This window comes from Arvicanthis niloticus, chromosome 6 (assembly GCF_011762505.2).
Source record: "Arvicanthis niloticus isolate mArvNil1 chromosome 6, mArvNil1.pat.X, whole genome shotgun sequence".
Classification (NCBI taxonomy): Eukaryota; Metazoa; Chordata; class Mammalia; order Rodentia; family Muridae; genus Arvicanthis; species Arvicanthis niloticus.
In genome coordinates this window covers 19,168,969-19,284,239 of record NC_047663.1, presented here as the reverse complement: position 1 = coordinate 19,284,239, position 115,271 = coordinate 19,168,969, and the positions used below count along the sequence as shown (strand labels likewise).

General features: G+C 50.1%; 4 protein-coding genes and 2 long non-coding RNA genes across 13 annotated transcripts; 3 read left to right on the top strand and 3 right to left on the bottom strand.

The window, feature by feature from the left end:
- The first annotated feature begins 691 nt into the window (after positions 1-691).
- Fmnl1 (formin like 1) lies at positions 692-28,203 on the top strand. 6 transcript variants are annotated; one of them, XM_034507308.2, is made up of 28 exons: positions 692-1,213; positions 9,079-9,162; positions 10,641-10,754; positions 11,432-11,505; positions 11,800-11,883; positions 12,369-12,494; positions 12,741-12,758; positions 15,437-15,545; positions 16,263-16,339; positions 16,466-16,559; positions 19,415-19,489; positions 19,734-19,844; positions 21,462-21,611; positions 22,144-22,245; positions 22,418-22,670; positions 22,895-23,182; positions 23,360-23,484; positions 24,049-24,251; positions 24,671-24,905; positions 25,066-25,134; positions 25,690-25,770; positions 25,844-25,973; positions 26,108-26,271; positions 26,465-26,566; positions 26,691-26,771; positions 27,031-27,151; positions 27,461-27,559; positions 27,796-28,203. In XM_034507308.2, exons 1-27 carry the CDS (start codon positions 1,085-1,087, stop codon positions 27,550-27,552), a joined length of 3,291 nt encoding a protein of 1,096 aa, XP_034363199.1. In that variant the 5' UTR covers positions 692-1,084; the 3' UTR covers positions 27,553-27,559; positions 27,796-28,203. The 6 variants fall into 6 exon arrangements, with proteins under 6 accessions (XP_034363199.1, XP_076791797.1, XP_034363200.1 ...); XM_076935682.1 differs by lacking the exon at positions 12,741-12,758 and having other exon boundaries at positions 693-1,213; XM_034507309.2 differs by lacking the exon at positions 27,461-27,559 and having other exon boundaries at positions 695-1,213; positions 10,641-10,724.
- Positions 28,204-28,244: 41 nt separating this feature from the next.
- Positions 28,245-34,832, bottom strand: LOC117711568 (EF-hand calcium-binding domain-containing protein 3-like). The gene is made up of 10 exons (XM_076935687.1): positions 34,664-34,832; positions 31,233-31,378; positions 30,794-31,021; positions 30,625-30,671; positions 30,304-30,447; positions 29,577-29,648; positions 29,368-29,488; positions 28,955-29,133; positions 28,626-28,778; positions 28,245-28,420 (listed from the first exon to the last, which is right to left on the bottom strand). Exons 3-10 carry the CDS (start codon positions 30,943-30,945, stop codon positions 28,263-28,265), a joined length of 1,026 nt encoding a protein of 341 aa, XP_076791802.1. The 5' UTR covers positions 30,946-31,021; positions 31,233-31,378; positions 34,664-34,832; the 3' UTR covers positions 28,245-28,262.
- Positions 28,245-44,982, bottom strand: Spata32 (spermatogenesis associated 32). Its single transcript, XM_076935685.1, has 14 exons — positions 44,850-44,982; positions 37,151-37,205; positions 36,016-36,076; positions 34,907-35,736; positions 34,242-34,381; positions 31,233-31,278; positions 30,794-31,021; positions 30,625-30,671; positions 30,304-30,447; positions 29,577-29,648; positions 29,368-29,488; positions 28,955-29,133; positions 28,626-28,778; positions 28,245-28,420 (listed from the first exon to the last, which is right to left on the bottom strand). The coding sequence occupies exons 1-5, from the start codon at positions 44,860-44,862 to the stop codon at positions 34,297-34,299; spliced, it is 1,044 nt and encodes a 347-aa protein (XP_076791800.1). The 5' UTR covers positions 44,863-44,982; the 3' UTR covers positions 28,245-28,420; positions 28,626-28,778; positions 28,955-29,133; positions 29,368-29,488; positions 29,577-29,648; positions 30,304-30,447; positions 30,625-30,671; positions 30,794-31,021; positions 31,233-31,278; positions 34,242-34,296.
- Positions 38,944-44,558, top strand: LOC143442652 (uncharacterized). Of its 2 annotated transcripts, none has more exons than XR_013110987.1 (3): positions 38,944-39,201; positions 42,028-42,130; positions 42,365-44,558. It is a non-coding gene; the product is annotated as an uncharacterized LOC143442652 (long non-coding RNA). The 2 variants fall into 2 exon arrangements; XR_013110986.1 differs by lacking the exon at positions 38,944-39,201 and adding an exon at positions 40,746-41,357.
- Positions 44,983-46,260: 1,278 nt separating the features above from the next.
- Map3k14 (mitogen-activated protein kinase kinase kinase 14) lies at positions 46,261-92,008 on the bottom strand. Of its 2 annotated transcripts, none has more exons than XM_034506823.2 (16): positions 91,928-92,008; positions 67,558-67,833; positions 66,439-66,508; positions 64,784-64,994; positions 64,082-64,702; positions 62,899-63,036; positions 55,310-55,439; positions 54,980-55,111; positions 54,289-54,393; positions 53,516-53,679; positions 52,988-53,138; positions 51,258-51,590; positions 51,007-51,113; positions 50,300-50,444; positions 48,032-48,132; positions 46,261-47,714 (listed from the first exon to the last, which is right to left on the bottom strand). In XM_034506823.2, exons 2-16 carry the CDS (start codon positions 67,811-67,813, stop codon positions 47,550-47,552), a joined length of 2,829 nt encoding a protein of 942 aa, XP_034362714.1. In that variant the 5' UTR covers positions 67,814-67,833; positions 91,928-92,008; the 3' UTR covers positions 46,261-47,549. The 2 variants fall into 2 exon arrangements, with proteins under 2 accessions (XP_034362714.1, XP_076791799.1); XM_076935684.1 differs by lacking the exon at positions 91,928-92,008 and adding an exon at positions 70,719-71,258.
- Positions 92,009-92,244: 236 nt separating this feature from the next.
- On the top strand, positions 92,245-96,866 carry LOC143442651 (uncharacterized). The gene is made up of 2 exons (XR_013110985.1): positions 92,245-92,450; positions 94,621-96,866. It is a non-coding gene; the product is annotated as an uncharacterized LOC143442651 (long non-coding RNA).
- The last annotated feature ends 18,405 nt before the right edge of the window (positions 96,867-115,271 follow it).

The following is a 115,271-nucleotide window of genomic DNA, read 5'->3' as shown; positions in this document are numbered from 1 at the left end:
TCCCTCATGGTGACACCGTCAAGATTTTCCTCCCCTCTGAGGTGCCTGTTCCTCCCCCAGCCTAGCAGCTGCCTTTAACCCTTCTTAGTGCCCTACTTCTCCTTGGCACCACCACAGTGGTCCTCAGGTTCTCCAACCTCATTTTCCCACGAGTGCCCCCAGTCTAAAGCGGCTGAAGATGCTGGCACAATCACAGCTGGTCAGGTCTCAATTGACCTAGGTCCATGTCCTCCAACCTGTTTGCAGATGGTTCCCTCTGGTCCTCAGATCATCCCTGGGCCCAACGGAGAAGAGACACAGAGGTGGGGGCCCTGGAAGGGGGTTCCCACCTTCTTAGCTGGGGACCCCAGAGGGGGACCCCCAGCAGCAATTACACCCCACTACCACACCTCAGCGCCGCCTTAGCTCTCCAAGGCGCGCGCTCATTGGTTGGACAACCTTCCGCCTGGGGGTCTGCCTCCTCCAGGCTCCGGCCTAGAGACCCCCTTACTGCCGGGCTCAGGGCGGAGAGCTGCGGTTCTAGGACCCGGAGGCGCCGGGCGAGAGCGCCGCCGTGTTCTCGGCCTCGCCTGGGTCGGCTCCGGCTCGGGCAGGTGCATCGGCGGCCAACCCCCTCCGCCGCAGGTGCACTGATAGGCAGCCCCCGGCCGGCGCGCCATGGCTGCGGAGGACCCCCGGCCGGCGCCCGCGCCCGCCCCCTCCCTGCAGCCCGCCCCCCTGGGGCCGGGTGCGCGGCGGAGAACTGCGGTTTGCGCGCATCGGGAGCGGCAGCAGAAGTTCGAAAATCGCCGAGGGGGGAGCCCGCGCCGCAGCTTCCTGCCCCCGGCCCAGCCCTCTGGCCCCGGCCGCCTGCAACCCGACTTCCTCCCCGAGCCTCGCTCGTCGCCCGCTCCCTCGGACGGGGCCGCCGCGATGGGACGCCGCGCCCTGGCCCCTGCACGCCGCTGAGCAGAGAGCCTCCCAGTCTAGCCCCTCCACCCAGCGCTGCCCTTCGCCCCTCGGCTCCCAGAGCCTAGTCCGCGACCCCTAGGGAAAACTGGATCTCCGAGGCTGGAGACGCCTGGCTGGCTGGGTGGGGACCACCATGGGCAACGCGGCTGGCAGCGCCGAGCAGCCCGCGGGCCCTACCGCGTCGCCCCCGAAGCAGCCAGCGGTCCCCAAGCAACCGATGCCGGCTGCCGGGGAGCTGGAGGAGAGGTTCACGCGGGTCTTGGTGAGTGTGACCTGGTGCGCACCAGGAGCCAGGGATGACAGGGGCTCCGCATGCGTCCCCGCCTCTTGGGACTCAGGTGCCGCTTGGAGATCCCCGGTCCACCTGCTGTCCCTCCAGGGGGTGGGAGTGATAGTGTCATCTTTCAGAGTGACTTAGCACTACCCCCTCAAGAAACTTTCTTCATCCCCCTCCAATAAGCTTTCTTAAGAGACTCCCCCCATCCCCCGCCATCCCCTTCCTATGCTCCTAGGTCTAAAGGTGTCAAAAATGTCTCATGAGGTTGGGTTCCAAACGCGCCCGGGGTTGGAGGGGACTGGTGCCCACTTTTCCACTGCACACAGGCCCCAGCGAGTCTGGAACGCCTGCCCTTCTGCATCTCAGGGTCAAAGAGGAAAGGGGTTATAATTTAACCTCCTTGAAGTCGTAGACCTAGTGGAGTCTTTTAGTCCTGGGTTGTTCTGGTGTCTGGCATAGGAGTTGGGATCTTAGACCTTCCGCTCGTATTTATCATCCCCACCATGCCCCAGAATGGGTGCTTGCAGCATCCTCATCATGGACCACCCCCAAACACCGAAAGGAGTAAGCTTAGGAAGGGTGGGGTCAGGATGGGTTGGTCCTTCTGGCTTGGAGTGGAACAAAAATCTGGAGGGCTCCCCTCCCTCTTGGCTGTCACTTGCTTGGGAAACTGGGGCAGGCAAGGGTGGGATAGGATGCACTAGAAGCTGAGGCTTAGGCCTCTGGGGAAGGAGCCATCAACTCCTTGAGCATGGAGCAGTTCAAGTGCTTCTGGTAGGGTGGGCTGCACAGTCATAGGTCCCGAAGAAGGGTGGGAGGCAGAAGTAGGGGAAGGGGAAAGGCCAGTTTTCACTTCCCCCTCTTTACTCCAGCACTCATGCCTGCTGTCTTCTGGAGGTGGTTGCCCAGGGGGCCTGTGTACTGTTAGCCATCCCTGGCTGGACACTGGGTGACAGTGGGGTGACTGGGTGACCGTTTCCTAGAGGCCTTTCCCAGTCTCAGTAGGCTAGTGTTGCAGGTCTGAGGATGGGAGCCCAGGGGAGGGCTCACTCTGGAAGCAAAGGCGTGCTGGCCCTCTGTCCCCATACTTCTTAGATGGCTTCTCCACTCTCTGGCTAGCGAGTCATTAGGCCTGACTTGCTAGATCCTCTGCATGGTCCCAAAGGGGCAACAGTTCCTGAGAATCCTGGCTCCAGAAGAAGGACAGGAGGAGCTTGGGGGGAGGGGGGAACCTCTGAGATGGGGTGGGGTCTCTCCTTGTGAAGGCACAAGTGTTTAACTTAGGGGACGAATAGGGACTCTGAGGGACATTTCACAGCCTTGGACTTCATGTCTTTCCACCTGCCCCTAACTCCCTTTTCCCCAAATCCAGACCTTGGCTGAGCTGAGCTGAGCAAGTGGGGGAGGGGGTCATCTAAGGAGCCTGGGTGAGTGGCTGGTTCAGCCTGTCAGTGGGGCCTTGGATTCTTCCTTCTCTTCATGTGTCTATGGATAAGGGATGGTTCTCCGCCAATGTGTTTGCTCAGGTACATTAATGGGAAGGAGCTTTGTGAATAATTCAGACCAGTGAAAATCCCAAAAGTCAAGTGCAGGACTTGATTGCCCCGGGTGGATACGAGTGATGTACTGATAGCAAATGCTGCTGGAAACCCCTGAGGGCCAGGCCACGGAGGGAAGGTCAGGAGATGGACCTTCTAGAGCATCTCGGTGGAAGTCTAGGGCAGCGGAACCCACAGGGTTACCCATCCCTTTCAAGTCCCCTGGAACTCAAAGCTGTCCCTTATCCTCTGTGGGTGGGTAAAGCCATTTTCAGGTCATAAGGTTGAGAACTGGCTTTTCTTGTTCCCTCACCATTAGGGTCATGAGCCCCACCTGGATTAACGACCCTGACCTCTGCCTGAGGCTACCCAGGGCTAAAGATTTGGTGAAATCAGGAGTCTATCAGTGGGTGTGGCTCCATCTGACCCCTACACCTGGGGTCATGTGCAGTCTTTTGGGAGTATCTAACACGAATGAACCTAAAGTAGTTGTGGGCCCCACCCTATGGATTCCCCAGTGTTAATATGGGAACCCAGTTCTCTAGTCACATGGCCCTGGGAACCTGTCATTTCAAGCTTGGCCTCTTCATCTTTGGTAGGGAGTAGATTCCCAACTCCCCAAACTTCCCCTTCTCTTAGCTACGGGTACTCTTATGATTTCGTGTGTTTCCACCGGCCAGGCAAGGGGAGCAAAGAGACATTTTCCCACCAAGGGTGGATGATGGGGTACTACCTTTCCAAGGAGGCTATGAGAAAGTGGGGGGGTACCCTGCTTAAAGTGGGGGTGGGGAGAAAGAGCAGGTTGAGCCAAGGTTTCAACTGCTGCCTTAGCAACCGCGGAGGAGCGATGGCTGCCCCATTACACAGGCCTGCTGTGGTGGTGGGAACACACCAGCCAGCCAGGCTCCCAGCTCTCGCCTCTCCTACGCCCATGCCCAAGGCTGGGTGTCTTCCAACGCTTCCCTGTCTTCTCTGAGAGGTTTGCAGAGCAAAGGTTTGAGATGGCAAGCCACCCCGTCCAGGACAGCCAGGAGTGATTGCATGTGGCTGGCTACAGGGCCTGTGTCATCTGCCTATGGCCTGGGTGAAGGAATAAGGGACAGTACCTAAAGATGTCTGTGTGAAACTGAGTAATACTGTATCCAGGCAGGGCTGGGTGAGGGTCTAGCTCACTGGGGGGCTCTTACTCAGATCCAGGATGTGGGCACCTTATCAGGCAGTTTGGACCAGTCAGGACGGCTCCAAGCAGAATACAGGTGTTTGGAGTTCTATCTCCCACTTCTGGGGCTGGTGATGAAGAACAGGTCGGACATCTCTGCTTTGCTGGGCAGTGACAAAGGTGTCCCTTACTGCTTGGGGTGTTACTCAGTCCCTGTGGACTGTCCCTACAGTGGATCTCTTTGGGGTGTGGCCTTGTGGTTAGCTGTGGGGTTGGGCAGAGGCCATGGCTGGCATTCTCAGCAGGCACAGCTAGCACATGCTGACCCGAAATTCAGGGCAGTGGGCATGATTCACACTGGCATCTGGGGTCAGTTGGCAAAGGGCTGGAGGACATGAGAAGGAGCAGGTGTTTGCCCTTGGGCCACCTCTGCATTTTTCTTGAAAACTCAAGATTCTGGAAGGTGGCTTGGTTCTCCCTGCCTTTGAAAGAGGTGGAGTTGGGGACAGTGGCAGCTTGGCGGATGACTTTCATCCTTGTGTGACCTTGGGCAAATTCACATCACTGAGCTTCAGTTTTTCTTACGCGTAACAGGAGGATGATAGGAATATGGCGGCCTCCTAGGATTGTGGAGATAGAGGGCTCACTATAGAGCCTACCAAGGAGGAGCAAGTGCCAGCAAACACTCCCTACAGTGAGCAAGAGGTGCTGTCCCAGGCCTCCCTAAGGCCCTGTGCTCTTCCCCCACAAGAACATCCCAGGTTGCCATGCATTACTTAGTCACCTCCAGGTCTTGGCTAGCACAGGCCAGGCAGACTCCTTGCCATTACACAGGTTAGAAGCAACGAGGCCCAGACTGAAAACTGCCTGGTGGCCGGAAACCATGAGAGGGAGGGCCCAGCTCCCCTGCAGGGTGGAGTAGCCTGGTGCTAACGGTGGTGGCAGCAGCAGCGGTGTGCACACGGAGGAGGGGTTGGGAGGCCTCTACTTCCCTACACGAATAGCGTGCTGGGGAGGGGGGGGAGTTCCCCCAGTGAGTAAGAACTCAGTGTGGGCAACAACAGGAAGTGTAGGGTACTGGGTGGCAGGAAGCCACTCCGGCTGTTCCTGGTTTCTCAGACGGGGGATTGGGGCTAGGACTGTCTGCAGCTAGGACCCCAGTGCCCTTATTTTGGGGAGGAAACCCCCCTCCCCCCACCAAACCCTGTGTTTTTAAACCACATTGTCAGCTAGGTCTCCTTGGGCAAGTGACTTAATAGCTCTTTGCCTCAGTTTCCCATCTGGGACATGGGGTTAAAATAGTAACTGGTGTGCTTGTGGTTGATGTTTAAATGAGTTGGTAGTAGGTTACAATACTTAGAGAGAAGTGAGACCAGGGAAGTGTTAGGGGATATTTATTATTATTGTTGTTGTTATTGTTGTTGTCATTCTCTTGCTGGATTATATGGATGGTAAGGTATGGTGTTCTGGCTCCCACTAGCTTTGACCTTTGTCCTCCTCTGGAGAACCTGGAGCTTAGATAAGAGAAACTGGTAACTTTGGGGGTTCTCTGTCCCCGATGCAGGCTGGGTTACAGCATAGCTTCCTCTAAGCCCGGGACTGCTTGTAAGGGCTCCTGTAAAGCTGTATCCGGGATTTTAAGTGATGCGTGCAACTAATCGTTTCTGCACATGTGCAGACAGCTTGAGTGCCAAGGTGGCTACCTCACAGAGGTTTGGGGGGGGGGGGGGAGAAGAACAGATGAGCCTTGGGATCTGGACTTGTCATGCTGATCTCCGGGTTACCTGACACTGGGGTTCACGTTCAGGAGCTTCCTGGACCTCAAGGGGCAGGGCTGTGGGGAAGGGGTGGGGTGGTGGGATGGGGCCCAGATTCTGTGAAAGCTGAAAGCAAAACTGTAGGGTGTGGTCATGTCCAGATGTGGCCAGAGCCCTGGTTCTCCTGGGACAGTGTCTCAGAAATCAACAAGGCCCACGGTGCCAGGAGTTGCAGGGTCATAATGAGTCTGAAGCGGTGGGGCCGGGTGAACTGCAGCTGGGGTCTGTCTCTGCAGTATCCAGAGGTCAGGGCAGGGAGGAAAGGTTGTCTCCACATAGTCGAATAGGAATATGAATGAAACCAATTCCGTTTCTTCATTTTTTTTTTTTTTTTGAGGGTTTCCAGACAGGGTTTCTCTCTGTAGCCCTGGCTGTCCTGAGACTCACTCTGTAGACCAGGCTGGACTTGAGCTCAGAGACCTACCTGCCTCTGCCTCCTGCATGCTGGGATTTAAGGCGTGCGCCACCACCTGGCTACCCTCATTTATTTATCTGTATACATTGTGTTGCTGTGGGACCAGTCTGGTCTCACTTAAGCTTGGAGCTATCTTCCTATCTCTGTCTTCACAATGTTGGGATTATAATAGGTCTGTGCCGAAAGTCCAGAGTCAGCTCCTTTGTGTGGCCACATCCCATCTAATGAACTCCATCTGCTTCCTCACCTGGCCTGAAGCAATAGGGCAGTGAGGAAAGAGAGGGTACAGGTTTGGCCAAGCATCCCCCAGACCTTGAGATCTTCTATGGACCCCTCCAGTTTTCTGTGCCCCACATTTATAAGATGTTTCTTCCTAGTGATAGGACACCAGAGAATATTATGTTGAAACTGTGCTTCTGAATATTCCCGGGGAACTCTGGGAGTGTGAGGGCAGGCTGGCCTGTGCCCTTTCTATGGAGGAGGAAGCTGAGGCGGATAGGCCAACAAGCTGTCACACTAGGTGGGCCCAGAGCCTGGGTCTTTTGAACTTAGCTTCAGTTTTTCTGCATCCCAGCTGCTGTCCCTCCTTCATCCAATCAGGAGGCAGATGTGCCAGTCACACATGTAGACTATCTATCCCTTCCTGTCCTATTTGAACAATGACAGTCATCCTTTTGCTTAACCTGGTCTCTGCTCACTGGGCTACCTTTTTGCTGAATGCCCTGTAAGGGGTTTGGCTCCTGCCCTGAGGGTGGCCCTACCTCACCCTGGATGAGTGGCATCTGCTAGCCTATCTCCGGCTCCCTGGATACCCGGCTCCTTGGTGGGCACAGCCGCAGCCTGAAGCAGCTGCTAATGAGTGTCGAGTGCTGTCAGAGCTATTTCTGATTTCTGAGCCTAAATTTAGCTTGTCTGGCAGGCTGGCACGTGGGCCCGGGGCCCGAAAAGTCCCAGGTAGCTTAAGGGACAAGGGACACCCTGCCTTCTGCCACTGTTGAGACAGGTCCATCAGGCAGTTCCATGTGGAGGTTTTCTGTCCCTAGCACTAACTCTGGAGTGGCCCTGAGGGGTATGAACCCAGGTTGTAGCTCAAAACCAGTCACCCCTTCCCGCGCCCCTCTCCCTGCTGTCTTCACAAGGTAACCTTGGGTGGGTCATTAAGTTAATTTGTGCCTCTGAGATAGGCATAGTAACAGTGTCAATGATGGTAGTCAGGACAGAAGGGTGTCAGTGCCTCATGACGTTATTGACGTCAGGAGTACTCCCGGGCCATTCTAGAGCTACACAGGTTTCCTAGGTTAGTAGCGGCTCAGACATCTCACGACAGAGATGCTGTCCTCTTGGAGTCCAGCATCCTCCCACCTCCCTCCTTTGTGCTGGCCCCGGCCCCAGGGTCCTGCTAGGCCTAGCTTCCTACTTTCTTTTTCCCCTGGCCTTGTTGCACCTCAGCCTCCCTTCCCCCAGACAGACAGAGAGGAAAAGTAGGTTCCTAGGTCCCCTGAAGCAGAGTAGGCCCCACCCCACCGTCTTCAGACTCCTTTAGGGAAGACTCTGCCATGCAGCAGGAGCAGGCCTAGTGTAGTTTCCTCAGTCCAGGCTCACTTTCGAAATGGGGACAGAGATGACGTACCTCAGCCCCGGCTGGCCTTGGAGTGTGGTGGGTGGGCAGTTTCACCTCACAAGTAGGGCCCCAGCCGGAAAGCTTAGGCAACGGGGGCTGACAATACCCAGCTTCCTGTTCTCCGAGGATGAGTCAAGACAGTGATTTTGGGGCGAGGTCTGGCCAGAGCCCCAGACCTAACCCTGCCTCCCAAGAGAGGAAGCTAGCTGAGGAGTCTTGAGTGGGTGTGGCTCCCTCTCTGCTCTAGCCATGGCCTCTTCTCAGAGCCAGGGTCAGAGAGTGTATAGCCTGAACTACCACAGTGGGTATCAGATAATTCCCAGGCCTTGGGCTGGGCTCCTTGGGGGCTCCCATATCCATGGTGGAGACCCAGGCTAAACTGAACTCAATGAAGGCAAAAACTGGCATTGGGGAACTGATATAGTTAGGTCCTCATTAGACTTGAGGTTTCCTGGATTGGGTGAACTGGCCTTGTTCTTTAGGTCTGTTAGGCAAACTTGCTAAGTCCTGGGGATACTAAGACCCCTGCCTCCAGCAACACCCACTTGAATCCACTGGCCTGGCTGAGCTGTACATCTGACTTGTGACAAGAACGTGTGGCTAGGGGAAAAGGCCTTTCGGAGAGTACTTCTGATTTATCTTAGGTGTGTGAGGGAGAGTCCCAGCCTGGGCCACCGGTACCACAGGCCCAGTGTTGGCCTATTATGTGATTGGATGACTTCCATTGCTCAAATCTCCCCACCTCTGCAGCTGTAACATACCTGTCTGGGACTCCCTGCTGGATGACACACTGCTCTAAGCCCCCTCGATCTCCTGGTGACCTGGGCCTAGTCTGTGCACACATGGTGCTTGGTGGGAGTAAGACCCTGGTAGCAGGTCCCAGCTGGGTCTGTCTGGAGATGACTTCCCTGCTGGCTCCTCGCATGGATTGGTGTAGAGATCATGTCTCCTTAGCTCCAGTGGAGCCTGGAGGCTTTGGAGATACCTGAGGAATGCACACACTTGCCTCATGCCAGGTGTGCCAGGAGAAGATGTGTATGGTGGCGGGGCCCAGTCACACTTGGAATCAGACCTCAGGTTCCTTTCCACCTCTGGGGCCCTGGGAGCCTGGGACCTTGGGGAAGGTGGCCCTACCTCTCTGGGCTTTGATTTTCTCCCTGGACAACACTGCTTATCTGCCAGGATGGGAGGACAACACATCTTTGAGGGAGCACTGTGGAGTCCCCAAAGATGGCCATTCTCTCCTTCTTGTTTGTGTTGGAGCCTTGGGCTCAGGGGTCTTTGTCTTCCATCTCCCCAGAACTGTATGAACTTGCCTCCAGACAAGGTCCAGCTGCTGAGCCAGTATGACAATGAGAAGAAATGGGAGCTCATCTGTGACCAGGTGGGTGCCTGGAAGGCTCAGCTGCCCTTGCTTCTGCTCTTGGGGAACCCTGTTCTGAGGATGCAGGAGCTGGCAGGAAAGGGGCCTGCCTGCTGTCCAGGGGCTGATATCTACCTGGGTGGCTGGCGGCCCATGCAGGACTCTATCCCCTTGAAAGGACTGATGAGCAACCGTTGAGGGTCATCAGCTAGGTGTGTCCTAGACAGCTGGCAGCGGCTGCCCCTGATGTTCTGCATTGCTGGGGACTGAACCTAGGGCTTCATGCATGCTAAGTGAGCAGTCTACCACTGAGCTATGTCCATAACACTTGGGTTCCTGTTTTTGTTTTTGAAATTGAGTCTTGCTATGGAGCTTAGGCTGGCTTCAAACTCATGTTTCTTCTGCCTTAGCCTTCAGAGACATTACTATTATTCAGAGTACTGGGATTATGGGTGTGGGTCTCCATGCTCGGTGGCTTGTCTCTCTTACCCTGGGCTGAGAAAAAGAGGAAATATCCCTGTGTTTAGCCAACTGGAGGAAGAGGAAAGAGCAGGTACCCCTGTCTTTTTCTTCTGAGGTCAGAGGAGACACAGTCAAGCAGTTGTCTCCAAGAGCAGTCAGGTCAGAATTTTGTGTCAGAGCTCAGGCCAGGCCCTGGGTTCACTGAGGGCTCATCTCTCCAGCTGCTGGGGGCCCAGGCTACTCTCTTCCAGTGCAGAGGTGGAGTAGGGTGGAGACTGGCTTCTGCAGGCCAGATCGTGAAGAGGAAGAGGTAGGAGCTGCTTTCCAGCTGAGGCCTGAAGGCTGGGAGGTAGGGAGTCGGAGAGAGGAGCCCTGTGGCCTCCCCAGCAATGCAGAACCAGCAAATCTTTCCACTAATGGACTGGGACGTACCAGCTGGGCATCCATCTTGGTAATGCTGGGCCACGGCAGAGTTGGGAGTGCTCTAAAGGTTCTGGAGCTGCACTTGGTGTCTATTGAAGGGTTCTGCCGGGATTCTCAGAGGGGCTTAAAGACTGCAGAGTAGAAGGTAGAAGAGGGTGTCTGAGCACATCAGAGGGTTCTGGGCTGGAAAGGGTAGGAGCCTTGTGGTGGGATGTTCCTCTGCTGTGGTCTGTACTTCCGTGTGAGGACCTGAGGCAGTGTAATATAGGAAAAGGCACACACAGGCACCTACCTAAGCAGAGGGACCAGGGAGTTGGCCCCTGCCTAAACTTTACACTCTAGTCTAGGAAGGGTAAAACAGGCCTGAATGAATAATTCAAGGCAGGGCCTGTGGCTGGACTAGCCTCTGTCCCCTGGCTCCAGGAAAGGCACAAACCGGGCATGGGGCTAAGGTCTTCCACATGTCCAAAGTTTGTGCCTTTGGTATTTCAGAAGAAGTTTAAGATGGCCTGAAAGCTCAAGTCAGAGTAGAGAAGGGGTATTGGGAGGAAAGCTACCCAGTGGTCTTTGGGCAGCTGTGATGGGTTCTGTGTACACTCCATTCATCTCCCCAGGAGCGGTTTCAAGTCAAGAATCCCCCTGCAGCCTACATCCAGAAGCTGAAGAGCTACCTGGATACCGGTGGGGTCAGCCGAAAGGTAGCATCTGATTGGATGTCCAACCTGGGGGTATATATATCTCCCTTCGTATTCTCCCCCTTCTATTCTGCATCCTCCATATATATGTGTGTGTGTGTGTATGTGTATATATATATATGTATGTATGTCTTACATGTGCTTACATAGGCATTCCTATGTGTATTTGTATTGTGTGTATACATATGTGCACCCTGTGTATTTATGCATAGACATATGTGTATGGTAGGTATGGTAGGTGTGCATGCTTTGGGGGTTTGTAGGTATATTTGTTCTCATGTATCCCTGAGTCCATACATAGAAGAAAGAGAGAGGAAGAAAAAATGGATGTATATATGTGTATCCCATATATAAACAAATGGGCATGTAGGCAGGCCATGTGTGTACATATCTGTGGTTTCCTGTGTGGATGTGCATGCTTGTGTTCGATGTGTGCATGCCCAGTATGTCTGTGTAGAGATGTGCATGTGTGTATACTGGATCTCTGGATAGAGGTATGTCTGTGCACCCTGTGTGGATATACCCTCTAGGTTGGGGGAAGGCATGTAGTCCATGAGTAGTCATTCTGTTGCACAGGTGTGTGGAGGTGGTGGGGGAGGCTAAACGTGAAAGGCCTTGAATGCCTGCTGGGGGTGAATACTTCTGGCTGATGCTCAGGACAGTGGGAGTCTGGGTTTCACCCACAGACTCCTTGTTTTCTTGGCCCCCAGTTTAAGAGGCGAGTTCAGGAGTCTACACAGGTGCTTCGGGAGCTGGAGACTTCCCTGAGGACAAACCACATTGGGTAAGCTTAGGAAAACTCTGACTCTAGCAGCCTCTGGGGCTTTACAGCCTCTCCACCACAGACTGGCCCTGTGGACCGCTTCCTTCCTCTCCTGTTGCCTGGGCTGGATTTCCACACACAGCTTTACTGCAGGTCCTGCTTGGGCCCTCAACATCCCCTGGGTCTCTTGAGGGTGGGGATGGTGTTATGTTCTGGGGCAAGGGCAGTCAAGGCCTCTTGCTTTGCCTGCCTGCTCATTGCTCGCTTGGGCAGAAGCCTCTCTGGATGTAACTCAGAGAAACTTGTGCTCTGCAGGTGGGTGCAGGAATTCCTCAATGAAGAGAACCGGGGCCTGGATGTCCTGCTTGAGTACCTGGCCTTTGCCCAGTGCTCTGTTGCGTAAGCTCCTTGTCCCCAGCCCCCATGCTTCCCCTCAGTGTCCTGATCACACATTCCTGGGCCTCCACTAAACCTCTGAACAGGAACTGATCTCTTCCCCGTCCCAGGAAAGCTGGACTTGGCCCTGGGCAGTGGTTCTTCTGAAGACCTGCCTTTGCCCAGAAGGAACCTTCCTGCTCCTTCACTATGCTCGCCATAGAACTATGGATGAGCTGGGCTTGGTGCAGATCTCTAATCTCAGAATTTGGGAGGCAGAGACAGGCAGAGGTCTGTGAGTTCTGGCCAGCCTGATCTACATAATGACAGCCTGTCTCAAGGAACAAAAAACAGAAATGAGAGCCGTGAATGAATGAAACCCCCCCCCCACACACACACACAGGGGGAGGTCTCTCCTGTAGATCTGTCTTGCTTTGCATGTCCCTCTGTCCCCTCTTTAAGTGTCCCTTGTGGTGGGAGCCTCCAAACTCCTTGCATCGCATCTCCAGGTATGACATGGAAAGCACAGAAAACGTGGCCTCTGGTGCGGAGAAGAGCAAGCCCCTGGACCAGTCTGTGGAAGACCTCAGCAAGGCTCCACCTTCATCTGTGCCCAAGAGTCGCCTGACCATCAAGTATGCAGGGCCCCAGATGGGGTGATAGGGGAATGGAGAACAGAGACCCCCATTGCTACATCTAAACAGGGCCTAAGGGTCGGTGGGAGGTGTAGTTCACCCTGGAGGAATCAAATGTGTGAAGTTTTCAAGTGGAGAGACCAGAGGCTAGACTCTGAGGGGGACTGGAATAAGTAGGGGGTTGGGGGTCGGTAGGATCCCTTTTGTACCTCTCTAACCCCTTGTTTCTCCCTGTGCGGCCTCCAGGTGCCCCCCTTCTCCCCGGTACGTACATAGTCACCAGGGGGCAGGTGCATGCTGGGGGCAGGTGCATGCTGGGTCCACTCTGTGGGCGGTGGGTTGGAAGAGCAGTCAGCTGACACCCATGAGTTCAGCTGCTGTGAATAGGTCTCCTCATCCTGACATGGGACATCTTACCATCTTGTTCAGATGCAGGGAGGGAGAAGGAGATAACCCTGGCACATCAGCTTCCTCTATTGGGTCTGAGGGACCAAATATATGTTTATTTATTTGTGTGTGTATATATCTGTAGTATGGTGTATGGGCAAGTGTGTGCGTGCCAATAGCTGACCCAGAAAAGCATGGCTTTTACCTGGGTGCTGGGGATTTGAATTCAGGTCTTCAGGCTTACACAGCAAATGATCTTACCAACTGGCTATCTCCACAGCCATATATATATATATATATACACATACACACACATATAAATATGCATATAAACATACATATAAATATACATGTAAATACATATTTACACTCATACACACATATATGTGTGTGTGTAAGTGTGTGTGTGGTATTGGGACTTGAGTCCAGGGCTTCAGGCATTACAGGAAAGTACTCTTCCACTGAGCTACACCCCCTAGCCTGGAACAACTGTATATTAAGCCCCGAGACCTCACACTATGTTTCTTTCCTTTTTCATTCATTCACGTAGCAAACAGTTTTTTAGACACTTACTAAATAGCACATATTAGTGGCAAGTGCCCACGTGACAGGTAAATTCTGCTTTTGGGGGGGGCCTCAGTCTAGTGGGAAGACAATTTAGTGTGATAATCACAGAGATGTCATCGAGATTTCTGAGGAAGCAGGTGTCCACTTCTTGGGGGAGGGAGGGTACCAGGAAGACTTCCCAGAGGAGGTGACACTGGAACTGTGTCTAACAAGGGGCAAGCTTGTGATAGGCAAGTGATGGGGACAAGGAGGAGCAGCATGACCAAAGACTGAGACATATTTGAGCAATCTAGGAAAGGCTGACGTGGCAAGCAGCCGAGAGGGCTCAGTTGGAGAGGTGGGGCTGGCCAGTGTGTCGGCAAGACTTACAGAACTGTCCAGAGGCTCCGACATGCAGAAGATATGGTTGGCAGCTCTCCAAAAATGAAAACCTCAAATAATTTGTTTGGAGGGGGGCAAGAATAATAGAGAGAATATCCAGCATGCTCCTTATCAGGTGCCAGGCTGGAGCTTATTACATAATCAAACTAGCCTGTGAGAAGGTGTTCCTGAAGCTGAGGAAATGGCCCAGTTAGAAAACGCTCGCCTTGCAAGCGTGAGGACCTGAGTTCAGTCCCTGGCACCCGTGTAAAAAGCTGGTTACAGTGGTGTGTGCTTACAATCCCAGCACTGGAGAGACGGAGAGATGATTCCTGGCGCTCAGCGGCCAGACGACCAAGGCTCATTGGCAGGTAGCAGGTCCCAGTGAGAGATGTTGTCTCAAAAGAACAGATTGGGGGCTGAGGAGACTGCTTGGTGGGTAAAGTGCTTCTGTAGAGGCGTGTGGACTGGAGTTTGGATCTCTAGCGCCCATGTAAAATTGTGCCCAGCTGTGTGCACCTGGGTCCTCGGTGCTGGGGAGTGGATAGGAGGACGGCTGGGGCTTGTTGGCTTGCCAGTCAAGTAGGAATAGTGAGTTCTGGGTTTAATAAGAGACCCTGTTTGAAAAACAAGTAAAGACTGATAAAGGAAGGTATATGAAGTGACTGGCCTTGACACACACACATACACACACAGAGACACATGTACACATGCACACAGACACACAGACACACACATACCCCGCACACACAAACAACAACAAATAAGGTAATCTTTTGAAAAATGATGGTCAGGCTTGTCTGGTCCACATGTGCACATGCCCACACGTATACACACCTACACTCCTGCACACACGACATATACACGTTTGCACATACAAAGGTGGTATCTATTATTACTGGGTATGGTGATATACACCTGTAAAGGAGGCCAGCCTGGGCTACATGAGACTTTTGTCTCATTCCCCCTGACTCCCCCAATATGGAACTAATGTTGCCATTCCCTGTACTAAAGTAGTGAGCTGGAATGTTCTTGAATTTAGGCACTTTGAATTTAGTCTGCGGCTCAAGATGGAAGATGAGTCCAAGTGATTGTGAGCGCCACCTTGTGGCGATATTACGGTTGTCTCGCTATTTCCAAGCTTTGTCCATCTTTACCGTTGGTTGGCTTTCTACTCACAAGCTCTCCTCCCTCCCTCTCTCCCTCTCTCCCTCTTTACTTTCTGTCTCCCTTCCTCCTTTCTTTTTTGAGACAGGCTCTCATGTAATCTAGGTCTCAGACTCCCTACTATGTAGCCAAGGCTGGTTTTGAGCTCCAGTCCTCTGCCCTTACTTCCCAAATACTGGAATTACAGGCATGTGCCATCGTGCCTGGCTCACAGTAGCCCCTTTAAAAACCAAATCTTTGTAAGGGCCTTTGCTTCCTTGACTTACACTCACTACCCCACCCCCGGCATGCCGGCCCCTGGGGAAGGCTGCCTTCAGCTGGCAAGCTGCGTCAGGTGGATAGGAGACAGCAGCTTAGAGTCCAGATCTATCCCCCTCACTCCAAAAGGCATCTTACTGGTCTGGGGAGCAGGAAGCTAGGGATTGGGGGTCTGACCCTGCTGTCTCTCCCACATCCACCAGGCTGACCCCCGCCCACAGCAGGAAGGCGCTGAGGAATTCCCGAATCGTCAGCCAGAAGGATGATGTCCACGTGTGCATCATGTGTCTGAGAGCCATCATGAATTACCAGGTCAGCTGGCAGCATGGGATTGGGGCCTCAGGAGATGGTTTGTCCTCCTGGGACCTGTGTTAGCTGCTGCTGTCCTAAGACCACATGTCACTCTCACCCGGAACCCTACGAGCCTGGGGTCTGGGCTTTGGTGGGAATCAGGAGGCTGGGAAGTTTTGAGGGAGAGCCCTTGGTTTTATTACCTTCATGTCAGGTCTGCTGAAATGGCCTTGGGTGTGGTGGGAGGAAGCATGGGCCTCAGATGGGATCAAGGAGGGTTGGGTAGTGGAGTCCATGGGACAGTAGGCTTGGGCCATGGCACCGGGAGGGATGGCTGGTACAGCACCACTTCTGTGCCTCATCCACCTTTGTAAACTTCCTTAAAACGTTATGGAATTTTGATGTGTGTGATTTTTTTTTTTTAAGTAACTGTTTCATGGCTATCCAGCGTCTTAGATTACAACTTTGTGTATGTCCATATGTCAAAAGCTTGGACATGCCTGCACAGTTTTGCTACATTCAGGGTGCTTGACACTGGCTTTTGAAAAGACGAATGAACTTGGAAAGGGGACAGGGTTGGGCCTTGGCTTCTTAAGAAGAGGTAATGGTTGGATGTGAGGAGCTTCCTAAGGTCTGAGCACTAGAGGCCAGAACAGCGTGGCACAGACTAACTATGCAGGAGGTGTTGGCCATTTTTGAGGACCTGCTTGGAGGTGCTAACCTCTCCTCTCTCCTTAGTCCGGCTTCAGCCTTGTTATGAACCACCCAGCCTGTGTCAATGAGATCGCTCTAAGCCTTAACAACAAGAACCCCAGGTAAGGTCTATATTCCTAACTGGTTTTATACTTCTGTCCCTGCAAAAAACTCTGTCCCCTATCATCAGGCCTGCTGCTCAGGCTCACTCCAACCCAGCTCCCCTGTCCTTCCCCTTCTCTTCTCAGAACCAAGGCTCTGGTCCTGGAGCTGCTGGCAGCTGTGTGCCTCGTGCGGGGAGGACACGACATCATTCTTGCGGCCTTTGACAACTTCAAGGAGGTATTGGATGCCCCTCCCAAACCTACTTGTTCTTCTAGGACTGCTTGGTGTCTGGCTGCCAGAAATTGTGGCCTCTGATAGAGAATCTGGAGACACAGGGTGGGTGTTTGGGAAATACAGAGGAGACTGGGATAAGGAAATTCAGAATGGAAGGTGTAGTCAGCAGGGCCATTGTCTAGGACAGTGGTTCCAGCCTTCCTAATGCTGTAACCCTTTAGTACAGTTCCTCATGTTGTGCTGACCCCGCCCCCCCAAAGTTATTTTGTTGCTAATTCACAACTGTAATTTTGCTGCTGTTATGAATATGAATGTGATGCTAGGAGCTTACAAGAGGCTCATGCACAGTAACATGCGAAATAACCTGGCCATGACAGGGCTGGAAATATGGCTCAGCAGTCAAGTGTGCTCCCTGTCTGATGGTAAGGATCTGAGTTCGGATCCAAGCACCCGTGTTAGAAGCCAAGGGCTCTAACCCCAGTCTGCAGGGAGAGGAGACTGGATACTTGCTGATGCTTGCTGGTTTCTAGCCTAGCTGAGGAAATATGGCCCCCAGGTCCAAGGAGAAAGCCTGCTTCATAGAAATAGACAGAGTGATAGAGGGGGACACCCATGCCTTCTTCTGGCCCTGCATGTGCACACGGACACATGCAACTCCTTCCCCTGCCACCATATACACATTCGCACACACACACACAAATTCATCCAAAACAATGCTTTAAGGCAGGGTCTCACTTTGCAGCACTGGCTAGCCTGGAACTCGATATATAGACCAGGCTGGCCCTGAACTCACAGAGATCCACCTGCCTCTGCCTCCTGAGTGCTGGGATGAAAGGTGTGCCCCCCGCTCCACATCCAGTCAATCAAATACTCTTTAAAGCCGGAGATGAGTTAAGTAAGCAGCTTGGTACAGGCATTTGGGAGGTAGAGCCAGGAGGACTGGGACTGCAAGGTCATCACTGGCTACACAGTGAATTCAAGACCAGCCTAAGCTACAAAACAACAGAAAAAGAAAACTTAGGCCAAAGCAAAAAACCAACCCAGCACAGACTCTGTCACAAAACAGGGTCAGGGGGCTGGATGTGTTTATTTATTCTTTTACTAACGTTCACTGTGGGTTGATTATATACCAGGCACAGAAGCAGGCCCTTAGGAGACGTTAGTGAGCAAAAGGAATGAGAAAGCACTGGAGGGCTGGGAGTAATACTCAGTCAGTAAAGTTCTCGATTTGCTGGGTCTGAGTCCATGGGCCCACATAAAAAAGTGGGGTTTACCAGGCATGGTAGCACACACCTTTAATCCCCGCACTCCAGGGGCAGAGGCAGGAGGATCCTTATGAATACCATGTAGGCAAGGCTACATAGTGGTAAAAACAACAACAACAACAACTACAAGAAGAATCCAAGGGGCTGGAGAGATGGCTCAGTGGTTAAGGGCACTTGACCTTGCAGAGAACTCTGGATTGATTCCAGTGCCCATGTGGCAATTGATAACTGTCCACAACTCCAGTTCCAGGGGATCTGATACATTTTTCTGACCTCTGCAGGTACTAGGTCCCTTGCATATACATACATACTCACATACTTAAAATAAAATAAGTGACTCTTTTTTTTTTTTTTTTTTTTTTTAATGAGCCAGGTTTAGTGGCATGTGATTTTAATTCTAGAGGCAGTGGCAGGCAGTTCTCTGGAGCTCAGTGACAGCCAGCCAAGCCTACTCTGTGAGCTCCATGCCACCGAGAGACCCTGTCTCTGAAAACAAGGTGTGAGGCTCAGTGGACCTGGTTTGGACCCTGGCATCTACTAGGAGGCTCACAACCGCCTGTAACATCAGTTCCAGGGGATCCACTGGTGCTCTTGGCTGCTGCAAGCACCCACTTGCACTTTTATTGTTTGTTTGATTGTTTTTGAGACAGGATTTCTCTATGTAGCTCTGGCTGTCCTAAAACTTGCTCTGTAGACCAGGTTGGCCTCAGACTCATGGGATCCTCCTGCCTCTGACTCCCAAGTGCTGGGACTAAAGGCGTGCGCCACTATCACCCAGCTCCACATGCCCATTTTACACATCTGTTCATGCAGGGACAAACATATACTAAGTAAATATTAAAAACAATAACAGCAACAAAGATGGATTTGCTCCTGAAGAACACCACCTGAGATTGATTTTTGGCTTCCACACACATGCACATATATGCATCCATATGCACATATATCACACACATACACACACATGCACACACATACACACGCATGCACACACATACACACGCATGCACATACCAATAATGAAAAGGCTAGAAATAGCTAATAAATGAGCAACGTATGTAGTCTTAGAAAATGCTAAATGATTGGGCAGTGGTGGTGCATACTATTAGTCCCAGCACTGGGGAGCCAGAGGCAGGAGGATCTCTGTGAGTTCAAGGCCAACATGGTCTACAGAGTGAGTTTCAGGACAGCTAGGGATACACAGAGAAACCCTGTCTCGAAAAAGAAAAAGAAACAAACAAAGCTAAATGTTATGGAGAAAAGGGTTGCCACAGGAGAGGGAACTGGTTGTAGCAAAGGCCTCACTGAGAAGGTGAAAGTTGACCAGGCAAAGCTGGGAAGAAGCTGAAGGATTGGGTGTGGTGGTTCTCTGTGCTAGTGTACCACGTGGTTAGAACAGCGTGAATTCACCCAAATGCTAGTGCAGCCAGAGTAGGGTGTGTGAGATTAAGACGGAGTGGTGTTGGAGGCAGAAGAGTAGCCAAATTTGGATTCAATTGGAGAGGAACCTGTAGGGGCACAAGGGCAGCATCGGGAAGATGGCACAGGAGGTGTGTGACCTAGTTTTCAGTGTCCGCCATTCTCCCTCTCCAGGTGTGCGGGGAGCAGCACCGATTTGAGAAGCTCATGGAGTATTTCCGGAATGAAGACAGCAACATTGACTTCATGGTGAGCTTGGAGCCCTGGGACTCTGGGTAGCCTGGCTTAGCAAAATGACAACCGACTGATTGTCCAAGGGGAAGGATAGATGTCAGAGGAGAGGGGACTGGACCAAGGGGACCTGGATGTTACAAGACTGAGTTAGTGGAATGCAAGCTGTAGAGAGAGAGGGAGGCTTGGGGAAAAATGAGAAGGGCGGGTATCAGCACCCTGACCTAGAATCCTGAGATTTGCCTATGCTTCTGGCCCTTAGGTGGCTTGCATGCAATTCATCAATATTGTGGTACACTCTGTGGAGAACATGAACTTCCGTGTCTTCTTGCAATATGAGTTCACTCACCTGGGTCTGGACCTGTACTTGGAGGTGAGCCTTGTACCCCACCCCTATCTCCCATGACTGAACAGCCCACCCACTGTGGGGTATTTAGTATATAGTTAGCAGGTCTTGAGTTCAAGCCCTGGCTCTGAGAGCTGGGCTTGGGGGTACATACCAGCAGTCATGTCACTTGGGACATGATATGAACATGTTCACGTTCAGTCTGGGGTTCACTGTCCCCCCACCCAGATGATAAAACCCCACAAATAGGAATAAACAGAATCCTACCTCTGTCACTTGCTAGCTGTGTGACCGTGTATGCATCCGTTCATCCTTCTGAGCCTGTTTGTCAATCACAGAAGTGACAATGACTCCAAATGTATGGTGGCACCCCTGGTACATGACAAATATTATAACATCTGTCATCGAGGTCCTGGAACAGGCTCAGGTGGCTCTGGGTCTGACCCAGGAGCGTCAGTCCAGTCAGATGCTCTGACCCCAGCAGATGGTGGGGAGCCCAGAGGTACTAGACAGAGTGGGGAGCTGGCTCAGGCTGGAGGTCTGGGAAGAGGGAACAGAGGAACTTGTGAGCAGAGAAATCACAGCTTCTGGTCTGGTTCCTCTGGGAGGCTTTCTAGAGGGGTGAGGCCTTTGGGGTTGGCTTTCTGAAAGCTAGGACTGGCTAACAGTTGGGGGGGGGGCAAGGCTGGTATAGCCATGCAGTAGAATATGATACATCTGGATCAAGGATGTGCAGTGTGACATCATCTTCAGCATGGCTGATCCTTGAGAGGAGAAAGAAGCCAGATGCAAGAGGCTGAGTACAGGGCTGGAGAGACTGTGTAGCAATTAAGGGCACTTGCTACGACAGGGGAGGTCCCAGCACCCACAGCTGGTGGCTCATCTCCTGTAACTCCAGTTCCAGGGGACCAGATGTCCTCTTAAAGTCTATGAGGACACCTGATCTCCTGTGGTGTCCATTACTGCATACAGGCACACATACACACACATGCATAAAAAAGTTGAAGATTATATGACTTTTAAAAAGAAGAAATGTTGCCAGGTGCTGGTGGTAAACATCTTTAATCTCAGCACCACAGAAGCAGAGGCAGGTGGATGTCTGTGAGTTTGAGGCCAGCTTGGTCTACAGAGTGAGTTCTAGGACAGCCAGAGGTACATAGTGAGATCCTGACTGGAAACACACACACACACACACACACACACACACACACACACACAGAGAGAGAGAGAGAGAGAGAGAGAGAGAGAGAGAGAGAGAGAGAGAGAGAGAAAGAGAGAGAGAGCAGAGAGAGAGAGAGAGAGAGAGAGAGAGAGAGAGAGAGAGAGAGAGAGAAAGAATATAATATAGAAAGAAATGGACAGAATGACCAAACCCATCACAGGAGGAAGTAAGGTTCATAGCAGCCAGGAGCTGGGGGCGGATATTGGGAAAGGAACCTAACTGGTATAAGGTTTCCTTCTTGGATGCTGAGCTTCTGGGAAAGCGGTAACACACCTTAAAATAGTGAATTGTGTGGTATGTGAATTATATCAGTCAAAATCGAAATCAAGTACCCAAGTACCTTCCTCTGGATACTGGTGGTGTTGGCGAGACCTCCCCACCACCGCCTCAGACCTCACCGTACTCCTGCTATCTGGGGACAGAGGCTGCGGCTCACGGAGAGTGACAAGCTGCAGGTGCAGATCCAGGCGTACCTGGACAACGTTTTTGATGTGGGAACACTGTTGGAGGAGACAGAGACGAAGAATGCAGTGCTGGAGCACATGGAGGAGCTGCAGGAGCAGGTGGCAACGGTGAGAGCTGCTCGCAACCTAGTCTATCACACAGTAGGCCCACGGGAAGGCTGTCCTGGGGTGGGCACCTCTTGTGTAGCAAGTACTGAATGGAAGGCAGAGTTCTGGGTATAGACTGAGAGCGGCAGTCTGCCTGAGTTCGCCCTGAGTTTGCCCTGAATCCAAATCCAGCATCCTTTCGGTATCTTTCTCAATGAGTCTTTAGGGAGCGCCCACGCTGTGTGGGACTTGTGCGCAAGGCAGGCACCTTCTCTCTGAGAAGATTCTAAATCTCGACTCCAGTGAATTGGGTCCTGTGGTGCCTCTCGGCACAATCTTCTCTTCTACCACCTCTCTTCACACTAGTGCCTTGGTTTCCCTTCCTAATTTATATGGGTTAAGGTGCCAGGCTCGGCCCACCCTTGGCACGCTAGGCCAAGCGGATGTGGGAGCCTCCCCCAGCCCTCCAGGCAGGCTTGCCTGATGCCGCCCCCTCACCGGCGGTGCCAGTGCCTGGCCACGGGTGTTAGCTCACCATGTGCTGGTACCACAGCTGACAGAGCGGCTTCGGGACACAGAGAACGACTCCATGGCCAAGATCGCTGAACTGGAGAAGCAGCTAAGCCAGGCTCGCAAGGAATTGGAGACCCTGAGGGTAAGCTTTGTTGTGGGCTGGGCCAGGATGGGAGGGTGTGCGCCAGGCCACGCTTCCCAAGGAGTCTTCTCCGCTTGACATCCCAGTCCATTCCAGAAAAGGTTTGGGGTGGGGTTGCGGCATAACCAGAGAGCTTGCAAGTGGGCACTAATCCTTTTCCTGGGGCTCACAGGAGCGCTTCAGCGAGTCGACTCCCATGGGCACTAACAGACGAATCCCTGAACCTGAGAAAGTGCCTGCCCCTACCGTGGTGCGACCCTCAGCTCTAGAACTGAAGGTGGAGGAGCTTGAGGAAAAGGGGTTAATCCGTATCCTGCGTGGGCCGGGGGATGTCGTCTCCATCGAGATCCTCCCAGGAGCTGCGGCGACACCAAGTGGTGACGACGTATCAGCTCCGAGGGTGTCCACTGATTCCCCTAGCACAGGTACGCAGGAGCTTCATGCTGGGGGAGAGAGAGACCAGGGCAGGGAAGGGTATCCTGGGGATATACCTGGCTGTGGAAGATAAGGAGGTTAGATTGTAGGCGTGGCACAGGTACACGCAGGTGGGTTAAAATGGGTTCTGGATGCATGCATAGGAGAGGGAGGTGGCAAGAACCCCACCCCCCCACTCCCCAAGCAAGAAGTAACCGGCACTTCCCACCTGCAGCCGCGTCAGTTCCCGAAGCAGCATCACCACCGCCTCCGCCACCTCCACCACCACCTCCACTACCTAACCTCCAGTCCCAGCAGGAAGCCCTTCCCTCTGCACCCCCGCTGGCCCCGCCCCTCCCAGGTTGCGCAGAACCGCCACCTGCACCGCCGTTGCCTGGAGACCTGCCTCCCCCACCTCCACCACCCCCACTTGGTACTGATGGACCAGTGCCACCGGCACCCCCACCACCTCCGGGAGGCCCCCCTGATATCCTTGGAGGACAAGACCCAGATATAGGCCCAGGTAAGTGGAGTGGACTATCTCAGTCCTCTAGGGCTGGCAGGGAAGCAGACCAGGGCCTCCCTCCCGCTCAGTGTCGTCCTTCAGGACCCTTGTACTGCCTCCTGCCGGTCTTGTTAGGCCTGGTTGGGTTAGTTCCCTCCAGTGTCTGCACTGCTCGCCACTCTTTCTTGCTCCCAGGGGTGAAAGCCAAGAAACCCATCCAGACCAAATTCCGGATGCCATTGCTTAACTGGGTGGCTCTGAAACCCAGCCAGATCACAGGCACTGTCTTCACCGAGCTTAATGATGAGAAGGTGCTGCAGGTGAGTGGGCACCAGAGGGCTCTGGGGTCATGCTGGGCGGAGAGGTGGCCATCTATGTCACTTGGTTTATAGATGAGGAAACCCAGGGTATGTGTGGGCTTTAAGATGCAGACTACCAGTGGACAGAAAATCCAGTGAGCTAGCGTGACTACAAGCCTTGGAAGAAGGCAGTATCCTGACTCCTGCAGGCTTTTCCTCTGCCCTACAAGTGTGACCTCTCCTTTCTGCCCATTTCCCATAGATAACTAAGGTCCTGGGGCTTCTGCTTCCAGTTTCAGTGGGCGCTTTGTGGCCTGAGACTGTTTTCTCTGCCTTGAATAGTCTCTTCTTACTGTTTTGCTGGCTGTTCAGCACTTCCTTCAGCTTTCATAGCCAGGAATTTGGGTTCTCTGTGTCATCATCTCTGTCCCATCTTTCTGTGTCTCTCCTGTATCCCCTGTCAAGGTTTGTGGCCAAGCTAGCTCACTGGTTTTTCTGTTCAGTTTCTGGGATGATTAACATCCCAGGAGTGTAGGCAGATCTCAGCTCCACTCACCCTGGCTCTCTCTCCTCTTGTACCCTTAGGAGCTAGACATGAATGACTTTGAGGAGCAGTTTAAGACCAAATCCCAAGGCCCCAGCCTGGACATCAGTGCTCTGAAGGGGAAGGCAGCCCACAAAGCGCCCACTAAGGCAATACTCATTGAAGCCAACCGGGCCAAGAATTTGGCCATCACCCTGCGCAAGGGCAACCTAGGAGCTGACAGAATCTGCCAGGCCATCGAGACGTGAGTACCTGTGCTGGGGTGTGGCCCGGTCCCGTCACTAGGCTAGGATCATCAGGCAGAGTGTTGTAAGAACCCCAGCAGTGGGGCAGAACCCACCAAACTGCACACTAGTCCTGGTCAGGGAGCACTGTCTCAGTTTCAGACCAAGAAAACAGACTGTACTTTGAGTCCGTGCCCTGACTGAGACCTCCTGACTCTCTTCCTGCTTCTGCCCAGCACGGGGCACCCAAGCCAAAGGATTCATAGCTGTATATCTGCCCGTGTTGTACAATAGGACTGGGGCTTCTGGTGTCCCTGACTCCTGTCTCTTGTTCTCTGAAGCTGTCTACAGAACTAAATACTGAAGCTTGTTTATTGAGTCCTGCTCTCTGGAACGTGTAAGTGTGGAATGACCCTCACTCTCCCGTTTCCTCATGCAGGTATGACCTACAGACTCTCAGCCTGGATTTCTTGGAGCTCTTGACCCGCTTCCTGCCCACAGACTACGAGCGTAGCCTCATAGCCCGATTCGAGAAGGAACAGCGGCCATTGGAAGAGCTGTCCGAGGAAGACCGTTTCATGCTGCGCTTCAGTCGCATCCAGAGACTTCCAGAGCGCATGAACACACTCACCTTCCTGGGCAACTTTCCAGACACGGCCCAGCTGCTCATGCCGGTGTGGGCAGGACGGGCAGGGTGGTGTGGTGGAGCCTGGGCTGGTGGGTAGGGAGTAGGGCATCTCTGAGCTCAGTTTCCGAGAGGGCGGCTGGGAGTATTTGAGCCTCCTCGTAGGGGAGGCTCCAGCTCACCTCACCTCATCTTCATCCCATCCATAGCAACTGAACGCCATCATTGCAGCCTCCATGTCTATCAAGTCCTCTGACAAGCTTCGTCAGATCCTAGAGGTGAGGGCCCAGGGCAAGGGACCGGGAAGCAGGGCCTACCCTTTCCTAGTCTAGGTAGCTTAAAAGGGAGAGTCAGGCCCTGCCCACCTGGGCTATAGTGAAGGTAACGTTCTTGTTTCTCACACGCATGCTCTGTTAGACAGGCTAAGGTGGGAGGGGGGGTGGGCAAAGGTAACATCAGCCATGCCTGTGACCATGCACCTGAGCTCCTTCTCCGGGGCTCAGTCCCTCTGGGGATTGCTTTGTGAGAGTAACTGGGTAACTGCACCTGTCCAGTGGAGTGTCTGCAGACAAGAATATATGGCTGTTGGGGGATTGAAGGGATGTGGCAAGCCAGTTTGGGGTAGACTACTAGTGTCAATAGTGTGCACAGGAGATGTACGTTCACAGGTTGCATGTACATTAGAGCTGAAGGGCCATTCATGAGGGGCTGAGTGTGAAAGCTGGCTTCTTGTCACCTTTCTTCCTTCCCGAGAAGTATATATTCTTCAAGGGTCCCACCCCACCCTCCGACCCCAGCCTGGATCTCACTGAGTCTCTCTGTGCCTTTCCCAGATTGTCCTGGCTTTCGGCAACTACATGAACAGTAGCAAGCGTGGGGCAGCCTATGGTTTCCGTCTTCAGAGTCTGGATGCGGTGAGATGGAGCTCCTGGTCTGGGGTCTGGGGTCTGGTTGGTGGCTTGTGGCTTATAACAGATCCTTGTCTAGTTATTGGAGATGAAGTCGACTGACCGGAAACAGACACTGTTGCACTACTTGGTGAAGGTCATTGCTGAGAAGTACCCACAGCTCACGGGCTTTCACAGTGACCTCCACTTCTTAGACAAGGCAGGCTCAGGTATGAGGCGCTGGGGTCTTGGGTGGGAGCAGGGAGCTCAGTCTGTGGGCCCCTGATATGGTTAGGAGGAAGCAGGGGAGGACTGTAGGGTGTGTGCATGTGGCCTTATCCCAACTCCGTGCTGTCCTCTCCAGTGTCCCTGGACAGTGTCCTGGGAGACGTGCGCTCCTTGCAGCGAGGTCTGGAGTTGACACAGAGAGAGTTTGTACGGCAAGATGACTGCCTGGTGCTCAAAGAGTTTCTGAGAGCCAACTCTCCCACCATGGACAAGCTGCTGGCGGACAGCAAGACAGCTCAGGTGAGTTGGGGAACACACAACACCAACCACTGAAGCCTTAGGGTGGGGGATAGGTTGGAGCAAAGACCTGGAGGGGTGTGGCTACGGGCAGAACCCTGGGATGAACAGTAAGGGACCATCCTGTGTGGAAGAACAGAGATGTGCCATCCCAAGGGGCACAGAGCCTAGCGGGGCTGATGGGTTGTGCTTGCAGGAAGCCTACGAGTCTGTGGTGGAGTACTTTGGAGAAAATCCCAAGACCACATCCCCCTCCATGTTTTTTTCCCTCTTCAGTCGCTTCGTCAAGGCCTACAAGGTACAAGTATCTGATGGGGGGGGGCGGGGTACAGCCTCTGCCTGAGAGCAGTGGGGCAGCTTCTGTAGAGGAAGATGGGGAAGGAGGAGGGTTGTTCTCACCAAGACCTGCCTTGGGTCCTCAGAAAGCAGAACAGGAGGTGGAACAGTGGAAGAAGGAAGCAGCGGCTGATACCTCAGGCAGGGAAGAGCCTCCAGCACCCAAGGTAGGAGGCTGGCCCCAGGCCCGGGACTGGGATTCAGGAACTTGTAGCATCTCCTTCACCCTCTTGTCTCACCCCTATACCCTCAGTGTTGTGACAGATTCTGTCCAAGGACAAGGACAGTGCCCCAGAAGCCAGGGGAGGAAGTAGGTTTAGGTTCTGTCTGCCTTAGCTGGCTATCCTTGCTGTGAAGAACTACACAGATGTTCCAGAGTGGGTGGGGTGATAAGTACCCTAAAGTTAGGGTTGTTCATCTCCTCAGTCTCCACCCAAGGCCAGGCGACAACAGATGGACCTCATCTCTGAGCTAAAACGGAAGCAGCAGAAAGAGCCACTCATCTACGAGAGTGACCGAGATGGGGCCATTGAAGACATCATCACAGGTGAGGGCTCAGTCAGGTCACTGTCCTGTGTCTGTCGCCAGTCTCTACTACGTCCTCTTCCTGCATTTCTCCCCACCCTGAGGGATCTGCTGCCCCCTCCCACCTCCAGTCTCATTGTGAAGCCCTGGCTGTCCTGGGACTTGCTGTGTAGACCAGGCTGGTCTCAAACTCACAGAGATCCTCTTGCCTCTGCCCCTGCAGTGCTGGGATTAAAGGCATGGGCCACCATGCCTGTTCTGCATACCTCTTGCTACCTCTTCTGTTTCTGTTTTTTTTTCCTCTCTCTACCTCTTATCCCCAAAACCTCAGTGCTCAAGACAGTGCCCTTCACTGCCCGCACCGGCAAGCGGACATCCCGGCTCCTCTGTGAGGCCAGCCTGGGAGAGGAGATGACCCTCTAGTTCCCAGGTACCTAGATAACCTGGCTGTGATTCCAGTGCTGGCGAAACTCTGGGAATTTTTTTTTTTTGGGGGGGGGACAGCCTCCCCATCCTGGGCCACTGCATGATGGCTGGGATGTTTTAGAGGGTGCTGTTTCTGTCTGTGGTAAATCAGTGTCCCCTTCCACATATACAAAATCAAGTCCTTAGAAAGATGAGCCTGTGCCCAGAAGCCTGGGCCAATGTGTCTCCTTTGCCTGCCAGATCTTCGGAACCAGCCCTACATCCGTGCAGACACAGGACGCCGAAGTGCTCGCCGGCGGCCCCCTGGACCCCCACTGCCGGTCACTGTTGACCTCTCGCTGTAGCCACTGTTCTGCTGGTGGATTCTATAGGGTCGTAGGCAGGCTGGAGCTCAAAGAAGGTGGTCCTTAGCTCGGCTGGGTCGGGCATCCGCTCCTCTAGCCGATTACTAGCCTTGAAGACACGCCCCTCTCCCTCCCCCCAAAAGAAAAAAGCTGATCGTAGCACCCTTTCCCTCCAATAGCCATACTTAGCCTGAGCGGGAGCCTGGCCTGTAACTTATAAAGTGCACCTCGCCAACGCCCTAGCTCGGAGGACTCTCCATGGACCTTATTTTTATACAAGATTAATAAAGATGTTTGCAAAAGACGCGCGTCGGCTCGGTGCCTGATCCCACCAGGCGCAGCCAGTTTCGCTCAGCAAACGGTTTACTTGTACAAGCTCTTCATAGTACATCTCTGGAAACAGGCTGGCGAAGGGGAGGAGGGGTGCTTCTGCACTAGAGTTGGCGGGGAGGAAGCCAGCTTTGAGGGGCGCATTTGCTCCAGCGGCTGGCTCATTAGCCCGGAGGGAGGGCGGAGGGGACCTGCGGAAGATCGAGGGGGCGATTCCTTAGGGACCAGGTGCGCGATCACCAATATCTGCGTGTACCTCCTGGGCCTCCTGCGCTCCCAATTTCTTTTGGCTCAGGTCCCACTCTAAACCCAGCCTCTGCCTGCCAATCACGCCCCATCTGCTGTCCCGCCTCCGCCCGATCTGCCCTGTCCTTAAGAGTATCTGCGGATTCTCACCTTTGCTGAGTGGCCCAAGGTTGGGAGGGAGCTTGGGGCGGCCTGGCTGTTGGGGCTTGGGGAGCCGGACGTCGGGCCCAGGAGCTCGAGTCTTGCGTTCTGGCCTCGGGCGCCCCGCGAGGTTGGGAATCTGAGTGTAGGGGCTGCGCCCACCTAGGGCGGGAACCCAGAGGAGGAAGAGGCGGGGACAGTACTTGGAGGGTTCCTCGGGAGCAGGAGGTGGCGGTGGCCTGGGCTTCGGATGGCCCGGAGCATCCCCCTCCCGCGGGATCCCGCCCCGTGCTTGGGACCTCCCCAACCCTCAGCCCGTGGACCGGCTTGGGGCGCACCTGCTCTGCACAGTGTGTGCAGGGAGCGTGCCAGCTGAGAACTGGAGAGACCATTGAGGCGCGCAGCCTGGCAGAAGAAGGTGAGGCCCGTGTGCGCACGCGCAGGCCGGCCCTGGCCGCGCGCCCGGTTCCGAGCGCACGAGCTCAACCGCAGGGCCCGCTGCTTCTTGAAATAGTAGCTTGGGGGAGAAAAGTGGGACAGCGGACTCAGACAGCACTTCCTCGCTCCCCTCCATCTTACAGGTGGGGAAACCTAAGCAGGACCGGAGGCTATTTGTCTTTGGCTAAGGGATGGTCTGGGGTCCAGGAAATGGAACCGGAGGTCAGGACATTCTCTGGAGGCAGGACCGCCCCCGCCCCCCAAGTTCTGGTCTCTGAATCCAGGTCTGGGAGCCAAGGATGGCTGTGCCCACCTTGTCACCTCCTGCCTTGATTTGGCGGGCACAAAGCCTTGACTAAGTAGTTTGAACAGCATCTCGAGGAACAGGGTCTTCAGGCCCGGGGGCTCACAGACCCGATTGCCCTTCATTTGACCTAAGTATAGCAAACACAGGCCAGAGGTGAAGAGGGGTGTCCTCATTCAAAACCTCCCCCCTGTCCATCAGCTTAACTCCTCCCTCACCCATGCACTGAGCCAGACGGTGGTTGTCAGTGAGAACACCTAGGAAGTCCTTGAAGCTTACGATTCCATCACCTGGGAAGACAAGGAGAGGCAGTGGGTACTTGCCCTACTTGGAAAGTTTGCCTTGTAGATACTTTAGGGGTTTAAATACACATTGAGAATCAGTCGGCATTTTCACCATCATCATAACCCTCCTCTAAACCATTCATCTTTTTAAAATAAAATTTTCCATAAAGTACTAAGATCATTTATTAACAGCCTTTGAAGAAGCCTAAGGGTTCTAGTGTGAGTGTGTAGGGAAACAGCTCCTGCAGTAGGGTGGGGGATGAGAATTGACTCAGTATGAAGGCCGGATATTGGGGTGCTGCTCCAGACGGGCTTCCTGGAAGAGGGAACTTTAAAAAACAGAACTGGGCCAAGGATTTTGTAGATAGGGGTAGCATTCATTAGGAGACCGCCTAGAAGCCGGGCAGTGGTGGCACACGCCTTTAATCCCAGCACTTGGGAGGCAGAGGCAGGCGGATTTCTGAGTTCCAGGCTAGCCTGGTCTACAGAGTGAGTTCGAGGAGAGCCAAGGCTATACAGAGAAACCCTGTCTCGAAAAACCAAAGGAAAAAAGAAAGAAAACGGAGAGAGAGAGAGAGAGAGAGAGAGAGAGAGAGAGAGAGAGAGAGAGAGAGAAACTGCCTAGAGATGGGAGAACACAAGGCAGAGATGGAGCACCTACCATCTAAGTCGGCCAGCCGCAGAGCCTCGCACATCTCCTGTGGGCCCAGCTGGATACCCACATTGCGCAGGGCAACTTTCATGCTATGCATGTCCACAGTGCCTGTCGGGCTGCAACTGAACAGTTTGAAGATATCCTGGAAGGCTGAGGGTGGAGAGAGGGCCGGTCAGCAGAGTGACAGCTACATGTTTAAAGACTTAGACTGGTGAGGGGGGAAGGTGGCCAAGGGTCTTAAATATGTTAACCTCAGGCCATGTAACTGTGATCCTGCCCTGAGCATCCTACTATTTTTCTCTCTACTCCTGGACCTCGGCTCCTTACCTGCCAGCTGCCGGGGTGTCAGGGGTAGCAAGCTATCATCCGTCGAGCTGCTCCGGAGAAAGAAGTCAGACATGTAATACCTATTGCAAAGATATTCCAGGGCCAGGCAGGCAATGCCCCTCCAAACCAGCACACCCCAGGCCCGACCTCCTCTTGTTCTTGCTCTCACCTTTGAGACCTGTCGTCTGGCACTGACCAATATGCATGGGTAGCTTCAGAAGGATTCTTGAAATCTCTTGACCTCAGTAAGGTCTCCTCTTTGGTAGTGCTTGTGGTTGCTCCTAGTTCTGGCTGGGACAGATGGCCTGTCTGCAGCTGCATCCGCCCCTTTTGCACCCTGCCAGCCTGCTCCTCGAATGCATCTCGTGTGAGGATATTCCTAGGCTTCTGTGGAGGCCTTAGAGGCAGGGAGAAGGCAAGACAGCCTGGTCAACTGAAGGGTATAGACTCTAGGGTGCCTAGGGGACAAGGACTGTGGGTGAGCAGGTCCACCTCCTCCTCCCAGGATCCTCAGGGCCAGGCTGAATCCACATAGGAAGGGGCTTCTGTAGCGGGCACGGGGTGTGAATCCCCAACTCAGGGTCCTCCTCCACCCTAATGGTCTGTACCTTCTCAGTGTTGATGGGGGTCTCTTGGTCTTCTGGCCTCTGCTGCCTGAAAGGCAGAGTCACAGGCTCTGAGGCTGTCCCCAGGCTGCCTCACTGCTGGGATTTGTCTTTTGGCTGCAAGCCCTCCCTCAGAGGCTGCTGGCTTCCTGCCGGGGACAGGCACCCGCTGCTTTATTCTTCCCAAGTCTCTAACTCCCTTCAGGCACCTGAATTTGTGATTACTCTCTGGATGCTGAGTTAGGATGGCAGAGGCCCACAAGGAAAAGCAGGCCACAGAATCCCAAAGCCAGGGATGTGGGATATGGGGTCCTGTCCAGTATAAACCCACTAACCACATTTTAATACGTTCTGTGAAGCTTCACTACTTGGAAGACATACAAACCATACAATGTCTACTCTGAGGTAACGAGTGAATGAAACTAGAAGCCTGTAACAGAGAGAGCTGGAAGATTAAAAAGATTTTTAAAAATTATGAAATAATACACTTCTAAACAACATGTGGGACCAGGTATGGCGATGTACACCCAGAATTCCAGAGTTCTGGAGGCTGGGGCGAGAGGATTCTGAGTTCAAGGCTATTTTGAGCTACATACATAAGACCTTGTCAGGAGGAAGGGGAGGAGGCAGAAGAGGAAGAGGAGGAAAAAGAGGAGGAGGAAGAGGAGGAAGAGGCCTGCTCTTCTGCTTCCTGATCCTAGGCTCTTATCCCTGGGTGTTCTGTTCCTCAGCCTTCTCCTGGGGTCTTGATGGGCTTTTCCCTTGGTCAGGAGGCTGGCCAGGGCTGCCCATGGTGCATGCTCCTCTTATTTATAACCCTAGCATTCTGCAGACTAAGACAAGAGTTTTGAGAGTTCAGGGTCAGCCTGGGTTACACAGCTGTACCCAGTCTCAAAAGAAAAGAGATGGCTCAGCAACCAAGAGCATGGACTGCTCTTCCAGAGGTCCTGAGTTCAATTCCCAGCAACCACATGGTGGCTCACAACCATCTGTAATGGGATCCGATGCTCTCTGCTGGTGTGCGTGAAGACAGCAACAGTGTACTCATGTGCATAAAGTAATTCTTTAGAAAAGAAAGAAGCCGGTGAAGAAAGAAGCCTGTGGCGCATGTACTCAGAAGGCAAAGGCAAGAGGCAGGCAGGGCTACATAGTGAGACCCTGTCTCTACAACAAAGCTGATGTGTAGGCAGAACTAAGGTGGGAGGAGTAAGGAGAGGAAGTGGAAAAGGAAGAGGAAGAGCGAGTCGAGGGAGAGACAGAGATGTAGGAGGCGCCAAGGATGACCACTCATGTACTGGGAGCAGTCCTGGGTAACAACTTATATCTAGGTTAGTTAATTGGGAAACATCTATAATTATGTGGGCATATTGTTATTGAGCATTACCAAATATATAAAGCCTTTGATTAAAATTTAAGCATATTTAGAGTCTCATTTCCTACCAGGCCTGAGTGGATGGTGGGATGGTCTGGGCAAAGCCCAACCTTGCAGAGACAGCGTGGAAGATTGGCAGAGCCATCTCCCACACTGGTGTCTCATGGGTGGCAGGGCCGGTGTCTCTGACCGCCTGAGTTGGCTGTCTGAGCCGAGAAGTGGGGAAAATATGCTGGACACCACTAGCGGCCACAGGCCTTGCCTAGTCGGGAACATGGTGGGCCCGTATCGCAAGACAGATTGGGTGCCACTGTTTTAAAATATCTCCCGCAACACTAATGTAGCACTGTAAGACTACACCTGTAGTCTGGCACTCAGGAGGCAGAGGCAGGAGGATAATCCTGAATGTGAGGTAGTCCAGCTTAGGCAACATAAACCCTTACAAAACCAAATCAGGCCAGACCAGACCAGACCAGATCAGACCCAGACCAGACCAGACCAGACCAGACCAGACCAGACCAGACCAGACCAGACCAGGTGTGATGTTGTGAGTGTCTGTGATTCCAGCACTCAGGAGGCCAAGGTAGAGAGACTGCCACCAGCATGAAGCTAGCCTGTGCTGAATAGAGATAGATGTCCGTCACCCCCACCTATCTCACATACGGATGACTATAGATCAGGCTGGCTTCTCTTTCTCTAGACACAAAGTCCCTTCCCTCCTTCACAGCCTACTGGCATTTGCCAAAAACAGAAGGTCTCTCTCTAGTATTGCCTCTCTTCTGGGTCTTCTAAGCCTGACCCCAGACAAAGTAGAGGTTTGCCTCTGTGTGGATCTTTGACCCCTGTGGCTGGTCCTGGGTGTGCATGTGCCCTGCACTTGCGGATTGTGTTTCCTGTCTATGGGCATGGTGTATTATGTGAGTGCCAAGCTGGTGCCCTCTGGCACCAGGTACCATGTTGGGTACCTCATCATATGCAGTCTCCCTACATTTTGGCTTGAGGCTGTGGCCTCCTGAAATATCCTGAAATATCAGCCCCAACTTTTCCCTCCTTCAAGCCTTCTAACAGCGTCTTTCCCAAGTCTCCCCACTGGCTACAGGAAGACTGTCCATTGGGTTTGCTTTCTTATCTGCTCAGCCCCACCTCCAGGGAAGCTACATCCTCACATGATACCCAGATGTCCCTGGCGTTAGGCCTAAGAGACAGAAGCTTGGGATGGAACTTTGAGGTTTCCTTAAGGCTCATATGGAGTCTTTCAGGGTGGCCCAGTGGTCTGGTAGGTGGGAGAGAACCACTCCAGGGAGTAATTAAGTACTGGAAAGGTGACCAGGAATGATGCCAGAACTCCCAGAGAAACTAAAAAATTTGGAGGTGTCACCCCTAAAAAAATTGCTTCCAGAATATAGCATCCAGGTGTGCTCAGTGGTTAGGGGGCATTGATCCCCCAAAACCTGAGTCAGAGCCCAAGTAGGGTGGTACATATTTATAATGTCAGCATTCAGGTGGCTGAGGCAGGCAGATCAAGGGTTTGAAGCCAGTCTGGGCTACAGAATGAATCACTATGTCAGAAATACAAGGGCTGAGGATACCAGCTCAGGAAGTAATAAAACACTGGCCTAAATATGTCCAGGGCCCAGCACCTTAAAAAAACTCTCCACCAGGGCCAGCACTGGAGGCTTTAATGTTTTTGTCTAGTCATTTCTCTGGGGCTGAGGGGGATGACAGCTTAAAATGGATTTTCAGCAATAATGGATTCCCTTTCTTGGTTCCCGGCACCGAGCTGCAACACAAAAGAGACAGTGTCACTAGGGCATTGGGGGGACTGGGGTCTCCCACTGCACCTGTGGGGCAGCTGGCGGTCTGTTCTGTCTACATATCGTCAGAGCCCCAGAGCTCTGAAGCCCATTACCCTCATGCTCCTTCACAGAAGTGTCCTGTGCCCTAGGAGTGTGACCATCATGCTCTCCGGAGGCAGACAGCATCGAAACATGTCTGCTTTCTGATACGGCGTGGCCCTGCCCATTACGAACCCAGGTTTCTCTCCTAGCCCTGGGTAGCTCACCCTCCATGGTCCCCAGGCCTCCTCTGGCCCTGGCTTTTCTACAGCATCCCAGGTCACCGGAATCTTGCTGTAGCAGCCTTTATGAGGTCATTGAGGTTGGGCCCTCAACTAAGCTTGCCACTGCCCAGTCCCTCCCCCTACATTCCACTGTTTGAAACCTCACCTGTCTATGTGAGAACTGAGCCCACCCCCACATGCTAGTGAGGCTCCCCTGTGGAAGGGCTGAAGGGCACCATCACTCACTCATCTTTGTCTTCCTGAAGTTGAGGGGATGTGGCTGGTGCCTGGACAAACTTCACTTCTCCTTGGATGGTGGCTTTCTTGAGCCCTGTCTGGTTAATATCCAGGTAAGAGCAAGCTACATTCCTGGTTTCCTGAGTCCAAGATTTGTGAGCCATGTCTTCGGGGGACTCATCTTGCTTCTCTGAGGATATCTGGGTGATCTGGGTAGCCTGGGCAAACTTGATGGACTGGACAGGCTGGCAAAAGTCTAAAGAGGTATTCTGGGACTTCTCAGCTGTTCCCTTAATCATGCTCTCTAAGTTAGGCAAGGCCATGTTGCTGGAGGAGGCTACAGCCAGGGATGAAGCGAAGTTGATCAGGTCTGCCAGGCCAATGGTTGTGGGCGTGGTGGGGCTGGACACTCGGGGGCTGGACGGCAGTTGGGTACATTCTGTGTAAGCCTGGGATATGGAGATAGACTTCCTTTCCCGGGGGCTCTTGTGATGTTTTTCTAAGGACTTCTGTAGGCTGTGCTCTGACGCCTGGATGAGCTTGTTTGACCAGAAAAGGTGCTCGGAGGTCTGCACAGGGATGGAACGAAACTGGCCGGACCCCTGCTCCTCGTCCTGGTTGGTTGAGTTCACATTGTAACCCCAGGGCCTGAAGTTGTTTGTGGTTGTCAGCTCTCCTTCATAGGGCTTGAGGGATTCGATCCTGTAGTTCTGCTGTTCCGGGCTTTCAGAGCAGATGTCCCCTTCAGTCTCTGGTGCCATCTCCTCCAGCTGTGGTACTGGGCCTGGGTCTGGGTTCTCTTGGGGTGGGGGCTCCGTCTTTGCTAACTCTGTTTCCAGCTGAAAGGTTTCAACTGAAATCTAAGGCAACAGGAACTGGACAGCCCTTCCCCCCAGGACTCCCCTGACACCAAGCTCCCTCCTGCTCCTGTGTGACACACTACCCACCCCTTATCTCCACTTGCTGCTTCTTGGAGACCTGCCTGAGGCAGACAAGGAAGTGCAAGCAGGTGGCTAAGCTGGGTGTGTGGCCTGGTACTATATAGTCCCACAGTCGGCAAGCGTAAAAATATACCGCCCTCTTTCCTGCTACCTCTGTATAAAGCCTGACGGTCTCACCTCGGTTTCTTCATCCTCTTTTTCTTCATGAGTATGGTGCGGGTGGTGGTGGTGGTCATTCCTGAGGCAGAAGAAATCAAAATGGGTGACAAAGATCCGTGGGGAGGATTGTTGGTGGTAGGGATCTCTAGGGCCCTCAAAGTTCTGGCCTTGTACAGAGGCTGGCAAGAGGCTAACCTTAGTCTTCCTTAGTTATTTGCTTCCTCGTTTTTTTTTTTTTTTTTTTTTTTTTTTGGTTTTTCGAGACAGAGTTTCTCTGTGTAGTCCTGGCTGTCCTGGAACTCACTCTGTAGACCAGGCTGGCCTCGAACTCAGAAATCCGCCTGCCTCTGCCGCCCAAGTCCTGGGATTAAAGGCGTGCACCACCACCGCCCGGCCAGCTTCCTCATTTTTCAAGACAGGATCTCTCTGATCATAGAGCTCACTGATTTGCTAGAGTGGCTGGAGCCAGTGAGCCCCACCCATTTCCGGCTTCCACCTCCCAACTCTAGGATTACAGTGTTGGCATGTTTGGCTTTCTCGTGGGTGCCTGACATCTGACTAGGGCCGCATGCTTGTGTACTGAGCGCTTTGCTCCTGAGCTGGTGGTTTCCTTAAGATTCCGAGTGTCAGAAGTTTCTGGAGAGCTTACTAACCCACTCTTCAACTCTGTTTGGTTGGAGGAAGGGCCTGAGAATCTTCGTTCTGAGCCATGAGGCCCAGAAAATGGCTCCCTATACAGGGAAAGCCCAGAGAGAGACCGGCTTCTCACCTGTCCACTCCCATTGGGTAGATTTGAGAAGCCATGGATGCTGGGGGGAAATGCAGGCCCGTTTCCTTCTCATTCCCTACACTCAGGTGCTTTCTTTCAGGCACTTGTCTTCCCTGCCTTGGACAGCTCTACCTGCCCCCAGCAGGGCAGCCATGCCTGTGTGCTCCACCAAGGTGTGCCCTCCGCCAAGGCTGGAGGCCGAAGGCAGAGACGGGGTTGTAGGCAACCCCAGCCTTTTGCCTGGACACTGGTCCTGAGATACTGGAAAGGAGCTAAGGGGGGGGGGGGTACTTCGATGGGAGTGCTTGATGTTGGGGAAAGGGCTGAGAGCCTACGGTTTTGTGGGGGGGAGGCCCTGTGCTGATGGGTGGGGCCAGTCCTTACGCTCTTTCCACAATGTCCACTGAGTCCTTGCCACAGCAGGGAAATGCACTGGTGCCTGTTGGGAAGAAAGAGGAAAGAGCGGGAGCTTCAGCGTGCAGAGAGCCCCTGAGCAGGTGCCAGTTTCTTCCGCCCTCCTCTCTCCCTCCCTCCCTGCCTCCAGCCCATTCACCATTGGTCTCTCTCATCTTACCCTTTACCCTAATCACCCCCTTGCCAGGGTCACCAGTCTGTCCTCCATGTCTGCTAGCTTCCATTTGCCATCTGAGCTTGTCCCAGCTCTTGGACCTATTGTCTCCTCCACAGGCGTGCATGCCCACAGCTCTCCACACTAGCATTAGAGGGGGGCTCACTGCCCAGGCTTTCCTTTCATAGCTGGTGGCTGCTAAGTCAAGGACTTGAACGCAGGCTTAAGAGTTACCTCCATCTTCTGCTCTGCCATCCTCTGCAGGAACCCATCGCACCCCCAGAAGAACTTTCGCTCCCCACTGTTCGTCACCTTTGCTGCTTCCCGAGCTCTTTTTGGTCACCCATCACCAACCCAGACCAAGGCTTGCACTCCAGGTGCTTGATCTGAGGTCGTGCTAGCATCTCACTGCTGGGTGGTGAACTTGAACCAGTTTTTGAGGTCCTAGGAGGTTGAGTCTCTGGGGGCATCCTGCAGCCAGGAGATAGTTTGGAGGCTTTTAAAATCATCTGATACAGAAGCTGCACTTTGCCCACTAGAGGTGGGGCACCAGGCTGTCTCAGTCTGTCCTCCAGGAGCCATAATCATTGATTGTGAGGGATCATGGCTTCCATGAATTATGCTAAGTGGGTTTCCATGAGCCTAGGGAGGAGCGGGAAGTGTTAACCTTACTTTTTGGGTGAGTATTGCTGCCAGGATTGTATCAGCAGCACGAGAACACAATGTGGCTTCTTCCTGGGTTGGAAGGGGTGGTCCTTGCATGGCTGGTCTTTGCATGAGGATTCAGGCACATCTGTACTGAGGTGGACTTCCTGGCCTGAGGATCTTAGAGGATCTTAGGCCAGCTGTGTGCTCAGGCTCTGAGAGAGCCATGGAGAGGAACTCAGAGGCCAGCTCTGCCTGCTCGACCTACATACTCTTCATGGCTTTCTTCATTCATCTTCCCCAACCTCCCACACTGCCCCAGCTTCAACTCCAGTTCACCCCAGCAGGACGTTTTGGCCCCGCCCAAGCATAGAGCCTTCCTTGGTCACTTTGCAGTTTTCCTGGACATCTCTGGTAATCACACAACTTCTACCCTTCCTTAAGCTGCTACTGGGAATGGACAGAAGGGTGAGTTACAATTTTGTAAGCCTTACAGCAGCTCTGGGCTCTGGAAGACAAGGTCTGGCGTTGACTCATCTTGGGGCTCCTGTGCTTGACTTGTTAGAAAGTCAAGCTTCAGTCTGTGACGTTTGAGGTATTTTTCAGTGGCTGCTAATATTCTAGAAATACCATCTCACATTCTGCAGGTGTGCTAGAAACCCATCAGTCCTGATAGCGTTGCCTTGGAGACCCCACTGGATTTGTACATAGAAAAGGACGTGTGTGAATCAAGACAGCTCTGTTTCTTCCTTCCATGTCTAGCATCTTCCGTTTCTTCCCCTTTTGTACTGGGAGCAATCACAGCCTTGCTTCCTTCCAGTGTTCTCAGAAACATCCAGCACTCCATCTTTATGATGCTGGTGGTAGTTTTCTTCACAGACACTGTTTATCAGGTTGAAGTTCCCTTGTCTACTTTGCTCAGGTGATTTTTAAAAAAAATATTTATCATCATCATTTCAGGATGGGAACTATGTAGACCAGGATGGCCCCACATTCACAACAGTTTTCTTTCCTCTGCCTGCTGAATGCTGAGATTAAAGGTGTTCATCACTACACTTAGCCTCCAGTGGTCGTCATCGTCATCGTCATCGTCATCATCACCACGAGACAGGGTCTCACAATGTAGATCCAGCCTGTCCTCAAAAACTCACTCTATAGACGAGGGCAGCCTTAAATTCATAAAGATCTACCTGCTTCTGCCTCCTGAATATTGGAATTAAAGGTATGTACCACCATGCCTGATCATTATTTTTAAAAAGACTTTAAACATATTATCATTTTAATAATTATGTGTGTGCCATATGTGTGCAGATGCACTTGGAGGTCATAGGGTGTGTGATCCCTGGAGCTAAGAGGTTGTAAGCCAACAGATGTGGATGCTGGGAATTGAACAGGGTCCTCTGTAAGGAGCCCTGTATGCATTCAACCTTTGAGCTATCTCTCTAGCCCCAGGCATTAGATCCACTCAGAACTGGAGTTATATAAAGTTGTGAGTGTCCTAAAGTATTGAGAATTGAACATAGGTCTTCTACAAGAGATCAATATGTGCTCTTAACCGCCGAGTTGTCATTGAATGAAACAAGGTCTCACTACCTAGCCTTGGCTGACTTGGAACTTTCTGTGTAGACCAGGGTGGCCTCGAACCCACAAAGATCTGTCTGCCTCTGCTCTCTGAGTGCTGGGATTAAAGGTGTGCATGCACCTCTCCTGGAGCACAGATTAGTTTTGTAAAAGAGTGTGCATTCTGCTGTTGGAGTGGAATGTTCTGGAATGTCAGCTATCAGGGAGAGCTACTTAGCTTCTCTAAATCCTGACTGACTCTGTGCCTAGTTATTCTTTCAGTTCCCAAGTGGAGTAATGAAGCTTTAACTATGATGGCAGATCCCCCTGTTTCTCTTTGGAAGTTGCACCAGTTTTCTTAAGTGAAATGTTAACGATGTCATACAAGTATCTAATGTATTTTGTTTATATTTACCTTCATCTTATCTTCCTCCCTTCATACTGAATCACCTCTACTTTTTTTCTTTCTCTCTTTAAATATTTATTTTAAAATTATATTTTAATTTTGTGTATGCCTGTGTGGCTGTGTACAGGTTATGTGCACGTGAGTGCACATACCACTGGAGGCCAGAAGAGGGCGCACTGGGTTCCCCTGGAGTTGTAGGTGGCTGTGAACTTTCTGACCTAGGTGTTGGGATGTGAAATTTGGTTCTACAAGAGCAGCAAGTGCACTTAACAGCTCGGCTACCTCTTCCTCCTTCCTTCCCTTTCCTGATTCTCTGGCAGCATCGAATGTAGCACAGACTGGGTTCAAACTCCCCATGTAACCTAGGCTTCCCTTGAACTGCTGATTCTCTTGTCTTTGCTCCTAAGTGCTGGGAATGTATGTCACACCTGGCCATTACACTAGTTTTTCTTCATGTTCTTTGAAGCTCTGGTGTTAGGAACACAGTCCTTTAGGATAGTTATACATTCTTTTGTTTTACAACCCTAGGGATGGAGCTCAGAGCCTTGCATATATTAGGCAAAAACTCCATTTTCTAGCCTGCCTTTGGGACCCTTACCCCCTCTATTGGGCTGCCTTGTCAAGACTCAATAGAAGATGCACCTAGTCTTATGCAACTTGAGATGCTAAGGCTAGTTGATATCCAAGGGAGGCCTCCCTTTTCTGAAGAGAAAGGGAGGAGGAGGAGGAGGAGGAGGAGGAGGAGGAGGAGGAGGAGGAGGAGGAGGAGGAGGAGGGAGGGGATGGGGAAGGGAGGACTGGAAGGAGCAGAGGAAGGGAAAACTGTGGTTAGGATGTAAAATAGATAAATAAATAATATGTAATAGTTATTTTGGTTTCATTTAATTAATTTTGAGACAGAGTCTAACGTTTCTGTGGCTGGCTTTGATACTTAAGGGTGTATACTTAAGGACAGGTTGTATACTTAAGGGTGACCTGACATTTCTGATCCTTCTGTCTCTATTTACCAGGTTGCTGGGATTACAGGCGGGCGCTACCAAACCTTACTTAGGTGGTTCTGGGGATCTAAGCTTTTTAGTGTTAACACAATCTTTTACTTTTAATCTTCGTGTCTTTATATTTAAAGTGGATTTTTAAAGGACAGCGTATAGTCAAGTCTTGCTCTTCTTAATTATTCTACCCCCATACCAGAATTTGAGTTCAGAGCCTTGCCTGCCAGGCAAGCAGCCCATCAACATGAATTTATTCCTTCCCAGGCACCACTTTTTCTGCCTCCTAGGTAATCTCTGTTTAGAGGTGACTTTGTGTGGCTGGGAGGACGGTGCTGGAGACGGTGCTCAGGCCGGTGCTCTTCTCCATTGCTTTAGAAGGGAGCTGAGACGTGTGCCTTTTGGGTTTGAATGGATTGTTCTGTAAGTTCTTCCACGTGTCACTTTGCTCTTTTTAATGCCCTCCTCTAGGTTATTTGTAGGATTCTGCTGGGTTTTATTACAGCTATGACTGTCTTGTTATTTTAGTTGCTTTAGCTAAACTTACTTTAGTTGAGAACCTGTGGTGTCCAGACCTCTGTAAGGATCAAATGACCCATTCACAGGGGTTGCCTAAGAACATTGAAAAACGCAGATAATTGCATTACAATTCACAACAGTAGCAGAATTACAGTTATGAAGTAGCAATGAAAAATAATTTTATGGTTGGGCGTCACCACAACATGAGGAACTGTATTGAAGGGTGGCAGCTTTAGGAAGGTTGAGAACCCCACTGCATTAGGCATTGATTATGTGACTTTAACTTATCACCGGCTACAAATGGTAATAGGATAATATACCAATCTGTCCATAGCAAGAGAACCCTCAACAGTGGGACATCATTCCCTCCTTGTGACTAGATGTTTGAAATGGAGCTTAGAGATAAGAGAGGGCTGAGATATTGCTCAGTGGCACAGCATCTGCCAAGCATTTGGGAGTCCCCATGTTTAATCCAGAGGGCACAGGGAAAGGGTGGAAATGAATGTGAATATGGATTCGTAATGATTAACTAAGCAAGGAAAACAGCACACCAGAGAGTTCTTTCTGCTTCTAGAATGTGGACAGCAGAAGACAATAGGAATATAGTATCTGATGGAGTGGAGGGAGAAACTGAGAAAGATCGAAGGTCACACAGGATGCTGAACCAATCTGTCCAGGTGAGTCTTGGGAGCAGCTCAGAGATTCAAGGTATGAGGGGAGGGGTCAGGGGTCAGGGGTTAGGGGTCAAGGGTCAGGGGTGCTCTTTCCCCACTGGGCAAGGCATCAGAAGATGCTGACACTCGTGAGGTGCACCTGGTTCCTGTCTGACCACCCTTAAGTGACACTGGCCAGGCATAAGACCTGTTGAAAGAAAACTAATGAGCTGCTTTAAGGATTTCATTGTTGAATAGGGGCAACTGAGGGCCACCAAAGACTTGACAAAACTGTGAATACATGGATGAAAAGTTGATTCCAGAACAGCAGAGGTGACTTGAGAGACAGGAGGGTAGGAGGGTACTTCAAGGAGAAGCTGATCATTTTCAGTGATTCAAGGACAATGCTAAAATGTATCAACATCAAAAACAAAACTGAAGCAAACAAAGAAAACCAAGATGCAAGGAAGAAGAATTACAGAAGAAAGCTTTTTGGCAAATAAAGAAACAGTATTCTTCCTGGAAAATAAGAAAGAGTATTTCCAGAAAACGGACCCCAAATATCAAACTGTAGTGAGAGAGGGGAATCTCTTCTGCTCTTCTCGAGTGCATTGCATGTGTGTGCAGGGGCATGTGGAGGCTGGGGGACAACCTGCCATGTCCATCAGGAGCCTTCCACGTTGTCTTTTGAGAGGGTCTCCCACTGGCTAATCAGGCCAGCCAGGGCTCTGGGGGACCCTCCTGCCTGCCTTCTTAGCATTGAGATTCTAGGCACCACGACCATGTCTGTCTTACATGGATTCTGGGGGTTGAACCCTGGTTCTCATGCTCGCAGGATACGGACAACCATCTTCTCAACCCAGGAGATGTGACTGTATAATCTAGAAGGGAAATCTAGAGTACACATCTTCAGACACATCAGAAGAGGGCATCAGATCCCATTATAGATGGTTGTGAGCCACTATGTGGTTGCTGGGAATTGAACTCAGGACCTCTGGAAGAGGAGTCCGTGCTCTTAACCACTGAGCCATCTCTCCAGCCCAGAAGGGAGATCTAGAAAGAACAAAAGTTGGAGAAGAAAAAAGTAAAAAATGTCCCTGAGAAGAAGGGTCTCAGTGGCTTGGAAAGGCTTGTGGAATGCTGGGGAGATCCCGCTGGTGTAGACACAGTTTACACCAGGAACAGCTGATTCACAAACGTGTTTTTTTTTTTTTTCATTTTTGCGCACACGTGTGTGTGTGCATGTGAGTGCTGAGTGTCTGGAAGCTGGAGTTTGACTTTAGGAGTCATCCTTGCTTCTAACTTCCTCCTCATTCTTAGAGGCAGGGTCTCTCTATGAAATCTAGAGCTCACAGATATGATTCCTTGCTCTGGGTGTCTCTGGTCTCCACCTTCAGAGACTGGGGTTACAGCTCTGTCCATCTCACCCACTTGGCATTTATGTGGTTTCACATAAATTTATATAAATTTATGTGGGTTCAGAACTCTACTCCGCACACACGGAAAGTGTTTTAACTTGCTACCTCCCTGACACACAAATACTTCTTTAAAAAAAAATTAATTATGATTACACTGTAGCTGTCTTCAGACACACCAGAAGAGGACATCGGATCCTATTACTGATGTTTGTGAACCACCATGTGGTTTCTGGGAATTGAACTGAGGACCTCTGGAAGAATAGTCAGTACTCTTAACCACTGAGTCATTTCTCCAGACCCCACAAATACTTTAAAAAGGGAAACCCCAATAATTTATAAGAGGGAGAAACTGACAATGAATGGCTTTAAAATTTTGATTAGTTTTTAACCTAGAATTTTTTTGTTTGTTTTTACTTTTTTGAGACATGGTTTCTTTGTATAGCTCTGACTGTCCTGGAACTGGCTCTGTAGTTCAGGCTGGCCTTGAATTTACAGAGATTCACCACCCTCTACCTCTCTAGTGCTTGAGATTAGAGGCATGCACAGCCTGGTTTTGTTTTTTGAGAAAAGGCCTGCAGCTGCTCTGAGATATGCCTGAATAGGGACCCTTGATTTTCTTTTTTAATCAGCAAATAAACTCGTCAATACTCTTGAGTCAGGGGTATTTATTGCTTTGATAAAGTTGAAAAGGAAAGAAAAGGAAATACTGAGTTTCAGCTATTAGCCACTGTATTTAAGAGCTGAGGACAGAGATGGACGAGAGAGTGGCTTTGCACTATAGTGTTCTCGAGCTGGTTACCGCACGGTTTTCTTGGAAGGGACCTTAAATCTCACGACCTTTAAAACACTAGCACCCCACCGCACTCTTGGCTTCACCCTGTGATGACGCAAAGCCTCACTGCTCTACCGGAAGCCCCAGGCCCGCCCATGTGAGCACCTTTCTGGCTGATTCCCCGTCCCCGAACCTCCCTCCCCCGAACCTCAACGTGTTATGGTTATACTAGCTTTGGGTCTCTGATCCTCAGCAGCGTCTCACATAGATGGATTCGGCGACCGCCTTTGCAAAGACATAAAATCCCAGACCCTCCATTCTGCTAAACGAGCACGCGAGCATCCGCGAATGCGATCCCTTTGGAAAGTTCATTAAGACCCCCGCACCAATACAACCCCAATTTTTGCACAGCGAGGGCTGCTGCAGTAATCAAAGGCACCCAGAAGGGTCAGCTTTCCTTTACACTCTCCAGGCCAACACCAGTTAGCTTTCCCTTTCTCCGCCTCCGCCCCGCCATCCTGGCGCCTCCCACCACTCGGCCGCCTGCTCGCACCTGTCACCCCCATGCTGACGGAGACTCTGTCAGGGAGGCGGGGAGCGGGCTGGTGGATGCTGCCCCTCCGCCTCCAGTGCGCTCTTTGGCTAGCCCTGTGGAGGGGCGCTGAAGATGTTGGGGGCGTTGGCACCTGTGATGCTGCGGCTTCTGTGACGTTCCTGCCAGGGGATATGGCGTGCAGGAAACTTGAAGGTTCACGCCAAGGATGTGAGTGGGAACAAGTGAGGATCTTTTGAGTCCTGGAGGTCGAGCAGCCAGGCCCCCCTTCCACCCGGACCAAGATGAGTCTTGGAGGTCAAGCAGCCAAAGACCACCCATCCCCCACCCACCAGTGACCAGGACTTGGGGCAGTTGGCCACTCTGCAGTAGGCTAGGTATGTGCACTGCGGTCCTGGGTAAGGACAGGGCATAGAACCTCATCTGGCTACAAAGCCGCTGCATTTTGGGGGCGTCCTCTAAGGATGGTTGACTCAATCCAAGCTGTACGTGTTGCAGCACACACACCTGTGCATAGCTTTCCAGGGTGACCTTACAATTTTTTACAATTACACTTATTGTGTGTGAACACTTTCATATGACATCCAGTGTGTGAAGGTCAGAGGACAACTTTTTGGGAACAGTCACCTTCTGTGGTGTGATTCCTGGGACCAAATTCAGGTAGTCTAGAGTTAGGCTCCATTTCAGCAGGCTTTAATTACACCCCACCCCCACCCCCACGTCAGACATGGTAGCATAAACCCTTATTTAATTCTGGCAGTGGGGAGGCAGAGGTGGGAGGATTTCTGTGAGTTTGAGGCCAGCCTGGTCTACATAGTGAGTTCTAGATAGTCAGGGTTACATAGTGAGACTTTGTCTCAAATCCCCATTCCCTAGCCCCCAAATTGTTTTTCCTTCTGAGACAAAGTCCCATGTAGCCTAGGCTGGCTTCAAATTCCTCAGGTAGCCTAAGGTTGGATTACAGGTGTGCAGCATCATAGCTCTTTGTAGGGGCTGGAGCTACATCAGAGTGCTCCTGTGTCCTCTGCCACCCTCTGCTCCGTGATCAAGAAACTCATGCTGGGAAAGTCGTCACCACACCATGCTGGCTTCAAACTGGTACCAGGTGAGTGGGTCATGCAAGCCCCTCCCCTTCTGGTGGTACTGGGCTGCCTAGCCTCTTGGCCTCCTCCCCTCAGCCCAAGATTTTGGCCAGGGATGTTTCGGCTGCTACAAGAGATGGGCATACCACAGAGTGGAAGGACTGAGTAGGATACGGCAGGGTAGCAGGACAAGCAGCCCTCTGGACATGCTGATGCCAGTCCTTGCTCCAACAACGGGGAGACCTGAAGGAATCCACCCCAACAGTTGTCAGGGCTGTGGAGTATGGCAAGTGGGCAGGCAAAAGAGGAGACATTGCAGCCTATAAACATCCATCTGCATTCCAAATTTTATTGCTTACAGAGCTTAGTACACCCCCACATGCAGCACCAAGGCTATAGTCCAATGTGCTGGAGCCAGGAGCAGCCTAGATCCTTGCAAACAGCTGGACAGAAGCTATCCTGGCTGGTTGGGGTCAGGGGATGAGCTGCTCCAGAGGAGAAGTCTCTGTGCCCCTCCCACAATGATTCACAGTTAACTTAATGCTACAGTTGAGTCCTAAGCAGCTATTTCCAAGTCCCACCAGGAGAGGCCCCAGCTAGGGTGATGGAGGTGGGGATGCTCATTTTAAATCTCAAAGAAGCTTGAGGGGGTCAAGCCTGTGTGGATGATGGGTCAAGACAGTCCCTCCCCCATCCCCTGGCCTGCTTGTGACCATGCAGAGCCAGTGCTCTGCTGGAAGATTGCCAGGAAAGTGCTTTGAGGTCAAAGTGCTGCTGGCAGTGTCTTGCCACCATGAAGCTGGCATGCTGGATACTTGTGTGCCCCAGAGGGTGGCAAGCCCTGCTTCTGTGGCTTTCTTGAGCATCTATCATTTGTAGACCATCCCTGTCAGGTGGGTCTCCTGTCATCCTTCATTTCCACAGAGGAGGGTCTAGAGTGTCAGGGAGCCAGCGGGGCTGATGCTCTGAGGAGTGCTGTCCAGCAGCCGCAAACATGAGGCCGGGAATCCCTTCTCTTCAGCATCTTCCACCATCCTTGGTTGATCAAGGAGCTCAACTCAGAACCTGGGCTGCAATAACCCGAAGGCTCGGTGCATTCTAGTGTCCTTCCTGCCCCTTCCGTCTCATACTAGTCAAAGCCAGAGAGGCCACAGCACCTGGGCAGGCACACCTACTGCCTTGCCCTATAGGAGCTGGGCAGGAACCCCTAGACACTCTCCTCCCTTCCTAGGGGTACCTGCTCTTCGTGACCCAGGCTAGAAGCTGCTCCCCCAACCACTGGCAAGGGCTGACTGATCCACATGGGTCTGGCTACCTTGTTTGGAACATCACAGAGAGCACTGGCTCTCTCTCTGGGGGATGAGACTCCTGTCTTCCTCCTTGTCTCCTCATGAGGGAAGAGTTTCTCCTGCCAGGAGCCAGCAGCACTCAGGAGGCAAGTCCTGGGAGATGCTTTACTCTGCTCTTCACTGTTCTGCTCGAAAGCCCCGGTCTTAGTGCTGAACCAGGGACTGGCAGGTCCCTGAGCGACTCATCCAGCATCTCAGAACACCGCCGAGTACTGAGATTCAAAGGAAGTCTGCTGTGGCCAGAGTGGAGATGCTGGCAGAAGACAAGGCTAGGGCCGGCTCTCCAGCTGACCATGCTTGACCCTCCAGGTCCAAGCAAAGCTGCCATCAGGGGCTAGGGTGCACTGCAGGTCGATGCCCGAGTCTGGCACCTCCATGTCATAGCAAACAGGCTGTCCATCTTTGGTCACCAAGCTGAAAGCTGTGGCTGGGATCTGTGGGTAGAACAAACCAACGGGGTTGAGAGAGTAGTGTGCGGCCAGGAGCCAGCTGGAGTGTAAAGCTGCTGGTCCCCAAACATGCTGGGAGATACCTCCTCCAGTCAAACATTTGGGGGTGGGGGACACTGCCTGTCCTCCATTCTAGAGGTCTCAGAGACTCTGTGCTAGTCCAACTGTGGGTCCAGAGATCCTCTACACCCCCTGCCTGTCCGTTCTGAGACCTGGAGAACAGCTAAGCCACGGCCCACTAATTCCCCAGGGTGCAGTTTCTCCTTATTTACTGTGTCCCTAAGTGTGACCTGCTTCCTTACCTGGCTGCTGATTCGGGTTGCAATGTCTCCCACCTTGACCCGGTGGAATTCCCGAATGTGCAGGTGCTCGCCATTGAGAGACTGTATCTGGACCTTGACACCTAGAAAGCCAAGGCTGAGAGTGAGGGCGGAGCAGAGGTTGGTTACCCTGAGAGCGGGGACCGGGCAGGGCCAAGGACAGCCTCTGTGAAGTCACTCACAGAGTGGAGCAGGTCTGCCTGGGGTGAAGCAGCAAAGAGCAAATTTGGGTTAAAGGGGCCTGAATCTTCCACAGCTCTTCCTGGCTAGCACACCAGCAGTTGGGCCTGCGTCCTTCTGCAAACTGAGGCTGGCTCCCAGGGGGGAGTAATATTCTACTCTGGGTGTATCGCAAGAAGGCTGAGTTACTGGTTTATCCCCTCTGTTTTGTCTTCTCACTCTTTATAATCCCTTCTTCTACCTTGAGTTCTTCTTCCTTTTTTTTTGGGGGGGGGGTATTGTTTCTTTATGTAATCCTATGAGCTCTGCCTGCTTCTGCCTCCAGAGTGCTGGGATCAAAGGCATGTGCCACACACCACTGCCTGGCTATCTTTTTCTTCTTGTTTAGTTCTGTCAACTGAGGCACATGGTGACAACATGTAGCTATTTTAAAGTCTTCTACATACCCAAAGGACACAGACTAACTTCCTCTTTTAGTATAACACAGTCAGGGCTAGGGTGTCCCTCGTGGTGAACCTAACACAGTCAGGGCTGGGGCGTCCCTCATGGTGGACCTAACACAGTCAGGGCTGGGGTGTCCCTCAGTGGTGGACCTAACACATTCAGGGCTGGGTGGCATCCCTCAGTGGTGGATATAACACATTCAGGGCTGGGCATCCCTCGTGGTTGGCTACTTGCCCAGCGTGCACAAAGGCCCTGCTTAGCATCACAACCAAAAAGAGATGATGTATTAATTTTAATTTTACTAAAAATGGCAATACCTGAATCTCTCTGTAAAGCCCTCTATTTTATGAGGGGTGACAAGTGACTCTGTCATTTCAAACTTCAGGGTTTGGTTAATGCTACTCCATGTTTTTGTGGTAAAATGGATAAATAATATAATAGATTGTGTGCAATTCTAGTCCCCCAGAATCCATTTAAAAGCCTCTAAAGAGGGAGACAGTGTCTCGTCTACTCATATACTCATAGAGATGAAAGACTTCCTTTTCTTTTTTTTTTTTTTTCCTCTCCCTTCCTCAAGGAAGGGTTTCTCTGTGTAGTCCTGGCTGTCCTGGAACTCTGTAGACCAGGCTGGCTTGAACCTTTACAACCTGTTATAAAAGACTTCCAACCGCCGCTCTTTCTCTGGCAGAGTGTCACGGATGTCAGAGGTGTTAGATAGGCAGCTGCCCTGTCTACGCATCCTCTAAGCCCCTGTGAGTCCCTTCCTGACAACTCTGGGCACAATCAAATATTTGTAAAGTAGCAAGCCAATTCCAGAAAATTCAAGATCCAACAGAGACTACTTCTTTTTTAAATATAGAAGAGAGAAAAATCTAAAGATGTAACAGACGAGTTAGACTACCCATCCTGACTCAGTAACGTTGTTCTTAAATGATGCCAGCCCAGCCTTCCCCAGCCATTCCTGTTGCGTGTGGAGCCTCAGTTGCTCTGAGTCATAACATCCCAACTTTAGTCCAGACAGGAAGCAAGCGCGTCACACGTCCGCGCTCTCCAACTTTCTTAAATTAGACTCCAGGCAACTTAAGAGTGTCTCTGAGCTGAAGTGGCCGTTGCCATGGCCTTGGGGCCTGACAGTTACTCACACTGGCCTGGGGAGAGCTGGTACCTACGAGGTTGGAAAGCCCTCCTGGTCCAATCCAAACTTGACTGTGGATCGAAGCTTGAAAGCAGACATTTAAACGCCCTCCCATCTTCTGACTTCAGATCCCAGCAGATGATGCCAATACACCTGTTGCTGGTTTCTTGATTAAACTGCTCCTGGGTATATTCCTATTTTCCCCATCAACAGGCATTTAGCTTCTGGCCCTAGCCTAGGGACGGCCATTTTCCTCCCCATATTGTTGGCCTTCTGTGACACTATAAGATAGCCAGCAGAGGAACAACAGTCCTCCATTCTGGGAGCCCTGGTGAGTGGTCAGGGCTCTCTGTCTAAAGCCAACTTTCCAGGCAGGGCTGTGAGGTTCTGGATGGCAGGCACCTTCCTCCCCCACCCTTCTGTGCTGAGGAGAGGCCAATGAACTGGTTCCTGGCAGGAATGGGCTGGAAGAAGGGAGAAGCACACCATACCATTGAAGTAGCTCGGGATGTCAGTAGGCCGCCCCCGGGCCAGGGCCATGCTGCAGCTGGAGCTTCTTGCCTCTGCTTGGCTGCTCCAAGAGTGCACGCCGGAACTCAGGGTGTCACGTGAGCTCTGAGAGGCCTTCGATGGGTTCTGAACACAAGGGCAGGCACAGACTCAGGAAACTGTCTCTGGCCTTTGTTTCCTTTGGGACGAAAGGATCTGAACCTCTCTTGGGATCAGACCTGACAGTCCTTCGATGGACTGGGAAGGCACATCTCTATGTGGGACCGAAGCGCCCTCCCACTCTCCATACGACCTAAAGCTTTTTCTGATTCCTAGGTGTGTTGAAGGCATCCTGTCTCAGGCTGGGGCACAAGCAAGGAGGGTAACGGTGTGTTTCTCTCTCTAGAGTCCTAACAGATGGAGCTGAGCTACGTGACATAAAGCAGACCAATATATGTGTGTTATTAGTAAAAATCTTCTATCACTGGTCTTTTTACGCGTTTGTTTTAGTAGAATAGCCTTTCACCTGTGTCCATTTCAGGAAATCATTCCTTCACGTGTTTGCTCCAGCAAAACACCATCCAATGCAACTGACTCTCCAAAGAACCCTCAAGTTCCACCTCAGGGTGACCTCATCGCCCTTGCTCTGTCTATGGCTCACTTGCCGGAGCAAGCGAGTGAGCGAGAGTGGGCAAGCGAGCCAGCTCACCTTTTCACTGTCGTCTGACAGCGAGAGGCTGTCGATGCTGAGGCAGGAGAGAATCTGTTCCTGTTCCTCCAGAGAAAATGGCTGGGACAGGCTGTTGAGAAACAGTTCTGCAGAGGAAGCGGGGAGAGGAAGAAGGCATGAAGGCCTGGAGGAGTTACTAGGTTCCCAAGGTACCCCCTGCACCACCTGCAGGAGCTGGCCTGGTGGGGGCGGGGGCAGGGAGTGGGGCGTGGCCACAGCTGAGTGCCCACCTATCTCCAGCTGCTGCAGCTCCAACTCCGGGAAGGTTGCCCTCCGGTCTGGGAAGCTGGGGCCTTTGGCAGGGACTGGGTCCAGGGAAGACAGAGGCAGAGGTTCCCACGTGCCAGACTCCTCTTTGCTCAGGTTCAGGATTGGTGCTTTGTTCAGTTCTGGTGGTTCTGGCGGTAGAGGAGGCTGAGGCTCGGGGGCCCCGTCTGTGTTGGCCTTGGCTGGTGGGTTCTCCCTCGGTGGGATATGTAGGGTCTGGTGGCAGGTGGTTTGGTCTTGGGGTGGAGGTCTTGGTTCTTTATATTCTCCTTTCCAAGGGCTTTTCAGTCCTCCCACTGTAAGGAAGAAAGGCACCTGAGGTGAGGGGAAATGTGCAGGCATGCAGACACCAGCCCAGGAAGAATGGCGTTATCAATTAAAAAATTAAATTATGTGTGTGTTGGTTATGTGAGTGTGGTGCCCATAAAGGCTGGAAGACAGGGCGTCAGATGTCCTGGAGCTTCAGTTACAGGTGGTTCTCCACCACTGTGCATGGATGCTGGGAACTGAACTCGGGTCTTCGGGAAGAGTGGTATCTACGCTTAACTGCTCAGCCAGCTTTCCAGTCCTGCCTTTTATCCGTTTAACTACCGCTGGTCTCCTGCCCACTGCTGAGTTACAGTCTTATGCTCCATTCTTGACTTGCTCTTTCTTCTTTGTGACAGGGCTTTGCTATGTAGCCCAAGCTGGTGCTCTATCTTAAAGTCCTCCTGTGTTTGTCTCTTAAGTGCAGTGATTACAGACATGCTACATCTACATGTCTCAGTCCGTGTGTGTATACATATGTGTGTGTATATACATATATGTGTGTGTTTATATGTATATATATGAGACAAGGTTAGCCTAAGCTTTGACTGGCCTACAGGTAGCTATGTAGACCAGGTTGGCCTTGAACTTACAGAGGCTGCTCTGCCTCTCAAGAGCAGGGGAAACAGCCTGTGCTACCACATTCAGCCTTTTTAATTATTTTATTTATTTTTTTTAGACAACGTCTCATTCTATATCCCAGACTTCAAAGTCCAACAATCCTCTCTGCCCCCGCGTTCCAGGCCTGAGTCAGCACACCCAGTGTAAGATGGGTGTGCTTGCTTTATTGATTTTTAACTTGCAATGGAGCTCTTACGCTGCAGGCCTCCTGGGGGGGGGGGTTCTTCTCACTGAGCGCTTCCAGCTTTCAGATCAGTTCCTGGCACTCTGCATATGCAGGGGCTGTAAGTGCTGGGCCATGGGCCATCCCCAATCACCTGCTTTTCCCTTGAGCCGCTCTTAATCACTCTCCACTCCCTGTAACCATAAGACTGTAGTGCACCAGGAGTGGAAGGTCTGGGTCTGCCCGAGTGCTCCCAGGGACTCTCTAGCTGCAACCTCCTCAACACCCTCCCGGTGCCCAGGGAGTCCTGTGCCTACAATCCCACCTGCATCTGGTGCTGCCTACTTTCTGGCTCTTAACATGTCAGTGGCTACTGGGCATGCGTGGCTGTAATTTGCACTCCAAGTCACCTTTCTTTGTCACAGTCCCTCCTCCTCCATGTCCCAAGCCTGGTTTCGACCCCAAGCACAGCGTCACCACCTCAAGCTTCCCAGCACAGAGGGAAGATGGGGTGATTGAGGCTGTTTCTCTCACTCTTGACCTGTTCCGGCCTTCCCTCTGCCCACCGCTTGCTCTGTCGACCCAGACAGACAGGGCTCTTACCTTCCTGCAATGCCCTGCCCACTTTCCTCCGAAGCTCCATGGCAGATGCTCGGTGGATGGGCTCTTTCCTCAGCCCCTCTTGGATGGCCTGGGCTGTGAGGGGCGCACAGGAAGGCGGGATCTCCCTGACAGGTGGAGGCTCGCTGGCAATCTAGAGGCCAAAAGGTGACATTCAGGACCTGTCTTCTCCTCCTTCCCACCTCACAGACCATGTTCACTCTCCGCCAATCCCTTCCTTCCCCTATGCTAGCTTGGGGGTCTACTATAAGGAGGGAGAGGACTGCGCCACAGCGAGTGGAGAGTCGCCCTAGAAGGCGGAAACCAGGATCCAAATAGAACACGACAGAGCCTGGCAACAAGATACCATGTTCTCCAGGCCTAGTCTAAAGGAGGCTGGTGGGCCCAGGCCACAGGCAAAAGAGACCTGCCGTTACTCACGTCTGTCACAGAAGAACAACCCTCACTAGCCTGTGGCCTGGGCCCATAGCTGCTGGCCTCTCCCCACAGCTGTGTGGGGCCACCACTGACCTTGAGACAGAGCGGGCCTCGGAAGTACTGAGTCCAGGGGTGGCGACCATTGAGCATGTGGAGCATCATGCAACAGCTGCTCCAGATGTCCACCTTGGCATCGCAAGGCTTTCCCATGACCACTTCCGGTGCCATGTGGGTCTCCGTGCCAGGAATGTAGTCCCCTGGGAGCACAGGGCCAGAAGCAGAATCATCATGAATTCAGTGCTCGCTCTAATTCCTGGGCTACCCCAGGTGAAGTGCTTTAAATTACAAGTAATTATGTTGTTGTTGTGTGGATGCATGCATGGACATATGTGCCATGGCGCACTCATGGAGGTCAGAGGATGACTGTGGAGTTGCTCCTCTCTCGCTACCTTTACATGGGGGATTAAACTTCGGTCACCAGATTTGCAGCAGGTGTCTTTACCTGCTAAGCCACTTCACTGGACTGTGGTTTTGCTTTGTTTTTTTGAGACAGGGTGTCTCTTCGTAATTCTGGATGTCCTAGAACTTGCTATGTAGACCAGGCTGGCCTTGAACTCACAGAGATCTGTCTGCTGCTTCCTCCCACAGGCAGAGATTAAAAGCATGCACCACTATGCCTGGCTGGTTTTTACTTTAAATTTTTTGAACCAGAGTCTCACGCTATAGCTCAGGGTAGTCTTGAATTCACAGCAATCCTACTTCAGCCTCCCGAGTTCTAGGATTCAGGTGAGAGCCACTGTGTCTATCTCGCTTGCATTTTGTTTTCCATATAAATAGTGGTTGTGAGGTAGAGAATGGAGCTTTACCTGTGAGCAAGGATTTTCCTAGGCCGTCAGGTTGTAGGCACAAGGCATGGCCAAAGTCGCAGAGGGCAGCTCGGCTTCCATCACTGGACAGGAGCACGTTGTCAGCTGCAGACAGCGCCCGGCAAAAAAGGAAGAGGGGGAACAGGTCAGTCACTTCAGTCATTTCAGGCTCCAGGCCCCACCCACCCTGGCCTGGCTTGACCTGGCCTCTAGTCACACAACTTTGGCTAGTCCTACATGGCAGCTGCTGCTTCTCATTAGTCTTGTTGGTTGGGGAAAGCAGGGTGTGTGTGTGTGTATGTGTGTGTGTGTGTGTGTGTGTGTGTGTGTGTGTGTTTTGGTGGTTGTTAGCTGAGGCTAAAGGCAGACAGCAGGCAGCATCTGGAATGGCGTCTCCTGCTGCAGACAGCACCACTCTCCCAGAGTGCTCTTTGCCACCCCACCCTCTCCCAGAGGTCACCAGTTGGCAGGAGTTTTAGTCTTCAGTTTTCTGTGAGCACCAACCCAGGAGACTAACAGTGTTAGACAGAGGGCCTGGAGAAATCATTCCCCACCCCCTAGGCACAGCCCTGTCAGCTGACTCAGGCGTCTACCCTGAAGACAACCAGGCAGGCCCACAACTGGGAGGAAGTCAGGTGAGAAGGCAAAGAAGAGCCTGTTAGGATAGGGAGCGTGGTGACTGGGGCCTTACCTTTGACATCGCCATGCAGAATCCTACGTACATGAAGGTATTCCAGCCCCTCCAGGGCCTGACCCAGGTAGTAAAGGGCTCGGTCTTCTGGCAGGCAGCCCTTTTGCTTTATGAGCTGGCCTAGAGAGCCACCTAGGTAAAGAACACTCCGTCTTTACATGGGCCTTTCCCAGGCCTCCACGCATGCCGAGGGCAAGCGTGAAGGGCAGGTGAAGCAAGGGAGCAGGGGTAAGAGGTACAACGCGGACTGAGTAGAGTCCAGGGTCTAAGTGTGGGTTACCTCTTGGCCTTGAATCTTGAGAGAGATACAGACAGGACCTGTCTCCTCACCTTCTAGAAGCTCCATAAAGATGTTCACCCATGGGCCTTCTCTCACGGCTCCATAGAGAGGGACGATTCTGGGCGAGCTCAGTCCAGCACAGGCCACCAGTTCCTCTGCCCGAAACACCTCGAGCCGTACCTGAAAGACCCAGCAGCCCCTGAGTCAGGGTGAGGGGTGCAGGCTGGGGAACCCTTGGTATTCTATGCACAGAAACTAACGATGTTCTCAGTGGTGATGTCCAGGCCAAGTGGGACAGGGGCCCTGCCAGGCCCTCGGGAACTAAGCATAATCCATGTATAGTCTCCTGGTGTCAGGCACCAGTTCCACAGTGTCGACTGCACAAAAAACAGTCACACAAAACATTCTTTTTTTTTTTTTCAGGCTCCTGGAATGCTCCCTACCCTTAATCTGCCGAACACAATTTTCCCCCCAGCTCTACTGGGGGAAAATCTCTAAGCCATGAGGCCTTACTAACCCCGCCCACCTTCCACCCCCTACAGGGCCTCATTATGTATCTTAGGATGTCTTTGAACTTACAATCTGCCTCAGCATACTCAGTGCTGGGATACTAAGGGTGTGTTGCCATACTTGGTTCTGTGAAGAGTCTCTGGATCACTGGTTCTCAACCTGTGGGTCTCAACCCCTTTGGGGGTTGAATGACCCTTTTACAGGGGGTCACCTTGGACCACTGGAAAACATATTTCTTATGATTCATAACAGCAAACTAAAGTTAGGAAGTAACAATGAAATAACTTTGTGGTTGGGGGTCACCACATGAGGACCTGTATTAAAGGGCCATAGCATTGGAGGTAGGCACGTCTTTATCCCAGCATTTGGGAGGCAGAAGCAGGTGGATATCTGAGTTCAAAGTCAACCTGGTCTACATAGTGAGTTCATAGTCAGGGCTAGAGCTACACAAAGAAACCCTGTCTCAAAAAACAAACAGCAAACAAACAAGCAAACACACAAACAGGGTTGCAGAGTTAGGAAGGTTGAGAACCTCTGCCCTGCATCCTCAGTGTCCCTTGTAGCAATTTTCTTTTTGAAAATTAAATATGTATGTGTGTGTGTGTGTGTAGACTGTGTGTATATGTTCTACATGCATGAGGAGGGCAAAAGAAGATTCCAGATCCCATTGAACTAGAGTTGCAGGAGGTCATCAGCAGCCATGAGTGTTCTGGGAACAAACTCAGGTCCTCTGGAAGACTTAACTGCTGAGCCGTCTAATCCCCCTTATAGCAAGTTTATTATAATTCCCTGGTTTAATTTTCATATGTGTGTTTGCTGATGGCCTGACATCCAGTATTGAGGCAAGGTCTCTGTTGAAACCAGAGCTCCTTAGTCTGGCTAGTGGAACTTGCCTGGAGAACTCATGTCTCTGTCTCAAAGCTGGGATTACAAGTGGCCACCATGCCAGTCTGCTTTTATGTGGGTTCTGGGGATCAGAACTCCAGTCCTCAAGATGCACTTCACCCACTGAACTATCTCCCCAGCATCCAGTTATTTATTTCCCAAAGGACTAAACTGTTCATGTAGACAGGCCTGTATTTATATTACTCTGAAGCTATTTCCCTAGCATCTGGGTACACAGAGGGTCCTGGGGATGGGTTAGCCAATGCCTTTTTGAATCTGGAAGTCTAGGGTCACTCCTACTTGTGGAGTCCAGAGTCTTAGCATGGCAGGAAGCATTAGGCCGTGGATACAAACATCTTGTGCTTAGCTTCTGATCAGGCCATTCACAGAGGCCACTTAGTGCCATCAGCCATGTGTCTAAGAGAATATTGGGGGCACAGCTGCCTGCTCGGGTGGTGTGAGGATTCAGACATGGGGTCCATGCTTGGTGACTAAGAAAGACACTTGGGCAGGGCTGGCTTCCCACTTCCTCCTGCTAACTCAAAGAGAACAGCCTGCCAAAGGCGTCCTATATTGAACTTTCTGGCTGCTATGGGTTCTCTGGAGAGCTACCGCCAGGGGGCGACAGCAGTAACAGACTAGTTTGGCCCAGTTTTTGGTTCCAGACTTGCTGACAGGACAAACAGAAGCTCTGCTGATATGGGGGTTTTTGGACTTTTGTCTATGAGTGGACAATGTTTCTCTTTTGGTTACTTAAAGAATATCAAGTTTGGTTAAGTGAACTTTGACTGTTCATTGGTGCTTCCTATAAAAGGCTGGTGAACTTGACTGAAACTCATTCATCCACAGGGTTTCCATGTAAAATGTCTCTCCCCTAACCACTCCTGCAATGTGAGGTGACTCCTAGGACTCCCCAGAGAACCCAGACAGGTGTCACAGGACGCTGGAATGCTCACATCTGGGGGCTATACTTGTTTGAGATGGCTCTGCTGCTACACTGGCCACACCTCTTTTGCTGTTATGCTGTCAGGAAGGGAGGGTTTGAGCAATTATTGACAAAGTACTTTAGGGAAGGATGGGACACAGAAATGAAATGAAGGTGGGATTGTCCATCTGATCCATGTTCAAGAAACTAGAGAATGCTCAAGAAGGCCCACTGTCCCAATACGAACTTGGACGAAAGCTGGGTGTAGGTGTGGTTGCTCACAAGTTAGGCCAGTTTTGGCTATGGAGTTAAGATGTGGGCTAGCTTGGGCTACTCTGTCTCAACAAACAACGAATAAACAAATACATAAATAAAAACAAAACCAAAAAGCCCCAAACATATTTTTCTTTCTTTCAACTTATTTGACTTTGTTTTTCAGTGGGTAAATTTTAGGATATACATAACCATTTAATAAATGTAAACAAATCATATAAATATCAGTCAGTGGGACGTGTCAGATGGCAGGCAGCTCCAAGGATACAGGACTAAAGAAGAGTCCTGAGTGCCACGAAGGCCTGAGATACTAAGGAGGGTATGAAGCAGGCCAGTGAGGACCCTTAAGTCACTCTCTAGAGCAGTGGTTCTCAACAGTCCTTTAATACACTTCCTCATGTGGTGATCCCTTAACCATAAAATTATTTAGTTGCTACTTCATAATTAATTTTGCTAAAATTATGAACCACAATGTATATATCTGATATGCAGATGGTTTTGGTGACCACTGTGAGAGTCGTTCTACCCCCACAGACCAAAGCTGGTGGCATGGGAAATCTCAAAGAAGCAAGATGATTTTGCAGTCTGGATGAGCCTGAGAAGCAAGATCAAAGGACCAGCCTATGCAGTCAGATGGAGAAGGCTTCCCGCTCCCTCATGGCCAGACAGCACCTGAACCACCCTCTCTGAACCTCAGTGCTATCTTTCCTGGCAGTGCTGTGCAGTGCTGTGCAGTGCTGTGCCGTGCAGTGCCGTGCAGTGCCGTGCAGTGCCGTGCAGTGCCGGGCTGTGCCGTGCTGTGCAGTGCAGTGCCGTGCAGTGCCGTGCAGTGCCGTGCAGTGCCGGGCTGTGCTGTGCTGTGCTGTGCCGGGCTGTGCTGTGCTGTGCTGGGCAGTGCTGTGCTGTGTTGTGAGTGGGAATTAACCTTTAAGATCCACTGGTTTTCCCACAACAGACTCTGAAGGGGAGTGTCTGTGAGACGGGGAAGCTGAGGCTGGCACAAGGAACTCATCCAAAGTCACTAAAAACAGAGTACCACAGCCAAGACCTTGGTTGGGGAGGCCTGACCCTAGAGCTGCCAGCTGCTGCACTCCAGGCTTAGCTTGGACTCCTGGCCACATTTACATATCATCAGAAGCAGCATTTCCAGGGAAACTGCAAACAGCATTGAAGTGCAGAAGCCACTTCCCTCTGCTGCTGTGCCAGGGCGCGTGAGCCTGGGAACAACTTTTCCTTCCTCAAAACTCCTTATTTTCTTTAGCATACTAATCTGTTTTTCTGTCATAAGTGGGTACAAGTAACTTCTCAAGTTTCTGAAGATTGCAGGAATATAAATGATGGGAGGGAGAACACAGAACAGACACAGATGCCTAAGAAGTCAGGGTCCCCATTTCATCTTCCTCTAGACAGTGCCCCTTTGATTCTTGCTCTCAAACAAGGGCTCGTGACTGATGCCGCTTCTCTAGCACAGCACATAAAAACCCGGGTTTGTTTAAAACTCTGGACCTAGGCTCAGCAGGTGAAAATCAGCAGAGCCAGCCTGTGATCTGAATCTGATCTCTGAAATCCACAGAAAAAGCCAGTGTGGCCCTGCACATCTGTAATGCCAGCATGCTCACAGTGTGAAGAGAGGACTGGCTGGAAGCCCAAGAGGCTGGGAATATAGCTCACTGGAACACGCTTGCCTGTGTGAGGCCCTGGTTCAATCCTGAGACACCACACACATGCACACAACTGCATACACCCACACACCACACACACACATCTCTCTCACATATACAACTGCATACAACTACACCCCCAACACCCTATATACATACACACATATCACACCCCACACACACATATCTCATAACACACACACACACACACACACACACACACTCCCCACAGTACATTCTAACTCAAAGTGAATGGAGAGAACTGACTCCCAGAAGCTGTCTCTGGCTTCCACAGATGTGCTGAGGTAAACACACACACACACACACACACACACACACACACACACACGGCTTCAGAACACTAGTTGCTTTGGATCCCACATCTTTGCTCCTGGTCCCTGTACAGTGCCTGGCACGAAGCAGGTGCTCCAGGACAGCTGGTTTAACTTGGCCAGCGACACTCTATTCCAGATCAGTGACAGAGCCAAAAGGAGGCTCCCAGAATTCTATGCTTGGGCCAGATGGCTTAAAACAAACAGTTCTTCACCCTTGTTGAGGGCAGATAGCAAGTCTCCTTTGAGAATCTGCTTAGTGAGATGGCGTCTTTGCCATCAAACTGTGTCCACGACCATGCATGCAACTCACATAAACTTTAGGATCAAGTTCCAAGAATTTAAGGATCCTTTAAGTACATTCTCCAACAGGGAGAACTTACATATCAGTTGCTTAAGAAGCCTGACCATTCTATGTGAACCAAGGAGAAATCCTGCCTAGGATGTCTTTCATTGTGTGTATGTGTGTGGGGGGAGGCAGGGGTACATGAAGCAGGTGTAGAATAATCTCTAGGACTGGATCTCCTTTTCATAAAAGACACAGCCCGATTTCAACATGAAGAGGCTGAACAGATAGAAGACAGATGGCATTTTTGAGGACACAGGGAACCTTTGTTTGGTGGCATTTGACTTCATTTATGGTGAGCCGGTATTTGTTTGCAGTTGAAAAGGGTGAGGTGGCTCGGCAGGTAGAGGTGCTTGCTTCCTGCCAACCTCAAGTTTGATCCACAAGGTAGAAGAATAGAACTGACTACTCCAAGTTCTTCTCTGACCTCCACGTCTGCACCATGACATGTGTGACTTCCCCCAAAAAAACGTGTCATAAGAATTAATTAAAACACATAAAAGGTTAAAACCATAAAAACAAAAGAAAACCTCACATTAAGGCCTAGATCTATGCCAATAAGCATGTGACCTAAGCCCACAGATGTTCCGGAAGGAAGACCAAGGGGCGGCGGGTATTCTGTAACTACTCATGTCCAAGATCCTTTCCAGGAACAAACAGGCACAGGCGGCCTGACCCCTGATGTCCAGACTGTCTCCTGTCCTGCCTCGCCATTCCTCTGCCAGGGAACTCAGGGAACTGTATGCAGTATCAGAATTAGAACCCAGGGCCTCATACTCGCTAGGCAAATACCTAAAATTAGCCCTCATGTGGTCTTAGAGTCAAAAACTGTACAAGACAAACTTCAAGCTCTAACCCTTCCACTGAGAGAAAGAATGGGCCGATGCTACCCCACTAGCTGGAGGAAGAAGGTAGGAGCTCTCAGAGCCCTGGGAAGTCCAGGCCTTCTGTCTGGATCTTTTCCGACTGCCTTGGACACAGGACAAGAGAAATGTGTTAGGGTTGTTTACCCTGTTGCTTGGGACTCAGAGGACCTCAGCCGAGCAACAGCTGAGAAGCTGGTGACTAAGCTCCATTACTGGGCATCCATCTGTAGGGCACTTCACACTCTCTCACCCACATCCCACCGCCTCTCCTCTCGGAAGGGACAGCTGAGCCTTCTCTGGTGGACTGGGGAGGGGAACTACGGCTAAGGAGGCTAGGCACATGGTCCTGGCGTCCGAGTGGAAGATGACCCATGCTGGCAGGAACTCAGTGTGTGCTTGTGCTGCCAAGGGGTGAGGGTGGTGGGTGGCTCTTGCTCCCTTCATGTAGCCTGTATGAAATCTGAGGTAAAGCTTACAGATTTTTCTCTTCTCCTCCTACTCTGAGACTCAGCTTTGACATCTACCACAGTCTGGCCCAAGAACAAACCCAGGCAATAAATCAGGCTTCTTCACATCCCAGCTGGAGTCATTCTGAAAGCCCAGGGCAACCATGACGGCAGAGGCAGGGTCTGCTCTGCATGGTGGCCACCCAGAGCATGCTGGACCTGGGTGATCTCATTACTTGGTTTCTTTCCTTGGAGATCAGGATGTAAGCCAGTTATTTCACCCCCTCCCCGCCTACCCCCCCCCCCCAAAAAAAAATCCAAACAAAATAAAGTCACAACCCAACTCAAACAAAATCCCCAAAGCAATCCACATAAATTCCGGTCCTTAATCCTTTTGGGTAGGGACAAGCTGGCTTCCAGTAGAGGAGAGGGGACTTCCAAAGCAGGGTTTGAGATAGATGCCGAGGAGCAGAGCTGACACTACCAAGACTTGTGGATCTGCAGCTGCCTGTTCCCATCTGGGCTGGGACAGTGCGGTGAGTGGAAGCCTCAGGCTCTAGGGCTACCTGGATGGCTGTGGGCAAGCCACAGGGGAGGTGACTCGAGCTTCCTGTGACATATCAAGACATTAGTACAAGGAGTCTCCTTTTCTTCCTCTCTTCAAAGCTATACAATATGTGACAGATTTGGATTTGAACCTGATTTAGCCACCAGTGCAGGTTCTTAGTGTCTGTCTGGGCCACCTTTCCACAATGCTGTCCTGCCGGTCTCGGACCACAATGCACCTGGCCAATGGGAGGCAGGTTTAACTTCCAGTGTTTAGCCTTCTCTCTGGAGACACCTGACAGTTGGTGGTTAATGTTGTAATCCCTCAGCCACACCATGCTCTGTGGCATGAGGGGTTTGCTCAGTATGAGCTTCCTGTGAACTCAAACATCTCCCAGGTCTGGACTTGCCCCTACAGGCCCTGGCGTCTTCAGCGGCCAGGGCAGTATCCAGACCCGAGCTGCGTGCTCCTGTACTCTCACAGATATGCATACCAAGGGCAGCAATCAGGCCAGGCCATGTGACAGACCAGACTGTTCCCTTTCAACTACAGCTGACCCAAGAACAGCTGGGGTGCCAACCATCAAGGCAAAGCCCAGGATACCCCATGACTGATGCTGACAGAAAGCTGAGGTGGAATGCAGTATCTGCTGTGTGCTTCCCTTTCAGCTTCTGGAGTTCTATCTACTATGTTAAGGTTTTTTTTTTTTTTTTTTTTTTTTTTCCCCCTGAGTCAGGGTGTCACAGTATAGTCCAGGCTGGCCTAGGGTCCATGGTCATCCTCTTGCCTCAGCCTCCCCAGTGTTGGAAATTTGGGTGTGAGCCCAGTGGGGTATCATCTTGGCATACCTTTTTGACAGCGCACTGGAAGCCTGTCTGCTTGTCCTTTACCCGGTGGACTTCTCCGAAGGAGCCTCTCCCCACCCGAGGCTGGCGTGTCATCCAGTGGACCTCTTCTCGGTACTCATAATCCACTGGTTTGAGTTTCTGGGGTTGAAGAGGAGGAGGAGGTCAGTTTCAATGACCTGGGCAGCAAGGGGACAAAGGGCTACAGTGGGGAAGGCTCTCCAGCCAAGAGCTAGGGCTCTGGGGGCCGAATGACCACATCCAAAGACATGCCAGCCCTATGGCGGGATAATTAGGAAGACAGGCCAAAAGGGGTTCAGAGGAATAAGAAGACAAAGGTGGGACTGGAGAGATGGCTCAGAGGTTAAGAGCACTGACTGCTCTTCCAGAGGTCCTGAGTTCAATTCCCAGCAACCACATGGTAGCTCATATCCATGTATAGTGAGATCTGGTGCCATCTTCTGGCCTGCAGGCACAATTCTGTATACTTAAATAAATCTTAAAAAAAAAAAAAAAAAAAAAGACAAAGGCAGCCTCCATAGGAAGATAATTTCCATGATGAGAAGCAGAATAGCCAACAACCTTGATAATGGAACATATGACTCAGTAACTAGGAGGTTGAGGAGATGGGGCAAGCACAGTGTTAAAAGTGAATAGAATCAATCCCTCAAGTTGAACAAATTGAGTTATTCAGGCAGAGAACTGAAGGAAAAGGGAGGGAGGGGGAGAGGGAGGGTGGCATCCTCTGTTCACGGGATATTTTCATTCAACACACACAATCCAGCAACTGTGGACTGAGAAAAGAGGCAGCTAGCAAGGCTGTGGGAGGTGAGGCTGTGGGAGGAAGGCCACACAGATGCCACGCAAACAGCAAAGCCACGCAAGCCGTAAAGCCCAGGTTTGGTCATCACCCTGCAGCTATCGATTTCGTGGAACCTTTAAGAGGTGTGGCCTACTAGGAGAAAGTATGCCTTATGTCATGGTAACAGAATCCCTGATTATGGTCTCCAATGCTGCAATCCCCAATGAGCAAACTGATTTGCTACCCTGGGCGTGAGGGACTCTGTAATCCAGGGAACCCTCTCTCTGGGTCTACAGATACTCTTCCATAGCAAGTCCCACCCGGAGTCCCATCTGTGGCCTCTCATCTCAGAGGTGGCGATTGGGCTTGAGGGAAGTTAGTTACCTCAGTAAGCAGGACGCCCTCGTTGTCCTCAGTTTCAGGGCTGAGCCTCTGCAGCTTGGAGCCCCCCGATGACCACGTCTTAGCCAGGCTGGCCAGGCTGTGGGCCTGGCCTGAGCTCACACTTCCTTGTAACGCATGCACGAGGTACTCCTCCACAGGACCCTTTTCTAGGACACCCCGGTTTGGGCAGCTGGACTGTAGGTGTGGGCCAGGCAGGGGCTTCTGAGTGTCTCCATAGGCCAGTTTGCTTAGGTGTGGCGGGCCAGGCAGAGGCCGCTGGCTGTGTACACCACCTAGTTTGTCCAGGAGGATGGAGTCCAGCGTATAGGGTCTCCAGGGCTCCAGGGGGTAGAATGGGAAAGGATGGGGCATTCCGCTGTAGGGGGTCGGGTGAGTGGGGTGGGGCAGGGGGCCTGTGGCCTGGGGGTGGTGGAGTTTCCACACGTGGTTTAGACATTGCAAGGGGCTGATCAGTTTGTGGAGTTCTGGTCGAGGCAGCATGGGTCGCAGGCCTTCATCTTGTTTCTTAAAGCACAGGTGGCCAAGGCTTGGTCCCCTCAGAGCCTTGGTGAACTGGGAGACATTTCTGGCATAGAGGTTGCTTACTGGAGACTCATCTTCCTGCAGGAAAAATACAGGCATTACAAGTCCCAGTCCAAAAGCCCATGAGCTGGGACTAGGGCAGTGGGCAGAGGGTCTCACCTGCACTGGGATGGTACAGCTCTCTTGCTCAGGGGTTCTGGGCAGGGGCTTGGCTAAGGCCACTTCTGTCTGGGCCAGTGACTTCGACCTCCTCTTCCTACGTTTTTTTCGGGCTTTGCCGTGACGCTTTCCCTTACGGCACACACGGGCCATTTTGCCTTCAGTTGCGTGGGCCACATTGTTGGGGATTTGATCGAGACTCTCAGACTGGCTGTCAAAAAAGGGGCATAGCCACATTCTGAGTGCGAGGGAGTGAGAAGACAGACTCTTAGTACAAAGCCAACTCCGTCATTGAAGTCACGCATGCTTAATGACAGGGGACGCGTGGTGAGAAGCGCGGTGTCAGGTGAGAATGCCTGAGCAACACGGAGTATGGTAGCACAAACTTGGACAGCTGTACACCACAAGGTGATGTGAACCTATGGATCTGCTATCGTGTTCATGGCCCACTGATGACCAAAATGGTGTCATGTGGTACCTCTGCACTTACACAGTGTGGGCAAGTTCCTAACCCCCAAGGAATACCAAGTTTTCTCATTTATGAAAGTATTTTCCGCTACAGGGGGTAGTGACAAGGTTTAAAGGAGAACAGTTCATAAGCCTTAGTTCCCGGCCCCTCAGCAGGTTGTCCCATAAACAGCTTGCTGCCCTGGGCTAGGGCAGACCCTCAGTTCTTCTTCAGGGTGCCAGTTCTCTTGCTGCTCTTTGGGTGAACTGACCCAGAGGGGGCTACTCTTGGGACATGTTAGCTCTGACAGGTCAGAGTTTCTGTTATCTCCACCCTTTGCCCTTGGAGGTATCTAGTTGCCATGGGAACATGAGACACTGCCAAATGGACTCCCTTTCTGGCTGGTGTAGCCACCAAGGATCTGCCAGGCTCCCGCCCATGTCAGGTATTATAGGAACTTGTTTCAGGCAAGGGTTTGAAGGAGCTGCTGTGAAAACAACTGTGGGCCCTGATCTCAGCCTCAGCCACAGCCCTTCCTGGGAGGCTGGGAGCCTGCAAACTTCTCTCAAGCAGCCAAAGGAAGAATTCATCAGAAAACCCATTCTCTGGGCCAAAAGGTGCCTGAGGCTACATAAGGAATTGCCTAGACCCTAAGGAAGACAGAAGCCTTCCACCCTGACCCCTTTCCATCACTAGCAGTCTCCAAAGGCCAACCATCAAAGTCCTGGTGGGAAGACGGACCTATGTCTGAGATACACTGATCAAAACTCATCTTTGGATAACAGGGGAACCTGGAGACAGAAAGCCTGGTTCTAGTTCCCATCCATAGCCCAGGGCTTGATTAGGACCCTTGGGGATGTCTACCCTATAGGATGGTGAAAGTAGCCCCAGACTGTGCTCATGGCTATATACCAGTTCAAAGTCGCTGCTGTTCCCAGAACCCTCCCTGCTGAGGGGAAAGCAGAGGTGTCTCAAGGACTCAGGGCAGAGTAAAAATAAATTGTCAAGTTGACGGAGCCAGGGGCAGCTTCTGAAACGCTGACTTGCTGATTTGAGCAGCCAGGCCAGGAAAGCTGGGTGGCTGCCAGCAGCAGAACCCAGGTGCTGAAGCAGGGAGCCAGAGGCCTGATGGGCGTGGCCTGCAAGGCAGCTGACCGGTGGGCGTGGCGTTGGCTCCCTCCTTCCCAGCCCCAGTTGGCTTTCTTACCTGTACTGCTGTGACCCTGCGATGAAAATGCGCTCTGAGAAGGTGGGGCTGAACTCTTGGCTATTCTCACCTGTGATTGGGGGGTAGGGGGGAGGGAAGCGTCAGATTAGCAGGGATGAGAACAAAGACAACGTCAGCGTTTAAGAGAGAGCCTTTTACAGACAGGCCGCAGTGGCCACTTTCCTTTCCCCCGTCATATTGCTCTGTCTGGTGGCTCACATCCTGGTCATCTTCTCTTTCAGTGGTGGCTACCCTGTTCCCCAGCTTACTAGTGAAGAGAGGACTGTCTGTAAAGTGGATATCACAGGGAGCCTGCTTGCCTCACTTATAGTGAAGCTTTCTAGAACATTCCATACACCACAGGGCACACAGTTGCCCCCTGATAAACAAGCTGGCATGTATTTCTGTTTACACACATGTGTCTATATGTGCACTAATTTCATTTTAGCTCATTTCAGTGTTTTTCTCTCATTAGGAAAGCCTCGGGAAGTGAAGCAGAGGATGTGTATACATGGAGAGAAATGCCAGGTTCTCTGGGTTCTAGCCCAAGGCATCTGAACTAGAGGATGGTGCTGATGGTGCTGGTACTACCGAGCCACCCTGGGAGTTCTTGTTCCCCAGGCAACCATCGATATCTATCATCTGGAGGCAAGAGGGGTAGAAGTGGAGAAAGCCAGGCTTGGCCTGTTGCTGAGGCTAGCAGCTCAGAGAGTGGCACAGCAGGCACTGTAAGCTAGAGGAGCTTTCTAGGAGACTTTCCTGTCTGGGCCCCTCCACATTACTGTTCAATGCCTCAGCAGAAGGTTAAGGGCCAGCTTGATGTTCCTGTAGAGTCCTTAAGCAATCCTGACTCTTGGCTGCTCCCTGTTTGGGTCACAATGGCACAGCCTCTATTTGCTATGTCCCCCATGACCCCCTAGCATGTTTACAAATCCCATTTACACAGTCTGGACTAGACCCTCAACTGTGTCTGGGCTAGACCCTCAGTTGTGTCTGGAGAGATGCTTCTAGATCGGTCACTCTGACCTTGCTCTCCAAGGCTGGCCTCTTGTCCCCGGCCTCCTCCCATCTGCGAGCCCACTCATTGCCACTGTATCCATAGCAACCCCAGGTCCTTACACTCAGCCTGGGCGATGATGGAGATGGCGGGTGGGCCGCCCTCAGAGCCTTCCTTGGCTGTGCCTTTGGTGATCACGTCGTTCAGGATCTCCCACTTCCCACAGAACACGGGGCTCTTCTCCACAGCCTCGAGCTTGAAGATGCAGCTCTGCTTCTTCCCCAGTGACTGTGTCTTCTCCTTGGCTTTGGCGAGCTCCTTCTGCTGCCCGACAACTGACCCAGGAGTGCCTGGGCAGGCCACTTCCATCACGGCCATCTCCTAGGCTCGTGCTCACCCTGATGGGCCAAACGCAGACTTGGTCAAATCCCAGACCCTATGTGGTCAGCACAGGTTAGGCATGCTTGGAGGGAAAGCGCGCGTGTGTGTGCCTGTGCGGGTGCCTGTGCGGGTGTGTGTACGGGGGTCATGTGAGAGGTTCTTGACTCTTTATGTCAAGCGTGCTCATCCTCTAGACCCCTGAGTGGCAGGGACACCAACCCTGAAACATTTCCAGCTATTTCATTTGTGGGAGCCCTGGTCTACTGGCTCTGTAGTATAAATGGATTCCTCTGGGGGCTGGAGAGTTGGCTCAGTGGCTAAAAGCACTGCTACTTTTCCAGAGGACCCAGGTTCAATTCCCAGCACCCACATTGTGGCTCACAACTGTCTATAACTCCAGTTCCAGGGGATCTGACATCCTTTCACATACATACATGGAAGCAAAACACCAGTGCACATAAAATAAAATAAGTAAATCATTTAAAAAAATGGGTTCCTTTGCTGGGCCTTCAGGGGGATGGGAGTTATTTTCTTCAGTAGTGTAGCCACTTGTAAATTGCCCAGGCTCCAGTAAATAACCCCACACCCATACAAATGACCCTAGTTAAACTCAATATAGTACATGCACTCACTTGTGCACACACACAGACAGGCAGTAGGAAGGGGGATGGGAAGGGGAACAGGGGGGAGAGATAAGAGGAAACAGGTGGCCCAGCAGTTAGAGCACTGGCTGCTTATGCAGAGAAATGAATTTGGTTCCTCGAACCCACATAGCAGCTCACAACCATCTATAACTCCAGTTCCAGGGATCCAATGCCCTCTTCTGGCCTCCATGGGTACTGCACACATGTGCTGCACATCACACATAAAGGTAAACCATTAGGAACACATTTTAAATGATTTTAAACTATTACTATATGGTTTTGGATTTTTGAGGCAGGTATATCCCTGGCTGTCTTGGATCTTAGTCTATAGACCAAGCTAGCCTCAAACTCAAAGATCTGCCTGTTTCTGCTTCCTGAGTGCTGGGATCAGAGGTGTGTGCTACCACCACCCAGCCTAAAAATAAATGTTTTTTTTTTTTTTAAAGAAGGTAATAGAGTAAATATTATAAAAATATATTATAGCCGGGCAGTGGTGGCGCACGCCTTTAATCCCAGCACTTGGGAGGCAGAGGCAGGTGGATTTCTGAGTTTGAGGCCAGCCTGGTCTACAGAGTGAGTTTCAGGACAGCCAGGACTACACAGAGAAACCCTGTCTCGAAAAACCAATATATATATATAAAATACACATGTACAAAATCATCAAAGAGCAAATAAAAATATTTTTTAAAGAAGAGCCAGTCTTTCCTTTCCCTGCAGACAGCAACAACATGGAACCAGACTTTTCTTGTCCTTACTAAGCCTCTTCCTGTTGTTTGGAAAACTTCATTTCCCCAGGACAGGGTGGTAAATCTCATTCTCCAAAACTGTCATCTCACAGACCCCAAAGACACCTTGCCTTCACAGAGAGCACATCTACGCTGTCCATGGTGGCTTTTTTTCCAATGGAGAAAATCAAGGTTTGGTTTTGTTCTTAGCAGGAACAGTTATGTCATGCACAGTTATGCACAGTTATGTCATGATGGGGGTTCATTTTGCAAATGTGTTTCCAGAAGATTTTAGCATTGTGTAAGTATCACAGAGTGCATTATGACATCATGGGGGGGGAGAAAGGTCTTATGGGGCCAGTGGTATATGCAGTCCATTGCTAGTTGAAACACTTTCATGAAATGCATGGCTTTATATGAATATGTATGTGCAGAAATGTCACAAAGCCTACCATTCAGCCTAAAAATGGGCTGAACACTTGGCTCCTTTCCCATGATGCATCTGTGGCTCTCCTGAAGGTTCTGAAAAATGGCTTCCTCCTCAGATGTCCAACACTCATTTGCTGAAAACTTTTAGGAGACATTTTTCTTCCAGACAATGATAGGAGGAGCGTTTATACTGAAGACCTTAATACCAACCAGTATCCTGCCACAAGCACGGAACCCTGCCTTTCCCTGGGTTCCACATGGACCATGCTGAGCCATCCCAAGGAAACTGAACAGAGCACAGCCATATGCTGCTAGATAGCATGTCCACAGCAGAGACGTTAGAGTCATCATGAAAAGAACAGGAGTAATCCCTGCCCATCAATATTGGAAAACTTTTTTTTTTTCTCTTTTTCTTTTGTCCACAGTTTCTCTGTGTACCCCTGGCTATCCTGGAGCTCACTCTGTAGACCAGGCTAGCCTCAAACTCAGAGATCAGCCTCCTTCTGCTTCCTGAGTGCCAGAATTAGAAGCATGTGTCACCATGCCCAGCTAGCATTGGGATCTTTTCTTTTCTTTTCTTTTTTTTTCTTTCTTTCTTTCTTTCTTTCTTTCTTTCTTTTTTTTATTTTTTGAGACAGGGTTTTCTGTGTAGGTCTGGCTGTCCTGGAGCTTACTATGTAGACCAGGTTGGCCTTGAAATAAGAGATTTGTGTGCCTCTCAAGTGCTGGGACTAAAGGTGTGTGCCACCACCTCCTGTCTATGGAATACTTTTTAAACACAGGGATGTTTCTGTTCTTGTGTGATGCTGGGGATTGATCCCAGAACCTCCAGCGTATCAGATGTGTGCTCTACCACTGAATCATACCCTCAGCCAAAACAAGACTTAAAAACAATGTTAATCCGTGTTTCGCCCGCACGTATCTGTATCTCTGTGTACCACATCTGTGCCTGGTACCCTCAGAAGCCAGAAATGGATGTCTGAGTCCTTGGAATTGGATTTACAGACAGTTGTGAAGCCACCATGTGGTGTGGTTACCCTGGGAGAGCGGCAATTGCACATGGCGACACTAGGCTATCACTCTGGCCCAAAGACTGAGACTTACTGAAGAGCAGGGTATGACTTGCTTCCAGCAAAGCCTGAGAAGGTGCCACATGGGCAGGTCTTTAAGACTTGCTCTAGGGGGCAGGCTGATCTCTCACAGATGCTGTCTTCCCTGGTGTACATCATTAAACTCAGCTCAGACGTATTTGCTCTTGAGGCAGAAATGCAGACCAAATGAAGCCAACCGTCTCTGGCCTGGCCTTTTGCCCAGCCATGCCTGGAAGTTAACGAGATAGCGGGGAGCTGAGGGATACTTGGCTCACGCTTCTCCCCAAATCTGCCTCACTCTTGTTCTTCCATCCCCATGGCTACTGAAGCGTAGTCAGCTCAACCTAAAGGTGGGCTGGGCTCCGTCCTCTGTTCTTCTGCCTCTACCTCTTGAGGGCAGGCTAGCTCTGGACTTCGGACAGCTCCAGCCTCCAGCAGGGATGCCTGACCCTGGAGGCTGGAATAGACAATCTGTCACTTGGTCACTCTAAGAAGTCTATGGGGAGTTCTGACTTCCAAATAGGCAAAATCCTCCAGGTAGGCTACCATTGTAATTTTTCTTTTTCATTTCTCTATACTCTTCCCTGAATCCCACAACCTGCTGAAAGTTGACTTATAAAGCTTACAAGAAAATGGACTTTTCTTAGCTGTTAAAAAAAAAAAAAACAGAGGAAAATGAAATTTAAAAAATCAATCAGAACCCCCCCAAATTTAACAAGAAGTTGATATATGCTTAAAGGGACCCCAGGGATATTTCAATCTCCTCATTTTCTTGCGAAAAACCTGAAGGAGCCCTGCTCAAAGTCCCATGTGTGGCAGAGCAGGGAGAGGCGGCGGACCCTAGGCTCTTCAGGCTGGATGAACACTCAAGTTTCCCAGGTCACAGGCGAACATGAGAGGAACCTGTGGTCCCCTGTGGTTTGAGGGATCCTAAGAGCAGACGGGGACCCTATGCATGGCTGTATAGAGAACAGCAAGGGCAACTCAAGGCTCATGTTGGTCAAACACGGGCTAAACAAGGGCACTAAACAACCAAAGGAACTCTTCTAGACCTTGAGACAGGACGATCCTGAGCATCAGAGATGAAGAGCTGGGTTGATGAACAAGGAAGATGGGTGGAGCTGCATCCTGCTCAGATAGCCTGCCCTACCTACTGTTTAAAGTTCACCCTGGGCTACCGCTCTGTTAAGAGGCTGTGGGACACTGCCAGCCCAGGACCTTCCTTTCATCCAGGTGGTTAGCCAGACAGCAGGCCAGGGGCCCTGTCACTCCTACCCCCATACACACACACACACACACATACACACACACACACACACACACACACACACACACACGACAAACACAAGCTGTTCCCTCTGTGGAGAACTTGAGGTTGAAGTACTCCAGTGACTCATCCTCAGCCGGCAGCCAGAACAACAAGGAGAACCTACTGAGAAGCTGACCCAGCAAGAAGGCAGCTGGACCCGAGAATGGCTGACCCTCACTCTCCCCAAGGCAGACAGTTCCAGCGCAGCAGCAAAGCTTCTCCTTCAGTTGGCTTTCCTGTGCCACACAATCATGACTCAACCCCCCTCTGACAGCTTCCAGGTTCTCTGGCCTAATAGTAGCTCTCCCACAAATATAGACAGGCCTGCTTTCTCTCTCCCTCTCCACTTCTATGTGGGTCTGGCCCATAAAACTCACCAATTCCAGGACTGGTAGCTAGGTGTTCTTTCCAGCACCCTAGGCTTTGGGTGCTGGCTCATCCCCATCTCCCAGACCTGAAACTTGTCCTTTCTCCCCTGCAGTGTGTGGGGAGTTGGTACAAAATGAGGTCAAGACTGTACTTCATCACTCAACCCAACCCCCCCTCTCCCAGCTCCACCTCAGCCTCCAGTGCTTGCAGCCGCCTGCTGTCTTCATTGTATGGAAGCCAAGGATGACAGCAACGGCAAGAGCCACACCCAGAGCCCACACAAAGAAAAGGCAGGGGTTCGATCACTCAGCACCCTTTCAGGCCTGAAGTCTACACCTAACCTGATGCCCTCTTGCTGTGCCCGGTGAGTCTGTAGGAGTCTAGGGGCAGAAGTGACTGGGTGCTACTAGATGAACCATAGGTAGTTCTTGGAGCATACACGGGCTGGTCCAAGGCCCCTGGAACATACGTAACAGAGGGCTGCCTTGTCTGGCCTCAGTGAGAGAGGATGCACTTAATCCTGCAGAGACTTGATGCACCAGAGTCGGGGGACATGGGGGGAACTTCCCTCTCAGAGGTGAAGGGGAGGGGGGATAGCATTTAGGATATATATAATTATATGTATATATGTGTGTGTGTAAATAATTATATATAATATACATGTACAATGTATATTATATGATATATATCTCCATGATTAAAAAAAAAAAAAAACAAGAGCAGTTCTTGGTCTGTGCTCAAGGAGGTCTGGGAGCCACAGGAGTAAGACACAGTTTGTATTTCTCCAGGGAAAGGGTCACGGTGCTCACTTGGTTGCCCAAGTGTATACCATAGCATAGGAGGTGGCTCCAGGGTGCCAGGGCAGGGCCAGGGCTCCACTGATTCTGTATTGATTCTGCCTTTGCATTCATTCCTCCCCACAGTGAGCTTTCCCACTTGGGAGTTTGCAACCTGAGAGAAAGTTACAGCCCCAGACGACTTCTTAAAATGCACTCCTGTGAGACCCACTGAAGGGTAACTGGGCTACAGGCCCAGAATCTGCTTTTCTCCTAGTGCAGGGGACTGAAACCAGGGCTTTACACTGGCCAGGCAAGCACTCTATCTCTGAGGCATGTTACATTCCAGACCTTTTCAGGAAAACATTTCTGGGGGGGGGAGGGGGGCTGCCAAGCCTGAGAACTTGAGTTTGATCCCTCGAGCCCACAGAATAGAGAAAGAGAACCAATTGTCACAAGTTAACCTCTGACCTCAGCATCTGTACCATGTTGTGTGCACATACACACACACTATGTGAACAGAAATCATTTTACTTTAAGATATGGCCAAGGGTCTTGACTAGGAAGTCCTCCTTCCTGTCTTCCCCCTGTACAGCAGCAACCATGTGCCATCCATGTCTGACTACAAATCTGAACCTTTAAAGAGTAATGAATTAATTTTACCTGCACGCACATCGGGGGTGCTCTGGAGGTCAGAAGAAGTGGTGGGATCACACACAGGACACAAGAGTCACAGGACAGTTGTGAGCTACCTCACATGGGACCTGAGAACCAAACTCAGGTCCTCTGAAAGACCAGCAAGTACCCTCAGCAGCTGAGCCGTCTCTCCTGCCCCAGGATCTTTCTATTTTTATTTCTTATGTATGGATGTTTTGCTTCCATGTATGTCTGTGCACTGTGTCTGGCACCTCTGGATGCTTGAGGGGGACATCCGATTCCCTGGAACTAGAGTTACAGACGGTTGTGAACAGCCATGTAGCTGGGCATCAAATCTGCATTCTCCAGAAGAGCGGCCTGGGCTCCTTAGTCATGAGACCACCTCTAGCCTCCTAGAACCTGTATTCTGACAAAGCTTTGGGGGCCAGGTCTGCCATTTGCCCCCTCTCTCTATATTTATAGTAGCCACCAGGACATTTAATCACAATGAGATAAGATGTAGATTCAGTTCCTCTGGTACACACTGGAGAGCGCAGATGGAAAGCCCATCTATCTCCAGGATTCTGGGACAGAAATAAGATTTAGGCTAAATGAGTCTTTGATTCGTTAAAAGGTACCATAGTAACATTTCAAACGTTGGCCTTTAGAGAAAATAACCTTTCTAAAATATATCGTATTTCACTTCCCTCTTTTAGTAAGTACACTTACCCTGAGAACACCAGGCTGGGAACCAGAAGCTATGGCTTCTAGCTTTATTCAAAAAAAGAAAAAAAAAAAAAAAAAAAAAAAAAAAAAAAAAAAAAAAAAAGCAAAGCGGTAGGGCCATTTTTGTCAAATGAAATCATACTTGTCACCCTATGAGAGCTACATGATGCATGCAATCTCATGTAACTCCTATCAGAAATAGCTGCCCTGGGGAACAGAGGTGGACAAGAGGCCCACTCACTCTGGTCTTCTTTCCCTCAAGCTGAAACCTCTGCAGAAACCTCAGGTCACCATGAAAAGACTTAGGTTCTTCCTAGCTCCCAGAACACACCAGGTCAGGATTCATTAAGGGCTGGATGACTCCAATTCAGAACAACAGCCACTAGTATTTACTAAGCACCTAGCATTATTTAAACCTTCTTTTCAGTTGTGAAGAATAAGAAGTTCCCAGCATGCCTAAAAGGTGACACAGCTAGAGGTGTGGTGAGCTTGGCCCCTGCCTCTCTCTGGAAGCCTGAGTCCCAACTTTGTCAGAAATCTTCTGAGTAGAGAGAGGTAGAGAACACCCTGCCAGAGCTAGTGTGGCTAACAGAAGATGCCAAACCCATGTTTGTTCTCTTGCACTTTAGCAGGCCATGAGTAAAGCCTGGGCCTTCTGTGTTTCTGCTTCATGCAAACAAGGTATCCACAGCCTCACCTAAGGCATTCCATATTCCCTTCACCCTTCTCAAAAGGGAAATCAAAACCTCTTTTCGGCCATCTTGAAAATGTCCACCTAAGGGTCAGAGCAAGGCCCTCTCAAACGATTTCTTCTGGAAATAAGAACCCATTCTTCTCTGAATGCCCAGAGGGATAAATAAGCAGAAGCAGGGTGCCTCGACTTCCTTAATAAGATACTGGTTGAAGCCAGTGTGGTCCTGATGCTTCCTCTTTTCTGCCTATGGCTGGCCTAGCCATCAGGGCACCCTGGCTAACAGAACTTCAGCTTAACAGAAAGAAGGGACAGTAAAGCCAGAGAGAAGCTAGGGTGAGTGCCAGCGAGAGCAAGGCGCCCTTGCAAATGGCTCTTCAGCCAGTTGTGCCCCACACCCGCTCTGTCCTGGCTTCCCTTTCTGCTGTTTGCCTCCCCCTGCCCTGCCCTGGCACCCAGCCAGCCAGAACGGTCCCTTTACTCAGTGGAGCTGGGGGGCCATGGGCAAGCCTGATTCTCCTCCTTTACTCCCCTGCTCCTCTCTCTTATGGACCACTTCTGCAGATCTGCCCTCCCCTTTCCCCTCAAGCCATCTACACTGGCCTCCTGCATCCATCTGGCGCCTGTCCACTCGGTATAAGGGGATACAGTAGGTGATCTACAGCTGTTCATACAGGTCTGTGCGCAGGCACAGTGCTAGGCATCTTTTCTGTATTGTTGATGCACCTGACGGTTACTGCAAGGTTGCTGCCCTTATTCCCATTTGACAGATGAGGAAACAAAGGCTGAGAGGTAAGTCAGCTGCTGGAGCAAACGAGGCTCAATGAAGACAACTAGAGAACCTGATGTGGGCTTAGAACTCAAACAGTGATACTCTTGACCCACTCGCCTGGCACTCAAGAATCAGAAGATCTTGTTGAATCCAGGAACTGAGCAGTATTAACTAACTACAAGACTGGTGTTATTTCTAGTTGAATTTGGTGGCATTTCTTAGCCCTTTAGGCAGGAAGCCCAAGAATTATGAATGGCGGGAAGGGGTCCCCGGTCTGTCAGTGCTGAATCATTGAGAAACAGGTCGGACTTCTAATCCAGTAGCACTGCCAAATGCTGCTGGGTGATACAGGTTTTACGTTATGAAGCTGATGAGGTTTAATAGGTCCCTTCATTTTCCTTTTAAAGATGCTTAAAAATCTCTATGCGACATGTATGTACATACAAGAATTTCAGGTAACACACACCATCTTTACTAAAATAACCATTGAAGGATATGCTTTGGAAAGTAGAAAATATATTAACTATAATTAATTACACATAAAGATAATTTTAAGACTGTTTCTAAAAGTTTACATCTATTCAGCATATGTGGGAGCATGTGTGTGCATGTACATGTGTACACAAAATACATACAAAAATATACACACACACACATACATACATACATACATGCCAAACCTAAAACAAAACAACTCCCCCAAACTTAAAACCAACCAAGCAACCAAAATTCTAAAATATGTGGTTCTCATATCAGCAGATACAGAGCTCAGAGCATGCATGCAGGACAATAACTCATAGGCCTTAATAAAGAGTCTTGGAGCCAGAGACTGGAGGCACAGGAGGCTTCTGGTGAATACATTCCCTATGTCAGTAGTCCTGTCCTATAGAGCCATGAAGGCCTTGGGCACACACAGTAAGTCTGCCAGGTACGGGCCCTGCCCTGGGATGCAGTGAGGAAGATGACACAGTTCTTGGCGGGGCTCATAGTATGACTGACAGTCAGAAGTACGCATAATATCGGAGACCAAAGGCGGAGGCAAGCAGAGGGGACCCGGGGGGGTGCATGGGGAAAGCCAGTACAGCTGTGGCCCTTAGGAAACCTCCCTACAGCGGATGCCTGGGCTCAGTCTCAAGGGTGAACAAGAGTTGCTCAAGAGAGAGGAGAGGTAAGGACTTGGGAAGGGGCCAGCTGATAAGACACTTGCTGCATGTGCCCAAGGGAGGACTTGAGTGTGAGCCCAGCCAGTCTCACCCCACCAGGGAGACTCCTGTCCTGAGAGAGGCTCAGGAAATAAGGAGGGGCTGCTGAGATGGCTCAGTAGGTGAACAAGCTTGCCACTACACCAGATGGTGGAAGGAGAATGACTCCAAGTTGCCCTCTGACTTCCACACCCACTCTGTGGCCTCGCCACACCCACACACATGCAAAGTAGATGAGTAAATAAAAATACAATAAAAAAATAATAAACGTGGGTGACTCCTGAGGAACAATACCAGACCTCAGACCTCAGGTCTCTACACAGACATTCACATACATCACCAACACCACATGCACGTTCAGGAGCACGCGCGCGCGCGCACACACACACACACACACACACACACACACACACACACACACACAGAGAGAGAGAGAGAGAGAGAGAGAGAGCCGGTATTCCAGGTGAGAAAGCACCCAAGAAGATGCAAACCAGAGCCTCGGTTCTCTGTAGAGATCACAAACTCCTTAAGTAGCTAGTGGCTGAGCTGAAGTGGCAGCTGAGGTTGGTCATCCTATACCCCAGGGCCCAATTCTCAGGAGACTGAGGATTAGATAAATCTCCCTTCCCTCTCATTCTTGGGAACAGGGTTCTAAGGGAGGCCTCAAGGGGAGGAGCAGAAAGTAGCCCCTCAGCATCTAGCAGTGGTACAAGCAACAGGGCTCTGGCAGGCTTGCTAGATTTTTTCCCAAGGGATATGGGGGTGGTGTGGGGGTGGATGGACTGGCCAGAAGGAGGGAGCACACCAGAGGCCATACTTGAGCACTCTGAGCGAAGCTGCACTGGAAGGACTGTGAACTGCCTCCTTGGCCAGCTTGAAGCCTGACTCCCTGGAGGGAGATTTCTTTTGTGTACTTCCCATTAAGGAGGTTATAGAATGTGAAGGTTCGTTAATCATTAAAATCTTACAGATCAATTATATAAAAAAGAAATCTCACATGCCCACAACTATTCAGCCTTATGGCCAACTCCACAGTCAACGGCTGGGTTAAGAAAGTGTGTAGGATAAACCCTCCAGTCCTCACCACACATCTGGCAGCCCTGGCTGGCCCAGGGCCTGAGGAGACACTGATTGATGCCCTCCAGGGTCCGTTAGAGTAGGTCCCAGCCCTTCCATCCTCTCCCTGACCTCGGCCCATCCCCTCTGCTTATCACCAAGTCCTTTAGACAACCTCAGACTGAAAAAAGTCTGTTGTCTCTGCAGTGCTTATGGGTCCAGTCCTACGTCTGTGGTCTATACTCTCGCTGACCACTGTTCCCCTAAACAACAGGGCGTGGCTCTGGCTGCTCAGATCTCTCCACAACCTTTTAGCTACTGAACTCCACAGGTCTCCCACTGGGCTCTCTTCCTGTGTGGCCACCCGGCACTTCCTGCTTATTCTATAGAGATGAAGCTTGGGCCTTCCACTTCCAGGAAGCTACTCTGACGACACACACACAGCGTCTCCGTTTCTTTCCTCTCCTTACTCTGACCCCCGTTCACTTTTACTCATCCAACGCAATGAACACGGGCTGAGACCCGGGACAGCAATGCATTATACACGACAATAGCCACGTTCTATGAAGACATCACAAAGAAGTACAGTCTTGTATGAAACAAACAGAAACATAGAAAGAGATACACAGCTGAAGACGGTCAGGGTGTTTCTATAGTAATAAAAACCCAGAAAAAATAATTATGGGGAAATTAGTTATGAAATTACAGCATATCATTAAAGTGTTTATAAAAATGTTAACAATACGAACAAATATTCTCGAAGACAATGTTAAAGTAAAGGGATATAGAATTATATACAGGTGCAGGAGAGATGATGGGTCAGTGGTTAAGAGCACTTGCTGTTCTTTCAGAGGATTCAGGTTCAATTCCCACCACCCACCTGGCAGCTCACAACTGTCTGTAACCCCAATTCCAGAAGATCCAACATCCATACACAGACATAAATGCAGGCAAAACACCAATGCACATGAAATAAAAACAAACTAAAAAAAAAAAAAAAGAATTATATGTAAACTCTGACCCTGAATAGCACTTGTGAGTGTGTCCTTTTTACAACACTTGATGTCTATGGATGTTTTGTCTGCCTGTCTGTCTGTTGCCCTTGCTGCACATGCTTGGCACTTGCAAACATTAGATGATGTTGGATCCCCAGAACTGGCAGCACAGACAGTTGTGAGATACCATGCTGGTGCTGGGAACCTAACGCCTAGGTCCTCTGCAAAAGTAGCTTAGTGTTCCTAACCACTGAGCCACCTTTCCAGCTCTTTCTATAGTGCGTCAACATTTATAAAAACAGATGCGGAGATTCTGTCTTAAAACAAGAACAAACAAAAAAATCCAGACAGTGGCAGGTATCACAGAGATTCTCTTGGCAGACTTATGTTTTAGTATTTTTTTAAGTATTTTTATAATTTTCTCACATTTTCTTCAATGAGTTAGTCTACACCGTTTTTATAATTTCAAGTGGTTAAACTCACAACACACACACACACACACACACACACACACACACACACACACACACACGGGGGGTGGGGCGGGGAGGGAGCACTACCATAAAAGGCTTAAGTCCTTCCCATCCTTCCTGCCTTCTTGTGAGAGGATTGCCATTATCTATTCCTTCCATACCCCTCCACAGATGTTCTCAGTAGCTTATGACTTTCATAATGAAAACAAGCTATAGCCAAAAAAAAAGGATCTCTTTGTGCAGAGGCATGCATTCGTGTTTGGGAGTGGGACTTGATAAATTTAGGAAGACCCCAAACACGCACATATTCAAAGGTTCATACCAAATCACTAGCTGCTCAAGGGACAGGAGGGAGGCTGGTGATGAGAGTGCCTCTCTCCTGGTTTTGGTTTTCATTTCACTGTCTTCCATATTCTCTCTGGGGACTGTGAGTTTTATTACTAGTGACTCAGGAAGTAAAATGTGATAGCCATAACACACACACACACACACACACACACACACACACACACACAGAGAGAACATATACAGACAAACACACAGACAGACACACAGAAAACCCCCTAAAGAGGAATTTATGGAGTGTTACAGACTATCCACCTATTCTATGAATGAACTGTCTCCAAATTTTCATTTAGAAGTAATACCACAAAAAAAGCTTATCTGTATTCACACTTTTTGTACAGTTGGAAGGTAATTCTGAGTGGCTAATTCCTGGGACTGGACTTTCCCGATGACCCTTTGTTAGTGGGTTCTCTCTTTGTTAGTGGTAATCTCCTGGTTCAGGGAGTCAGGTGGTTCTCAAGATATTAGTTATTTGCTAAATAGCCCTATATTACTCTTTGCCCTTAAGGTATTTCTAATCCAGCCAGGGAAAAAATGGACAGGTTGATTATATGTCATTTATTCTATATTTATTTAAATGAATGGTGCTAGAGCAGTATGGCCTTTGGTGGTAATTTGCTCCATCATAGTATTTCCTAATTCCTGCTGGAGAAGGGCCATTCCCATAAAGAAAAGGACTGAAGATCCAGGTGCAAACACTGGCCTTTCACACTGAGTAAGACACACAGTGATTTACTGGATGATGAAGGCAGTCTCAAACTACACACAGTGTTTTACTGAATGATTAACTGCAGGAAACAATAATGTATACAATTCAGAGCCTGGCATGCAGCAGGCACACTGCTAGCGGGAGATGGAAGTTGAGAGAGATGAACCTTGCTACAAAATGAACAACAGCCTTTTCCCTGACTAGAAACACAAGCTGTTTCAAAGGCTTTGTCTGTACTGAGCTGGTACCCACCTCCTTAGTCAGCAGCACTAATATCAGACTGAAGGTCTCAAACAGACACTCTCAGTGGAGCAGGAGGAGGGGGGAGGAAGAGGAAGGAGGAGAACTCTGAGAACAGAAAGGCAAAGCTGTCAGTAAATAAAGGACCACATTTGAGGGTGGTTCCAAAGAGCCCCCTGCAACCTCTGTCTAACCTGTCTCTACTGGCAAGGTCTCAGCATGGAACAGACTGATGGAATGACCTGGTGACACATGATGACCTCCACAGAAGGGCTGAAATCAGTTGTCTTGTCATATCTTTGAGTGTTTGCAACATTTGTTGTCCTTTGCATCCATATAATTACGTTCTGGTCCATGTTCATGGAAATTCATGCTGGCAGCTATTACTGCTCACTCTGAATTATGGGATGCATATGTTTAAATCGTTATGAGTCTAAGCAAGATGCTAACATATCCTTTGTTTTTATTTATTTACTTGCATACATATTTGAGACAGGTCTAGCTATGTATCCTAGTTGGCCTGGAATATATGATTCTTCTGCCTCTGCTTCTTGAGAGCTGGGGTTGCAGGTGTAAGCCACCATGCCTGGCTATACATGCCCTTTATATGGAGGAGGAAACTGAGGGTCTACAGGTCATCTGCACAGTGTCACACTGCAGGGAAGAGGCAGCAACAGGATATACATGAAGAACTTTTATGTCCAAGCCCTCTCTTAGCCATGACACTGAGTCTTCTATCTAATACCTGAGCTTTAAAAGGTGGCACTGAAATACAGAAGCTGTTACAATCCAAAGATCTGTTAGTGAGAACCCCAGGGACTGACCCAGAAGGAAGCATCTCTGAGGTCAATGGTGAACAGACAGCCTATGATTTAGCAAAAGGTGCGGGCAGCAAAGACTCCAAGCTAGCAATATGGCAGGCCTGTGTTCCTGGGCTGGGGGCGGGGGGTGAGGATCTCATCCTGGAATGAATCTCTAACCAGGTCCATGCTGGCTGTTCCTTTTATAAAGTCTGGTCCTGGGCTTCTTAAGTCTAGGCCACTGCTTGGTTTGTTCATTTGTTTTCTAACAAAGCCTTGAGCACCAGCCATGCCATACACACACATGGTCAATACTTTGTCTCCAAAACCCTGACACTGGGCATTTGATAAGCCTTAAAAGAAGCGTGTTATGATGGCATTTTACATCCAGTCTGCAAAAACTGCAATAATAAAGCCAGTGCCAAATGGAAGCACGGCACAGTGAGGGGCACTTCTCATCCACAGTAGCCATCACCTGCTTCAGGCTGGCCTTGAACTCATAACCTTCCTGCCTCAGCCTCCTGAGTCAAGTGTGAGTCACCTCAAAACCAGTTTCTTTGATAAAGAGTCAAAAGGCACTTCAGGATCTTGCCAAGTCTTGAAGTCATTGTTGTAAGTAACAGTTCTGTTGTGAACTGTGAAACAACTCTCTCTAACCTTTTGGAATGATTCATAGCAAGGGTCTGTTCCCTACGCGTGGCTAATCTTGCTCCACTGCCTTCCTTTCTGGGCTTATATGATTTATACAGGTGGGTTGGCTTCAGGCTTAATAGATAAGGGAAAGCCAGGCTGTGTCCCTGTGAGGGAGGAGGCCTTAAGGTCATTGTAGTCACTGGTGACTGGTTCTGAAATTGAGGAACTAATTTGAGGAACTTCAGAATAACAAGAAACCCAAACAACTTGGCTTTCTGCAGAAGACTTCCAAGGTAGGGGGATGGGGGGAGGTGGGGGAAAGAGATGTGTGGTCCATTCTCTGGAGCCCTGACCATGACCTACTTTCAGAAGCTGTGCCCTACATACTCTTTGACAAACTATCCTGAGTGATCAGCCGAAGACACGAGTGGCAGGGGTGCATCTGACATGTTTATTTACACTAAGGGGTCATAAGTTTGCTCTTTCCTGAGGTGGGGTATATGGGAGGTATATTCTCGAGAGAACCTCAGACTGATTTCTCCTCAGGGAAACCAGGGAAAGCCTATGGCTCGCTTACTGTCTTACCCAGACCAACAGGGCCCAACAGGAGTCTAGACTTGCACCTTGAACTTTCATTTGATGACAAACCCTTACTCTACCCAGTGGGCACCATTTTCCAAGTGATGGACTAATCTGGGGAGAAGATGAAGGTAACCAAGCCAAACAACAGCTTTCTTGTTCCTCACTCTGAAAGGCCACCCTGGAATACTGACCCTAGTTGTCAAAAGGCTTGTCATGGGTCAGGACTTGAACCATCTGCACATGCTTCAGGTCTGCATGGCACCAAGCACTGTGCACTTCTGACCTGACTATGTTAGAGCACCTTTGTGCTGACGGTGCCTTCACTTTAGAACATGCTGAAGACTCCAGAGTGTTAGCAAGCTCCTATTCCAAGCTGACAAGCAGAACAAGGTTCTAGGAGGAGAGAGATGTTGACACGGCAGGCTGAGGGTGGGGGTCTCCTCCCGTGACGAAGCTCTCTGTGTGACAGTACTAGCTCAAGCGGGAGCATTTCTCCTTGTGCACCCACTTTCCCTCCAGGGTGAGTTCTTTGACGGAAGTGCCCATGTTCACCTTGTATTTTCAATGCATGCTCAATGGTATGAGATCCAGTGAAATCACCATCAGATGAAAACACAGTAAAACGCATAGGCTATGCCTAATGTCGTGACTTACTGAACATTACAGATGAACAACATAGCACTTTGTAGTACTGGCTATATTCCCTCGTGAGAGTGAGGCTGACAGGGAGCTATGGCCCTTAGCCACTGCCCAGCATCCCCATGTCTTGTAGCACATATCACTAGCTTGGGAAGAGAGCAGGTGAAAAATTGAAGAATTTTCTAGTGACTGTCTATTGCTTCTGCATCATAAGGTCAGGAACTGTAAGTTGGACCATCACCAGTGGGCTGTGTATGAGTTCTACCCACCAGAGCTTGGCAGTTAGCACTCTTTACCAGCATTCCCTGAATGAAAGAATGGCTGAATAGCCAGATGTGGTAGAACATGCCCATAATCCCAGAATTCAAAAGGCAGAGGCAAGAGGATCACTGTAAGTTTGAAGACAGCCTGGACTACACAGTGAATTACAGCGAGATGGGGCTACATAGTGAGACCTTGTCTAAAAAAAACAAAGCATAATGGGCCAGCATGATGGCTCAGCAGGTATAGGTACTTGCCTGGGTTTGAGCCTAGAATCCAGGTAAAGGGGGAAAGACAGAGCCAACTTCACAGAGTTGTCCTCTGACCTCCACATGTGAATGGTGGTATACTTCCTCCCACCCCTCATACACCCCCCCACCCCACCCCCCACACAAATAAATAAAATGACTAACTAGGTAAGGGCCAGAGACTGTGGGAGCTTGTCAGGATTGGTATGTGTGTGCTCACACTGTCTGATCACTTGGCAAGCTCAAGGGGAAGGCGCCTATGGCTGCCAAAGGGGACCACATCAGTGGTTGCATTTCTGACTGCATCCCAGTAAGAAAGTCTGAAAGCTAGATGCTGAAACCAACAACAACATCTTTCCTAAATACTGACCTGGTGACCCATTTATTTCTAATTGACCGAGAAGATGAGCCTCTGGCCCTCTGATCTACACAATATCCACCACCAGGACTGTTTTACAGAGAAGATGAACAGATGGTGCAGGCCACTCTCTTATATTTCTGTTTATAAGGCCATCCTTGCCTCCCAAACCACAATACTAACAGGTAAGACTGCTAGGCTCTGGGAGATGTTCACCCTATTACCTCCCCTAGGCAAAACACTCCAGGTACTATCTTACCTGGCAATCACACCCTCATTTGGGGCCAACTACACTCTTTCCTTCTATACTTCCCAGCTACTCCTAATACAAGCAATTCTGGTCAGTAAAGGAAAAAGCCAGGGTCACCAGAAGGATCAGCTGTAACAGCTCTTTGCATGTGTGTGTGTGTGTGGGGGGGGCATTATCCAGATATGACATCATACTTTGCCCTCAAAGGTCTCTCATGGAGAGGAGCCAAGCAGGTCTGGCTGGGATCACACTGGCTATTCAGGCTCTTCTGACCGCCTGTAAGCCATGGGCAACATACCACATCTTCAGAGAGGAAAGATGCAAACTCGCCTTGCTGCCCAGTGGATTTGGAACCTCAAGAATCAATCAGCGATAGTCACTCAAGGCCCACGTTAGGTGAGACACTGCTTGGGGGCATAAGAACGTGCCTTAAAGGTGGAGACAACCTTTGAGACTTCCTGGTAACCCTACCTAGACTGTATTTTCTTATCAACCTTGGCCTCCTTTCAACCACATCAACCTTATGGTAGAGAAGAGTCAAACAAACAGCTTTCTGTTTACCTTTTCTTAGACGAAGGACAGAAGCCACACAGGTTCCGCCCTTCCCAGGCCCGGCAGAGCTTGCAGGGAGCCCGAGAGTAATAGATTTAGTGTGAGGAAGCAGACAGGGGGCTGTTTAATAAGATAAAAGTCCTTTGCTGGGGGTAGCTCCTAGGTCTAGTGTCAACAAGATACAGTAAAAAGAGCTCAGGCTTCGCCAACCCATTGCTGGATGACCTTATTCAATCTATTGCAGAGAAAGGTGCAAATACTAATTAATGAATGTCTGCCCCTACTCCCCCACCATCACCCCATCCCCATGTGCATCCATGTGTGTATATATGTGTGGACGCCAGACGGTGACTAGGTGACTATCAGGTGTTTTCCTCAATAGCTAGCTCTCTGTCTCTCTCTGTCTCTCTCTGTCTCTCTCTGTCTCTCTCTGTCTCTCTCTCTCTCTCTCTCACACACACACACACACATGCACACACACACATTAAAACTGGAGCTCACTGATTGGCTAGACTGGCTGGTCAGCAAGCTCCCAGGAGCCCCCAGGATCTTTGCTCTCTGGCCCCAGTACCAAAATTACAGGGACACAATGCTGCACCTAGCTTTTTATGTGGGTCCTGAACTCAGGTCTTCAGCTTGCAGAACAGGCCCTGTGGCCACTGCACCATCTCCCCACCCCACTCCCTCCCTTTCTTTTCTTTTTCTTTGAGACAGGGTCTCACTATGTAGCCCTGGCTCTCCTGAAACTCATATGTATACCAGGCTGGACTTGAATTCACAGAGATCCACCTGCCTCTGCCTCCTGAGTGCTGGGAATAAAGTCATGTGCTACCATGCCTGAGTAGTCTATATTTCTAATAACTTGTTCTTGACAGAGTAGTTAAGGCCTAATATTTTTTTATTTATTTATTTATTTATAGCCATACCAATCCAAAGCAAGTTGAAGGAATGGCCAGTTACCTCAGCTTACTGGGATGTGGGTACTGGGGAGGACTCTGTGACAGTGAATCAGAACACTTGCAAGGGACTATCAGTTCTACTGAGACCCTGAACAAGTCTACCTTGTGGATGGTCCTGGACACACAGACTGGCATTACGTATACCAGTCAAGGACACATTGTGAAAGGCGCCTCTGTCCGTGGACACTGCTTCTAGACAGCTCCTGGAAATGAGAATCAGCAGAAGCTTTGACCACCGGAATATGGGAGGGGAGGACAGCTCGGCCCTTCCCTCGGATGCTTGGAGACAATTAAGGTAATGAATTCACAGTCCCTCAAGCTTCCTGAAACCCAGGGAGCAATAGGCTTTCCTTCTCAACTCCTGGAGCCCTCGTGAGCCTAACTCAGGTGGTGAGAAGGAAGGCAAAGGTGAAAAGGGTTCTCCCCAAATCTCTCATCTCCAAGCACAGTTTGTATCTCTGACTCTCTGCCAAGGGATTTCCCAGTTCCCCAGGGCCAAAGCTTCACTCCTGTCGCTCTGCTGATTGTCACTGGAAGTGAGCCATTTTCCACCCTCAAGGTGGCTGGATTCAGGACTGGTGACACTGCTGACCTGGGCTCTGTGCCCTGCCCACATGACCTACCAGGGGATGGGTCTGTCAGTCAGCAAGCTCCAGGAGCCTCCCATGAGCTTCCCGTAACCGAATCCTAGCCCTTGGGCTGCAATGAGAGTGATCTTTAGTAGAGGGCTTTTCAACACGGTCTGCTCAGGACTTCCTCTGCAACTGGGCCGGGGAACAAATGGCCTGTTACCTACACCCCTGTACGCGTGACTCACCTTCCAGAGAAAGTACTCCCTTCACCTAAACAAAGTTGTTTGAAAAGTGACTAAGGCATCTATCAAACACAGGCAGGCTGTGGGCCGCCTGCGACTAAGCAGGGTCCAGACACCCTGCTCTGTCTTCTCCTCCAGCCTTGAAGGCAAGTGCCACCCGGGGCCTGCTGCTTTCATTTTCATCTGTGCAAGCTCCTCACGAGGCTTGACATCCGGTGATTTAGTTTTTCTAAAAACTAGGTTCGCTTTAGAAATGACTCTTCGCCCATCAAGACAGCTTCCCCAAGAGAAAACAAATGCTGTTTAGAAAGAATGTCAGTCTGGTGGGAGCCGGTATTTTTGTTTCATATTAAGAGAGAAGAAAGGAATTTAATATTCTCTCCACCTCTCCCCACCCCCCAATCCATGCTATCTGAAGCAGAATCTGCAAGTGCTTGACTGTAGGGCCAGGGATCTCAGACCTGGTCAGAGAAATAAGACAGTTTTAAAGGGAAATGGAGAAGAAGTGGGGTGCCATGTGCTGATGGAAACTCACTCATACCCCCCCCAGAACCAAATGTTGTCTCTTTGTCCCCCAAACAAAGGACAAGTCCTTAGTGGCTTATATTCTATGAGTAATCTCTTTCTTGACCCAGGTTAATGCTGGGCCCACTTAACCACATGGAGGACATGGGGGATCTCCCAGGCAGGCGCAGGTCTGTTTGGAGCAGAGTCCTGGGAAGCCCTGCAGGTAACCCCTATTTAGGACTGTGATCTCTGAGCAGACAGAACCTAGTTCTTTCTAGGCTTATCAGCCATATCGTGAGGGCAGGATGTAGAATAGGCCTAGGGGAACCAGGGGCTAGCGAGATGGCTCACTGAGTAACTATGCTCACAGCCCAGCCCAAAGACCCAAGTTTGCTCTCTGGAACCCACATAGTGGAAGGAAAGGAGTGACTCTTGCAAACTGTCCTCCAACCTTTACATGTGTGCTACATGTACACACACAATGAATAAATACTTTTTTTTTTTTAAAGACTAGGAAAACTTGACAGCTAACTGCCCCAGGCAAGGGAAACAGTCCTTGGAGCGCCTGCTGAAGAAATGACTGAGCTCTCAGGCATTGACATTGTCTTACAGAAGACAGATCTAGTCACAGTGTAGTAATGGGCGGCTGCTGCAGCTACCGCCATAACAACCATGACAATGAACAACAACAGTGGCAGCCACTGTGCTCAGCCCAGCATACAGATCCTCTCCTTTCTTCTCCTTGAAAGGGCCCCATGCAACGTTTCCACCGGCAGACGAGGCACCCCGTGTTCCCAGAAGAGATCTGCTTGAGGGCACACAGACACACTCACAGGCAGACAGGCCCTGATCCAGGTCTGTCTGGCAACATAAACCACCACAGTGGATGTGGTGGCCCTAGGGACAGGCTCTCTGTCTACACGGACAGAGCACTTTACCCTTCTGTCTTAGTTCCACATCTGGAAAAGGAGCACAGCCACACTTGCTCGGGGGTAGGCTTTTAATAATGACTAGGGTCAACAATCACTGCACAGAGAGATCAATGAAGAATTATTTTGATAAGTGGATACTTAAAACTGCTTCTCTGGATTAATTAGATTCAAAATTGATTTTTTTTTGGGGGGGGGGAGGCAGGCTTATGATTCTTGAACAAGTGAGTGTTATAAAACAATGATGTATATGTCCAGAAAAGTCACTTTAGATTCTAGGCATGACAACAAATTCCCAAGGATTACTGTCTGTTTTATTTAATCCTCATTTCAAAGATCTCTGCCTCTCTACACTGGAGGAAAACAGAAAGGCCGTCTACAAAATTATTCCCTATGTACATAACTCCAAAGGATTTCTACCAGGTAGCTCAAGATGAAAGACTCTGAAATGGCAAGAGGGGAAGGGGGCCTCAGTTTAAGCACGAATACAAGAACACACAGGCTTCTGAGGAAAGCTCCATTTGTCCTGTCACTTGGGCAGTGAGAGGAGCTCGGAACTCAGGCCCCGACCTCAGCACCCTGCTCAGAGCTGCTGAAACACATTCCTGCACTGCCGGCCTTCCATCCGGCCTTCCCGTTCTGCCCCAACCATCAGCTTTGCAGTTGGCCTTCCCAAATGAACAGCGTGTTTGCACGTGAAGAGCTCACTGTACCTCCAAGACACTCAAGCCATTCCTTTCCCTTATTCGGGGTCCTGGTGTGCAGGGAGGGCTGACTTATCCAACTCTCCAAACCCCCCCCTCTCCCCGCCCACTTCACGCTGGTACCATCAAAAGTGCCCAGGGTGCTCAGAAGCCTCCAGTTTAACTGAAATACTAAAATGGGGCAAACAGGAAGCATCAGACACAACTGCGGTAGTGACTTATTAATCACGAAAGCAGAATTTTAGTTGCATTTTAACCTTTTGCCAGGAAAAAAAAAAAGCATCTAGTCGATGGGCGCTATCGGAGGAACCGTCTGTCTGTACGTGCAGTGGGCTGACCTTTTACTGGGTCTGAATTTGGTTTTCAGTTTTCTTTTTTCTCCTTGGGGGGGGGGAGGGAGGGGGATCTGTCAAGCCAATCAGGATTAGCCTGTGAGAAGCACCTGTAAGAAGCCCATGTGCTGTCCATTGAGACAAGAAAAAAGAAAAAAAGAAAAAAAAAAAAGAAACTAAAAGTGACTTCACAGACAAGTGATAATACAAAACTCTTAAGAGGGGGAAATGGCTAAAGGAACAAGCCTACATTTAAGCTTTTATTTATTTTACATCCGTCCAATCTCCTACCAGCCCCTAGCTAAGGATGAACCCTGTAACTCACCAACAATCTCACAACAGTTGTCTAGGGTTGGACAACCAGTCAGGGTGAGCCCTATCCTCTCAACCCCAAGCAGATCACAAAGGAATCAGTGTTCACCAGGAGAATCAAAATGAGGAACCACACTTCTATCTGCTAAGGCTGAATGACAAAACCAGGAGGTTTTTTTGTTTAAGAGACGAAGGTTCATTTGGCAGGGTCTCTGTCTGTGGTGCCACTCCCACAAACTCTAACAGACACCAGAGGCAAACAAAACAAAACAAAAAACAATAAACAAAAACAAAAAACCACAAACAAACCAAACCAACCAAACAACAACAAACTATCCTTCAGAACTGCTCCATCCACCCAGAAACAATCAGAAAATGACCTAAAGCCTGATCATGTAGTACTGTTTGATCTCACAAACTGCTGGTATGTATTTCTGGGTATGTATAGCTGGGTACTTATTTCTAAAATTAAAGCCAGACACATTAACTATTATTATGAGCTGTTCTGAGAAATTTATCACACTCTTCCAAATAAATCAGGATGTCTTCTTTCTTTCTTTTTTCTTTTCTCATGTTCTGAGACAAGGCCTTGCTATGAAGCCCTGACAGGCTTCAAAGTCACAGCAAATCCTCCTTGTCTCAGCCTCTCAATGATGGGTTACAGGTGTGTGCCACCATGCCTAATTTTCAAGATGTCTCAAAGGCATTTGAAAAACTCAGAAAGCTGGCATCCATCCAAAGGAATTGCCTTTGACATCACTTTAAATACAAGAGGAAATCCACACACACATCACAAGCAAGTCAAGAGCCTTCAAAGCATCCTCTCGAATTAACAGCAAAAAGATCATCCCAAACTCCCTGTCCCCAACTTTTCTCCATCATAGTTACATTATGCTGTTCTAATTCAGGGATCTGGAGAACTCACTCTCACTCAAGGCTCTGAGGCCATGGACAAGGTATGTCATCCCCCATACCTGGTTCAGGTACTTCGCTTACCAACGGGACAACAGTCTATCTACCTCACCACACCTACCACTAAATGGGAAAGTTACTAAGCAAACCCCTGCAAAACTAAAGTTAGGATATGATCCTCTAATCTTTCAGAAAGACTATGTTTCTAGATACGCGCCAGTATTCCAAAGTCCACTGGTCGTGGTGCCACTCCTTGTTCGTCTCGTACTTTAGCGCTCTTAATCCAGTCATTAGTGTTTATTGTCTCCAATTAACAACAACAACAAATTGTCATTAAGACACTGATATTTGAAACTTTTCTCCACTCATCCTCTTGACAACCCATGCACACCCCTATCCATCCTTTAGGGCTGACAGCCATCTTTTAATCTCAACTTGGGGCGGGGTTGGGGGGGGAGCCCTTTTCTGAAGTTAGTGAACATAGTGAGGCTCCAAAGCAGGTGGGAATCTCTGCCTTGGACAAATGTTTCTTTTTACTTGGTGACAGGTGGCTGAAAGTTACCAGAGCCACGAAGAGCTTCCAAGACCGGACTAAGTACATATAAACAGACTCCAAAAGTAGAACACAGAAGGGTAAGGACCATCGAGGAGGGAGGATAGCATCAGCGACTAGCTCTGCTCTACTGAGTGCCCAGAGCAGTGTTCCTCTCAGAACAAGTGATCCCAAGCAGTTCACAGGGAAAGGCTGCGCGTGTCACTGCTAGGGCAGTGGAGCGATCACCTTCTCTTGGGGGATACCCAGGAGCCGAGTCTGGCAGTAAGTAGGGCGTCTGAACTCGATGGCACTGATGTTGGGGAAAGGGAAGCAGACAGTACCCGCGCGCGGTCCGGGCAAACGTGTGACCCGTGGGTGCGCGGCCTGGAAGCTCCAGGCGAGCACGGCGTTTCGAGCGTGGCGCTGATGGCTCTGAGCGTGCGAGCAGGTTAGACCGCAGACACCCGGCCACCCATCCCAGCCATCCCTCGTGGACAGCCAGGCTGCAACCCGGTCCCGGCCTGAGAGGCGACCCTTCTCAACCCCGCTCCCTCAGCGCCCCGCTTTAGGACTCGGGGTTCTGCCCAGTCACCTACCGGCGGAGCGCCGTTCTCCTCAAACAAGCGAGTGTGGCGCTTCGCTGGCCAGCGATCGCTCCGGGCCCCCGCTGCCCCTCCCCGACCACGCCCCCGTGTCTAACCCCGCCTCGGGCCACGCCTCCCCCCGTGCCTGCGACTTTGCTAGCTTCCCGCCTCCTTTCTTTGGCCGCACGGCGACCTTGGATCCCACCCATTCCTACAAGTTAGCCAATAAGACGTCTTGTTCCGCCCGGCCTGCGGTACACTCCTCAGCAACGATTGGCTAGCGAAGCCTTCCCCAAAATGGGCAGTGTTTCCGGCCAGGGTATCTAGAGCCGACTGCTGGGTGGATGGGCGGGCGGTAGGCGAAGGAGGCCAGGGTGTTGGTTGAACTACACATGCGCTCTCGCCTTCTGGCAAATCTTTTACGGGTTGCATTCTTTTTGAGGTTACGGGAAGGAAGAGCGACTGTACGCATGCGTGGGCATTCCCAACTTCGGCTTTGGTTACCTTGGAGACGGCAGGGCGCTCTTGCACTAAGGTCTTGGGTTTCTCTCTTTTCTGTTTGAGGGCGTGGCTGCTTCGTGGGGGCCTGGTGGGGCTAGAAATACTTTTACGGAGCACTTAGTGTGAGGCCAGTGCTGTACAGTGTGTGAAGACGAGGTTGACCTGCCTATCCTCGAAAAGTGTGGGGAGCCAAAGGCCTAGGACAGGCCGGGTGTTGAAACGCCGCTCTGTGGGAGCGTGCAGATGTTGTGGTACAGTCTCTTTCCACCCCGGAGAAGCTTTGTGGTGTGTGTGTGCAGAGCACAGGATCCATCCTAAACTACATAGCCAGGAAGACCTGGTCTTTGAAAACGTGCTGTCCACAGTGCGGACACTTTTTTTTGGGGGGGAGGGGCGGGAAGGAGTGTAGGGAATGTGTGGATTTGTTTTTCTTTTCTAACTTTGCCAATGGTCTTCCTCCTGTACCACAAGCTTCTATTTACTGGTAATAAGAAATTACAAATATGTATTTTTCTAATGTTTTCAGAATAAAAGATGTGCTACGATCTTAGGGACTCTTCTAGGAATCTTAACTGCAGATGCAGGGACTGGCGGTATGGTTTGAGAAATAAGGAACAGCCTGTCTGGAAAGGTTTGAGCCAGGGCCAGACCACTGTCTGCTTGTGACCACTTTGCAGACCTAGCTTCTTTCTGGAGACCAGTTCAAGCGGACATCTGTTGTTGGACACCACCGAGAAAGGCCATTCATTTAGACAATGTGGAAATCCCACAACCTGGCCTGCATTCAGGAGTCTGAGGCAGGAGGATGACAAGTTTGAGGCCAGTCTGAGCTGCACAGCCTGACTTCTGTGTGGAAACAAAACCAAACAGATGAGAACTGAGAGGCTCACCCACTCCCCTGGGCCAGAAATACATTAGAGCAAAGCCTGCCGTTGCCCATAGCCCATGTTGCCTTTGTCTCAGCTGTGTCAAGTGTTGTCCCTAGAAGCGTTTCTGGCTGCGACTGCCACAGAGCCTGTACTTCAGTATATGCAGAGCCTATATGTCAGTCTCTGGGACATAGCTTGGCTCGGCTAATGGCCAGCTGAGAGAGGGTAAGGTTAAATAAATAAGTAAATAAATAGGGTTGGGGGCTTCTGAAAAAGCTCCTTCCACTCCTAGGGTTTGGCATCCCTGACTCAGAGAGAGGCAGAGCTGGGCCAGATGTACAGGTCGGTATCAGGTCTCTTGGGTGTCTGTCTTTCCCTCCCACCACCTGTTTGCCTCTGGGCAAAGCACTTCTCAGGAAAGATGTGGGCAACTGGCCCGGAATCCGCAGACGCTCCCTGCAGGGCTGGCTCAGTTTTACCGTCCTCTTCTCACCCCTCCTTTCTTTTTTCTTTTTCTTTTTCTTTTTCTTTTTTTTTTTTAGGACAACCAGCGTTTCTGTGCTTACTAGCTTTTCTGGTCCCCTTTGACCCTGGGCCCCTTTCATGTGTTGTCTAGTCCATTGAGGCGATTGCTCTTTAAGCCTACAGTCCATAGGATGTATTAGTGAGAACAGACTCAACTCTGTGTTGACTCAAAGCTCTGCAGGAGGGTCAGCTTGCAGGTGTGTGTACAAACCACTAGACTCATTAGCAAGAAAGAGATTAGGGAAAAACAGCGCTTCTTGGTTTCAGCTACTTTCCTCCTGTCTCTCTTCACAGAGCGTGAGGTGAGAAGCAAACACCCCTCTCCTCTCTCAAAATACCCACCCACTAGGAGAGCTTTGGGGCAAAATTGACTTTCTACTGCTCTAAGTCCTGACAGTCTGGGCAGGCTTTGAGCCCTTGAGTCACTTGTGCAACTTCAGCTCAGCTTTAAATAAAATAATTGACATTTGCAGGGTGACTCATACCTGGGGCAGTGCTGGCCTCTCAGTACTCAGGGGGTTTCACAGCCCATGTATTTCAGGTTTGGAAATACGAGAGTAAGACTATGCCAATCTGAAAACAAAACAAAACAAAACTAAACAGCAGGGTCTGTTTGTTTTGTAGACCTTGAAGATCCAAACCCAGGGCCTTACATATTTTTCTTCTTTTCCTAAGTAAGGTCTCTGTAGCCTATACTTTCTTATTTATTTATTTTTATTACATTTTTATATATTTTTTATATTTTTATTATATTATTTATTTTTATTATTTTTCTAGGTAAGGTCTATAATTCCCTAATTTTTTTTCTAGGTAAGGTCTCTGTGGCCTATCATTCCCTATTTAGCCCAGGCTGGCCTCATCCATCTTCCTGCTGTCACCTCTCCAGTCTGGGGATTACAGGCACATACTGTCCCCAGCTCAGCCTCTGTCCTTGTTTGTTTACATTTCTCTTTGTAAAAATTCATTCTTAATGTCAGCATGCAAAGGAGCAGATTACATCATAGCCCTTCACACCCATTCATCAGTACCCTTTGCTCTCATTCCTCAGCTTCTGGCTTTTAAGAGATTAAGGACAGAACTCTGCTGGATTACAGTGACATGTGCCTGTAGTCCCAGCACTCACGTGGAAGCAGAAGGATCAGGAGTTCAATGCCATCTTCACCTACACAGTGAGTTTGAGGCCAGCCTGGGCTACATAAGACCCTGTCTTCAATCAACCAACAAACAAAAGAAGGTGGGCTAGACACCAAGTATGTCCTGTGCGGATCCTCACTTCAATTACCTCAGGATGGCATTTTGTGTTGGACAATTCACTAAAAGCCCCGCTACTGCAGGATGTTTAAGAGCACTCCTGACCATCTGCAAAGTAAGGAAAACATACTTCCATACCCTGTGTGAAAACAGACAAACAAACAAAGCCTCTGGATACTGCTTAACATCCCCAGGAGAAGCAGTTATCCCTACTTGAGAACTCCTGCAGGGTTACCACTGTCTTCATCTCAGGAAAGAGCAAGCTAAAGCCTGGAAAAGAGGTAACTCGCCCAGGGTCACTCTGCTGTCCCAGAAGACCCATGATTCAAACAACACAGTGCTTCACATCCCCTTGCAGGCAGGGCTCCACAGAGACTTTGGGGTTCAAGGAGCCAAGGACCCCCATCAGTTGTGTGGAATCGGGTACAGTAGTGAGACAAGGCTGGTTTGTGGGTCATTTGTCCTTTCCTGTTTGCCTTGGAGAAGGGACGTTGTCTTCAGGCCTTAGCACATTTTCCGCACGAGGCCATGTCTCATAAGAAGGTGTTGGTTGAAGCCTGTGAGGGCCCGTGGATCTCGGGCCCACATTTCTGTGAAACATGAGTTCAGGTGAGGGCTGGTGTGAGGATGACATGACAGAGGACCTAGGCCTAGGGGCAGACATTCCTGGAGGAGAAGGTATGCTTCCTCCCTCCCACTAGGGGCCTGCCTGAGCTGCAGCCATGGTGTTAGTGCTGCTGGTCCCCAGTTTGGACCTGCCCCAGACATCTAGGTGGGGCATGGGGAAGCAGTAGAGGAAACAGATACATGGATACGGGGATGACTGTGACCTCATGTTGGCAGCTTGAATGGGGATTAAGCAAATAGCATAAACCTGAGTGCCCCTCCCCGTCCAAACTAGTTGTTAAACATTTCCCAGCACACCACGGCATGCCCTTCCTGCCTGGCTTCTACTAGCTGGCCTGTCTTATCACATGCTGGGGTGATGGAAGGGACCACATAAATTATAGAACTGGGAGGAGAGAGGAGAAGTGTCAGGATGAGAGAAAGAAGAGGTTCCAGCTTTGGCAAAGGGTGGAACTGTCTACATGGGGCATTGGACAAAGATGTCTTTACCAAGATCAGGCCTGGACATACCTTTCTGTGGTGACCCCCCCCCCCGACTTTGGGCCATCAGAGGGAGCCCTAGCTTGACACCTGCTCTTCTCAGTTCCCGATTAGTTTTTACCTTCTAACTCACCTCTCTACTCCAGTTTCCATAGCGTCTGAAGACGTGGCTCAGTTGGTACAGTGCTTGCCCAGTGGCTGTGAACCGATGGGCTCAATCCCCAGAATGAGTACTACATAAGTCAGGAATGATGGCAGGACCTGTGATCTCAGCACTCAGGAAGTAGAAGCAAGCAGACCAGAAATTCAAGGTCGCATCTTTGGCTATATGGGAAGGTCAAGGCCAGCCTGGGGAACATGCGATGCTGTCTCAAAAACAAAATGCATACTACCCCTTACCCTTCCGGTGTCATTAATCCTCATGGGAGGCCACTTAATGTCATATTATTCCACAGCATCACCTGCCATAAAATATCTTTCTCCTTTAGCATCTTCCCTTCAACCCATGAATGGAACCAAGCTCCCAGCCTAAAAATGACTGATTAAACAACACCTTCCCCATCATCCTGGATCCCCTCTACACTGTTTCCTAGCGTCTGCCGTTTGTGTGTACCCCTGCAGGGTGGTTCTGCCCTCCTCCCCTCTCTGTGAACACCCGATAATTTGGCTCCTATTAAATGCCCTTGTCTCAGTTCCTATCTGCCTGTACCGCTCAGTGTGATGTGCTGAACACACAAGGGTCCAACTGGGAAATAACCAGTCTCTGCCCTCAGGGAGCTTTTACTCTAGTGAGTAGCAGAGTCTAAGTCACTTCAGATGAGGACTTGAGTCATTCAGGCATTGGGTGATGATGGAGGGATGGACTGTACTGCATCAGACAGGATGCAGCCATGCAAGCAGACCCAGTCTAAGTTGGAACAGTATTTCATGGAGGAATAAGTTACATCTGAGATGGAAGGATGGCAAAGGCCAACAGATGGCAATTATGACCGGGAATCCACTCCTGCCCCCTGGTGGGAAGGCCAGACAGGGCAGGGGCAGTCAGAGGCTGGGAGCCAGGGTCACTGGGGAACCACAAAGCAGACTCACCCATTTCCACAGCCTCCACCCCAGATGAAGAGGGATTGAGAGAAAACATGGATTCTCCTGGTCTTCTGTCTTCTAGTTGCCTGGCAGAGCCTCTGTTTGGCCTGTGAGCCTGGAGGGCTCAGTTAGCTGCAGAGGAAGTGAGGGCCAGACAGCAGGGCACAGAGCCTAGGTGTAGGGGAGAATAGGGACTAACTTCTCTGAGGGAGCTCAGGTAGACTGTTCTAGAAGACCAAGGGACTTGAAAGAGGGGGCTAAAGGGGACATACTCCTGACAACCAGCAACATTTGGGGCCAGTCCTTTTGTGTTTTCTGTCTGTCTCCCCCTTCTGAGACAGTATTCCACTATGTAGACGAGGCTGGCCTCGAACTCATAGAGATCTACCCATCTCTACCTCTTGGGTACCAGGATTTAAGATATGTCCCACCATGATCAGCTCATTTCTATTCTTTTATTAATACAGGGCCACTGTAACTAAGGTTGAAGACGCTCTTGAACTTCTGACTCTCTGCCGGGGACTGGGCTCCTGGCTTCATACCCACTGGGCAAGCATCCTACCAACGGAGCTATAGCCCGAGTTTTAGTTCTGAGCCCCTTGCTTTCCTACATTCTTTCCCTTGGAGTTCTCACCAATTCCTAGCTTCGCTGAACCATGCAGCAAACATCAATCTGAGTGCATAGCATGCAGCTGGCTCTTAACCTAGTCTTTGGCGACAGTGATGAATGAGACAGGGGGCCTGTCATTCATGGGGTTGCGGGGGATCAGCAGTACAGTGTAAAAGCCAGAAGAGCTCCTGAAGGAAGGTCACAGAGGAAAGATCAAAGAAGGCTTCCTGGAAGGGGTACCTCTCAGACTGACTCCTGCCAGGCCAGGTGCATCAGGAGGCCAGGTAAATAAGTAACATGGAACAGACGTGACATGCAAAGGTATGGTGATGGAGATGACGAACAGTCAGCCATTTGGGGAACTGGATGTCAGATGTAAGGGACAGGGAGAGAAATGTAGCTGACACCAAAGTCTGTGACCTGGGCTGTGGAAGGCGATGGAGACCATCAGTAGCAGATAGGACCAGGGAAAAGATAGATTAAAATATTAGAATGGAATCTTAGTTCAGTGTCACTTTCTGAAATGTGTAGCAGAGTGGCAGTTGCAGAGCAGAAATCAGGTTAGATGTGATGGGGCTGGACCAGGGCAGTGCAGAAAGTGGCGATCTGGGACAGATTAGCCACACCGAGAGATGCAGTAGCAAGAAGCCATGGAGGGTGAAGTGTGGCCAGGGACGGAGAGCTCATCTAGGATGCTGGGGCCATGAGCTAAGGAGAGAGGGTTCTGTTGGCTCAGTCCCTTCCTCTGTCTTCTCGGAGCTGTGGACTTCTAAACTAATACCTTCAGTTGTGACCTTCAGCCTGAGCTCCAAACTAGAATTGCCACCAGTCCAGAGAACGTGTATACCCTCTAGTCACCTGGCATCACCATCTCTACACTTCTCTGTCTGTGTCAATAATGTCACTGCCAGCCTTCCCCTGCCCCACCCCCGGAATCTCCATCACCTCTGTTGTGCCAAGTCACACTGTCTTGTTCTTCAAGCAGTTCCCATTGTGTTTGGGACCTCCCTTTGTCCTCCTATCCCTTTCTCCTGCATCCTTTTCAGTGTCAATCCTTTCCTCTATCTATCTATCTCTATGTATCTATCTATCTATCTATATCTATCTATCTATCTATCTATCTATCTATCTATCTTCTATCTATCATCTACCTATCTATCATCTATCTATCTATCTATCTATCTATCTATCTATCTATCTATCTTCTATCTATCATCTACCTATCTATCATCTATCTATCTATCTATCTATCTATCTATCATCTATCTATCATCTACCTATCTATCATCTATCTATCTATCTATCTTCTATCTATCATCTATCTATCTATCTATCTATCTATCATCTATCTATCTATCTATCTATCTATTGATCTATCATCTATCATCTACCTGTCATCTATTATCTATCATCTATCATTATCTACCTATTATCTATCTATCATCTATCAATCTATCATCTATCTATCTATCATCTATCTACCTATCATCTATCTATCATCTGTCTATCATCTGCCTATCATCCATCCATCTATCTATCTATCTATCTATCTATCTATCTATCTATCTATCTCTATCATCTATCTATCTATCTATCTATCTATCTATCTATCTATCTATCTATCTATCTATCTCTATCATCTATCTATCTATCTATCTATCTATCTATCTATCTATCTATCTATCTATCATCTATCTATCTCCCACCTTCCCTCCCTTCCTCTGTCTTTGAGACAGGGTCTCACCATGTAGCTTTGGCTGTTCTGGAACTCACTAATGTAGAACCAGGCTGGCCTCAAACTCACAGATATCTGCCTCCTGAGTGCTGGGATTAAAGGACCCCTGCTGCTATGCCCATCCATCTCTGCTGACCCCTTTTACATGGTTACTCTCTCACTCAAAAATGTTAATGGCTTTCCACTGCCTATATCCTAGTTAGGGTTTTACTGCTGTGAACAGACACCATGATCAAGGCAAGTCTTATAAAGAACAACATTTAATTGGGGCTGTCTTTCAGGTTCAGAGGTTCAGTCCAGTATTGTCAAGGCGGGAGCATGGCAGCATCCAGGCAGACATGGTACAGGAGGAGCTGAGAGTTCTACATCTTCATTTGGAGGCTGCTAGCAGAATACTGGCTTCCAGGTAGAGCCAGCTAGGATGAGGGTTTTAAAGCCCACACCCACAGTGACACACCTGCTCCAACAGGGCCACACCATCTAATAGTGCTGCTCCCTGGGCCGAGCATATACAAACAATTGCATCCTGCTGATTAAGTCCCAGCTTAATGGAGTGTTAGCTGACAAAATGATTCACTTGTGGGATTCTCTTTCTCCCTTCATGTATGATCAGAACTCTTATTTAATTATAGTGCTGACCTATTCAGTTTGAATGCTCCCTTGGCTCCCTTGCAGTCGGGATGATTGTGTTACCCAGTCCTATCCAGGGAGATAGGTGGACCTAGCTATTCCTTTGCCCTTGTTTTCTTTCTAGAGTATAGACTCAGAGTCTGGTGGCATGGGGCCATAGAGATAGAAGTCAGCCTAAGGATAAAATTCTTCATTTGAGGGTTGGAGGAGGCCTGGATTCAATCCCCAGCGCAGTGTGGGTTAGATACCCATTATATGGCCGTCATCTTGGAACTCAGAAGGAAAAGGCAGGATGATTAGAAGTTTAAGGTCATCCTTGGTTACATAGCAAGTTCAAGGACAGCATCATCTATATAAGACCCTATGATAACACAGGGGCTAAAGAAATAGTGTGGTTAAGACCATCTCCTGCTCTTCTGAAGGATTCAGTTCCTAGCACCCATGTCAGGTGGCTCACAACCACCTGCAACTCCAGATCCAGGGGATCAAACGCACTCTTCTGGCTTTCATGGGTACCTACAGGCATGCGCTCACATATAGATAATTCAAAATTAGTGTAAAGCAAAACAATGGACTGGGCTGCTGACTCAGTCGGTAAAGTGCTTGCCACACAAACACGAAAATCTGAGTTCAGGGTTCCAGCATCCACATAAAGAAGCTGGGCATGGTGGGACATGTCTGTCATCCTCATGTTGGAGAAGCAGAGGGCTTGCTGGTGGATCCCAGGGGCTTGCTAACCAGACGGTCTAGCTAGATCAGTGAGCTCCAGGGTCAATGGTTTAGGTTGTTGTTGTTTTTAAAATCTCAAAAAGTGAGGTGGAGAGCAATCGAAAAAGACACCTGCCACTTTACTCTGGTGCTCTCTCTCTCTCTCTCTCTCTCTCTCTCTCTCTCTCTCTCTCTCTCATCTGTCTGTCTCACACACACACACACACACACACACGGGGGGGGCAGAGAAATATATAAACACACATGAACACACATGCACACAACAACAAAACTCTCTGCCTGTGGTGGCAGGGCAGAAAGCCCCAAGTCTCCAGGAACCTCAGAGAATTATTACACAACCATCGATGCCCACCTCCTAGGGATTTCTGGTCTTCAGCTTTGGACAGTATGATGAATCCCCTGGAGCTGAGATTCTGTGATGTTCTTTCCTCACCCACACAGTGAGATTTGTGAGATTTAGCCAACTTGAGAATCCCCAACTCAGTAGTCCTGGGATGAAATGACATAGGGGCAAAAAAATCTTAAAATATCCTTAAGTACGTGCTTCTTAGGATTAAGTAACATACGGAGACAAAAGCCAGCCAGGTCTTCCACCCTGGTGCCCTCACGTTGCCACTCCTGTTCTCTGAGAGAGGAAACTGCCTTGGGAAAGCAGTGGAAAGAGATGGATGACTTACACTGGGCCTAAGCACATATCGGGGATGTCAGTCAAAGATTGCGTGACTATGCTAAGGGCGGATTAGGACCAAGATATGTTTTACTCAGATAAAGGGTGCTCAAATTAGACTGAGGGAAAATCCAGGTGTGGAGATCCAGAGATTAGTGCAGACTCTAGTCTGTGGGGACAAGGGTGTGTCCAATAGTCAGCAACATGCCGACAGGACTTTTCCATAGGGGTACAGTGTCATGTCGTTCCCCCCCACCCCCCACCCCCGTGATTCACTGGGTGGCCTGTGACAGGCCACAGATCTAAGTCACACTGGGTACATACAAAGCTAATTCCCTTTCCAATTCCTGTTTTCTCTTGTCTATCGAACAGTCTGTGGATGCAGCTGTGCACACTACAGAAGATCAAACTTGTTTCTCCTATACTCGGCCCGTGGTGTCCTCTGTTGAATAAACCATTTCTACCTGCTTTGCATTTTTCCAATATATCTTATGCATCTACAAATATACAGCATGCATTCATAAGGCCCCCTTATCTTTATTGTGTGTGTAACACACCACAGCATATGTATGAAGGTCAGGAGACAACTTTTGAGAGTTTGTTCTCCCCTGGGGGATCAAGCTTGAGGCTTCAGGCTTGTAGGCAAGTGCAATTAGCCTCTCAGCCATCTTGAACCTTTGTATAGCTTTTTATTTTATTTTTTATTTTTTTAATTTAACAGACCAGGCAGTGATAGTGCACACCTCAAATCCCAGCACTCAGGAGGCAGAGGCAGGCAGATCTCTGTGAGTTCCAGGCCTGCCTGGGCTACACAGAGAAATCCTGTCTCAAAATAAACACACAAATTAATTAACTAACTAGTTAATGGAAGTGGGGCTGGTGCCTGGCAGTGGTGGCACATGCTTTTAATCCCAGCACTTGGGAGGCAAAGGCAGGCAGATTTCTGAGTTCAAGGCCAGCCTGGTCTACAGAGTGAGTTCCAGGACAGCCAGGGCTACACAGAGAAACCCTGTCTCGCAAAAAACAAAACAAAAAAAGGAAGTGGGGCTGGCAAGATGGATCGGTGGCTAAAAGCACCTGCCACCAAGCCTTATACACGGAGTTCAGTCCTTGGGACTCACACGGTGTAAGAAGAGAGCTGACTTCCAAAAGGTGTCCTCTGAGCGTCACGCCCAGGCCCAAGCAATACAGAAACGCAAAACAAAGTGTAGCACTGAATGGAAGTGAATGTAAGTTGCTGTGCGTAGCTGCTCTACACCTTGCTGTCTTCACTGAAGTATCAGTGAGTTCCTCACACACACAGAGCTGTCTCATTCCACATACTTTCCCATTGCATGACTGAAATAGGATTTATTTGGCTCCCTCTTAATAGGTGAACCTGTGTCCAAGCATTTCCTAGTGTAAGAACTGTCCAGTGAACATGTACCTCTTTCATTTTGCATATTAATTAATCCACGCAGTCAGGAAATATTTACTCTGTCATGGAGCTATGCTCACAGAGGAGAAGAGTCTTGATAAGTTCCTCGCAGTGGGTCCACACTTTCAATCCCTAAGTCAAGAAGATAGGCTCTGTTGATACTCCGTCTTTCACACCTCTCTCTGAGGCGGGCTAGCCTTTTTCTTTTAGTGGTTGTACTCAGTTTGAACCTAGGCCTTTGCACATGCTAGGCAAGTACTCTCCCACTGTGTCACACCCCAGCCTTTGTAATTGTGTTTGGTATTTGGGATAAAGCCTCTTGTAGCCCAGGCTGGCTTTGAACTTCTGATCCTACACCTCCACTCCCGGGTGTTAGGATTATAGACCTGTGCCTCTCTGCCTTACTTTTTAAAGATTTATTTTTATTTTATTATTGTATGTATATAAGTGTTTGGCTGTACATATGTGCACACCTGATGCCTATGGAGGCCAGAAGAAAGAATGGGATGCCCTAGAACAAGAGTCACAGGCAGTTGTGAGCCTCCATCTGGGTGATGGGAACTGAACCCAAGTCTTCTCTGAGAATGGCCAGTGCTCTTAGCTGCTGAGCCATCTCTCTGAGTTTCCTTTTGCTTGTTTTCTTTTGAGTCTAACTTGGCCTGGCTGCCCTTGAGCCTGTAATCTTTCTGTCTCAGCCTCCTGTGGAGCTGGAATGACAGGCCTGCATCCAGCTAGCAAACCTCTTTAACACAGTCTTAGTGTCAGAGTTACAGTGTCTGGGCCCCAGAACCTGGCTAGCTTTTAGTAGCAACACTTGGGTGTTATTGGAATTAATTATTGATTAGCAAAGAGTACTGAATTTCTACCTCCAAAACTCAAATATTCCTACCAAAACAATCTAAACATTTTAAAAGGTGAGTCAGTTTAGAGAAAATGACAAAGAAATGGCACAAGTGGAAATCAGATGTGATTTCACACAACCGAGGTTGAGTTAAACAAAATAGAAGAGGCTGGAGCGATGGCGCAGTGGTAAAGAACACTGCCTGATCTTCCAGAAGACATGGGTTTGAGTCCCAGCACCCACACGGCAGCTTAAAGCCTTCTGTAACTCCAGTTTTAGGGCATCTAATGCATTTGCTGGCCTCTCTGGGCCCCAGGCACACACATGGCACACAGACATACATACAGACATTAAACTAAAAAAAAAATAAAATTAAATTAAAAAGCAAGAAAAAGATTAGACTATCCTGTACTAGTTTTTGCTTTGCTGGTGCCAGAGGTCGATCCCAGGACCTTGTATATTCTAGGCTAGATCTTAACTGCTTAGCTACACCTTCAGCTGAATGCTAGTTCATAAGAGTTTCTGGTCATGGGAGTTTTGTTTTTTTTTTTTTTTTTTTACTTAATAAACTTGTCATAAATGGACATGGAAGATTGGAAGATGTTTGATTTAATAAACTGTCACAAATGGGCATTCTTTCTGAGTATCTCTTTACCTCAGTCCTACAGGTGTCCTATGGCTGTCGTTTCTGGCTCTGGAGACATTTGGAGGTGTTTTCGCCCAGGGCCTTTATGCAGCATCCTTAGTCAGATGAATACCATCCCGCTCAGGCTTGCCCAGTAATTCTCTTAAAATATAACATGATGAAATGACTGAACCCAAATAAGCCTTCAAGGAGATCACCGTGGCAGAATCTTCGGAACAATGCCCATAGCCACCCAAGTGCCTGTAATCACCACAGCTTGTTAGCTAAAGACACAAACAATTAGCTTGATGGATGGAAATGTAAATATAGGCTTGAGCAGGTAGGTGGTGGCTGGGTCCTGGCAGTGGCTACTAGCTTTCTCTGGGGCACAAGGTAAACAATACCTACAGATGCCAAGGCGGAGAGGCTGTGGAGGGTACGAGGTGGGGGTTGAGTGAAACGGTGGGGAACAGACAAGAATCCAGGCAATGAAAGAAGTGTCAGGTGTGTAGAAAATAGGAAGCAACACAAGGTAAGTGTTGGGAGGTTTGAGCTTTAATTCATTCATTTATTTTTATTTTTAACTATTTTGAGACAAGGTCTTAGGTAGCCTTAGGCTGCCCTGGAACTTCCTATGTTGCCAAAGTTAGCCTTAAACTCCTGATCCTCCTACCCTGATCTTCCAAGGGGCAAGGATTGTTGGCAATGCATTGCCATGCCCAGCAAAGTTAAATCTCAGAGCTTACAAATCTGGCGACTGACAGCCCACATCGACCAAGGCTCTACCAGGGGAATCTGGCACTGGTGTGAACATTTTATAAAGGCTGGTTTAGTGGCTCTCTTACTTGCTGGTTTGCTAACAAAATTGGCTGAAGACCCCGGGGAGCTTGTGTTTTTGTAGATTTTACCTGGTGTTAGGGAAGTAAATATTTAGTAAATTGGTTCTCCAAGGAAAGTCTTTGTTTTGTGACGGAGTCTCACATAGTCTGGCTGGCCTTGAATTTGCTGTGTGGCCAAGTCTGTCTAGACCTTCTGACTTCTATTTGTCTAGTGCTAGGATTACAGGTGTGAACCACCTTACGTCCTTTATAATAACAGTCTGGGTTGTTTGTTTTTTTTTTTTTTTTAAGGTTTATTTATTTTCAGTTTTTGTGAATGAGTTTTGTCTCCATGGATGTCTGTGCACCAAGTGTCTGCAGTGCCCAAGGAGGCCAGAAAAGGACATTGAAGAACCTGGAACTGGAGTTGCAGACAGTTGTGAGCTGCCATGTGGGTACTGAACCCTGGGCCCTCTGGAAGACCAGCCAGTGCTCTTAACTACTGAGCCATTTCTCCAGCTCATTTAATTTTATTTTATATAAAAAAAATCGTGAAAGAATGACACATTTTACATTTTCCTAAATCCCTTCCAAGAACATTCTCCAAGGGAGTCAGATTGGTACTTAAATTTGATTTGTAAGATGTCATACCTACGTGGTCTCTGGAAAACTCCATTAGGGAGCAACCCAGAGCTGTCTCAGAATCTTGCATAAACAGTTTTGACTTCATGGAGCCCTTGAAAGAGTTCTGAGACTCCCAGAGGGTCCCAAGGCCACATGGCAAGAACAGTTATGCTGATAATTTTGTTTTCCCTAGAACCTAGGCAGGTTTCTTATATTCCATTTTACAGATGAGAGAACAAGAACAAAGCACAGCTCAACAACATACCCAGGAGCATTTAACCAAAAGGGGCAAAGTCAGGATTCAAACCCAGTTCACTTTGTTTACACTGATGGGGAATCCAGTGGGCAGTTACCACAGGCCATCCCTCTGAGGCTGTCCTTCGACTTACACACTGCTGGCCCAGCTTGGGCTGGCTCTGACCTCCTTCCTGAGCTGAAGTCTCGAATCTGCTCCCCCGAGTTTGTCTTGTTGCCTGCTCGAGTGGCCCTTTATTCCCTCTCCACTGTGACATTCTTTAACTGTACCCATTGGATCACACACTTTGTGGGGACAGATGCCATGTTTCCCTTGAGGACCGGTGCACCACTGTGGGCTGACAGGTGCTCCAGAATCTTTGCTACAGGAAGAAACAAAATAATAGATAAATGTTCTATAAGATGGTAGACAGTCCGTTTGTCCATGTAGGGTTTTTTGTTATTGGGCCAGGGAGGGAGAGCAGAATGAGGATCGGGGAGGATGGTTAAAGCGACCCCACCCCTTAGCTGCACTCACATGTATGTTTGCATCATTATGCATACAGGACAAATCACAGGCTAAGAAAATCCTCCTGAATCCCTTCATGAGGTTCCTTCTGCTCACTCCCGATCGCTTTGCACTCAGACACTCAGTTTGGCAGTCTTTCCAGATAATCCTTCATCTTTCTAGAGAATTCTGCAGCCCCTAGACTGATGGAGGTGGATGGGAAACACTCTGCTTTCCACAGCAAACCCTTTTTATTTCATCATGGTGTTAGGTCAGGGAAGAGAAGAGTGCCCTCCAGCAGTGACATCTAGATAATGCAGACCCTTCTGGAAGCCGGATCCCGGAAGGTGGGAGCAGTTAGTGGACCTCAGTATCTCAGTTTCCTCTTTTGCTATCAACACATTCCTTTAGACCAGTGACCTTTTAGGGTTCTCAGAAGGTCCAAGAAGGGAGAAGTATACTTATAGGGGAAGGGGGAGCCACGCAGAAAATGTGGCTAGGATCCTGCCTGGAAGGTCACGGGGCTGAGCTGGAGCTCAGGGACCTTTAAGAAGCAAAAAGGGAATTGAGAATACCATTAGTGATCTGCTCAGTCTGCACTTCCTGGAACCCCGGCTCCACAGCGAACATGGAGCCTTCCTGAGGTCAGAGCTGTGTCTGACTAAGAGGAGATGGGTATAGGAAGCAGGGAGGGTAGACAGAGAGGAGATTTGGCCCGCCAGCTCTCCAGGTTGGCTCCAGGATTCAGGAGCTGAGTTAGAACTCTTGGGAGCCACCCTGGCTTGGGTAGGTGACTGCTAACCTGCTTTGTCTAGCTACACGTCTACGAGGCAGGAGTTTTTCCATCTGTGCCCAGCATTCTCTTAACTAGTCTGGAGTAGACAAGCAAACCAAGACTGGTGCCTCTCAAAGGTCATGACCAGAGATGTATTAGAACTTAGTGCTAGTGTGCATGCATTTGAGGCCTGCCTAAGGCCCCAGGTTCCATCTCCAGCTTTACAAAACAAAACAGAACAAAACAAAGAATGCTCTTTACTGTGGAAGGACCATGCAACAGCATAGTAACTGATGTGCTCAGACAGTTCTACAGCCTGGGGTCACAGGATTATGGCTTTCAGTGGAGAGTGAGAAGAAAGGGTAAGGAGAAGCAGGTTGGTTCAAGGCTCCCCAGGCAGGAACCAGGGATTTTAAGACACAGGTGTAATGAGAATCTGAGATGTTCCTGGGACTGTAGACAAACCACCCAAACATTACTACAGGTAAAATCTTGCGCAAGTAAGAAGCAATGGTTGTCAGAGGGTCCTGCTGCTGTCTCATGTTACATCCCAGTGCTTGGTCCAGCTCTAAACCATGACCTCCTGTAGGACAGTAGCCTAGGCTGGACCCACTAGAGTGTGAAGAACTACAGGTAGGGCTGGAATGGCACTGGGAAGAGATATTTGTGGGACATAAAGCAAAGGCAGGTGACTATGGATGTATAGGTGCACACATTCTGTGCTTCTCCTTTGTAGTTTTAGCTGCTTAGAGTGGTTTCCTGTCACCCTCCTCCTGGAGGTATCCCGATCTCCAAATCCTCAGGTATGGTAGTTTATTCATTTACTCAAAAATATTTATTGACTACCTGCCGTGACAGGCCTGGGTTCTGAAGAATCAGTGATGAGACTGCTACTTCTCAGCCTCACAATGCTTTTGATCTAGTGTTATTAGACAGGTAATCACAGTGGGCAGTGCTGTAAGCCAGGAAGGTCTCTGAGAGCTCATCCTACCTTGGATGCTTCTTAGGAGAAGACAGGTGATGGCTGAGGTTGAGCTCCCCAAGCCAACAGCGCCTGAGCACAGACAAGCGTGTAGGAAGCCGGTTAGGAGGCGCTGGGGACTGGCGTCATTCCCAAGGAAAGGGCAGAAGCAAGGCTGGGCAGAGGAGAAGTTAGACAGAATGTGGTTTCAATGAAAGCCTCAGCTAACCCCACAGAGAGCTCAGGGTTAACGTGGCTTTTTGGTACCATCTCAGTTACATCAGTTCCCGGCTGCTGGTTGAGCCTCGGGTGACGCTGTTCTCTTTAGCTGAGAAAAACCTCCAAAGAAAGCTGAGAGCTGAGGAGTCTCCATGACGTTTTCTGGAGCCCAGGACTTGGGGTGTGTCTCCTAGGACCAGCTGCAAGGGAGCTGTGAATTATCAAGCCCAGCCTACATGGTAGGCATTAGGTGTGTGCCTGAGCAGATGCTTCAGCTGGGACACCTAACTGGGTGTCCTGTGGGGTGGCATAAAGGTCTGAGATATTGGGACAAGCTACTGTTTTTCTTCATTGTTTCCTTTGAAAGCCAGGTGGCTTTCCCGTGGCTGTCCATGCTCCATTTCATGTCTCAGGTTCAGCATCTGCACTGCCTGCATTACGCCATCCACTTGCCCTGCATCCTAGCACAACAATTGGGATTAGGTACATGTGATCATCACTGTCACCCACCCATCCAAACTATCAGGAGGTCCTTTTTGTTGTTGCCAACCCGCTTGCTTCCTCTATCCCCCCCATACCATATCATGCCATCTCATCACCATGGCTGATGACATGGAGCTGGGAAGAAGACCAGTGGCAACGGAAAGAAACGGGAGCATGGAAGGAGACCTGCAGAGAGAAGAACCACTGGAGACATTTCAGAGACAGCCCAAAACAAAATGTTTGGATGAGAAAAATGATTTGGAAGGTTAAGAAAAACAAAACAATCAAACCGCTGAAGCCTAGTGTGGTGGCATACGCCTTTAATGCTGGCATTTGAAAGGCAGAGGCAAGTGGATCTCCGTGTGTTCAAAGCCAGTCTGTTCTATACAAGTTCTAAGCCATCCATGGCTTCTTAGTGAGACATTGTCTCAAAGCAAGAAAGAAGGAGGAGGAGGAGGAGGAGGAGGAGAAGAGGAAGAAGAGGAGGAGGAAGAATTACAAGAATTGAAAGGAGAATTAGAAGAGGAATTAGAATTAGAAGGAGGAGGAAGAGGAGGAAGAAGAGGAGGAAGAGAGGGAAGAGGAGGAAGAGAAGGAAAAAGAGGAGGAGAAGGAGGAGGAGGAAGAGGAAGAAGAAGAGGAGGAGGAAAAGGAGGAGGAAGAGAAGGAAAAAGAGGAGAAGGAAGAGGAGGAAGAGGAGGAGGAGAAGGGGAGGAGGAAGAGAAGGAGGAGGAAGAAGAAGAGGAGGAGGAAGAGGTGGAGGAGGAAGAGGTGGAGGAGGAAGAGGAGGAGAAGGAGAAGAAGAAGAAGAAGAAGAAGAAGAAGAAGAAGAAGAAGAAGAAGAAGAAGAAGAAGAAGAAGAAGAAGAAGAAGAAGAAGAAGAAGAAAACAAAACTGAGCAGGGCATGAAGTGCACACAGGTAAAATCTTAGTACTCAGGATACTGAGGCAGTGAATTTGAGGGCAGCCTGAGCTATATAGCAAATACCTATCTCTCAAAACCAAAATCATAAATAAATAAAAATGGGGAGGCAGGGCTTTCTTGCACATGGCTGTTAAGGCTAGACGGTCTGCACTTGTGTGAATCTGGGCCTGGTTTGGTCTACAATTCAATGTCCTTGTCTCCCCATCTCACAGGCCTGTTGATTCAGAGCTTTTGTTGGATGTGGAAGGGTCCTTCCTTACTGTCATTTCTTGCCTTGTTTGTTTGTTTGTTTGTTTGAGACAGAGGCTCCCTTATGTAATCCAGGCTGTCATTGAACTCATAAGTTCTGGGCTTATAGAGTGTCTGGCTCCCCCCTGTCTTTGGGTTCGAATCCTTGACTAGGAGTAATGTTATGATGTCTCAGATGGAGAAGGCTCATCAAGAAAGGCAGGCAAGAGTTTCCTTGGGCTCTCTGAAGAACGGAAGCCTGTTTTCTCACACAGGCCATTCACCACATAGATGCTGACATGGCTGTGAGATTGTACTCACAGCTTGTGGCTACTCCTCCTGGAAGCCAGCTGTGCATGTCAGGAAAGACTGGGGAAGAAGAGATGAGAGAGAAGATGAGAGGCCTGGGACAGAGCAGGTGGCAAGAAGGAGTGAAGGAGCGGGGGACAGAGGGATGAGATGGTAAGGGAGAGGAGATGCTGATGCTGTATTTGACAGAGTAACTCATAACCCACACATGAGACCAGCACTATTAGTGTTTGGGGCTGGGGTGGAGAATATTTCATTGTATAGCCTCTGGCCTAGATAACATTTATGATCCTCCTAGCTCAGCTTTCTGAGTGTTAGGATTAGGAATGTATGCCACCCCATCTTCCTTTATTGTGTCCATCCTTCAAAGGTGGCAGAGACAAGGTGAGTTCTGGAACTTGCCCAAAGTCTTACATTTTGAACTGGCAGAGCTGGGTTTTGAACATGGAGAGTCTGGCTCTGCGCCCTGGAAGAGGAAGGGCATCCTGAGAAGGCACGTACCTCGCACATAGCAGGCACCCAGTGGATTGAATGGATAGTGGTACTGGGGTATGGCCTGAAGGTCATGGAATGGCTCTTAGTATAAACCCATGTGTAGGATCTGAAGGAACAGCATGGATTCGCTGTGCTCCCAGACTACAGGCTCCTGACATGAGGCTGAAGACCTCCATAGAGTGGGGTCCTTCAGTCATGTAGGACAATGCCCACTAGCCCCTCCACAGGTAGAGGGCATGACTACAGGCCACAGAGCCTCAAGACAGATCTCCACATTAGTGAGATACCTAAAGGCTAGAGGGGTGTAGCCAATTAAACATTCCTTCCCAGACCCTTCTCCTTGCAAATGGTATTTAACTTCAGGCCTGTCCTGAAAATACCGGGGTATAGTTTTTATCTATTTTCCACCATGACAGTAAACATCTTAAGACCATGGACTATTTTTCTTCTTTGGGGTCCACTGTGGGGAACAATGGAGCAGGCCTCAATCCACAGAGCCACCACCTAATCTCCTGCAGATGCCCTCTCTGCATTCCCAGCCATGGGGCCTACCAACCCAGCCACCCACGCCAAGTGAGCCACAGCCACCAAGCCAAGAACTCTCATCCTTGTAGGACATAGCCAGAGCTCATCTCTCCCCCCTCCTCTTCAGCTGCGGGCCATCAGCCCGTATGCCCCCCACTTCATTCTCAGCCCTTCCGCAGTCCCCCAGCAGTGTCTGGCCTGGGGCCCAAGAGCCTGAGAACCAGCCGTTTCCCGAATGCCTTTTGGTTTGCGGACCCCCAAGCCAAGAGCCCCGACTCACTGAAGGACCTCAGACTATGCTTCCTCACCTCTGGAGCAAAGTCCCTTGGCTTCACATATCTGCCTGGCAACAGCATGGAGTGAGCACAATCAAATTCCGGCACCTCTGTCCCCATGAGAGGCCCTAGCCACGTGGCAAGACAGACACAGAACCCACACATCAACCCAACAACAGGTCCCACACACACTACAACCCAACACCCATGGTTCATACTAAGTTCAGAGGCTAAACAATGAAATGCTATTCTCCACCCGGACCACAAAGCTCACGAGAGCGGATCAATGACTGTCAAATGCAGCCATTAATAAGCTGTCCACCCTTTTCTCAACTCTTTAGTTGCTGGCACCAGCTAGCAAAGAGACTCATAGGTCTCACACAGTGAGTCCTCAGCTACTTCCGTCCAGGCCCCACGGTTCACCGACGGAAGGACTCCTGGATTTCCCAGGAGGCATAGCCCACACTAGTGGAGTGAGAAAATGGCTGGGCTGTGAGCACAGGCCTCGAATTTGCTCATCTCTGACAGCTTTGGACACAGCTTCACTTTCCCCTTTGCAAAACCAGACTGCTAAAGTTCTTATAAGTCTGCGAGGTGGGGGTGGGGTGGGGGGGATTCAAGGGAGGTTTCAGAGGCCGCTGTGAAGATGAAATAGCACAGAAGGCCCTGCACAGGGCCCGCCCAGATGCAGTCAGCAAGTGCTGTTGTAACTATCACAGCTCCTTGTCACAGGCCCTACTCACAGGTGGCCATTGAGGTCGTTATGGTGGACAGAGCCTTCCATGTCCCCAACTTGTCTAACTTGAATCCTCTTATAAGTGGGAAGACCTGTAGACCTGCTTGATCCATTTCATAGGTGAGCACACTGAAACCCAGGTTAGAGGGGATCAGGAGGCCTTGCAGGATTCTGAAAGACTGTCAGAGAGAGAGGGACCCAGGGGCTCAGAGTGGCTCAGGGCCCCTCCTTCCTCTACATGGCTGGGATTTGTTGCCCTCTGGGGTCCCTGCATCCCTTCCCAGCAGCAGCCTGACCTTGTCCACTTGGAGAAAAACAGGAAGCTGGGCTCTGCCAGGAATTGGAACCCAACCTTCCTCAGCTCTGGGCTGCAAGGAGGCTGACATGATGAGGGGATTTGGAGACAGACTCAGGGCAGAGAGTACATGGAGGGGGAGGTGGTGTCTACAGGCTCACTGGAGTGGCCTGGGTCCAGCTCAGAGCTTCGACTCCATCAGGTAGACTTTTGCGCTGGCTTCGCTAATCAAAACAAGGCAAAGTTGTAAGTAAGAAGTTGTGTCTGTCCCCTCTCTCTGAGGACAGAGCCCTGGGAACCAGGGTCACAGCTGACTTTTACCTTTAAGAATCCTTTCACGAATTAAAAACAAAATGAAAAAAGGCTCTGGAAGAGTGGCCTAGGCCATGAAGCATTCGCCATGCAAGCACGAGGGTCTGGATGTGATGCTCAGTACCCAGATAAAACCCGAGTGTGGTGCCAGGCATGGTGACACGTCTTTAATCCCAGCACTGGGGAGGCAGAGGCAGAGGCAGAGGCAGAGGCAGAGGCAGAGGCAGAGGCAGAGGCAGAGGCAGAGGCAGAGGCAGAGGCAGAGGCAGAGGCAGAGGCAGAGGCAGAGGCAGAGGCAGAGGCAGAGGCAGAGGCAGAGGCAGAGGCAGAGGCAGAGGCAGAGGCAGAGGCAGAGGCAGAGGCAGAGGCAGAGGCAGAGGCAGAGGCAGAGGCAGAGGCAGAGGCAGAGGCAGAGGCAGAGGCAGAGGCAGAGGCAGAGGCAGAGGCAGAGGCAGAGGCAGAGGCAGAGGCAGAGGCAGAGGCAGAGGCAGAGGCAGAGGCAGAGGCAGAGGCAGAGGCAGAGGCAGAGGCAGAGGCAGAGGCAGAGGCAGAGGCAGAGGCAGAGGCAGAGGCAGAGGCAGAGGCAGAGGCAGAGGCAGAGGCAGAGGCAGAGGCAGAGGCAGAGGCAGAGGCAGAGGCAGAGGCAGAGGCAGGTGGAATGCTCTAAGTTCAAGGCCAGCTGGTCCACAGCAAATTCTAGGCCAGCCGGGACTACATAAAGAAACCCTGTCACAACAAAACAAAACAAGATGAAAACAAAACAAAACAAAACAAAACAAAAAAGGCAAATGTGGTGGCATGCACTTGTGGTCTCAGCACAGGAGAGGCTGAACTGGATCCCTGGGGCTCACTTGCCTGCTGGCCTAGCCTAAATGGCAAGCCATAAATCCCAGTGAGAGACCCTGTCTCACAAAACAAGATGGATGGCTATTAAGGAACGACACCTGCCAATGACCTCAGGCCTCCAGCTGTATGCATACAGATGTGCACATACAGCTGTACACACACACACACACACACACACACACGAACATGCACACACACACACTCACAAATTAAAAAAATTCGTATTACACAGGAGTTGGTGGTGGGATGGCTCAATGGGTAGAGGCGCTTACTGCCAAGCCTGATGACCTGAGCACCATTTATAGAGCCCACATGGTAGAAGAAGAGAACTGCCTCATGGAAGCTATCCTCTGACCTCTATCTGCATGCAAGCCATGGTCTTCATGCACACCCATCTCCCCCATCCATATCCTACAGAGACAAAAATAAGTAAACTAATTATAACCTTAAAACAAAAAAATATCACATGAATGTGTTGTTATACAGGTGATTTTTTCCCCCCTGACGATTGTGGGTCCCAGACACTATGCCTCCTGGGATTAGTAGATTAGTCAATCCTGTGGGGGATGTTCCAGTGCTCCCTGGTCCCCTAGAAGCGTCCTTGCCTCTAGGACATGTAACAGAAACCAGACATCACGGGGGTATTGCTCTACTCAAAACATAACCTCACCAAGCCTCAGTTTCCCCCTGCAGGATGAAGGGCTAGGAGGAGCCTTGCCTGCCTCCAGCTGCTTCTCTGAAACATTGTTTGGCCAGGGTCTGATCTGAGGAAGCCCTGGCTCTTGTTACGGTGTGAGTCTCTGAGCCCGTATAGAAGAGAATCCCAGCCATAGGATATCTTGCCCCACATTTAATACATACCCCACATTTCCCCTGACTTCTATTTTTCCTCCTCTCTCACACCATCGCTCTGGGACACCTGCCTCAGACCCAGGCATCAATCATTAATCTAGTAAATTGCTTTGGTCCGGTTCAGAAACCAGGTTCTGTCCGGGGTTCTGTCAGTCATCACAGCCTTTGATGCTGTCTCATGAGACTAATGAGATTATTCACTTTGTTTTCCCAGGGTTGGGTACCCAGCCCAAGGCCATAGATCTAGAAGAGATAGCACAGGGAAAAGACTTGAGATGGGGGGGGGGGGGAGAGGAGAGAGAATATCTTGGGTGTGTGAAGGTCAGAGGTCAACTGTGAATGTTGC

Coding starts and splice junctions, on each gene's coding strand:
- Spata32 (XM_076935685.1), bottom strand. Junction 36,077..37,150: donor GTGGACATTGTGGAAAGAGC/GTAAGGACTGGC, acceptor CTTCTGCCTCAG/GAATGACCACCACCACCACC. Junction 34,382..34,906: donor CTTCAGGAAGACAAAGATGA/GTGAGTGATGGT, acceptor TTTGTGTTGCAG/CTCGGTGCCGGGAACCAAGA.
- Fmnl1 (XM_034507306.2), top strand. CDS start 1,085: ATGGGCAACGCGGCTGGCAGCGCCGAGCAGCCCGCGGGCCCTACCGCG. Junction 25,135..25,689: donor AGCTTCGTCAGATCCTAGAG/GTGAGGGCCCAG, acceptor TGCCTTTCCCAG/ATTGTCCTGGCTTTCGGCAA. Junction 25,974..26,107: donor CTTAGACAAGGCAGGCTCAG/GTATGAGGCGCT, acceptor TGTCCTCTCCAG/TGTCCCTGGACAGTGTCCTG.
- LOC117711568 (XM_076935687.1), bottom strand. CDS start 30,945: ATGCAGCTGCAGACAGGCCATCTGTCCCAGCCAGAACTAGGAGCAACC. Junction 30,672..30,793: donor CCAGACGACAGGTCTCAAAG/GTGAGAGCAAGA, acceptor TCTCCGGAGCAG/CTCGACGGATGATAGCTTGC. Junction 29,649..30,303: donor GCGGCTGGCCGACTTAGATG/GTAGGTGCTCCA, acceptor TTGTCTTCCCAG/GTGATGGAATCGTAAGCTTC.
- Map3k14 (XM_034506823.2), bottom strand. CDS start 67,813: ATGGCCGTGATGGAAGTGGCCTGCCCAGGCACTCCTGGGTCAGTTGTC. Junction 66,509..67,557: donor CATCATCGCCCAGGCTGAGT/GTAAGGACCTGG, acceptor CCCCAATCACAG/GTGAGAATAGCCAAGAGTTC. Junction 55,440..62,898: donor TCCAGTGCGCTGTCAAAAAG/GTATGCCAAGAT, acceptor TGGGTCTTTCAG/GTACGGCTCGAGGTGTTTCG.